Raw genomic sequence first — 115,763 nt, 5'->3', positions numbered from 1 at the left:
GAGCGCAGGGCATGCCCCGGGCACAGTTCTCCCTCGCTCCGCCCCTTCACTGTGGAGTGATTGTATATGATGGGGTATATGTCTTCTCCACCTCAAATATGTCTGGGTGGACTTCATTTCCAGCATTTGCTGTTGCAGTTGCAAACATCTTCACAACTGCACTTGCCATTTCATTAGTGTGCGTCTGTGAGATGGACAAAACATATCCCCCATCACACAGTCACTCCAAACTGTGCAACGGGCGGGAGGACTTTGCAACCTGAGACGATCCAAATTTGGCTTAAGAAGTGTTTCAGTGGATCATATGACTCCTCAAGAATATATTAATTTGTTGTTGCTTTTAAAGTAGGGGTGCCAACCTCTAGGTGGCATGTGGAGATCTCCTAGTGACCAAGATCCGTTCTGGTGGGGAAAATGGCCGCTTTGGAAGGTGAACTCCATATTATTTCCCACTGAAGTCCCTCCCCTCCCTTAACCCCATCCTCTTGTTCTCCACTCCCAAATTTCCAGGTATTTCCCAACCCAGAACTGGCAACCCTCCTTGAAGGATTCTTCTAGTTCAGGGGTCTGCAACCTGCGGCTCTTTTGTCCTTGTACTGCGGCTCTGCGTGGCTTGGGTCCTCTCAGCCTCCTTCGGAGAGTCACCCTAAGGGTTAATGGGAAAGAGTCCCTGTTCTTAGAGAGGCGAAGCCCGAGACAGCTATCCCAAGACACTCCTGGCTTTCCTGTCCCAGCTGCCTGGTTGGCTGATGACGGTGATGTAGCACTTCATGGATTTCATAACACACTATAATTGTTTATACAAAGCGTAAAGGTAAAAAAAAAACAATATATACAGTGTTATCTTCATTTTAAATGTCAAAAAGTATTTGCGGCTCCAAGGGTTTTCTTTTCCGTGGAAAAAGGGTCCAAATGGCTCTTTGGGTGTTAAAGGTTGCTGACCCCTGTTCTAGTTCCAGTTATGGTGCAGATGCTGTTGGGGGCTGAGTGTCCCGTTACTATTACTGCAGAGAGATAGCTCAGTCAGTCTGTCGTAGCAAAACAAAGCAGAAGTCCAGGACCTGCCGAAACACTATTATCTTTTATGAGCTTTCGAAGTCAGAGCTCCCTTCCTCGGCAGAGGTCAAATAAATGCTAAACAACACAGTTGCCTCTGGGTGTCCCTCTTATTTTTATCCTGTGTGGTGTAGTGGTTAAGAGCAGGTGGATTTTAATCTGGAGAACCGGGTTTGATTCCCCACTCCTCCACCTGAGTGGCAGAGGCTTATCTGGTGAGCCAGATGTGTTTCCGCACTCCTACATTCCTGCTGGGTGACCTTGGGCTTGTCACAGTTCTTCGGAGCTCTCTCAGGCCTTCCTACCTCACAAGGCGTCTGATGTGGTGAGACAAAGGGAAAGGAGCTTGAGAAAGGTTGGATGTCAATCCAAAATCTTCCAAAATCCCAAACCCCCATTGTTATGGCATCCACCTTTGGTCTCCCCAAAGATGTCCTATTGTCCTTCCATCTTTCTCGAGAAATGCATCACTTTAATCCCCTTCTTCATTTCTGAATACAAAGGATGTTTCACGTCGCAGAATACAAAGGATGTTTACAGGAAAGAGGGCTGTTGCTTATTCTGAGAAAAGATGAGACATCCACGTCCTTGAAAGAATCAAACGGGGCCTTTGCAGTTGTCGTTTCATCTCCCAAGATGACACCGCGCTGCGAGTGGACAGTGGAGAATGCCCTGTCGCGGAAAGGGATGGACGCGGCGCAACGGCGGGGCCCGCGGGACTCCTGGGGACTTGCCCGACCACGCCCTCCTGGCCTCGGCGCTTCTGGCTGGGCGGGCAGGAGGCGTCTCCCTCTTCCGGGGGCGAGAGGGCAGGTCGCTGGCCGGGATCTTTGCAAACGGTGCCCGGACCCAGCCGAGCCAGCATGGCGCCCTGGAGAGACTGCAAGGTGACGCCGGTCGGGGGGGCTGCAACCGGGCGCGGCGAGGGGCGCAGCTGGCCATGGGGCGCCGCGCAGGACGCGTTGCAAGCTCGGGATCGGGCGCGGGGCTTGCAGGGGGGCCTCTGGCTCCGCGGTCCAGCTGCGGGCTGTTGCTCGGGGAAGGAAAGCAAAGCTGGACGTTGCCGGAGAGCGGCTGGATCCCTCGGGTGGCCTGGGAGGGCATGCGCGCTGGGGCGCCTCTCTTCTCCATCGAGGCCTCCCCGAGCAGGTCTCTTGCTTGCAAGCCGGCTGTGTTTGCTGCGAACGGGGTTTTTTGGGGGGTGGGGCGCTCTCTGGATCTGCTGCCTTTCCCCTCCCAGCCGGCTTTCCTGGGGTCACGGGTGTTTCCCCCTTGCAAGCTTTCCCGCTAGCCTTGCAATTCTTCCGAAAGCGCAGCGTGTTCCCTCTCCAAGGAGCGCGCCCAGTGAGTTTATCGCCTCGTCGGATCCCGGCTGGTTTATGGCGAGTTAGGTTGGGTTTTCAAGGGAAGAGGTGTTCAGAGGTCGTTTGCCGTTGCCTGGGCTGAGACTGTCCTGAGAGTACTGTGGCTGGCCCGAGGTCTTCCAGCAGGCTTCACGTGGAGGAGTGGGGAATCGAACCCGGGTCTCCAGATTAGTTTGCCACTGCTCTGAACCTGGTTTCTTCAGCTGGGCGGGAGTGAAATCTGCCGGGACAAACAGGCCAGGCTTGCTTTCAGAAACGGTGTTATTTATTTTATTTATTTATTACTTCGATTTCTTTACCGCCCCTTCCCCGAGGGGCTCCGGGCGGTGTACAACATAAAATTCATACAATGCTGAATAGAGGAGCAAATTATACAAAACCACAATAACAAATTACATAAGCTCCATCCAGTTAATAATCAGTAAAACTTTCTAAAACATGATGTGTGTGTATGCAGGACAAGCACTCAAGAGGAGTAGGTTATTACATCCTGTCTTTCTCTACCATAAAGAATCCCAAATCAGCTTACAATCAATCACTCCCTTCGTATGCTTATGAGAGCCAGCATGAGATTCATGGACTTAACATTCGTTCTAGGGGTGACTTCAGGGTGAACTTTCCCCTGTGTGCAAATCTCCAGCTCACTGTACTAACTCATATTTTAAAAGGGATAAAGTTCAAAACCTACTGCAATAAAGCAACGCATGAGAGCCTACTGGGAGAGAGGACAGTTATTTGTGGCTAAAAGGTAATGGAATTTCTCTGAAGGACTTTGGAACCAGTTTTGGGATAGAAGCTCCTGAATCAACCCCCAGCAGTGTTAACTAGGCATTGCAGAGCGATTAAAATGCAGTCCTGTACAGAGGTTACTCTAGTCCAGTGGTTCCCAATCTGGGGTACGCCTACCCCCAGGGTTATGCACCAGAGCTTTTGGGGCTATGCGAAAAAAATTGCATCATGGGTTTGCTAATATATAATGAAGGAATCAAGGGTGAGCTGGGGAAGTTTAGCCATCCTTGAGAGCAACCGGGTCCATCGCTGTGAGCTGGTTGCTGTCCCCAGTTAACCACAAATGGGTTTGCTAATATGGGGGTACGATTTTAGGGAAATGGCTTGCCAGGGGGTACACAAGTGAAAAGGGGTTGCTAACCACCTCTCTAGTCCAAGCCCACTGGAATAACTGCACAGGATTGAAAAGCCTGTTTTAGACCACCGCTGTAATCTAAACCCATTGGAATAACTACCCAGGATTGAAAAGCCTCCTTTAATTCTTGGGTTGCATGGAGTAGTGGTTGGTTTTGCCATTGAAGCAAGGGCAGCTGGGAGATGACAGGAAAAGCCCCCCCCCCCCCCAAAAAAAAAAGTATAGGAGGGAGAGCCTCCCAGGCCAAGCTGTGCAGCTGGGCAGGGTGTGATTGGTACAAACCTTTGCTGGGTGTGGTAGGACCCAGTGAGTCTGAGCTTGCTTCTGGTTCATGGCACGGGCTTGTGGGCACCTTTCTCTTTGGGTCAGGTGGTCGTGGTGGGAGATGATCCCTCCCCAGGCATCAGCCCACCACCAGCATTGTCTTTGGTAGCCTTAATGGCCAGTCTGTCCCTGCATAGAAAGAACCTCTTTAAAGCTTAGTTTTGTAAAAAAAAAAATATCAGTCCAAGTGGCAGAAGACATTCAGTGCTGACCGTAAGTGGTTGCCTCCGACAATGGATTTGCGGTACCATTAAGGGTAGTAAAATCCAACACCTGGGTTTATGTAATACTTTTTTAATTAGGACCAGCCATGTTGTGAAATTTTTGGATTTACCCAGAAGTCGTCAGAGAGCCATGGTGGTGTAGTGGTTAAGAGCAGGTGCACTCTAATATGGAGAACCAGGTTTGATTCCCTGCTGCCTGAGCTGTGGAAGTTTATCCGGTGAACTAGATTCTGTGCACTCCAACACGCGCCAGCTGGGTGACCTTGGGCTAGTCACTGTTCTTTGGAGCTCTCTCAGCCCCACCTACCTCACAGGGTGTTTGTTGTGAGGGGGGAGGGAAAGGAGATTGTAAGCCCCTTTGAATCTCCTTACAGGAGAGAAACAAGGGATATAAATCCAAATTATTATTATTATTATTCTACATGTTAAAATAAAAGTAAGGCGGGAAACATATCTTTCAGGATCTGGGGTTGCTGCCTCTCTTTCTGCACACGATGCTCAGCATCCTTCAGTGGGTACAGGGTGTACTGGGTATCATATCACACCTTGGCATCCTTGGAAAAGGAAGTTTTATGGAAGCTATTGAGCTGAAAGCATAACAGACATTACTTATCAAATGTTATCTCTGATGGTGGTAGGATACCGTGGACTCTGCTTCTGAATAGACATGGATAGGGCTGTCTCTTTCTCTGAAGCTGACATTTTTCTTGGGAACTGTGCTTTGGTAAAATGGCTCTGTTTTAAGGGGACACGTGGCATCCCTTTGTAATCGTTGTATGCAACAAAAACATATGTCTGGCTGGAGTATCACTCAAAATATGCAGACGCCAGAGAGCTGGGATTGCCTGCAGCTTCCTGGCACGTCTTCACGTTATGGAGAAATCCTCATGGGCTTGCAGAAGTAACAGTAGAATTTGCATGGGCTCTCTGAGGGTACGTTTACACAAGGTTCAAAGGCAACGAAAGCAACGGTGCTATATTATGCATAACCCATTTTGTACACTGTTTGTATGTTTGTATGTTTTCGTTTCTACCACATTTCCGTTTTAAACCCAGATCCATGCATCCACCTCCCTGCGTCAACATTTCAGCTGACCTTCTGTTTCTCTACCTCTGAAATCTAGTAAGCGTTTTTTCTGTCCTATGTCTTCCACAGGCTTGGCAGGATGCGGGTCTTGTGTTTTCCACCACGAGTAACGAGGCTTGCAAAATGTTTGATGCTGCTCTTACTCAGGTAGGAATGATGTAGAGATTATTAGAGAAGTTAATAAGTATTTAAAAAGTTAATACAGGCTTTAAAAAGTTAATACAGCAGTTTGTATGCCGTTCCAGTGAATTGTCTTCTGTGACTGCCTCTTTCTCCTCATAAAGGGAGAGGGAACCTAAGAAAATATGTTCCTCTCATTCATGTGACATTCACATGCCTAACCATCCCATTTTGAACTACAGCATGATAAATACATGAACCTAAAATAGAATTGGGCCACTTTTATATTATTTATTGTAGTTCTTTTCTCTTGTACGGTGTTTCCGTGAGTTTCCAGCCCAGAGTCTGAAGTGATACTTTTGTAGTTTCCTTTATGTTGTAGCATCTGTTTTTCCTTGAAACTAAAATGTCTAAGGAGGATATTTAAGGAAATTCTTCTGTGAGCAGCCATAGAAAGTGAAGAAATTTCCTTACTTTAACCACAATAGAATAAGCATTAAGTAGCTGGTAATTCTTTAGATGAATCTGAAATGACCCTGTGAACACAATCCAAAGGTTGGCATACTTAATTAATCCATGCTACGTATATATGTGCTGTCAAGTTACAACTAACTTACGGCAGCCCCAGCAAGGGGCATTCAAAGCAGTTGTGGGATTCAACAACTGGTTGTTTACAAGCATCATTTAAACAACCGTTTCTGCCAAAGTGGTGCGAACCTGCTGAATGTTGCTAAATTAGTGACTTTCCCCCTTTAACGAAGGTTTCATATGCTTCCTGCTTGCCTGTTCATACTTCGGCAAGCAGGAAATGTTCTATTTTCCCCCTTCCCATCCACTATTATGGTGGATTCTCCTGGCGGCTGCCATTAGAGTAAATTCTCTAAGCAGCCGCCATTTTGTGCCAATAAGTGTGTGGGGGGATGGTCAAGTGGGGGGGGGGATTCTCGGATATGCAGTTCACAGAGAAACACAGCGTTTCCTGTCCGAACGATGCCGCATCCTTACGCCAGGATCCCAGTGATCTCGTACGACTCCTGCACCCATCGTGCAAACAACGACACAAGCAACTCAGGTTTATTAACCCTTTTGTGTTACATGCACAGAAGGGACTATTGTCTTCCTTGGTGGTCCCACAGCCTTGCTTAGCTTCTGAAATCTGACAGGATCGGGCAATATTTTACCATTCCACATTCTAATGCAGTCTAGTGATTGTACAAGCAGAATTTAAGTCTGTCAGTAATATAATATTTTAATAGAAGAAAAGTGTTCTACATACATACATACATACATACATACATACATACATACATACATACATACATACATACATACATACATAAGCCTTTATTGGCATAGTCAGAAAAAAGTTACATGAATTGGGAACAATTGCATGGATACATGATAGATAAAAGGCCCCACATGGAGCACAACAAATACTTTCTACTGGGAACTCTCAGCTATCTCCGCAGTGAAATTGGCGATCTTTTCACAAAGACCGGTGTCTGAGTTGTTTAACAATAGAGATAACCTTGTCAGATCAGGCAGCCCAGATTGGAAGAAAAAATGTAGGTTGGTATATTTAGATCTGATGTTATCAAATCTGGTGCAGTGCAAGAGTTGGTGAGTCAGGGAAGTGTTCTTATGAATGTTTCCTTTGGTTGCTGCACGTACTGAAAACTAAAAATGCATTTTCTGCCTAGATTCTTAATTAGGGCCATTCTCTCTGTTGTTACAGTATGCAAAATGGACAAACGACCAAACTCTAGGAGGCATTGAAGGATCTCTATCAAAATTGCAAGCAGCCGATCCAAATTTTAGTAAGTAACTCTTAGGATGTGGTGAAGTCAACTGACGTGGAAGTTTTGGTTTCTTGTGGTGTGAAATGTAAGATATGGTCGAGAAAATTTGGCACAAAAAGAGCAAGAGAAGAAAAATCAGTCGTGCGATTCTTGTATCAGGACCCACCAATATTCACAATGCATGACTGGAAACTTGCGGTGGTTCGGAACTTGTCTTTGGACTGGATGGGCAAGAAAAGATAGTGAGACATGTGCACGTATCCCCCAAATGTTTCAAAACTCAGATGTTTTATGAAACTTCAGTTATCTTTGCCAGAGTTCCTGTCTGAAAATAGTATAGAAGGGAAGACCTGAGGTAACTTCTGGGAATAGAACTTTGCGTTTCCTGTGTTCCAGGCAGATGCTTTCCTACTGATCAACTGCTCATCCCAAAGTCTTTCCTCTGTAGTCACCCTTATAGGTTCTGGTGAGTTGCAGGGAAGCAAGCAGCAGCTGTTATCGATGGTTCTCTTGCCTTGTTTCTTGGGTAGAATCCATGGAAAGGCTCAGCCTGTTATTTGTGCCTGTTTCAGCCCCAGAAGCAACCAAAGCATTTTACTGTGAGATACCTTTCTTGTCAATGCTTCTTGGGCTTCCTTGCCTGCCTTTAATTCCACTCCTTGCCTTACATGGCTAAGCCAGAATTTTGAGCTCTGGATTTGCACTCCTGTAACTAAAGGCTGTAAACCTGATATACTTGTTTACTACATCGCAGAAAGCTTTAAAAAGTTGACACTCCTTCTCAAGTCTGAAGTGAGTGAGCTCAGAATTTGCCACTTCCTTCTTCTCTCTGCTTCTGTCGATGAGCCCCCAAGCTTTTGAGATTCTGTCTGGACATTCTTATTTCACTGTTCCTCTCAAGGAGGAGGAGGAGGAGGAGGAGGAGGAGGAAAAGAGTTGGATTTATATCTCCCTTCTCTCCTGTAGGAGACTCAAAGGGGCTTACAAACTCCTTTCCTTTCCCCCCTCACAACAAACATCCTGTGAGGTTGGTGGGGCTGAAAGAGCTCCGTAGAGCTCTGACTAGCCCAAGGTCACCCAGCTGGCGTGTGTTGGAGTGCACAGGCTAATCTGAATTCCCCAGATAAGCCTCCACAGCTCAAGCGGCAGAGCGGGGAATTAAACCTGGTTCCTCCAGATTAAAGTACACCTGCTCTTAACCACTGCACCACTGCTGCAAGAAACTCAAGCTGGTGTACATGTCCCCCTCCCCTGTGTTCTCACAATGACCCTGTTTGGTAGCCTAGGCTAAGAGGGAATTGCCCAAAGTCACCCACTTAATGTGATGTGGAGTAGTAGTTAAGCGGTTAGGAGCAGTGGACTGTAATCTGGAAAATTGGGTTCAATTTCCCACTCCTCCACAATCGGCCTGCTGAGAGAACTTTAGCCCATCACAGGCTCCTTCCGCACATGCAGAATAATGCACTTTCAATCCACTTTCCACTCAACACTTAGCAGTACTGTTGCGACTGCCAGTAGTCGCAACACTTCCATGGGGAGCAACTCAATCCTGCTCCTCTGCAGGCAGCTGCATGCAGTTCAGTGACTGTAATTATTCAGCAGAGGGGGAGAAGGGTGAGCATGTGAGAAAGTGACCCCCACATTCCGCTGTTTTGTTGCCTCTCCTACCCAAAGCAAGCAGCTGATCTCTCACGGCAGCCATTTATTTAAAGTGGGGGTGGGGAATGTCTGGTCTGCGGGCAGTATAAGGCCCATGAAATCATTTGGTCTGGAAAAGCAGTTGCAAGTAGCCGCATCATCAATACCAGCTAACATCACACGCCACACCAAAGAGAAACAGTTCCAGCCATCCCATTAGGGGTGAGTTAATGAAATGTTTGGCCAAATATAGCAGGCTAATTTTTCAGTTGATCATGTTGAATGGCCCGTGAATGATGTTATAAATAACCCAATGGCCCTCGACAGAAAAAGGGTTCCTGTCCCCTGATTTAAAGGATCTTGCCCCATGGCGTTCATTTTGATTTGTCCCAGTTACCTATTCTCAGGGACAGACCAGCTCAACAAAGTCAAGGACTTCTGGCTTTGAGTTTTTGAGTGTAAAGAACAAGGTGGTGGTTTGGCTAGAGATTTTTTATGTCTTTTTTTCCCCCTGCAGTAATGGGGCATGTGATTACTAATGGTTTGACTCTGATTGGAACGGGGAGTTCAGTGCGCCTTGACAGAAAATTAGATAAAGAAATAAAGAAAATGTTGGCGCTGTCACAATCTCAGCCGTTAACTGAGCGGGAAAAATTGCACGTTTCTGCACTGGAGCTGTTTGCTAATGGGTAAGTCCTTATTGTGTAGGAAATATGACTGGAAGCTTTTGTTTGTCTGTCTGTCTGTCTGTTTACTTATTTTATGGAGCAGCAGTGGCATAGGAGGTTTAAGAGCTCGTGTAACTAATCTGGAGGAACCAGGTTTGATTCTCCGCTCTGCCGCCTGAGCTGTGGAGGCTTATCTGGGGAATTCAGATTAGCCTGTACACTCCCACACACGCCAGCTGGGTGACCTTGGGCTAGTCACAGCTTTTCGGAGCTCTCTCTGCCCCACCCACCTCACAGGGTGTTTTTTATGAGGGGGGAAGAGAAAGGAGTTTGTAAGCCCCTTTGAGTCTCCTACAGGAGAGAAAGGGGGGATATAAATCCAAACTCCTCCTTCTCTTCTTCTTCTTCTTCTTCTTCTTTATAGTCCAGTTTTCTCACTGAGATTCAAGTGGATTTCAAAATTCAGATATGCCATAAGAACAGTGTAAGACCTATAATAAAAATAGTTTTAAAAGATTGTTTACCTTCTGAGCTCTAGTACTCTAGAAATATTGTCTCAACAACCATTCCTCTTGTAAAGATTTGAACAGACATACCTATTTTCCACCCCTTCTTCCTATATAACTGTTTACTTTGTTTTTAAAACTGGAGACTTTCCATCCCTTGCCAAATAGTCATTTCCACTTTTGTGATAAAGTACATTTAAAAAAAATTCTTTGTGCAAAGGGAAACAAATGTTGTCAAGAGTCTAAGCTTCTTTAGTCTGCTTTTCATTGTTTAAAATTTCTTCTCTACATAATGTATGGATTAGTTCTCCCTATCCCTTACCAGACACAGATATCTTAGACATTCCAGTTTGCAATTTGTTGTTAGATTAGGACTCGAAGGATTACTGAGTTAGCAGTTATATTCAAATTTGCTTTAAGGAAGTGATACATAACCTTTTATTTAAAATAGGTAAGCAGTCATGAGGAATATATTATAATTAGTCAAAAACAGCTTTGAGGCTCCTATTGAATGTAGAGAAAAATGGAATTTTTCTATAGAATACAAGGATGTTAAACGTCATGGTCGGCTAATATTACGATATGTATATTTTTGAAAGTAGGGAGGAATTGGAAATAGATCAAAAATTCTCAGAGAGGGCAAATTGCAAAAAAAAGGAGAGAATAGTTTAAACAGTACAAATATAAAAATAGGAGAATTAAAGGACAACACAGAAAAATTATTGAAAAGATAGTGTTTGGAAAATGCTTTCACTACCCAAGGTGAAAATGAAAATTTCTGAGAAAATATGGTTGGGAATGAAAATACCTGAAAATTAATTTTAAAATATGGGGATTGAAGGAAAGATGGAGGGATCTGATTTGAAAACTTTCTTAACAGATTGGTTCAAAGGCGGTCTTGAATCAAACTCCCAAACTGAAGTCAAGATAGATGTGGCCTTCAAAGTAAATAGGAGAACTAAGAAATAAGACGAACAAACCTCCCTAGAGATATCTTAGTGAAATTCATAGAAATTAACAGCAAAAATAATATTCTTGATATATTTATATGTAACCCAGAGTTAAAAGTGGATAAGCAGGAACTGCCAAAGCTGTTTCAGCCTTGACATTAAGAAGAAAAGAACTTTAATTTCAGACCAGAAAGTTGGTAAAGGAAGAAATTGATTACAAAAATGTTTCCTTTTAAAATTTAAATTACTGATATATTACAATGGATCTACCATTATTATCAGTCAAAGTGCTGAAAATGCTCAAAATGGAGGCAGATGTGTTAAATGAAAACCAAGACGAGATTGAAGGGTTAGATAGAAATACTGATAATCAGAGAGTCCATGACAGTGAATTATAAAGTAGGACAATGATTGGTGTTTTCTTATCCTTTCTTATTTGTCTCTCTTTTCTTAAGAAGAAGAGAAAGGACCTCTGGTTAACTTTAACTGTGTAATTAAGGGGGGGGAGGGGCTGGAGCTGTATTAAAAGAATTGCATTGGTGTTTGTGCCTCTGCCACTACCATGCAAATTGACATGGAATTTACCCTGGTGACCAGCCACTGCAGCACTCAAACCTGGAGGCTGGGCTGTGTGGTGGATGGCCACTTCTGCAAATCCTCGCACAAACGTGGAGGGGGTTCCTAGAGGTGGAGCTCACGTTAGGTGGCTCCCAATGCACTTTGACCCAGGAACACTCCCTCCCAGGAGTGTACATTTGGGAGAATAGCCTACCCAAGGAAACTGTTTCTCCCTCTCCTCTGGTGCCCATTCCACCAATACTCCCTTTGGAGGTGGCGCTGTCCCCGGCTGCTGCTTTATTCCCCCACTTTGGATTGGGCTTTAAGAAAATGAATATGGAATATGCTGCCACAGGAGGTGGTGATGGCCACTAACCTGGATAGCTTTAAAAGGGGCTTGGACAGATTTATGGAGGAGAAGTCGATTTATGGCTACCAATCTGATCCTCTTTGATCTCAGATTGCAAATGCCTTAACAGTCCAGATGCTCGGGAGCAACAGCCGCAGAAGGCCATTGCTTTCACAAACTGCATGTGAGCTCCCAAAGGCACCTGGTAGGTCACTGAGAGTAGCAGAGAGCTGGACTAAATGGACTCTGGTCTGATCCAGCTGCCTTGTTCTTATGTTCTTATGAATGCACTAAAGCTATTCTCAGTAAATATAAACGGCCTTAATAGCCCTTTTAAAAGACACAGATTGAACAGGAAACTGTAGAAGCAAGAATATGATATAATGTGCAGACGGGAAACAGATTTAGATCTGAACCATGAAAACGAAGGTGATACTTCCAGGAGACCCCACAAGTTGCTATCAGCCATTCTAATATAAAGGATAATCTGTGGGATTTTTTACCCTGCAGGGAGCTTCCTAAAGCTTGTGATACGTGGGAACAAATTCTACACAACCACCCAACTGACCTGTTAGCTATTAAATTTGCACATGATACCTATTTTTACTTGGGGCGTCAAACACAGATGAGAGATTCCATTGCCAGAGTATATCCTCACTGGACTCATGACATTCCTCTTAGCAGGTAAGATTTCCTTCTGCAGCTATCTGCCCATGTTGTTCTGCTTATCGTATTTTCTTAAACATATGCAAGTGCTGGATCATTTCATTGTTCCTCCTTGAATTTGTTGTCCTTCAGAATGGCTTGTAAATCAGTATAAGTAGGACTCAAAGACCTTTTCACGGTCAGCCGAATTTCACAGAAGTTACTTCAGTGTTTTCTGGTGTTTATTTAATGAAAAAAAATTGTCTTATCTCCACGGGATGAAGATAACAAACAATGCAACAGCAAGCTGCAAGGACATAAATAATAGTTTAGTGAACAAGATTAAACAGATTAAAGCAAACAAATGACCTAATTGGAAATAGGCAGTTTTGAAGCACTCAGCAAGCTCACAACCAAAATTGATGGAATAATTTGCCCTCTACCACGTACCATTACCAGTGCCATCCTTGGAACACTTCTCTGGGAGTAAACTTCACTGAATGAACATTAGGATTCAGAATATCCTGACCTGGAGAGCGCAGGCTAGAAGAAGAAGAGTTTTTATGTCCCCCGTTTCTCTCCTTCCGCACATGCAAAATAATGCGTTTTCAAACCACTTTCGCAACTGTTTGCAAGTGGATTTTGCTATTCTGCACATCTTCAAAGAGCACTGAAAGCAGTTTGAAAGTGCATTATTCTGCATGTGCGGAATGAGCCAGAGACTCAAAGGGGCTTACAAACTCCTTTCCCTTCCTCTCCTCACAACAATCACCCCACGAGGTAAGTGAGGCTGAGAGAGCTCCGTAGAGCTGTGACTAGCCCAAGGTCACCCAGCTGGTGGAGTGTACAGGCTAATCTGAATTCCCCAGATAAGCCTCCACAGCTCAAGCGGCAGAGCGGGGAATCAAACCCAGTTCCTCCAGATTAGAGGACACCTGCTCTTAACCACTATGCCACTGCTGCTCCAATCTCACAAGATCTGGGCAACTACACAGGGTCAGCCATGGTTAATATTTGGGCAGACTACCATGGTTGCCATGCAGAGCCAGGCACTGGCAACTAGCTCTGAAGGTCTCTTGCCTTGAAAACACTTTGAGGTTGTCCTAAGTTGTAACTTGATGACCACCATCAGGATATTGAATAAACCAGTTTAGGAGTAGTGCTTACAAATCTATTCAGAGCTTACTGCCAGGAAAGCATTCTTAAGATCACAGGTGTCAAACTCACGGCCCTCCAGATGTTATGGACTACAGTTCCCATCATCCCCTGCCAGCATCATGCTGGCAGGGGATGATGGGAATTGTAGTCCATAACATCTGGAGGGCTGTGAGTTTGACACCTATGCTTAAGATGATACCGCTGGATAGTAAGTGGCTTGAGGTAAGATAGTTTCCTGCTCATGTTCTTATACAGTTATCCCTCCCACACTATGACTTTCCCCATCACAGTTTCGATATATTGTGGGTCAGCATAAGAAATTAACTGGGAATGTTAGTGGAAGCTTAGATATGCGAAGGCCCCCCAGATGACGCAGAAAATTATTAGAAACTCAGAAATGCTTAAAATATATGGAGAGTGTTGTATAATATCAACATATTTTTATCTTTTAGTGTCATAAATTTACACAATTTCTTTCGTACAGTTAAAATAAAAGGAAGAAAATTCAGACTACTTCTCTGGTACAAATGGAGGGCCAAAATTTTTTATACAGATTTCCAGACCGTGTGGGACACCGCACCCACAACCCTGGTTATGTGGAAAGGATAACTGTGCTGACTATTCACTTGCCTTCAATATAATCAGTGTTGATTTCCTGAATATACTGATTTACAGAGAGACTGTCTCACAAATCCTAAGATTTGTCATAATTAGTGTTATTTTGTAGAGACTAGAAGACTAATTATCCTCTGACTGAAAGTTTTTTTTCCACTCTTTGCTTAGTTACCTGAAAGGCATGTATTCCTTTGGGCTCATGGAAACCAATTTCTTTGACCGTGCGGAGAAGCTTGCCTATGAGGTAAAAAAAAAAAGTCAAAGGCTGGCTACTGGCATTTTCAATTTGTCTGTGGAAGCGCTGAGCAAGGAAGGTGATTGGGACCAACTTCCAGCCCTTGAAAAAAAATGTCCAGTTTTCCAGCCTCTTTAAAACCTTCACAGAAGTTCACTACTAGGAGTGGAGAATCTGGAATGCACTTTGCTCCGGCTTTCTCTGCTCACTGCACCTCTCTGTACCACTCTGTCAATTACTGTCTGTTCTCTTCCCTCAACTTCCATTCTGTTCTTCTTGCCATTAGTCTGTGGCAGCAGTGGCGTAGGAGGTTAAGAGCTCGTGTATCTAATCTGGAGGAACCGGGTTTGATTCCCCTCTCTGCCGCCTGAGCTGTGGAGGCTTATCTGGGGAATTCAGATTAGCCTGTGCACTCCCACACACGCCAGCTGGGTGACCTTTGGCTAGTCACAGCTTCTCGGAGCTCTCTCAGCCCCACCCACCTCACAGGGTGTTTGTTGTGAGGGGGGAAGGGCAAGGAGATTGTAAGCCCCTTTGAGTCTCCTGCAGGAGAGAAAGGGGGAATATAAATCCAAACTCTTCTTCTTCTTCTTCTTTTGTGGCAGAGCTATTTCCTGCTCTTCCTGGTATGCTAGCCATTATTCCTCCAGGGAATATTACTTGCTGTTTTACCCACCCAAGGGAAACAAGCCACATGGTATGTCACACTTTTATGAAAAACTGAGGAAGACGAAAGATGGAGGCAGCGCTTCAATTAATCTCCCGCAATGGGGACTCTTCTCCTCTTAGGCTTTAGCTATCAACCAGACAGATGCGTGGTCCGTCCACACCATCGCTCACGTGAATGAAATGAAACCAGACCTGAAGAGCGGACTGGCCTTCATGAAGCAAACTGAAAGCAACTGGAAGGTCAGCACCTCTTGCCTGGCTGTCAAAACTTGCATAGCTCTGCACTCTCACACACCGAATGTGTTTTTTTCAGTGTCCTGTTTTGCAAAAAAAAAAAAAAAAGGCATCAGATAAACTTCTGCTTAGGCGTGTCTCGGCCTTGTGATATAAATCTGGCAAATGCAAGGAGCGTGGGCCTTTTAGGTGGTGACTCCACCTCTCCGGAGTGTGGTATCCAAGAACTCAGACAAGTGTCACAACTATCATGCATCTCTGTCCCTCTGTATCATTCTTCAACTGCAAGCTTTTGAAGTCTCAGTTTTCCTCAAGCTGTGCACAGAAGAGAGATTCCTTCATCTCTCTCAGTTTTGCCGATGAAACGAGTGCACCACTATGTTAGCATTTCAAGGCGAAAAACAGGATGTGTTTTTGGAATTAAGTCATCTTGCTTGGGACGCTTTCAGAAAGACGGCCGAGCTTTCCAATTTCAGAGGGCTTTTTTTAGGATACCTGACTGATTTGCTTATCCTTAAGTGTGTTTTGATGACTTCTTGCCATCATCATGCTTTTGTGATCTGAAACAGTGTTTTTAACAATTTTGGGATTTTGGGCTGTGTTAGAATCCAGAGCTGAAAAAAAAATTCATTAAGGGGGCAGTCCTATTCGGATCTGGTCAGAATTAAGCCCAGTTTTATTCAGTAGGGCTTACTCCTCAGAAACTGTTCTGAGGATTTCAGGCGTAGAGGGGCAGCTGAGAATGTAATTTGATTGATTACTGTTTCATTAGTTTAAACTGTTTATTAGTTTTAACTGGTGGAAAAGTGGGGCATAAAAGGTTTTACTATGCGCCGTGAAATCCAAGCTTACCTAAACTATCAATAGAGTCGTCTGGGTGTGCAAGCTACTGTTTTCTCATCCCTCTCTTTCCGATCAGGGCTAATAATGCCTAACATGGCTAATAATGCCTAACATGGAAGTTATAAGAATTGATTTCATAAGAATTAAAGTAGGGTCCTCGAAATCAGATGCTACTTGGGGGGAACGGGACAATAGTGAATTAAATTGGGATTCTGCATAACTTTCCCACCATGGAGTATTTTGCTTCCAAATGACCCATGAACGCTTTCTAATTGTACAATGCTTTAATTTAATATAAACTTTGCTTTTTTTCTCAATTCTTACCAGGGTAGTGATATGCTTTCCTGCCATAACTACTGGCACTGGGCTTTGTATTTTATTGAACAGGTACGTGGATGTTTCTGCAACATTGCCAGTGTTTGTAACCAAAAATCCTTAAAATAAGGTTGACTTTTCTACTACCCTAATACACCACTAACTATAACTATCAATTATAACTATCGTTAGCCCCCCAAATTAGCTACTACAAACTAAAAGGCAGAGACATGACCCATCAGGGCCCTGCTTGGTGCCCTTTCTGGATCATAAGTCCCCCTCTCCCTCTAGTCCCAACTCCCTTGACAATCCTAGTGGGTTAGTTCTACATGCCCAGTGTCACTGGCCTTCACACCACCAGTGAAACCCGGCTCCCACCTCTAGTTCTACTTGATCTTCCTTAAAGGACATAGATGGAACCAAGGATGTAGGTAAGGGGGGGGGGGGTCCCGGGTTCAAACCCCCCATTACACATCTGAAGCTCCTAAGCTCCGCCCACCCCCCCCCCACCAGGTGGGCTCCCAGCCGGCAGTCCCTCCTCCCCTCAGGGGAGAAGAGACTAATGTACCTGGCCTCGGAGAGCTGCTTTTATAAGCACTGAGGCCGGGGGGGGGGGTCATGCTTCCACCCACCCCTAGGGGCATGTCCACGCCTCCCCAAGCCCTGCCCCCACCCTCAGTACTTATAAAAGCAGCTCTCCGGGGCTGGGAATGGCAGTCTCTTGTGGCCTCCCCAGAGGGGAGGACAGAAGGGACTGCCAGCTGGAAGCCCAGCTGGTGGGGGACGGAGCCTCTGTCTCCAGGTGGGGCAGAGCTGAGGAGGCGGGCCTTGGGGAGGAGTGGCCATGCCCCATGACCCCCACCCCCCGAACCCACCCCATAAAAAAATTATACCTACGTCACTGGATGGAACTATTCAGTAGCCCTCTTGCAGGTGATGGCATCTAGGAGCCCCTCTCACTGGCTCCTTCAGCAGAAGATGTTGTCTGAGGGCCTCCTTCAGCGGATGATGTTGTCTGAGGACCTCTCTCACCAACCCCCACAATGGATAAATTCGTCTAGGGTCATCTCTCACTAGCCACCCAACGAGTGATGTTGTCCACGGGCTTCCCTCACAAGACCTTTACCTCCAGTCAGAATTATGAGTTCTACATCTGCTGTCCCCAATGGCTCCACTTCACCCGCTTCACCCGCTGATGTCTTGTGTCCTTGTGGCATTGTTGCTCAATGGTCATGCCCAAGCTTGGCCCTCTCACTGCCGGTGGGCTACCAGTAACTCCAACGTGCCAGGAACTGTATGATTTTCCAAGGCCGCGACCACCTTGGCAGCTCATACCTGTCAGGGTTATTGTGAGGATAAAATGGAGGACAGAAGAATGATGTAAGCCTCTTTAGCTTCTCCCTTGGAGAGAAAGGCGAAGTGTACATGAAGTTAAAGTAATCAATTACAATTTTTACAGTTAACCTTAGATGGAGAGGATTGTCTGTCGACACCATACTTGGCAAGAAAGCAAGTTGTTTTTCCAGTCTATCCAAAAATGTGGCAACAGAATTTGAATTTATTATTCTTGTCACTCTTCACGTAGTCTGCTTGCAAGTGCATCCCAGTCCTTGATAATTGCAAAATTCCTGGTGTGGGTGGTAGGTGGCAGTGGCGATCGGCTGAATCCAGGAGCGTACTGCCCAGGGGGGACTTGTGGGGTCAAATGTCCTGGGGCTGTGGCCATTTAATCACATGGGGGGGGGGCAGAAAATCACCCTTGCACCTTTCCTCCTTTTCCCAGGGTCCATACGCTGACTTCAAGACCTGTGCAAAAAAAGTTGTTAGGTTGTGGTGGGGGAGAGCGGCCGCCCATACCAGGGGGAGGGGGGCAGGGGGCTCAGATTTTGCATCAAGCTACATTTTCCCTAGATATACCTCTGGCTGAATCAAAGTGCTCTTGTTCATGTTTCTCATTCCCACATCCGTAAAAACCAAAGCATTACATTCTCTTTGCTTTCCTAGGGTGACTACGAGGCTGCGCTGACTATCTATGACACTCATGTAAGTGCAAGCATTTTCTTGCTGTCAAACAACTCTGTTCTCTGCCATCCTATCTGACGGCCTTCTGACCTGATGCTAAAGCAGTGGGCCCAGGAAAGCTGTGACCTGTAGATGCAAATGTCTTAGTTTGCATAGCTTGCAATGCCATCCTGAGCAGAGAAGTACCCTTTGAACAATTCATTCTGCTTTTGCTAATCATGGGGTTTGTGAGGAAGCTGCTCCTCTGCATCACTTTTTGGACTCCCCTTACAGCCCTGATGTTGCTCTCAGCCACCTGAACCCCTTTAGGCATGTTGATGGGGTCACACAAGCGGAATGAGGCAGGGACATTGCCCTGAGAGGACTGGTTGGCAGTGGACTGGTTGGTTAAAGCGAACCTTGACCTGGGAAGTCAAGGATGTGCCTAACTCCGTGGTGGCGAACCTTTGGCACTCCAGATGTTATGGACTACAATTCCCATCAGCCCCTGCCAGCATGGTCAATTGCCAGCCACGTACTGGTAACGATGGGACTGATAGTCCATGTATATATCCGAAAGTGCTGCTCTAGATATAAGTCGCCATTTACCCATGGGGCTTCTGCACAGTTTAATGTTCTTTGGCCAGTAAACTCCAAGATGGGCTGTTTCGTATCATCCTTTGGAGGGGGCACAGACTAGCAGGAGGCCAGGCCCTGTGAAGAAAAGAAGCCCAGTTGCCTTGGATATGCTTAGGCCACTCCCATATTCTCAGCCTACCTCGCAATGTTGTTTTGGGAATAAAATGGAGGAGAGGAGAATGGCGTAAACTTCTTTGGAGAAAGGTGAGGTGTAACTGAAGTAAATAGTGAATAGGTAATGGTGGATTCTGCACTGGAAATATATAGCGGGTTGCAGTCGTTATAAAGGAACCCATTTTCATGTTCACATGCGTACCATATAGACAGCTATTGGAGCCCGTGGAAACAATCTCGGTTGCTTTTTGTATTAGCCAAGATAGAGACACTTCTCTTTAAAAAAAAAATCCTGAAATGTTCTTGTTTCTGAAATAAATCCAAATTCTTCTTCTTCTTCTTCTTCTTCTTCTTCTTCTTCTTCTTCTTCTTCTTCTTCTTCTTCTTCTTCTTCTTCTTCTTCTTCTTCTTCTTCTTCTTCTTCTTCTTCTTCTTCTTCTTCTTCTTCTTCTTCTTCTTCTTCTTCTTCTTCTTCTTCTTCTTCTTCTTCTTCTTCTTCTTCTTCTTCTTCTCTTCCTGCTTCTCCCCTCTTGCTTTTTCCTTGAATACAGCCAACTCAAGTTCTATGTATTGTCGAAGGCTTTCACGGCCGGATTCAACTGGTTGTGGTGGGTTTTCTGGGCTGTGTGGCCGTAGTCTGGTGGATCTTGTTCCTAACAGTTCACCTGCATCTGTGGCTAGCATCTTCATCTCACTGGACGCTGTGTGTAACAGACTTCCCACTGTGATACACCGAAAACCCACCACAACCAACTCAAGTTCTGTCTGTTTTGTGATTTACAGATCAGTCCCAGATGCCAGTCAAGTGGGACCATGCTGGATATTGTCGATAATTGCTCCATGCTGTATCGGCTGCAGCTAGAAGGTATGGAAACTTGTCGCGACCTTTCCCTAGATGGTGGGGTGCAATCTTGCAATCGCTTGTGAGTTCTTTTTCCCATCCAGCACTGCAACCTGCTAAGTTTCGTGAGGTTTTTTTATTTCAAGCGAAAATAACAAAATCTTAGTACAGTTCCCTTAGCAGAAAGTTCCTTTTAGAGGTTCATTGCCCTCTCACCAGGAGCCCTGGTAGAGATCCTTTCTGGACAAACCCCTGAGATGGAATCTAAAATCCTTTGTTTTCCCCCTCTCAGGAAAACTCTGTTCAGGCCACCAGGTAATTTAGGCCTTTTGAAGTTGCATCCCGGCACCTCTGCATAGTTTCCTGACCTCCCTCCAGGAGATCAAAAGGCAAAGATGCTTTTCACAGTCATATGTGATTTCCCTCTGCTCTAGCGATAGCATCATTCCATGACAGAAACTCTTTCCCCTTGCGTGTCTCACGATCATCATTCAGGAAACAAAGCAGTTGGCTGAGTGATAAGGACCTCCCGCATCAGCCTTCACACAAGCCGCCTGGTCTTTACAAGCAGCTCCTTCATTTGGCTAAAGGAGGTGCTCGAAAAGCTCCCCTCATATCCCCCTCACAGAGGGATCAGTTCTTTGCCTGCTGGTGTGTTGACACCTGCATTCTCTCATTCGTGGTAGGTGAATAGGCTAGCAGGAAAAATCTGAAGTCCTCCATGTAGGTCAAAAAGCAATGCCCATCAAACAGGACAAAGGGACTAAGGATTCTCCCAGCTTGTGCTTTTGGGTTAGAGGTCAAGGCATCAAGGCCAATGGGCTGATAGAAAAACCACCCGAGGACAGATTTTTGCATTTGGTCCTTCACACCCAAAGACAGATTTTGCATTTGGTCCTTCCCTGTCAGACGGCTCTTCAGGTGGAAACCTGCTCTATGGGAGATCTGACGAGCAGCCCAAGAACCGAGTGGTGTGTGTATTTCCATCCAGTTTCTATTTCTATTCCCCCACACTTTTGTCCACCATTATGGTGGATTCTGTAGGCAGCCACCATTGGAGTGGATTCTCTAGGCGGCCACCATTTTGTGCTGATATACTTGTGTGTGTGTGTGTGGGGGAATTCTTGAATGCCCATTTCGCAGGGAAACAAAGTATTTCCTGTGCAAAACATTCCGCATCCTGTTACCAGGTTCCCAGCGATCCTGGATGGCTCCTGCTGCTGCCACTTGAGCGGCGAGACAGGAAGCATGGCTTCATTCAACCCATTTCTGTTGCCTGAGCAGAAGGGACCAACTTTCTACATGTTCAAAACTATTCCATAACCAATAGATTAATGTAATGTATGAGTGCCACAGAGTCAGTTCCAGTGTGTTCAGCCAGACCTACTCCCAGGTAGTTGCCTAGAAATATAAGAAATATGCCTGTTGTATTGTCGAAAGCTTTCACAGCCAGAATCACTGGGGTGTTGTGGGGTTTCTGGCCTGTATGGCCATGTTCCAGTAGCATTTTCTCCTGACGTTTCACCTGCATCTGTGGCTGGCATCTTCAGGGGCACTCCAGTATGCCTGTTGTTTTTGTTGTTGCAGTAAAAAGTCCGGTCTGGTTGTTCTAAATATGTGGCACTTGACTCCTAGGTGTGAAGGTGGGTGACAGGTGGAAAGGAGTCAACCATCTGACAAAGAAACATGCCTCAGATCATCTCCTGATCTTCAATGATGCTCACATTTTGATGGCTTCGTTAGGAGCCAAGGACCAAAACACTACTCAGGAGCTCTTAACATCTCTCCAGGAACTGGTCCAGTAAGATGCAAACAGTCTTGTGAATTGGTTCTGGTGGGTTTTCTGGGCTGTGAATACAGATTTAGTCTGGTGAATACAGATTTATTGTTCTTTTTCCTTGGTGTTTCTTTGAAAGAGTCTAGTTCTAGTTTTCTGCCTCATTCTTGTTGCAACTGCATCCAGGGTTGTGGTTGGTCGTTGTAACTTCTGCCTCTCTTTTCTCTTCTCCAGGGCGCCTGGTGAAGACTATATACTAAACCTGGCTCCAAGGCTGGGCCTTCCTCTGTTGCAAGCATTCGTAGAGTTTGAGAATGGCAACTTTGACAAGGCAGTGGAGTTGCTGTACCCCATTCGCTACCGGCTGGTTGAGATAGGGGGAAGCAATGCTCAGGTGAGAGGGCAGGGCTTTTAAAATGGAGATTTGGCTGGCTTGGTTGGTGGCCCAGGAAAGCTGGAGGTCATGGTGAAGGCACAGCTTTCCTGGGACACCTTTTATCCATCTTCCAGTCTCTCCTTCCACTTCCATCTCTGGCAGGACCGTACAAATATCTTTTAACTTGGACCATCGAGTGAGGGGAGATTCCAGTTGGGCGGAAGGAGATCTGAAAAGGTTCTGCTACCTTTTTCGAGCCTCTTCCATCTTCTTCATTCAAGCAGGTTTATTTTCCCCTGTTTTTTCTTTTCTCCAGAATAGTGAGTGAGAATGGGAAGGGAACTGGTACAGTGGTTGTTTTTGCTGCGGCCTTTAACGGCAGCTGCTCCTCAGAAGGTCAAGCTCCAGTGAAGCTGGTAAAGGAAAACCAAATCCTTATGTAACCTCTAACTGTGGGTTCTGTGGGGCAGAACTTGGGATGAGTTTGCAACAACAATTTTTTAAAAACAAAATGGTTTACTTTCTTAACATATGACATCAACATTTAACATCACACTTCAAGGTCCTGTTCAGGTTACATTTTCAAGTCCTTATATTTACAGTCTACTGATACTGCCAAGTCCAATTCTCCTTTGCAAATGGGTTGGCTCCTGAAGACTCCAAGGGCTTGGTGAACAGGATTCAACATGATGAAGGTTTACAGGAGAACTCTCACCCATTACAACCACAAAAGAAACCCTGAAACAATAAACTCCAACATTTACAACATAGCAAAAACAAACAACTGCCTTCCCAGTAGTTCCCAACAACATTGCAGTTACCTTAACAAGGTGTTAAGGGCTTATAGAAATCAAGGTCCGAGTCTGGTAGCCTTGTCTCCTCCAAACTACATGAGGTCTGCTGCAGCCTCTTGCTGCTTTGAGTCTCCACCCCTTTCTGGGTCAACCCATTCTGGTCATGGGGGTTACACTTACACTGAAAGTCCTGAACCAGCTATGTGGAAAATGACCAGTCCTGTACTCTGCCACAGAAAAAGATGTTAGTATGGTCAGTTGAGGTGCAGCAGTCGAGAAAACCGTATGCTTCCACATTAGAATATAGTCCTGAACGAATATGAGAATTATCCTTCATTTTTACGTGCAGGGCTAGGTAGGCACTAGGATCCAAGTCGCGCATTCTACAACAAAGAAGTTCCGGCATGTTGAGTTTTGCGGCGGAGGAATATACGACTCTGCTAACAACTCTACTAACATCTTTTTCTGAGACAGACTATAGTCACAAATCAGCGTGACCCCTGGGCTTGTTGTAGTGCAGAGAATTAGGCTTCCTTGTCAGTCTCCAGTAAGCTTTTAGAATCAGCCCAGTGGAAAACTGATCTGGAGAACCTGGTTTGATGGCCCGTCCCTAAGCATGAGCCCCTCTGGGTGACGGACTAAGTACAGTAGGATTCAGAACTCTCGAAAGCCCCTCTGGTGTGGGGAGAGGAAGGGAAGGAGTTTGTAAGCTGCTTTAAGACTCCTTAGAGTTGAGAAAAGCAGGGTATATAAATCCAAACTGTCCTTCTCTAACAATTTTGCCTATGTATTGTCGAAGCCTTTCACGGCCGGAATCACTTGGGTGCTGTGTGGTTTCCGGGCTGTAATGCCGTGTTCTAGCAGCATTCTCTCCTGACGTTTAAGCCTGCCGCTGGCTGGCATCTTCAGAGAGATCTCTGAAAGTGCCTTCACAGGCTCTACATTATCGAAAATCTTTAAACCACAACCGAGCCCTACAACCTAAATACCTATAATACTGATTTCTTGTTCTTCTGCAGAGGTTTAAAGTGATAGCCAAATTAACTCTTGATGGGGTCGGGTGGACTCAGAAGCAAATCTTTCCCGCCTGGATGTTTATATAACTGATAATCAAGATTTTTTTCTGCCCCTTCATCTCTTCTTACGAAGCAATAACATTTGTGTCTTGAATTTCTCCCTCAGAGAGATGTTTTTGCCCAGCTGCTCATCCATGCCGCTTTAAACTGTAAATCCAAAGCTAACCAGAAACTTGCTCGGTGAGCGATCTCTTCTTTCTGAAAATGACTTCTGGATTTTGCTCAGCTTAAAAGGCAGGGGCTGATTCATGAACACAAATGGTGTGCGACCAGAGGTGGAACCCAACCAGTTCTCACCACTTCTCTAGAAGTGGTTACTAATTTTCGGTGCGAGAAGGGGACTACTAAAGCAACCTCCCTGCCCAATAGGGACTGGAGGTGTATGTGTGGGCGGCGCCACTGTTTGAATCCCACCACCATCGGAACCTGTTATTAAAATTTTTGGATCCCACCACTGTGTGCGACCAATATCTCTGGCCATCTTAAGCCCCTTACCCAACAGGTGTTGCCGCTGTGTGTTTGTTCATGACATTGGTGTCTAGTGATGCCCATATACATTTTCCCTTATTGAGACGGCAAGGTTCTGCTTAGACTAGTTGCCTGTCATAAGTCACTGAACTGATGTTTCTCCTCTAATCTTTCCAGACTTTGAATCTGAGAACCCTTTGGAGGTAGACGTGACATAGGCAATTTGGACCAATCCTATCTCCTTTGTGTGATGTTTGAACCTTGCCTGTTGTTATAGTTCTCAGTCTTTGGCTAGTGGCCGCCAAAGGTGTTTTTTTTAATTGCCTTGTGCAGCCACTCCCCCTCCAAAAGAATATTATATTTGGAGGCAAAGGAGAAAGTCGTTGCTCCTTGGAGAATGAAGGAACCGGAGGAATTATGTGGTTTCTAGGCAGGATGAATTATTGTATACAAGAGCTTCTTGTCAAATTGAACATAAAAGCCAATCTCAATTCCTGACGGGCTAGGAAATAAATGCTCGGGTGAGGGCACCTATGCAGGTCAGGGCATCTGTGTGCCACTTTAGGTATTCCAGTTGCCACTAGACATTCTGCAAAAGCACTAGGGTAGGGATCCTAACACGTTTGCTCTTCTTCTCCCTGTGGTCCTACGCTCTTCTCCCTATGCATCAGGTGTCTGCTGCACAGCAGGGGAAAATTAGGAAAAACAGAGGCCTTTGAGACTTCAGCAAGCCAATGCGGGCCAGGCAGTGAATGGCTCCTTGCGTGTCAACAGAGAAACACGAGGAAACACTGCAATCTGTTTAATTACAATAGGGCAATCACTTCTATGGACGTTTGACTGCTGCAACTGAAAGAAGCAACACAGTGTTCTCATTTCCCCCCTTTCTTTCCTTTAGATGCCTCCTGATAGAACGTGAAGAACTTAGGCCAAACGCACCGATGACCGAGCGACTCATGCGGAAAGCCACAGCTGTTCATGCCTTGGGATAAAACATGGACCGTGGTTGTTCCAAAAGTTTCTAATTGGCATTCTTAATAAGGATCTTTTTCCTGTTAGGGCTGTAAGCCATAATCACTGCCTAAATGCAATAAGGAGACACATCTTAAATAGATTAGGCCTTTGGGAACTGCAGTTACAGGGATTCCTTTCCACTCCTGCACTTTCTGGTGTACTTCTTATTCTTGCATTGCTTTAAACAGTTTGTTCAAAATCAAATGCTCTCTTTACTCGTCTGGAGAATGTAAAGAGGAATGTGAGCTAACTGACTGCCTGAAAGAAGACACCCTTGCTGGATTCCGATATTCTAAAACTCTAGTGGAGGTTGTTTGATACTAGGATTACTGGGGATGAGCAAGGCGTTGAATGTGGTGTGGACGTATGGAACGTAGTTATGATCCACTGGGATATACAAGCAGCCTTAACAATGAATGTATTTTGAACAGTTTTGCCTTGCGATTCCTAGAAACACTTTTTTTTTTGCCTTCAGGTTACAGCTGATTTACAGTGTGGTTTTCAAGTCAAGAGGCAGTTGGAAGCAGAGACGTAGCAAATGGTGCCCGTGGCAAAATGGTGTCCGGGCTCCGCCCCCCACAGGCCTCGCCCCCACTTACCTTAGTTCAGCCAGCTGCAAAGAGCAGCTGGACCTGCCAGGCTGCTCCAGGCTTCTGCCGAGCCTGGGGGGCAGGGCAAGGGGGGAAGGCGGAGGGGTGTGTGAGCCCCGCCCCTGCCCCCCCCCCAATTACCTTAGTTCAGCTGCCTGAAAAGAACAGCTGGCTGAAAAATCAGCTTGGCTGGGCCCGCTAGGCTGCTCCGGGCTTCTGCCGGGCCTGGGGAGGCCTGGGGGGGCCTGGAGGGTTGTGGGGGGGAGGGCTATTTTCTGCCCCCGTGACACCAATAGCGCACGCCCAGGGTGGAGCGCCCCCTACCCCATGGTAGCTATGCAACTGGTTGGGAATGGTTTAGCATTGCCTGCCTCTACATCAGGACCATGGTATTCCTTGGTGGTCTCCCATCCAAGTACTCACCAGGGCTAACCCTGCTTAGCTTCCAAGGTCTGATAGCCTGGGCTGTGTAGGTTAGGGCAACTGTGTGCTGTTTTAGATATTCCTGTTCATCTGTGGAACTCGTCATTTCCTTGTGGCCACTGTGTGTGAATAAATGCTTTCTAACTCCAGGATTAAATATCCACAGATCTATTTCTACCTGAGGGTACTTTCTCCAGGACAGGGTATGTGGAAGGGATTGGATCCATATTGATATATATATTTTTAAATTATGTGTTAACAACTGATGGTTCTTTTGAAGTAGGGGGAAGATGGCTTCCTTCGATTGCCTGCCTTTAAGGCGGGATGCTTGCCTCCTTGAATTGGAAGGGGCAAGCAGAACAGCTGAATACGGGACAGTTGAGAGATCCAGAGGAGTTGGGAACAGACCCTGATGGACAGGAGAAGAGGCGGAGACAGGCCAATACAACCCAAGGGTGAAGAGGAATTTTTCCACAGGAAATTGTTACATCTGGCACACTAACCACAGTGCAAGAAGAATGGATAAAGTGACCACGTGATTGTGTTTGGTTCGACAGGTCTATGTATATGTTAATGTTTTCTTAAAACTCAGGATGATTATACACATGTGCAAATCTTTATAATCCGTGTCTGTGTGTTCTTGTCTTCACCTTGTTGACGTGTCATAGCATTTGAAATCCAGTTCCAAAACAGAAAACAGTTGGTTCCGTTTCCTCCACGTTTCCTTCTTCTACTGCAAGACAGAATGAAGTTGCTGCTATGGTCATGAGCAACGGAAACTTGGTTTTAAAACGCACCAGTAGTTATTGCACACATGGATTCTTTTGGGAGGAACCATTTGAGCATGAACGCTCAAAATAAGCCCTGGGTGAGGGCTGGTGGAGTTGTGTAGCAACTAAGAGGATACTAAACCCTCATACCTTTCTGATGAGCTGTGCTTCAAAATAGATTACAGAAAAATTATGCCTTCTGCCTTGTTACATGGCAGATTCAATAAGCAAGAAACGGCTAAAAGATTGTGCCCGTGTAACGATGGCTCAGTTGAATCTCTGGCCCACCAATTATTACACTGTCTCAGATTCAAGGAAATCAGATCCAAGTGTGTGAATCTTACTCCTTTACATTCACCCCATTTCCCCGATTTAATTAGATTACACTACTTGTTGGACAATCCTGATCCTTCTCTCTGTATGATAGTGGCAGACTTTCTCCTGGAAATTACTAAACGCCAGTAGATTTCCTTCGACCTAACATTTATTTCCTGTATTGTATAATCTGTTTAATCCGTTTTTTATTATTGTTGTACTGTTGTCTATGCCAATAAAGGCTCACTAAGGTTTCGCTAAGGATTACAGAAAAATGAGGCAGCCCCCCTCCCAATTGGGCTAAACCACACATGCCTACTGGTAATAACCTGTGTGGTCAGGTGTCCGGAACTGCCACATCTCAGCCTCAGCGCCTCACTCCTGCATCCTTTGGTTAGGCTTCTGTTGCTGGCAGCTGCAAAGGTTATGAAGAGCTATGGAAACTGTCCTGAACAGCAGAATGTACATGGCCCTGAGGTTCTGCAGCCTGTTGGAGCTTCATGCCGCAATTACCTCTAGAATGGATTACTGTAACTTGCTTTATGTAGGGCTTCCCTTGGGCCTGATCCAGAAACTAGTTGGTCCTGAATGTGGCAGCGAGGGTCCTTATGTGATCCTCTTGACGGGCGCACATTAAGAAGAAGAGGAGTTTGGATTTATATCCCCCTTTCTCTCCTATAGGACACTCAAAGGGGCTGACAATCTCCTTTCCCTTCCCCCCTCACAACAAACACCACGGGAGGTAGGTGAAGCTGAGAGAGCTCAGAAGAACTGTGATTAGCCCAAGGTCACCCAGCTGGCATGTGTTGGAATGCACAGGCTAATCTGAATTCTCCAGATTAGCCGCCACAGCTCAGGCGTCAGAGCGGGGAATCAAACCTGGTTCCTCCAGATTAGAGTACACCTGCTCTTAACCACTACGCCACTGCTGCTCCTGTGCTCTGCCAGCTGCACTGGCCTCAGGTGGAGTACCGGATCAAGCGTAAGGTTTTGGTACTAATATACAAAGTCCTAAATGGTCCAGGGCTGGTGCCCTTACAGGACTGTCTCTCTCTTTCCATGTCCCCCAGCGGAAGCTTCGATCAGCTAATGAAAAACTGTTTGTGGTCTCTGGCCCAAAAGAAGGCCCTGCTTGCCCCAACCAGAGCCAGGGCAGTTTCGGCCCTGGCTCCGACCAGGTAAAATGCTCTGTTGAGTGTTGAGCGAGACCAGAGCCCTGTGGGATCTGATGCAGTTCTACAGGGCTTTAAAGTTGTTCCACCGCACATATGGTTGAAGCGGCAACACGCACCATCTTTGGCCTTCCCCTTCGCTTCAGTCAGGTTGTCTTCTCTGTTCTTCACTGATTTCTATTAGATGGGTTTAGATTTTTTTAGCAAAAGGTTGCTGCTATCTGAAAAACCATAAAACGTTTTTATATTTTTAGGACTGTTAGGAATCAAAAGTGAAATATATTATGTTGAATGTTATGTTAAGCTGCTCCGAGCCCACAAAAGGAGGGGCGACATATAAGCCAAATGAATAAATATATGTTGAAAAAAGCATAGGAGACAAGATGGAACCCTGCAGGACCCCAGAATTAGAACTCACCCCCAGACTACCAGGATCAGCTCCTCCAGAGAAAATGGCTGTTTTGGAGGGCAGAATCTATGGCAGTGGTGGCGAACCTTTGGCACTCCAGATGTTATGAACTACAGTTCCCATCAGCCCCTGCCAGCATGGCCAATTGGCCATGCTGGCAGGGGCTGATGGGAATTGTAGTCCATAACATCTGGAGTGCCAAAGGTTCGCCACCAGAGCTCTATGGCATTATATGCTGCTCAGGACCCTCCCCATTTCTCAAACCACACCCTCCCCAGGTTTTTTTAAAAAACACAACAAAAAACTCCTCAAAAATGATTTTAAAACTATTTTTTTCAAAACTGTTACACAAGCATTTATTCATCTTAACCTACAGTAATTTCCCCTACAAACTACACCCCCTATTTTGCAGCAATGTATACCTAGGAAGAGCCTGAAGGGAGAGAATGCAGAATAAAGATGAGAACCCCACCAAGTAATCACGACGTCCTGTAGAAAACAGAGCAAGTCTTACTACCTTTGCCTGCAGCATGTTTTCTCTGGCTGGCAGGGTGACTATTCTGACCACCTATGCTGCAGTTACTGGTAGGTAGAACTTCTCAGCAATAACTAGATGCAGATATAGTCCATTTGCCCAGGACAGCTTGAGCCGAGTATTCTAACTATTCAAACCAGTATTCAAACCGAGTATTCTAACTATTCAAACTACTGGGCAAGAGAAGTATTCGTGTGTTCGATTGCAATTTTGTAATGGAGTGGCCAAACATATTTGAGCTAGGCTGTCTCTGACCAAACCATTTTAACTATTTGCAATTAACCTGTAATTGTAGACTAATCTATAGAATACAGATTATCAGAAACCCGCAAAACATCTCGCATACTATTCACTGCCAGGATCAACAGCTGTATCTTTTGACACAGCCACGCTGAACGCGTCCCTGGTACAATGAAAATTAGCATCCGTTAAGTAAGACGGAGAACATATACGCCTATCCGTCATACATCATTTGATGGGTACAACACCCATCCATACATATCGTGTAACATTGAATTTTAAAATCTAAATTATTAACTGTCTTAAAAGTACGAAATTGCTAGTAGAAACTGGTTAATTTTCCCAAGAATCATCCATCAACTTTTCCTGATTGCAGTACGTATTGATATTATCCATTATTAAAATTGAGAATATATAGTTCCTAGGTTCCTCAACATTTCTTAATTCATTTTGGGAGGCAAAGATTGCTGCTTTACCCCTTAAATGTTGCAAAACTGCACGCATCACAACATTTTCATCATTTATGCTAAAATACACTTCTTTTCTTCACTGTAACTGATCACATATGCAGGGTAAATCTGATGCTTCTCAAAGATGACGTAGATGGACGGGTCCATCATCCTATCCACGCAGCTGTCGTAGCAGTTGGTCCCGTCAGAGGATTTTGAAGGCGGGCGATTGTAAGTTGAATGCCCAACCACGAAATCACCCACCAGAACACGAGCCACGAACAAACTCTTCACCTTGGCGTCCGGTGGACAGTAGTTGTGGGAATACTTTGCATCTCGAGCAAAGTAGCTTCCTAGGAAGAAGAGGGAAAGACAAGTCAAAACTGTTGACATATGAAAGAGTTCATTTGCAGCAAAGTACTTTATATACAGTCAAAAATGTGATTACTACGTAAAGTGGATAAAAGTTTGGGCATTCTCGCTTCTTGATTCTCCACAAAGCGTTCTCATACTGAAAGACAGGATTGCTCCCTGGGGAAATGGTCTGTGCAGGCCCCATAGTAGTGAATTGTAGCAAGCTAAAAGGGACATGAATGGAACTGTGCTCCATTTCATTAGGAGGAAAATCATAGCATGTGCAAAAGAGCATGAAGGAATGCATGTTCTAGTAGCAAAATGCATGACGACATTAAGGTGAGCAAAAGGACAATTTGAGCAGCGCACTGCTGAAAACTTTAAGGCAAACACTAAGGCTCATTCCGCACATGCAGAATAATGCACTTTCAAACTGCTTTCAGTGCTCTGAAGCTGTGCAGAATAGCAAAATCCACTTGCAAACAGTTGTGAAAGTGGTTTGAAAACGCATTATTTTGTGTGTGCGGAAGGGGCCTAAGGCTCATTCCGCACACGCAAAATAATGCACCTTCAAGCTGCTTTCACAACTGTTTTTGCCATTCTGCACAGCTTCAAAGAGCCCTGAAAGCAGCTTGAAAGTGCATTATTCTGCGTGTGTGGAATGAGCCTAAGATTTTTTTAAAAAAAATATCACAAGTAGGACCCTGGCTAGGAAGGTGGTAGGGCCTTTGGATGACAGGAATTAAAAGATTGCTTGAGGAGCAGCGGAAGATGGAGACAAATTTAATTCTTTGCTTCGGTTTTCACTGTGGAAAATGCGGGGCCACGTACTCGCACCAGAGCTGCTGTTTTGGGAAGGGCGTCTGAAGAATGGAATCAAATTGAGGCGATGAACGATGCTCTAGAGTACTGGGCCAGGCCTCAGTTATGACAAGAGTTTTTTTGCAGGAGCCGGTCTGATTCACAAATAAAGCATCTCTGGCTGCCAGGTGAGCACTTGGCTTAAAAGAGACCAAGAGAACAGCTGCAATGTGATAGCAACATCTCTCTTGCATGCCTGTACCACTGACTTTGCTTAGACTTCCACACTGAACTTGGCTTGTGCAATGGCTCCTGCATGCTTGTCTCCTGACCTGACCTCGAGTTGCATGCCTGATACCCAGAGACAGCATTCTCCCTTGGAAACGAGCAGAGGGATTTTGTCTCACAGACAGCCTATTCAAATCACCTTCACGTCATACGCACCTTTCCCATAGACTGTCCCGTTGGTGCCACATATTCTCCAGTCAAAGTTGTCATTGCAGATGGCTTCCAAATTGGAACTGGTGGTTCCATGAAACAGCAGCTTGTCCTCGATCTCCTTCCCTCCTCTCTTCTTCTTCATTTGCTCCTTTTGCCTAGTAGGAAAACACGAGCAAGACGTTCTGCATGAATCCTGAACAGAAAGCAGCTGGATTTTCACAACAGCGCTTCATTCTGTCATTGTTTCATCCTTACAACAATGCTGTGAGGTAGATTGGGCTAAGAGAAAGTGATGGGCCCAATCCGGATCCTAGTCCTTAACCACCATACCACTCTGGTTTTCAACTATCCTCCTTCCATCCCTCTGGTAGTCTCTCCCCCTGGAAAAGACAAGCCATATTGCAAAAGCAGCGTGGATGAACTGTATGGTGTCCACCACCAAGACTGGTCAAACTGCAGAAGTTTCAGGGGCATCCCATTTTTCCCTGTATCTCCCGCTCCCCACTACTTCCTCTTTGCCTTCTCTGGCAGCCCCTCGTAGACCTTTTCTCACACACCAGCCAACCTACCTATATCAGCTTTCCCTCCATCCCTTTCCTGGCAGCCTCCTCCAGAGAAAAACTGAACCCAATTGCATGGTGGCCCTTTCAAGAGCTTATTTTAGCCTCCAACCCCATCTCTGCTCTGCCACTCCCAATGGCTTTTCTTTACAAAAGCCACAGCTCAATATTATTATTGTGGCTGCTTCACAACATCCAAAATGTTGTCTGAGAGGTCAGTGATAATTTTTGTCTTAAAGCTACAGGCACTGTTTCTATTGTTTTGGGGCATTTTAATTCCCAGATTTTATTTACAATCACACACAAGTATGCAGCCAGTTGCCATCAATAGTTGGCTCTCGTGTGCAAATAAGTGCTTGTGAGTATGAGATACTTCTCAGCCTCCCAGTCTACTCAGAGACAGTGACTGTTTTTCAAAAAAGCTGAAGAAAACCACATTGCATGCAGCATTTTGAAAACACACACACACACACAAAACAAAGCCCTCCAGATTGTTCCAAAACGGTGGCCAGGTTTTATAAAATGGCCGCCATCTATACATAGATTGCATTAGAAATCTAATTTATATGAATTGTTTTTAGAATTGTATTTATACTGTTGCGTTTTTACCTTGTACGTCGCCCTGAGCCCAGCCTCGGCCAGGAACTGGGCAAGATACAAATCCAACAAAAGAAATAAGTAAATAAATGCTTGAGTCCCCTTATAATATTGGCTGGGTGATGACATGATAAAATGGGATACAAACCACTGGAAGACTTGCCAAAGGGACGGGTTCTGAATCCTCCGGATGCTGTGGATGACATAAGCGCTCATCGTCTTCTGAAAGAGGTTCTCAATTGTTGTGTATTCAGCACAGATTTTGTTGAGCTCCACTGCCTAAACAAAAAGGATGACAGTATTTAGTCCCGTGGCTGAATGTGACTGGAGAACACTGCGGCTGATACTGTGGGTATTTCACAGTGCAACAATACTAATGTTATCCGTTGCTCCAATCGAATTAATTCCCATCGAAGCCTCGCCTGGCCATGCTGGTATTGATGGGAATTAGAACCATGAACATCTGAGTGGCCATATTTCAGCCATCTCAAGAAAGAATCAATTAACCATGGGTCTCAGATGTTTATAGTCCGACACTCCCATCAGCCCTGCCATTTGGCCATGCTGGCAGGGGCTGATGGGAATTGTAGTCCATGAACATCTGGAGGGCCATAGTTTGAAGACCCCTGGGTTAAATTAACCCATGTTGCCTTTGCCACCATTTGCATGGCGGGTGCAGGGACCAGTTAGGATCACTGGGATCCCAGCAGCAGGAGGCAGTGCAGTTCGCATGGGAAAGGAAGTGTTTCATTGCGAACCGCGCAGATGAGAATCCCCCGGACCCATTTACTAGCACAACACAGCAGCCACCTATTAGAGAATCCACTCTTAATGGTGGCTGCCTGGGGAATCTATAATAATGATGGACGGAAGGGGGTGGGAATAGAACACTTCCTGTTTGCTGTAGTTCAAACAGGCAAGCAGGAAGCGACAAACCCAGGTTGAAGAAAAAAAGTTGCTAATTTCCTGACGGGGATCAGGCAAATATAACAGGTTAGGTACGTTTGCAGGGCGAGCTCTATGGAAACTTCTCCCTCGTAACACTTTTAAAAAGGGCCTGAACCAGTTATATTTGGCCTGGGCAGAATCACCCTGCGACTCCCTTGTTTTGTTACGAACATAAAGACTAAACATTCCTAAACCTGTGAAGAGGCTCTCTTTGGAAGGCACGCAGTGAAGATACAGCTGCCAGAATGACAAGCTTGGAATATGATTCAGTTTTGCCCTCTTCCCAGAGGCATATCTTCTAAAAATGGTGCTAGATTATAGGTAGGATAGGAGATGAGCAACTGAAGAGGCAGAATTGGGGTGGAGGAGTCGGTTGGAAACTGCAACCATTCTAACAGATATCCACCCATTCTGAACTAAGGGGCTAAGGACCACTCATAGTCCTTCCAGGTGGAGATGTGGGCAGATTAGGATTACAAGAACGCTAGATCTAATCAAGAACGTGGCAGACAGAACCAAATAATGAATTGCACCCAGCCAGCTCTTATGCTCCATCTCGTCCAGTTCTCCTCCTTTTGTCATAGCTCTTGTCCAAAAAGCCTTTTGCCCATGCAGATCTCATGAACCCCAGTATGGACATTTTTGGGTGATCAAAAGGGACCCCTCCTTCCTTTCCCCCTCCCAGAAAAGCAGATTGGATTCATTGCATCACCTGCAGTGTGTCAACTTTATAAACATTACTAATGCATTTACCTTGTACCCAATTTCAGGAAGCGCATATTTATCCCACTCCCTGGGATACTTTGATTCTGGGATAGATGCCGAAGACTGCTCTCTGTAGCTGTTCAATGCCCAAAAGAAAACCACAGGTGAGAATACATTTCTATTGTCTGAACCTTCACAGCAACTCCCTCTCTTTGCTTCAGTTTAGCTAACACAGCAGCCCAGGCTAGAATTTTTAGAAAGCTGTTTACCCGCCATTATTTATGGTTCTGATCAACCTCTCTCTCTGAGGCCCCTTCCACACACGCAAAATAATGCGTTTTCAAACCACTTTCACAACTGTTTGCAAGTGGATTTTGCTATTCCACACAGCTTCAAAGAGCACTGAAAGCAGTTTGAAAGTGGTTTGAAAACGCAAAATAATGCGTTTTCAAACCACTTTCACAACTGTTTGCAAGTGGATTTTGCTATTCCACACAGCTTCAAAGAGCACTGAAAGCAGTTTGAAAGTGCATTATTGTGCATGTGCGGAATAAGCCTGAGTCTTTATTTCTCCCTTATTGCTGGGCTTCTGCACATATGGAAACCAGTGCCTTTCTGCCTTTTACACCTCCTGCAACAGCCCAGCAGAAAATGAGAAAAATCACTGCTTATCTCCCTCCCTAAGTTTTCTGTAGTGGAAAGAACGCCCCCCTCCCCCCCAAATGCTGCGCTTCTGCAGGTGCCAGCAACTTCTGTGCAAAAAAGCCACCAGGAAGAAGGTCTGTACTGTGCTTCTGGGGTGGGTTTTGCTTCTGAAGGCTCTTCTCAATCTCTGCAACTCTGGTACCACCCCTACCCCCTGCAACAGCCCTGAATCCTCGTCCCTTCCTTAGAGGGGGCAGCTGCACAGCCACAAGTCAACAGGCAGAGAGGAAGACTCCATGTACCTACTAGAAGACTCCTCCCAGCTCACCCAAGAACTTAATAGTGTTTCCAGAGACCTCATCCCACAGCTTGAGAAGCTTGGCTCTGATGCTTTACTCCAGGGGTGCCCAACTCTGGCGCTTCAGATGTTCATGGACTACAATTCCCATCCCATGCCAGCAGGGACTAATGGGAATTGTAGTCTATGAACATCTGAAGAACCAGAGTTGGACACCTCTGCTTTACGCTGTGGTTCATACAAAAGTACAGGAGGGTATGACATTCAGGTGGGAAAAAAACCCAATAAAATTTACCTGGAGGCCACTAAAAAAAATGATCAATGTCACTTATACAATTCAGATGACAATACCATTTTTCAAAAATATTTTTATTTGTGCATTTTGTATTTTTGTATGATACAAATACAGCAAGTGCAAAGTCTGCAGTTATCTAGTGTAACAAACAAAAAATAATAGAAGGAAGAAAATATTAAGCTACTCTAAAAAGAGGGAAGTGAGGGGTGGGAACAATGAAAAGGTAGTAGAAAGGAAAATTTATTACACTATATTGTTAAAAAGAAAGGAAAAGGGGAGAGTGAAAAAAAAGTTAATTGTTGGTTGACTTCTCCCCAACTATCTATACAATTCCGTAATCTAAACTTGCATAACGATAAACAGAATAATGTAGACTCTCTTATTTTAATACATAATAAAATTAACAACTCTATAGCCAAAGAAACTATTATGAGTTAAGTCTAACTTATAAGTTATATCTATGTTTTAAATATCCATTCCCTTTTTCCCATTTTGTTTCGTAAACATTATATGCCTTTGGATCGTTGCTAATAATATATGGGTAGTGCAAAATTTTATCTTCTATGCTTAGTTCTGGAACTTTGTAGACCCATCCTTCAGTTGTTGGCACCTCTGGTGTTCCCCATTTGGAGGCCACAAGGAGACTTGCTGCAGACGATAGGTAGAAAAATAAACGTTGGTTTTCAGCTGAAAAAGACATTTCTGAGAGAACAGGGCTTAAGAGGTAAGTTTCCATGTTTAAATGAAAGTTTGTGTTTAAAATTCTTTGGATTTGTGTATGGATATTTAACCAAAATTTCTTCATTTTTTTGCAGGACCAACATATATGAATATAGGACCCTATTTTCTTGTTGCCTTTCCTGCATAAAAGTGAGTAACCCTTAGACATTTTTGCAAGTTTTTGGGGAGTATGATACCGACAATGAAACATCTTAAGGTTGTTCTCTCTTAAAGCTATATAGGGTGTAAAATAATATATAGCTCTTAAAGCTATATAGGGTGTAAAATAATAATTCCCTTCGGGGATAGGGCGGTATACTAAATTTAATAAATAATAATAATAATAGGTTGACCAATTATCTAGTTGTATAGTTCTGCCTATATTCTCAGCCCATTTGACCATTGTCACTTTGACCTGTTCTTGTTCTGTTTTGTACTGTAGTAATAGTTCATAGATCTTGCTAGTTTGGGTTTCCTTCCAATTATAATTTTATCAAACACATTTTCTGTTAAATTGAAATCCCAGCCGTCTTTATCTTTATCTAACTCTAAAGCTGGTTGTAGGTGAACCATTGGCACATTTTACTGTCAATAAGTATTGATTCTCGTGTTTTGAATTTGTGAATATTAACTTCCTTCACCAAAACATCTTTGCAGCATAACATCTTATACTCTGGGGTGCCAGTCCTAAATTGTAATGTTTCTAATCTTTAAACCCATCTGGGTACTTATCATATAGTATTTTTTGGTATCTGTGCCATATTTTAAATGTTTTCCTAATGTAATGATTTTTAATTACCGTAGTCCTTGGTTTTTCCCCCCCTTGTTCAGGCCATAACTGGTCATGCCATCCCGTGGGTGATCCATAACTTTCTAGTGTTTGTAAGTCTTAATTTGTTAGAGTTATCCACTCTCTGATCCAAGTCAAAGCACAAGACTCGAGGCATACCGTGTTTCCCCAAAAATAAGACAGTGTCTTATGTTAATTTTTGCTCCCAAAGATGCGCTATGTCTTATTTTCAGGGGATGTCTTATTTTTCTGTGTTCTGTTCGTCGGGCATGCTTCCAAACAAAAACTTTGCTATGTCTTATTTTCGGGGGATGACTTATATTTCGCACTTCAGCAAAACCTCTACTATGTCTTATTTTCAGGGGATGTCTTATATTCAGGGAAACAGGGTAGTTTTAAATCAGTTAATGAAAAGCCTCCTCTATGCTTTGTATCAATCATATTTATAAATTTCATTCGTGGCTTTCCGCCATTCCAAATAAATTTGACTAATTCTTTATTCCAATCAACAAACGGTTTTTCAGTTTTGATTAATGGTAAATTTTGAAAAAGACACATAAATTTAGGAAGCACACTCATTTTGGCAAGAGAGATTCTGCCCATTAGTGATAAAATTTAAATAATTCAATTTTTGTAAAGTTCTCTTTCATTTCATTCCATAATTTGGTATAATTATTCTGGAATAGTTGTTGGTTATTACTTGTCAGAATTAATCCTAGATATTTAACTTTTTTTTCCCCACTGTGAAATTTGTAATTTTTTTGGAGTTTATTGGTCTCATTGTGGGACAAATTTTTGGTCAACCTCTTTGTCTTTGTCTCGTTTCTTTTAAAACCATCTAGTACGCCAAATTCGTTAATCTTCTGGAGTAGTTTGGAGGTATTGTCAATTGGGCTTTGAACCAAAAAACCCATGTCATTGACAATTATAATTTTTGCCATTATAATTTACTCCTTTTATTAATGGGTCTTCTCTAATTTCATTCAACAACACTTCTGTAACCAAAATGAGTAAGAGGGGCGAAAGGGTGGGTCCCTTTAAAATTTCTCCAAGGGTTGTGACAGCATATTGTTAATTTTGATTTTTGCATTCTGTTTAGTGTAGACAGTTTGTATCACATTATTAAACTCTGCACAGATTCCAAATTTTCATTATACCTACTTAAGGAACAGCCAATTGACTTGGTCAGGGACGGAGTGAGGGGAAACTTTGCCTGGGGCACACACGCGACCTGCGCCCCTACGGCAGTGTTGCCCGCCCCACAAGCACCGCCCCACTATTTTAGTCAGCTTAGCGTAGTTTTCTCTTTTTCTCAATATGTTTTGGGGTGTTTCTTTCATTATTTTCAGGGGAGTACCGTCAATGAGTTTTTTTGTGCTGAATGAGTTTTTCGAATAAAGACGCCCATCGATTTTTGCAGGCAAATCGGGATAATGTCTCTCGGCACTTTTTTCTTTCTGGCATAGTGGGAGTTTACCTTGTACAGTCAGTCTATCTCATTCTTTGCAGCATCTTCTGCCTTTTCCCATACCTCTGATAGAATTGGCAAAATTATTTCCATAATGTTTTCTTTTAGTGCTTCTTTCACTCCATGGATTCTCAACGTGTTTTCTTTTTGTTTTAATTCCAGGATTGCTGGTTGGTCAGCTTGGTCTTCGTAGAACCTTTGTAGCCCCTCTATCTTATCTTCTGTGACTGTTAATCTTTCACTGTTATCTTTCAGCGTCTCAGTAAACTGCTTAATTGGAGTTTATTTAGAGTCCATCTTTTTTATCTATGATGTCTCTCATTTCACCATTTGTATATCCTGGTCTAGTTTATTACATTTTTCCTGTGTCAATTCCAATAGTTGATCTAGACGCTTATTAGTATCCATTACTCTTTCAGGTGTTTTGTTGTCCACCAAGCCATTGGATTTCACCAATGAAACAGAATTGGTTTTATTTCTGTTTGACATTGTAGAACTGTGATGATATCCAAGGAAACTCACACAACCATGTGAGGCTACTCGCTGGTTACTCTGTCTTCTTTTCAGACTGGTTATGTCATTGTCTTTAATAGTGTTTTAATGACAGTACTTGCAGTCTCTTTATGTCGTCGCCTCAGTCTCCTGTCAGCTGCTTTCTTTCTTTTTTCTATGTTAACAGTCCTCGTCTATTAGGTGATTTCTGGCAGTATTTCACTCAGTCAACTTGTTTTGCTGAATTTTTTTTTACCTGCTTAACCTCACCTGTTCCAGTTGAGTTATTTCCGGAAGTGCATCTAGGCAAGATTCTCTGGTCTTTAACCTTTAAACTACACTGGAAACGCTTAGGCGGATTCCGCATGGGCCAAAAACAGTGGTGTGAAAATGGTGTAAAATGGTTTAAAACAGTATAAAAGGATTTACACCATTTTCGCTCCCGTTTTTGGTCCACGCGGAATCCACCTAAGTCTTCTCAGCTGTCTTGTTGCTACCGTGGCCACAGCACTCCCTCTGAAGCTCTTAAAGGGGCCGTAAGGTTTTTCTCTGCCGCAGATATTTCACCTCTTTCTAGGATCTCACAATTATCAACTGTCAGTTATCTAGCATTAAGTTTCTTGAACACAACACTCACCGTTTGACGTCACCTTCTATTTCACAGGTGCACTGTCTTCGCTTCAGCGATCTCTCCCTTTAATTGGTAGTTCGCAAAGAGACAGAGAATCCAGTAAGCTAACTTTCTTATTCTGTTTGTTTTTCTTAGGGAAGTTGGGGTTATTGAATGAATTCGCAGCAATTTTCGTATTTTTATACAGTTTGGCTTTCGTTCCTGACTTCTCTTTCCTCTGGTTACGTTGGTTGGAGAGCTGATCCTCGGCACGTTAACCACTGCTTGTGCCAGACACCTCCACCTCTTCTTCTAGTTCTCCCCCCCCCTATGGGGTTGATTTTTGGGTCCGAGCACCTCAGATTACCATGATATTTAGAGGATTCTTCAGCACCGTAAATTGATTGCGTCTTCTTGGAACAATGGCCAAACCAGAAGTCCCCAGATGACAATACCATTAATAACTATGTTAACAATGTATTAAATTACCAGGTGATGCAAATACTCTTGGAAAAGCTTTAACAAAAAATAAATATATGACAATTGAAAAGATAAACGACCACTTTTGAAGACTTTTGCCATCTATTCAATTGTAGTATATTCTCTTTTTTCACCATTTTCATGCATATTCATATTGCCTGATGGGGTTTCATTGGATTTTTTCCCCACCCAACCCCTTCTGTGCTTCTGTCCTTTAGTCCGAAGGGTTTCCTCTTTTCTTTCTGAGTAGCTGCTCACCCTAACATTTGTGTGCTATTCCTGCCACCAAAAGCAGACCATGATATAAAATTGATACAAAAATGACCCATCTCTGGAACGATCAGTAAGTTGTAAGCTTGGATAAGCCAACATCGCATGTGGCCCCCACCTCAATACCCACTATTTTACATGAGGAATGGCCTGCAAAAGACTCTTGAAAGATAAAAGTTAATGTCATACCCTTTCTTTTTCTTCACATCTTCAGAGGAAACATATTTTGGGCGCCTCCGGACCTCTCTCTGGGTTAGGAAGTTCAGGTTTTTCTGGATCATGTCTTGAAAGAAAATGTGTGTTTTCCTCAGAAGGGTGCAAAGAAATTTATTTGATCTATTCTTAGAAATGGCCAGCTAAAAAATTATAAAACTGCCTCAGGAAACAACAGGTCAATCTCAGTCCTCACAACTACATCAACTAGCCTCACTTTTCATTCTACCCCCCTCTTTTCCACCAGTCACTGCAAGCCAACTAAAACAAAGGCCAACTAACTTCATGGGAAGGGATTTCTAGGCACTGAGGTGAGGGCCTGAAACGTTTCCCTATGCACCCTTGCAAACCTGCCCTGATGTACAAATTGTAAATTAAGTATTCCCAGTCCATCCTGATATGACAGGAGGTTGAGGAAATCTGGGCCTACAGGAATTTTGAACATATCACTGTCTTGTCGAATGCTTTCACGGCCAGATTCAACTGGTTGTGGTGGGTTTTCCCACCTGTGGCTGGCATCTTCAGAGGTGTATCACTGAGGTAGCAGACTTCCCTCTGTGATACACCTCTGAAGATGCCAGCCACAGATGCAGGCGAAACGTTAGGAACAAGATCCACCACACCACGGCCACACAGCCCGGAAAACCCACCATATCACTGTCTATTCGAGCGAGTAGGTACAGTACCTTTAAAGTTTATTTCGTAGTTTTGGGAGCCCGCTTGGAACTGGAAAGTGCCATCTGGCTGCGACAAGTATAAATTCTCCAGATCATCAGAACTTAATGTGGAGCCTTGGCGCTGTCCATCCTAGAAAGGTAAACATGGAATGATCCATATTATTGGAAGTAATATTTCCTTTAGTCATCTGCAGGTACTATAGATTGCCTTCACTGGTCCAGTATAGCAAGAGGGGGAAGATACTCTCCCTCTTTCCACACTGACATATCACACTACTTTAATAAAAACAATTATTTTCCTTGTAACAAAACAGTACAAAATGCACTAGCGCTGATTTTAAAGGCAGAGAGTCAGTGCCTGGTACATGCTGGTGACCTATAAAAGATCAGCTTTTCCCCCCTCTTCTAGTCCCCCCCCCCCTTTATGGGGTTGATTTTTGGGTCCGAGCACCTCAGATTACCACGATATTTAGAGGATTCTTCAGCACCATAAGTTGATTGCATCTTCTTGGAACAATGGCCAAACCAGAAGTCTCCAGATGACAATACCATTAATAACTATGTTAACAATGCATTAAATTACCAGGTGATGCAAATACTCTTGGAAAAGCTTTAACAAAAATTAAATGTATGACAGTTAAAAAGATAAACGACCACCCTAACCCTAACCCTCCCCACAACCTGATTTTGCCAAAGATTCATTTACTACCAATATACCAATGTTTGTCCTGAAGGCTTCACAGAAGAACTCTAGCTTTACAACCATGATTCTAGGAAACTATGTTTCACAGCGGCTGAGTGGCTTAAAGCCCAGTCTAAACTTCCCCATGTACTGTACTCGGTCTCCAATCCTGTCTTTAAGCCAAGTTCTTGATGTGGAGTGCTCGGACACCAGAAAAGCGGTGCACACTCTGTAGTATCCCTAGTGTGTTTAGTGTGCTGTCTGCCTAGAGAAGGCAACTTGGCGTACACAAAATGCCAGCCGCACACAACATCACGCTTTTGTTACTCTTCTGGGATCATCTTTCACTTGTCCCTAAAAAGGGGGGGAAGATGTTCACCCAAGCAAGAAATGCAAGGAAGGCTTCATCTCTTCAAGATCCAGCAAGATCCCAGGGAGGGACAAAGGCGACCCTTTAGCAACGGAAGGTTGGCAAACCAGGAAGGTGGTGAACAGCATCTCCCAGAAGAGGGTGTTTGACAGGCAGAAGTTGGCATCCCCTCCCAGAAGAAAACTCTGCAGGCTGCAAACCAAGGGCTGATAGCGCCCGAGTCCTTACACTGAACAATGCCAATAACTTATGCTTTGCCTTTATAAACAGGAAGAAGGGAGGCCATCCAAAATGGACCTATTCCTCCCTGTTGCTGCCCTCAACTACAGGCCGGGTTGAATAGCTCTGACTTGCACATCCTGTAGAATTGAGATAAATCCTGCAGGGGTCCTGGCCTTATTTGACAGAGCAATTCCCCAAGCCAGAGCCAGGGCCGAAAAGTTGTGGACAGCCAGATACTTTTTGGGCCAGGGTTACAAGTCACTTTCTCCTCACAGGGAGAGGAGAAGGCACAGAAGTGTCTGAACCACTTTCTGTGACTGAATTGTTCTCCTCGAAGACAACATCTGAAAAGGCTCACATGAGGGAAGGAGCCGCTCTTCAGAGTATTAGACGATTAACAAGCTGCATACTGACCTGTTGACCGTATTCAATCCACTTGCCCTGGTCATTCTTCCAATACCACAGCCACTTGGTTGTGAAGACAAATTTGGCAAGTTTGGTGACGGATGACGGTGTGGACTGACGTCGAACTGGATTGACGTAAGACATCATGGTCTTGAAATTGATGTTTAAACTCGGATGGCTATGAGAATAAGAGAGAGAGGTCGACAGTGAACGGGCTCCATCTGTGAAGAACAACCCTCACCTCTGATCTTCCATATATAATGTACACAATTTCTCAACAGTTCATCACAAAAAAACACGACTTCGGGAACAGGGCTTGTGTAGTGAGGATGGCCCAGTTGTGAGAGGGCCCCATGGAGTCATGCAGCACTGGATAACTTGATTTCGGTAAAGAATGGGCAAAATTCACTCCTTACTCCACACATTAGAGTGGCAGGTTCAGAGTAGCTTTTCTGGTGGAGAACTCTTACTGGGCAGAAGGAGCCTCAACATCTGAAGTAAAATGAAGCTTGATCATACAAGGATACAGCAAGCATCTGGCAGGATCAGACCAAATACAACATTGTGTTGTCGAAGACTTTCACGGCCGGATTCAACTGGTTGTGGTGGGTTTTCCGGGCTGTGGTCTGGTAGTTCTTGTTCCTAACGTTTTGCCTGCATCTGTGGCTGGCATCTTCAGAGGTGTATCACAGAGAAAAGTCTGTTTCACACTGTCTTTAGTGAGAAGGGAAAGTTTAGTGGGGTATATATTGTCCATGTCCCAGGGTGGGGAACCAATTGGTAAGTGTTTGGGTGGAACTTGCTATGCATAGGTGTGGTGGAGTGCATTGTATCACGGGTGGGGTTATCAGTCCATTTTTTAAGTACTGGTAGCCAAGCTTTGCTAATTTTCAGAGTCTCACCACAACCAAATACAACATTCTTTGCAAAAATCTCACTAGAAGGTACCAATCGCAAGAAGTCTTCCAGAGTTGGCCGGGGGTCCATGTCAGGACTGTGTTCTATCTTTCGCTCAGCCCTGATGTAGTCAAGCTACTGCTTTTCTCACCTTCTCCCTCTGCCCGCTCTCTTAGGAGACAATGGGACGAGACTAGTTTACAGGGTTATTGTATGAATGGTTCAGATAGTGTGCTATCTCCTACCACTCAAAAATATCATGAATATGAAGCCTAGTCTAAGGTTTATGGTAATCATCCCATGATAGCTTTACTCAGTGGTCACCCCAGAGACATATAAACAAATTTTAATCCAGTTTCCCAGAATGAAAGAGGCGAATGCAGCATTCATGTTTCTAAAACAGAAGAGCCATCTTTTGGGGAAGCCCACGGGATTGAGCAAGGCAGCCGGCGGAGAGAGATCAGCGTCGCCATCTTGCTTTTAGAAAGGGAATGAGGACCACACAGAAAACCCCGAGTCCCGCTTTTAGCAATGCCATAAACAGAGCTTTTCCCAGAGAAGGAGAGATTGTCTTTATACCTTGTAATGGAAGGATCACAATAGGCTTTTTCAACTTCCTCCATTTGGGCAAAGTCATTCCAGGCAGTTCCAGTGAACTCTTGCCATCGATAAGGCAGATGGTAATGGATCATCTCACAGTTATCTGCAAACAACAGGAAGTGCTGAGAGTGCATTCTTTACCCCCCGTTCTGGGTAACCACCTCAAACTGGTCCTGTGTTTTCTGATGACATCAGTAGGGTTTTTAAGGCCAGAGACATTTGGAGGTGGTTCGCCATTGCACGCCTCTGGGTCATGCCCCTCGTTTTCCTAAGAGGTCTCCCATTCAAACACATGACAGGGTTGAGGCTCAAGGCACAAGGTCATCCAGAAAGCTTCCATGGCAGAGTGGAGATTCGAACCTGGGTTTCCCAGATCCTACTCTGACATCATAACCCAGTGATGGTGAACCTTTTCGAGACCAAGTGCCCAAATTGCAACCCAAAACTCACTTATTTATCGCAAAGTGCCAACATGGCAATTTAACCTGAATACTGAGGTTTTAGTTTAGAAAAAATGGTTGGCTCTGAGGCGTATGTTACTTGGGAGTAAGCTTGGTGTTAGTCAGTGGCTTTGCTTTGAAGCAACCGTGCAACTCTTCCAACGGGTGAATCACGACCCTTGGAGGGTTTACTCAGAAGCAAGCCCCATTGCCAGCAACTGAGCTTACTCCCAGGTAAAGGATCGCGCTTTAGTTCTTCGCATGAAAATCAGTGGGGTTTAACAGCACTTAACAGGGTTACCTACACTGCTTCCCCAAAACTAGGTCTTAGGTTTAATGCTATTAATCGAACCCAGCGGCCCAGGCCAGCCTAGATGTGTGGGGGGTGGACTCTGTTTGCGCGTGCCCACAGAGAGGGCTCTGAGTGCCACCTCTGGCACCCGTGCCATAGGTTCGCCACCACTGTCATAACCTCTGTACCACATGGGTTCTCCGGTACATGACCCCGGTACTGACCCCCCCGAAGTGTGAGCAGAACAACTGCAGTCATGTTGGGCTGTAATCTGCTTCCACATCTACAGCTGAAACAGCCCTTACGGAAATGCAAATTGTATGGCCACTTAATTTAACTGGGGGAATGAAAATGGGGAACTTAAGCCCTCCCCCCCCTTAGTATCCCAGCTGCTTCCCATTCCCCACTGCTTGCAGTCTTCTGCCCCCCTCTTCTCTGCTGCTGCCAACACTGTTTCCTTGGTGGACGAAGGTCAGGGAAGGACAGGAAATGCAAACAGTGTGGCATAAGGATGCTAAGGAGACACTGCTCCTAAGCAGTCTAGATGGGAAGTCTGCCCCACCTTTCTCTGTTGGACTTACTTCTATGTTTGCAGAATTGCCAGATGTAGAACAGACAGATCTCATCACTTGACTTTTTATTCTGAGGAGGTTTAGCAGTAGGAGTGGCTTTTACACCTGTAGGAGAAAAGAAAAAAACCCAAATCCATCAATACCCAAGAAAAGTCAAATTGCGGGCTGTGGGCACAAATTGAGATCTGTGATAGAAGCTTGATGGTCCCCCGGTTCAGGACTTCAAACCAATGCCAGTTAGGGCTACATGGGGTTAATTCAACTTGACACGAGATGGGTTTAAGCAAAGCCCTTAATTTCACAGGTGGGTCATGACCCACCATGGAGTCACAAGTTCACCTGAAACAGACTGGTCCAGTAATGAGATAAACCAAAAAAAATACACCAGTGGAGTACAGTGTACAAACAAGGGGGGAAAAGGAAATCCCCATACTCCTGGCTGCTAGAAACAAACCACAAAGATATAGAAAGCGCAATTTAATCTGTAAAATGCAAAGTGAAAGAACGAGGCAATGGTCAAGACTGCTCAAATGTAACTTTATAACACAGTCACAATGTTACAATCACAATGCTACAAAAACATGATGAGACATAATCCTTATAAAAGCATTGACTGGATTCAATCCGTCCAGTAGAGCACCTGGGTACACCTCCGTGTGCTTCTGTTCTCCCCAAAGGAGATTTCTGCGACAGCTCTCTGTGTAATAAACAAGGAGCAGTATATTTATTTTTATTTATTTTATTTATTATTCTACTTTTATACCGCCCTTCCCCGGAGGGCTCAGGGCGGTTCACAACAGTAATAGGACAATAAATATGTTAAACATTAAAACAGTTTAAAAGCAGCATTCAATTTCTATATCAGTTAAAATAAAGATGGCATCCAGCTATTAAAACTCCTACAAAAGGGAACAGCGGATTTTAGCTGTTTCCAGGCACAAATGAGAGTCTAATATCCAAAACGCGCTCGGTGGTAAATAGCTATATTTTCAACAGCTGCCTTCCTCAGTGGAAGACTGAGCAGGCACTGCTATTTCACTTGCTTCAATCGCAGGATACAGACGCAGAAAAATTCTCTCAAAGCAATCCCAACTGCAATAAATTCCGCGAATTAAAACGTGCTGATACATGGCACATGCTGATACTTTAGTTTTTGGTTTAGTTTCATAATTTTAATACTATCAAAATGTGTGGCCTTTTGAAATGATCTTTCATGTTATTTTTGATTTTTATATTTTTATCTTGATAACGGTTTCAACATTATTTCTCATTATTTGCAAGTCTCCTCAGAAACGTCTGAATGGAGAATGCAACACGAAAGAAGACTAAACAAACAAAACAAATAAATGTGGAAATAGTCAACAGCGAAACACGGCTCCCAGACAAATTTTGTGAATATCTGAAAATACTGATACAGCCCAGTAAATACCAACAGTCACTTAATTCAAACTGTCAGCATTCGCTTCTGTGCATCTCAAGAACAGCATCTAATTTCACAAAAATCATCTGGGATCATCAGCTTAATAAAGACATGCTGTTATTCTCTATTCTGGAAAGTCACTGCCGTGCATAAATCAACACAGTTTAACAAAAAGAACACTGTTCGACAAAAAGAAAACTAAAAGTGAATCAATCCCACAGTACAAGTTAGGACAGTGATGGCGAACCTTTTTTGAGACCGAGTGCCCAAACTGCAACCCAAAACCCACTTATTTATCGCAAAGTGCCAATCGTAAATTGCCAACACAGCAATTTAACCTGAATACTGAGGTTTTAGTTTAGAAAAAACAGTTGGCTCCAAGGCGTGCATTTCTTGGGAGTAAGCTTGGTGGTAGTCATTGGCTTTGCTTTGAAGCAACTGTGCAATGCTTCGAATGGGTGAATCATGACCCTAGGAGGGTTTACTCAGAATCAAGTTCCATTGCCAGCAACTGAGCTTACTCCCAGGTAAAGGATTGCGCTTTAGTTCTTCCCATTAAAATCAGTGGGGTTTAACAGCACTTGACAGGGTTACCTACATGTCATGCCCAGTGGCCCAGGTTAGCCTAGATGTCTGTGTGTGGGGTGATTTCCCCCCCCCCCATGATGAACTCTGTGTATGCGTGCCCACAGAGAGGGGTCTGAGTGCCACCCCTGGCACCCGTGCCATAGGTTCGCCACCACTGAGTTAGGACCACAGTTCAGCCCATGGGCGTACTGCAGAGGGAGACATAGGGGATCAAATGTCCCCGGCCTGCAGCCATTTATTATTTATTTATTTATTTATTTTTTAAACTTTTATACCGCCCCATCCCCGGAGGGCTCTGGGCGGTGTACAGCAGAAATAAAACAATATAGGCAATTAAAACATTTAAAAGCAGCGATAACCATAACAACGTTCCTAATAAATATGTAATAAATTACAGTAAATAAATAGCGTTCAGTGATCTACTGTTGTAGTTCCCTTCCCTTCCCCAAAGGGGGGGGAAAGGCGTCCGACATTCTAATCTAAAAATTCCCTCCCCTCTCTAAAAAGAGGGGGATGGCGAGTCTGAGATGACAATTGGCCCAGATGTCGGGCCGAGCCGGGGGCGGGGGCACCATCAACGGCCGGTTCCTCCAAAGGCCCGGCGGAACAACTCCGTCTTACAGGCCCTGCGGAACTCACCCAGGTCCCGCAGGGCCCGGACAGCTGGAGGAAGAGTGTTCCACCAGGCCGGGGCCAGAGCCGTAAAGGCTCTGGCCCGTGTGGAGGCCAGCCGTATCATCGAGGGGCCAGGGACCACTAGTAAATTGGCCTCAATCGATCGGAGAGGCCGTGCAGGGACGTATGGGGTGATGCGGTCTCGAAGATACGATGGTCCCAGGCCGCGTGGGCCTTAAAGGTCAATACCAGCACCTTTGAAGATGATCCGGAATTCCACCGGGAGCCAGTGCAGCTGGCACAGTATAGGTTGAATATGCTGCCAGGTGGCACTACCTGCAAGCAGACGTGCCGCTGCATGCTGGACCAGTTTTAGTCTCCAGATCAAACGCAAGGGAAGGCCCGCGTAGAGCGAGTTACAATAGTCTAATCTGGAGATGACCGTTGCATGGATCAACCTGGCTAGGCACGATTGGGACAGCAAGGGCGACAGCCGCCGGGCCTGACGAAGGAGGAAAAAGCAGCCCGGGTTGTATATGGGCCACCTGGGTCTCCATTGACAGAGACGTAATCCAGGTGGACCCCCAGGCCGCGGACGGAGGGGGTCAATGCCAAAGTGGCCCCCTCCCACACCGGCGGCTGGAAAGACCCTCCCCACGGCCAAGCCAGAGGATCTCCGTCTTCGACGGATTCAGTTTTAACCTGCTCTGGCGCTAACCAACCAGCGGCGCACCGCCCAAACAGTGCTGTAGAGCCACAGAAGCGGCGGCTGCTCCCCCCTCCATCAACAGAACGAGCTGCGCGGTCATCTGCATACTGATGACAGACCAGCCCGAAACTCCGTACTCAGCTGAGCAAGGGGTCGCATATAGATATTAAATAGCAGCGGGGATAATAGCGCCCCCTGGGGTACACCACATTGAAGTGGGCACTTCCAGGAGGCTTGATCCCCGCACCTCACTTGCTGACTCCTGCCCCGAGAAACGAGACAATCCATTGAAGGACAGTGCCTCGCGACTCCAGAGGCAGCCAGGCGGTGGGTCAAAAGGTCGCGGTCGCATTCTCATTGACCACATCAAACGCTGCGTGAGATCTAACAACACCAGCAGCGCAGATCCGCCTCGGTCAAGCTGAATAATGGAGTGTATCTGTGACGCGACGGTGAACAGTCTCCATCCCATGCCCAGCACGGAAGCCGGACTGGAAGGGGTCAAAACGATGCGCCATCCAGAAAACCTTGAAGCTGCTCCAACACCACTCTCTCAATTACCTTCCCCAGAAACGAAAGATTCGAAACGGGGCGGTAATTGGCCAGATCACTCGGATCTAACGATGGTCTTTTTAAGAGTGGGCGGACCACTGCCTCCTTCAACCCATCCGGGAAGGTTCCTTGCTCAAGGGAACCGTTGATTATACTCAACAGATGGGGTCGTAGCTCCGCCCGGCAGGTTTTTACAAGCCAGGACGGGCACGGATCCAGAGGACAGGTAGTAGGTCTAACAGCAGCTAAGGCTCTGTCGACAGCGGCTTCAGAGAGCAGGGAAAACTGGGCCAAACAAGGGCCTGAAGACGGCAAGGGAGTCTCCAGTTCACTAATGTGGGCGGAAGGTCATGGCGGAGCGACGCAATCTTATCCGCAAAAAAGCTCATAAATGCCTCACAGCTAATACTCAATTGAGAATTTGAGGACCTCTCCGATAAGGAGGTCAATGACCGAATTATGCGGAACAATTGTGCTGGGCGAGAGCTAGCGGATGCGAGGGAGGAAGAGAAGAAAGCCCTCTTCACTTCCTTCGTCGCCACCTCATAGGCTTTCATAAGCGTCCTATAGGGTGTTCGCGCAGCTTCGTCACGAGTTTTTCTCCACACTCGCTCTAGACGTCTAAGTTCCCGCTTCATGCGACGCAACTCCTCTGTATACCACGGAGCGCGTCGCACGCGGGGACGTAGAGGGCGCCGGGGAGCAACAGCATCGATGGCATCGGAGAGCCGGGAATTCCAGTCCTCCACCTGCTCATCAAGCGTGCCGGCGGGTTCAGGGTCCCGCAGAGCATTCAGGAAACCAAGTGGATCCATAAGTCTCCGCGGGCGGGCATAAATTGGCCCGTCGCCTAGACGGGGTTGATGCGGCAAGTCCACCCGGACCTTCAGGGCATAGTGGTCGGACCATGGCACTCTTTCAGTAGAGGATACGACCAGATTTATCCCCGACCCGAAGACCAAATCCAGCGTGTGCCCAGCCTCATGGGTGGGGCCAGAATTTATTAGGGAGAGGCCTAGCGTCGCCATGGATGACACTAGGTCCGCAGCCGCTGTACATGAGGCGGTATCGACATGGGCGTTGAAGTCCCCCAAAACAATAAGCTTGGGGAACCGCAACGCCCAGTCCGATACCACCTCCAGCAGCTGTGGCAGGCCGTTTCCCAGTGCGCTAGGCGACCGGTACACTAGGAGAACGGCCAACCTCTCCAGGGCCAACCACTCCAGGCCGACACATTCTATGCCGGTGACCTCCGGGACGGGGACTGCCCTAAAGGGAATAGATTCACGGATGAACAGTGCTACACCGCCCCCCCCGGCCCTGTGTTCGCGATTGGTGAAGACATGCGAAACCCGGGGTGACCTACGCCTAAGGCGCACGGTCTCACCTTCACACCCCAGGTCTCGGTGATACATGCCAGGTCCACCTGTTGGGCTCCGAGAAAGTCCTCGAGCACTGGCGGTCTTATTATTGATGGACCTGGCATTGATTAGCACCAAAGACGGGCAGAGTGTCCCTGATCCCAGCCACCATCGCTTTCGATAGGTCGGAGGTCAGAAGGCAGGCGAGCATAATTATATCTCGTGTGTCTTCTATCATATGGCCGCCGCCTACCGCAATATCTACCCCGTCCCATCAATACAGGGATCCCCAGCCCCAAAGTTGGTGCCCCCATGACTCTGCCAACCTCCCCTCTGTCTAAAAAGCCTGGCTAACACCCTACAGAATAATATCTAACACAGTTAATTAAGCTAATCCTACCCTATCAACCTTAATCTAATCTAATCTAATCTAATCTAAGGACCTTGGTCTAAGAGACAGGTCAGGTTAAGCCAAAAATAAATACAAATTCGATTCTGATAAACTACCCACAATTTATACAAATTCAATTCTAATAGCTACCTACAATTCCTACCAACAATATAGTTCATACAATCTAATCAACAGTAGACAGAAAGTTGGAGGGGAGGAGATTACAGATCGGGGGTGTCAATTGACAATGAGGGGAGTTCTAGGGTGTTACTATAGCCGCCGAGGCTCTCAGTGGGTATGGTGGTAGTAATAGTAAACCCTACTATAATGGACGTTCTGCTCTGCAAATGGTAGGTCCGGGGCTCACACCACCCGAGCCAACCGTGCAGGCGCTGGTCCAATGGAAGGTTTGCAAGTTGGTGATCTAGGGTTATAGTCCAGGTGATGATCAGAAAGCCTCTGCCACCGGCTAACCCGGCTAGCCCTAAGATGACAAATATTAAGTAAAAAGATAATCTCCCAGGGCGTGTCCTGCCCAGCCCTCTCACTGCTGGCTCACATGTCCTGGGGAGGGCAATGGTGTCATCAAATGCCCGTGTAGCTGGCCTTTCCAGTAGGTTCCGCCAATTGTACCACTGAGAGCGTCCAATTTCCTGGCTCGCTGCCCAAGTTCTCTCTGGATGGGTATAAAACCGTGATGACAGCCTCTGCTGTAAAATAAGTGTCCTGGGCTGTCTAAGCGCTGGAAGTGTGGCACCCGCAATACCAAACGTGGCCATTTAGTCTCATGGGGGGCAGAAAATCACCCCCACACCCCTCTTCCTTCTCCCCGGATCCATACACTGACTTCAGGACAAGTGATAGAGGAGGGCAGAGGCTCCCTGGGAACAGAACAAAAAATTTATTTCCTCTGTCCGGCATGGACCATTGCTGTGTTCAAATTTGTGAGTTGGGGCATGTTCTATAATGTGATGGTGACTTTGAGATGACCTGGTGCAAAAAACCACTGTTTGGTCAGGGTGCGGGAGGGCAGCCGCCCATGGGGGCGGGTGCAGAAAACTCAGAATTTGCACGGGCTACATTTCCCCTAGATACGACTCTGGTTCAGCCCTTGATCTGGGGAGGCTGAACGCCAACCTTTGCCCTGGGGACTCAGGAGTTATCTTGGACTCTATGTAGGAAAGTTACCTGCCGCATTTTGCTGAAAATTCCGGCTCACAAAAACGAATGGAGGAGAATCTTGAACAGGAGATGGTTTGTATTCTTCCTGAAATACTGCACTTGGTTTCTTTTTTTCTCCACTTGTAGAAGTTGGGCGATTCGGGGGACACACTAAAAGGAGGAAGGACACATTTCACAACTAAAGATAAGAACGGGTACTTCTGCAAAGCAGACTGCAGGAGCAGGGCATGCTCAACTCCATCTGCTCACAAAGCATTAAGAGGTCCTTACCTTTATGAGTTCCTAATTCTTTGGCCAATTCAGCACATTTGTGAGTACAGATTGTCTGGATATTCCAAGCCATCTTATCATCCACCCCTTCGGCAAGTAGCAGCTTCAGCTCATTTGGCTGCAAAAGGTTGTGAGACCTCTTGCATCTGGGAAAACGACAACTTCCTTTGAGAAAGTAGCGGCAAACGTGAAGCTTGTTACAATCGTCTTGCTGAGGGCAGGTTCCGTCTCCTTTGTTGTACGCAAAGCAAACCTGGAACAGGACAGAAGGAGAAGGCGTGGCACAATTTCCCTCTAGATCGTGACATATAACACTAATTCTTCACATCTATTTTATGTTCCGGTGTTGAGATGCAAAATTGGCACTGCTCCCTCAGGCTGCGAGGGGAGGGCATCTATTGACTGAGGAGCATTCCTGATTCCAGGTCAAGGCCATATAAATGTGGATGGTGACTGCTTCTGGGTCCTGTCACTGTAACTGCTTTTTTCAGATTCAGAGACCTTTATTAGGCATATACAGCATGGGGACAAAAAGAAAAGGTAAATCCAACAGAGAACAGTGAAGATAGTGTGAGCAGAAGCCAAGGGAATCTAGTTCAAAGTGCACAGCAAAAATGTGGCTACCGTTTCTGTTATTTCAGCCTCAGGGTTTTTGAGTGGAAGAATCATCTTTGCATTGGTAGAGGAAGAAGAAGAGGAAGAGTTTGGATTTATATCCCCCCTTTCTCTCCTGCAGGAGACTCAAAGGGGCTTACAATCTCCTTGCCCTTCCCCCCTCACAACAAACACCCTGTGAGGAAGGTGGGGCTAAGAGAGCTCCAAAAAGCTGTGACTAGCCCAAGGTCACCCAGCTGGCGTGTGTGGGAGTGTACAGGCTAATCTGAATTCCCCAGATAAGCCTCCACAGCTCAGGCGGCAGAGCTGGGAATCAAACCCGGTTCCTCCAGATTAGATACACGAGCTCTTAACCTCCTACGCCACTGCTGCTGAGCACTGATGGAATGGGGAATGGAAGGGGAAATAGGAGCAGAAATAAGGGGTGCCTTGCAGAGAGCAAGGAAGGGGGGGTGAAAAGAAAGCTCTGAAGTGTAAAAGGTAAAAAAGAAGGATCTGACGTGTAAAAGCGTCACTGGAACTGAACCCCAAATTGCCACTCTGTTGCTGTGCTCAAAAGGTGCCTCTTGATCATCACTTCTCTTCTAGAGCACAAGAGGGCAAATCCCAGTTTGATCAAGCACCAGCTCACTGGAACAGCCAAAGGTAGGTCCCTCAGTCAAATGTGGCTTCTTTCAAAGGAAGGGGGAGTTTGGATTTATACCCCACCTTTCTCTCCTATTAGGAGACTCAAGGTGGTTTGCAAACTCCTTTCCCTTCCTCTCCCCACAACAGACACCTTGTGAGGTAGGTGGGGCTGAGAGAGTTAGGAGAAAACTTTGACTACCCAGCCAGAACGTAGGAGTGCAGCAACACATCTGTTTCACCAGACAAGCCTCCGCCACTCAGGTGGAGGAGTGGGGAATCAAACCTGGTTCTCCAAATTAGAATCCACCTGCTCTTAACCACTACACGACGCTGGCTCTTTAAGCCACACAAATCGGGTTGCCAGGCTCCAAGTGGGGCCTGGAGACCTCCCAAAATTACAACTGATCTCCAGACTATAGAGATTAGTCCCATTGGAGAAAATGGTTGCTCTGATGGGGGGACTCTACGGCATTATACCCCACCGAGGTCTCTTTTCTTACCTACCCACTTCCGGTTCCATCTCCAAATCTTCAGGCTCCACTTCCAAATCTCTAGGTCAGTGGTGGCGAACCTTTGGCACTCCAGATGTTATGGACTACAATTTGCATCAGCAGGGGCTGATGGGAATTGTAGTCCATAACATCCGGAGTGCCAAAGGTTCACCACCACGGTTCTAGGTATTTCCCAACCCAACCTTGGCAACTGGACATACAAGCTTAGCTTATTAGAAACATCTGGATAAAAGAATTCCCCAGGCTCTGAAACACTTCCCACTTTCTACCTTAGGTCCTACTATTATCCTCAAACCCCCCTTTAAAATGGCCAAAAAATTCTGACTTCCCCTTCCTGGCAGACCCAAACATAGCCAATTTAATTCAGCAAAATCGAGCAGTGAAAAATCTTCCGGTCGGTACTATTTCATGCCACAGGGTGGTGGCGGCGGCGATGCATGAATGAATTTCCTACATTTGAAAAACACAGAGAAGCAGCACGCCAGAAGGAGAGGATGCTGAACTTTGCTCCAATTTTCTTCCCTCATGAGCAGGGGTAGGGAACCTGCGGCTCTCCAGATGTTCAGGAACTACAATTCCCATCAGCCTCTGTCAGCATGGCCAATTGGGTCATGAGTCATGAGGGATCATTCAAACACCCACTTGCACACAAGCTACACGCTTCTCCTCTCCATACTGCAAACTGCCAAAACAGCTGAATTCGCATCACCTTTAGAACGGCCGCGTAATTCTGCGATCCTTATAAAGCTACCACAGCAGATCTGTTACCAAGCAGGAGAGAAGCTTATTCGTTCTGTCTCATTGACTGCAAGGCCCTGCCGTGCCCCGTTTTAAAACACCCCTCTTATGGCCCCTGTTGTAACAAAAGACATATCTAAACGATTCTACGGGGTCAATAAAACTCACATCAGGCAGGAGGAAAGGGTCATTCTGGAGCAGAAGGACACGCAGCTCATCTTCATTGAGGCCAGAGAGTTCGTGGTTCTTCAAGACTTTCCGGTTTGCCTCTGAGAGGATGTCGTGAGAATACTTGCAAGCCCTGAGAATAAAGGGGAAGGCGAGGAAATCACAAACTAGCAAAAAATGTCAGCAATAAGCCGTGACTGGATGTGCGGAGACCAAACCTCCTCCCTTCTACGCTTCAACGTTCTTCATCATTTCCTTGGAGGAATGTAATATTTAACCACGTATCAAACCTGTTCCCAAATCCAACCACTGTCTAAAGTGACCGGAAAACATCACCACCCAGAGTCCAACACAATGAATCAGAGCTAGGAAGGTAGAGCTAGGAAGGTAGAAGCAGGGTTAGTGTCATGCCCCCGGAGACACCCTCCCAAAATGGTTCATCTTCTAGTCAGTAGAAAGCTTACTCAGCAACAAGAGCTGGAGACAGCCAGTCTGGGGGCAACCAGCAACAGTTAACCTTTAGCATGACTGGTGAATTCAACTGTGACTCTGGTCTAATGAAGGTTGTTACTGGGAAAAGTACCCTGCTTGAATGTTATAAGAAGCTAAACATTGTGTTTGCTGCATTCCACTATATTCAGACTTAGTTTAGTGTTTATTCAGACTTAAGTCTAGTGTTATAGTCTTGCTGAAGTGTTCTGCATAGCCTTGTAGTATTATCTAATATAGTCTTGTGTAATCTTGCAACTACTAAGTAAAAGCCTTCCTGATTGGAAAGAACATCTTGCGTGGACAGTTTTCTTTTCCTAAGTGCTAGGACAGTGGTGGCGAACCTTTGGCACTCCAGATGTTATGGGCTACAACTCCCATCAGCCCCTGCCAACATGGTCAATTGGAGTGCCAACGGTTCGCCACCACGGCGCTAGGAGGCTGCAGTGAGTGCAGGAAGATTGTGCCTTGTGTGAATCACCTTCATTTCTCTCACGTGATTGAACAGCTGGCATTTGCTTGCTATACAAAGTGCTTTTACCTGGGCGATGAAAGTTGAAATACTGGCAAAACTTGCCCATTACGCCTGGCAATGTATGGACCGGCCTTTATTGATCAATGACCTCGCAGGGAAAGACTCACAAGGTTTCAGTGCTTAAGCAAACAGCTGCACAGCACCACAGTTGCAAACTTGCAATATTCAGGCCCTTCTTCCGCACCCGCACATTTTGATATACAGTTTGCTACGAAATAAAAGACCTCTGCCATTTCCTGTGATGTTGAGATTTTAATTTGAGATGCATATATACCTGCAATGCATCACGTGGTGTACTCTAGAACAGGTGTACTCTAATCTGGAGAACCGGGTTTGATTCCCCACTCTGCCACTTGAACTGTGGAGGCTTATCTGGTGAACCAGATTAGCTTGTGCACTCCAACACATGCCAGCTGGGTGATCTTGAGCTAATCACAGTTCTTCAGAGCTCTTCCACCTCAAGGTGTTTGTTGTGAGGGGGGGAAGGGAAAGAAGTTTGTAAGCTCCTTTGAGTCTCCTTACAGGAGAGAAAGGGTGGGGGGATAAATCCAAACTCCTCCTCTTCTTCTTCTTCAATTTTATTTATGTCAAGTTCATTATAGGGAATAGTTGTGGGAGTTGAATGGTGGGAATCAACAGTCGAATTGTGTTAGTAAACAGAAGATGTTGACATTTTACTCCTTGCAAACAAATTCTGCTGTGTTTATCCTTAGAAACTGAGGTTGGAGTCTGACAAAAAAAAGGTAGTTTGGAGTGGGGAAAACTCACACGCCTATTTTAGTGACCGCAGTATTGCTGAGCTTTATTTTAAAAAAAACCTTGTATTCAAACAACAGAAGAAAACTGTCTTTGCAGTTTACAGTCATTAATAACAGAGCTAAAACTGGTTTTTTTTTTTTGCAGGAACAATACCAGGCTATAAGAAGAAGAAGAAGAGTTTGGATTTATATCCCCCTTTCTCTCCTGCAGGAAACTCAAAGGGGCTTACAATCTCCTTGTCCTTCCCCCCTCACAACAAACACCCTGTGAGGTAGGTGGGGCTGAGAGAGCTCTGAGAAGCTGTGACTAGCCCAAGGTCACCCAGCTGGCGTGTGTGGGAGTGCACAGGCTAATCTGAATCCCCCAGATAAGCCTCCACAGCTCTGGCAGCAGAGCAGGGAATCAAAGCCGGTTCCTCCAGATTAGATACAGGAGCGATTAACCCCCTACGCCACTGCTAACAAGAAGAAAAACATATATTACTGTGTGGGAAGTAACATGGCTGCAGGTGGGGCTGCCAGATCTGCAAAGTCTCAAATCCTTAGGCTCTCCTGGGAGCTGCCAAGCCAAGGCTTGAAGATCAAGAGATATGACTTAGTGGCTCAAGCAGGGGCATATCTGCCAGAGTGACATGTCCCCGGGTGCACGCTATCTAATCACGTGGGGAGGGCACCAGGCCCAGGCCACACTCACCGGCTCTGGGAAGTAGACCTGGGCGCCTCGCCAGCTCCAGGCAATAGACCTGGGCGCCAGCTCCGAGTGGTAGACCTGGGTGCCGGGGGGGGGGGGTTCAGATTTTGCCCATAGCCTCCATTTTCACTAGATACGCCTCTGGGCTCAAGGCTCCTAGGGATTCACCAAACAGAGCCTGAATATGATTGGTGTCTCTGGATCCAGCTGGATGGGTATGGGAACAGTGGCCCTTTCCCCACTCACCTTTGCCCGAGGGTTGCTGCGGGCAATTCCCGGCACGCGCAATTCCTGGTGCGCGCCCTGGCTTCCCCACGACCCCGCGCTCTGCACAGGGTCGCCAAAAGGCACCATTTCAAAAGGCGCCAGGAATTCCACGCGTCGAAGGGGCGGGAGAGAGGCAGCGTCGGGGCGGCTGCGTTCTTGCCGCCCCTGAAGTGGGGAGGGCAGCTGGACCCCAAGCTACTTGAGGAGAGTAGCGTGGGGCTTAAGGTAAGTAGGGAAAGGGCCAGTGTTAGGTCTGACCTAACACTGGCAACTTGTCCTTCTGAAGGTCTTGGGTTCAATTGTGTCGAGCAAGAGCTTTGTTGCTCTTTCAGTTAATTTAAGATAAGACTGCTGAAGAACAAAGAGAGCCAGGTTTTAGGAAAGAGATATTTTTTCTTACTATGTAGAAGAATAAATGATTTCTACATACAGTGAACCCAGACTTCCCTTCTGACTATAACAAACCATTGTGCTGTTACATCAGTCTCTTACAGACAAAAATTAGGGGGAAAAATGACCACATTACATTCCAGTACACCCCAAAACTTACCCCTGCCAGATGTTTTAAAAGTCCCTCATTATTCATTTTGAAATCATAATATTTCTCAAGAGACAGCATTCTCATCCCACCATGCTCTTAAAACTGCTCTCTAACACAAAGCGGTCCTACACCCTTTCACCGAAACAGGCAGCAGCTAAGACACCTGTTTTATTTCACCAGGTGACAGCTTCAGCATTCTTGGTTCAGGGAGAGACCTCTCCTCCCCCTTCAGGATAGCAAAACTCACACTGTTTAAAATATAAAATTAGTACAAAATAATTATCCTCGTGCTATAATTATACTAAGATACATTTAATGCGAGTGTTCTTCTAGATTCTCAAGTAATTATTCCAATATTAATTAAAATGTAGAAGCATGATTACAAGTGTAATGATTCATAATATATAAAAGCTAAAAGTATAATTTTTTGAAGATACAATATCAATTTCTGAAATCCTTCTCTCTTGCATTCCTTCTAACAAGCTTTTAAGAAGAAGAGGAGTTTGGATTTATATCCCCCCTTTCTCTCCTGTAAGGAGACTCAAAGGGGCTTACAATCTCCTTGCCCTTCCGCCCTTACAACAAACACCCTGTGAGGTAGGTGGGGCTGAGAGAGCTCCGAGAAGCTGTGACTAGCCCAAGGTCACCCAGCTGGCGTGTGTGGGAGTGTACAGGCTAATCTGAATTCCCCAGATAAGCCTCCACAGCTCAGGCGGCAGAGCGGGGAATCAAACCCGGTTCCTCCAGATTAGATACACGAGCTCTTAACCTCCTATGCCACTGCTGCTCCTAACCTTTGACTCTGTACCAGGAATGCATCACATTCCTTTCTTTAGCCGTTTCCATCTGCAGCTGCTGCTTGGCATAGAAAAAGGAACCATCTTTATATTGATTAGAAGTTTCGAAATAATTCCTTATTCATTTAATATCAAATATAATCTTCATGCATAATCTCCCATTCCCACAATTGCTAGCCTCTCCAGTTAAGAGGATGCACAGGGGTTTTCTTGGCCCTGCAAAACTCACAGCCATTGTCCTATCAAACCTCTTAAAATGAAAAATGGTAGATGAACACAGTTTTCCGCGGTTGAGGGAGGATTGTCACTGTCTTTGCCTTTCCCGTGAACAGTAAAAACAAATTAAACTAACCTTAGCCAAACTAATCTCGCCTCTGTTTTATATCTCTTTATTGACGGAACCAGCAGTCTTCCCGTTTGGGGAGGGTTTTAAAAATGGGTTTTGCTGGGCGCCTTTGACTTTGACTTTAAATTTGTACTAACCGCTGTTTTTAAAAGGGACGCAGTAATTTATTTGTATTGTATTTGTATTGAAATTTGATTGTTTAGCTTTGATTGTCATTTGGTTGTATTATGATTTAATTTTGTTGAACACCGCCCAGAGCCCTTCGGGGATAGGGCGGTATACAAAACTAAACAATAAATAAATAAAAGCAGTCTGTACACAAATAAAGATTTTAAAAAAACAAGCAAAAATGTAAAGAAAGCTACAAGAAATTAATGCAAAAACCCGGTAACAGAGACTACCCATAATTCTTATAGGTCACAAAATGCCGTTTTTCTCCATGCAGAACTGGACTGCCTAAACACAAAACATTATTTTTCAGCGATGCCCATCAAGATGAAGAATTTGCTTAGTCACGAAACGCCATGGGTCAGTTTCCAGGGAGTGGGAATTCCTTGGAGGAACAGCTATACCAGGGGTCTGCAACCTGCGGCTCTCCAGATGTTCATGGACTACAAATCCCATCAGCCCCTGCCAGCATGGCCAATTTGCCATACTGGCAGGGACTGATGGGAATTGTAGTCCATGAACATCTGGAGAGCCGCAGGTTGCAGACCCCTGAGCTATACCAAGAGGACCAGGCCCCTAGCAGGTAGAAAACGAAAGGCAGGTTGGCCAGGACTCTCAGCTGGGAGTGACTGCAGAAGCACGGCAGTCTCCCAATCCAGAGCCAGCTGTTAGCATTCAGGCTGGCAGTTCACCAGAGTCACCTGGACCAGCAGAACTACGCAGGCAGCGCTCCAGGAACTACAGAATAAAAGGTGTAATAACAACTCGCTGGCCCGTCAACACCTGCTAGAACAGTGGTTCTCAACCTTCCTAATGCCGCGACCCTTTAATACAGCTCCTCATGTTGTGGTGACCCCCAACCCTAACATTTATCCATTTTACAGATGGAGGACACTGATGCAAAGAGTCTTAGGCGACCCCTGTGAAAAGGTTATTCGACCCCCAAAGGGGTCCCGACCAGAGGTGGGATCCAACCAGTTCTCACCACTTCTCTAGAAGTGGTTACTAATTCTTTCTGCCGAGAAGGGGTTACTAAAGCAACTTCCCTGCCCAATAGGGGCAGCGCCACTGTTTGAATCCCACCACCATCGGAACCTGTTATTAACATTTTTGGATCCCACCACTGGTCCCGACCCCCAGGTTGAGAACTACTGTGCTAGAACAGTAGAAGAGTGAGTCATAGCAAGACGAGGATTAGTGTCCTGAGGGGAACCTATAAGAGGCAGGCAGATGTGGCAGGCAGATGTGGACGCAACGTGCCGTGTGATCGCTGCCTCACTGACACCCACTTTGTTGCACTCCTGAAAATTCTGACCTCAAACTGGACCAACGCAGCCTTTAGCGGACTCTCAGGACTTTGCTTCATGGACTCTCAGCTTTGCCTCCCTGCCTCTCTGAACTTTCTTGGACTTCAAGCAGTCTGCTGCCTAGAACTGGCACACAGGGTGGAGACGCTGAGACCTGATACAAGCTACCTGCAGCCTGACTCAACATAGCAGCTGACTTTTATTGACTGATTGATTTCTCCTGGCTCGGGCAATTCACAGATCAAACAAACAATACAATAAAACTGTCTCGGCATGCTTAAAAACCAGTAAAAATGAAAAAGCCGAGTAGAAGTCTAGGAGTCAATTATAATTAAATTAGTCTAATTAAAAAAATTAATACATAATTTAATAAAAACCACAAACGGAACCAGCCGCTATGACTGGATGAGAAGGTAGGACAAGTAAAATGATGGTGACAGTCACAGAACTTCATACTTGCAGTGGAGCGGCAAATACCCATGGGGGATAGATGGAAAACAGCTGGGCCTCAGCAGAATGCCTTAAATTTCTCACCACTGGGGGCTACCAGCTGGTTCACTCAGTGCCCCTCCCCATGCTGCAATAAGGATCCCCCCTCCTAAATCCCTATCCCAAAGGCACACCCCCAATATATACTGTAACTCATCCTCCTTACCAGCCACACTCTACAGCATCTGATGAAGGTGGTTCTTTTCAACAAAAACTTCTGCTGAGATGAATACTTGTTTGCCTTTAAAGTGCCACAAGAATTCTGTTTACTTTTGCTGCAACACAATTACATGGCTACTATCTGGAGTTTTTTCCTCACTCCATGAATACCTTCAACTTCTCACCTGGGCATGTGCCACAACTCATAGCTACTTGGATCAGAAAAACAACAAAAGAGGCATGTGATACCTTTAATTGAGGCCAACCCAAATGACATCATGACTTTGCAAGCTTTCCCAATCTATAGAACCCTCCGTCACGCAAATGTTCCCAAAATTTCAAAATGGAGAGGGGAAAGCTAACTTTGCAGGTCCAGATCCTTAAGACCCTGTTGTACCAGCCTCGAGGTATGATGCTGGGAAGTTCAAGTTTGTTGGCTTTAAGGAATTGGCTTTAAGGAATGTAAGGAATTCCATAGAAGCAGAAATAAAAGGCTCTTTGGTGAAAAAGACCGTTTATTCAGACATCTTAGAAAGCTCAAGTACACGCAGTGGCAGGAATGACACTTCCCGCCAGAAGCACAGGTTATAACTCTATCCAACCCAGCCCCCTCCCGGCTTCCCATGGGAACGGAGACCTCATCTCCCGCGCAGAGATAAAGTCTCCGCAGTTGAAGCTGGCCCATCGCCCGGACTGTGGAATGCACTCAAGGTTACTTTACCATCAACATCATCGAAACCTTTACACTCTGCCTCCCTTAAAGAAGACCCCTTCCCCCCAGGTTTATGCGGAAAGGCGCGGTGGAAAGCAGAAATAAGGGTGGGGGCGTCAATATTTTCGGAATAAACCCATTGATTATACCCAGAGGAATATCCCACCCAAGAGACTAAATATTGCAAGCGCTTGCGATTAAAGCGAGAGTCCAGGATGGCGCCAATTTCGTAGTGCTTGTGGCCATCAATAATAGTCGGTGGGGGTCTCTCCGGCGGGTCGTACAGGCATCGGAAGCGGGAGCCTCCTTGAGCAAGCTGGAATGGAAGACAGGATGAATGTTACTGAGAGAGTTAGGCAAATCTAATCGGGCAGTGACATCATTCATCACTTTACTATTCTGAAAAGGTCCCACTAATCTTTTGCCAAGTTTGGAAAATTTATGCACGCCTCTGAGATTTTAGTAGTAGACAAATACACCCAAGCCACCCACACGCAGAGGGAAATCCGAAGGTGCTTATCCGCTTGCAGCTTTTGGGAGTCCTTAGCCTGTTGTGGGCGGTCTGGACCGATTTCCACCCTCGGCTAGGGATGAAATCCATTGTTGAAACTCTGGAGGGTCCAAAGCCAGTCGCTGGTAGTTGTGGCAATGGCGGGAAGGAGCCACCAGACACAATTTCAAAGGGGGTTTTCTTTGTACCGCTATGAACCGCGATTGTTATAGGCGTATTCCGCAAACGGAATGAGCTCTCGCACTCAATTGTCTTGGTGGTAGTTGGTGTAACAACGCAAATACTGCTCTAGGGTTCTGTTCGTTCTTCCGCCTCACCGCCACTTTGAACGCGGTAGGCGGCATCACCGGGCCGCCCCCAACAACCCTAAAAACGCCTACCAGAACTTTGAAATGAATTGGGGGTCAAGGGTCGGAGACCACCTTTAACGGGGGCGGAATGTAGACGGTAAACATGTTGAATGAACAGCCGCGCCAACTTAGGAGCCGGAGGGGATGGAAGCACATGGAATAAAATGGGCTTGTTTAGAAAATAAGTCCACCACCACCCACAAAACCGCGTTGCCATGACTTTCGGCAAATCTGTAATAAAATCCATGGAGATGACTTCCCACGGGCGAGAAGCCACCGCGAGAGGTTTCAACAGCCCCTGGGGCTTCCTCGAATGGTTTTGGCTTCTGCACAAACCGAAAGCAACCTTTAATATACCAATGTCCTTTACATTGCGTGCCACCAGAACTGACGCGGGCCAAATGTGGGTTTTCAGAAAGCCAAAATGCCCAGCCGAGCGGGCATCGCGGCAGGCTTCAAGAACCTGCTGGCGGAGGGGAGGCATCGTCCACCAACAGTCCCTCCGCCACACACTCCATTCTCCAAACGCGAATTGGGAGTCACTTTCTGGAGGTCAGTGCAGCCCCGCCTCCTCGAAGTTCCCGCAGGAAAGGAGAGACGAGACTAGGAATGGGCGGTGAAGCGAGGAGGGACGCAGATCGGGTGACAGCCAGCCCCAACTGGGAGGGGAGAGAACAGCGCGTGGAATGTCTCGTTAAAGTTTCCACCCTCGGTAGGCGCCGAGCCGCCAGCCAGCCAGTTTATTGGTCTTCCCGGGAAAAATGGACTGTAAAAGAGAAACGAGAAAAGAAATCGGCCCAACGGAGTTGTTTTGCGGACATCCTGAGGGGGGTGGAAAGAGCTGCCAGGTTTTCGTGATCCCACCAAACCTGAAAGGGGTGTTTAGCCCCCTCCAGCCAGTGCCGCCAAGTGGAGAGTGCTACTTTGATGGCCGCAGTCTCTTTATCCCCCACAGTCCAGTTGAGTTCAGCACCAGAGAATTTCTTTGATAAATAAGCACACGGAACCAGCCTACCATCTTTATTTTTCTGCAACAGGGCTGCCCCAAGTGCTTTGTCCGAGGCATCCACGGAACCACAAACGGGAGATCTGGGTCAGGGTGCTTTAGGATAGGTTCGGTGGTAAAAGCAGACTTTAAGAGTTGAAAGGCTGTTTGACACTCTTCAGACCAGGAAAGGGGGGCCCCGGGCTTGGCGGACAGTGGATCTTTACCTTTTAGTGCTTAAGAGGTCTGTGAGAGGGAGAGTCAGTTCAGCTTAATTGGGGTATAAAGTCAACATAGAAATTAGCAAAACCAAGAAAAGATTGGAGTTCGCGGTTGGTGGGGGCAGGCCATTGAGGACCGCGATCAATTTTAGCAGGATCCATTTTCAAGCCCTCGGGCTAGATCCGGTAACCCAAATAGTCAATGGAGGTCTGGTGAAAAACAGCATTTGGAGAGTTTGGCAAAGAGAGAGTTGTCGAAAGCAAGCCGTTTCAATACCTCCCGAACCAATGTTTCATGCTCTTCTATGGTTTGTGAATAAATTAAAACGCCATCTAAGTATACCACAACTCCCTTGTACAATAAATCATGGAGAACTTCGCTAATAAGGGCCATAAAAGCCCCGGGCCCCACTTAACCCGAATGGCATTATCAAGTATTCAAACTGTCCAAACTTTGTGTTAAACGAGTCAAGGTTCATAGCCTTCAGCAATTCTGACTCTGTAGTAAGCTTCTCTCAAGTCCAATTTAGTAAAAATGCGTCCTTGATCAAAGGCAAAGGATATTTATTGGACAGGGAGACCGCATTGAGACCTCGATAATCTGTGCAAAGTCGTAAAGACCCATCTTTCTTTTTTACAAACAAAACGGGAGCAGCGTGTGTGTGTTTGGTAGCCCGGCCGTGATGAACCTCACGTAGCGACGTTTTGTCCAAAAAAAAGGCACCAAGTTCCTTCTCCTCATTGGGACTCATACGGTAGATTCTACCTTTGGGCAGTTGCTCTGGTTGTATAAATCCATTTTGCAGTCAGTGTCTCTATGGGTGGCAACTGATCGCATTCTTGTTCCTGAAAAACTCTGGCTAGATCATGGTACCGGGCGGGATGCCAATAGAATCGGAGCAATCGCTGATGAAGCCAGGGAGGGGGGTGTGTCAGGAGAAGTTGGGTTTTCCCCCCAATTCATGTGTTCACCGCAGGGAGGGTCAGTGAATTCTAAGATCCGTTCTTTCCAAATGAACTTGGGTTCATGTAACAATAACCATGGCATGCCCAAAACTATGGAGTGTTTAGCCACTGGCGCCAAAATAAAACTAATTTTCTCCCAATGGTCGGGCGCAACGGAGGAGAACCGGTTGTGTTTTGAACTGGGCCGGTCCTTCGTTCCTCGAGGGGGCTGCCGTCCATTTGGGTGAATGGTATGGGCTTAGCCAGGGGAATTTGGTCCAGACCCAGCTCCTCTGCCACCTGGGGCCGTGATTAAGCAATGGGAGCAGCCAGAATCCACAAGGGCCGCAGGCTATACGCGAGTATGTTTAGCGGGTTGGCCAGAAACGCTTTGACAGTAATGGGAGCTGCCTTCACTCACCGCGTCAGGAGTCGGACCCATATCCATGGGGCTGAAGAAAGGCAAACAGCTGCTTCCCCCTCCTCTGGGTCGCCTTCGATGACCGCCTTAGATGAGTCTTGGGGGCGGCCCCGATTTATGCGTGGGCGGCTTGGCAGATGGGGTGCTGCGTGGCTGGAGCGTTGGTTTTGTTTCTTCGACAGTTGGCGGCTAGATGACCTGGTCCTCCGCAGTACAGACACAATCCCAGTCGGCGACGGCGCTCAGAGGTGGACTCCGGTGGGGGCGGCTGGGTTTCGTCTTTGGTGGGCGAGTGGCAGGCTGGCGCGGCTGCCTCCGCACGAGCCGGTGATTCCAAGCGGGACTCAACCTGGGATCCCAACTGGGGCCAATCAGCAATAGTGCGAGGAACCCGAATTAAAACCACCGTTTCACGCAGCTTGCCGGCAACAGCATCCGAGAAGTATTCGCATTTCATGCGTTCAGGCCACTCAGGAGGGAGTCGAGCAGCCACCGCACAAAATTCACGGGCAAATTCTGCAAACGGGTCGGTTGCCCTGCTGGATAGTTTTGATGGTGCGGATAGCCTCATTTTCGGGCGCTCGGATCTTTGAAGGCTCCAGCCTTTAAGGCTTGGAGGAATGCGGGCACCGCGGCGAGAGTCTTCATCTTGCAAATCCAAAAGGGTCACAAACCAGTCGGCTGCTGCCCCATCCAGGACTGAGCCGATGTCCCGCATTTTTTCGCGGCCAGACCGGGTATAAATCATCATAGTCCTCCATGTGGGCATCAAGTTGCAAAATGAAGTAGGGAAGTTTGGAAGCGGTTCCATCAAAACGGGCAGGTATCGGGGGCCTATAATAACCCCTTTCCATCGCTCTTTGGCCGGCAGGGGCGGCGGTTGCACTGGTTGAGCAGGTTGGGCGGGCAGCGGCTGCACAGGGGGCCGGAATCGGGGGTGGTATCAATGCCGGTGCCGCTGGCGCTTGGGTGGCAGGACCCAGCAATGTTGCTCCTCTGGCCGCAGTATTAGTAACAGCATAGACTCCAACTTGGGGCTTCCTGGTCTGTTGCCTCAGTTCCCTCTCCAATGCAGCCAGCTCCTCCTTGCGGGTCAATGCATCCTGGTGCGACATGCAGAGCTGCTTTTTCACGCTCCAATTTAGCCAGTTCGTCCCGCTTAATAGCTGCAGTAAGCTCACTTTATGCGGCGCAAAGCCTGAACGCTACATTGCCGCTGTAAATCCAGTCTGGAGTGTTCCAGGACCTTATCATGGACTGACAGATTCTGGCGCATATTGCCGTTGGAGCGATCTTTGGCACGGGTCCAACTCAAGTTGGACTTCTTTATGCTTGCTGTTCCCGGTCCCTCTGCAGGTTTTCGCCTTTGCTGCAACTGTGCCCGCCCTCCTCCCATAGCTGGCGCTTCACGGGTCCATGCTTGGCATCTCGCAGTCGCCTCTTCCTCATCCCAGTTCTCTCGATGGGAGAGGGAACAGATCCGGCTGGGAATGCAGGCTTTCTTCGGACTCTTCGCCGTCTGGAAGCGAGACATCGGAGACACCGTAGCCACCGGTGGCTCCCCGGGGCACCTCAGGTGCGGCCGCTGGCCCGGGATCAGGGGGTCCGATTGGAAGACGGTACGGATACCCCTCCCAATCCCAGGTTTAGTCCCAGTGTCCTTCGGACGGGCCCCAGTGCTGTGCCACGGTGGTTCTTTGGGAGCATCACCAAAATACGAGTCCAGGAATCGCTCAATGGACTCCTGGGTTGCCGTGATGAAAGGTGGTCAGGCCTCGCTCTCCTCCATGACAGGTTGCATCTGAGGTTTGTAATCCACACGAAAACGGGTAGAGATCCGATCCACAGGCGCTGATCCATAGACAGCGCCCCAAACGACTCATGTAAGTCCCTCATGGTCGCTGCCACGCCCCTCGCTCCAACGGAGTAAAGGGAAGACTCGTGCATGATACGAGGACGGGAAAGAGTCACCAGCGAGACCCGCTTCTCCCGCCGGTTCCTCCAGATCCAGAAGGGAAAGGTCGGAGCCCTCTTTGGGGGCTACCGCACCTTCCGCAGCAACATGCAACCTCTCCATGCCGAGACACCAGAGGTCCACTGCACTAGGAATATAGATGAATTAGGATTCCTGCCACAATGTAAGGAATTCCATAGAAGCAGAAATAAAAGGCTCTTTGGTGAAAAGACCGTTTATTCAGACATCTTAGAAAGCTCAAGTACACGCAGTGGCAGGAATGACACTTCCCGCCAGAAGCACAGGTTATAACTCTATCCAACCCAGCCCCCTCCCGGCTTCCCATGGGAACGGAGACCTCATCTCCCGCGCAGAGATAAAGTCTCCGCAGTTGAAGCTGGCCCATCGCCCGGACTGTGGAATGCACTCAAGGTTACTTTACCATCAACATCATCGAAACCTTTACAGTCAGATTACAACACTGGCATTCTAGGGATAAGAAATAGGTCCTACTGTGTAAAAAAATGGGTGTCTTCTCCTCCCTCATGTGTACCAGCATGTCCTTGGCAACTATCTTACCAGCCTGTTTGAGAGATAACCCATGAAAACTTTCTCCTTGCCACAGGACTGTATCTAAGGAGCGGGGGAGCTACAACAGACAAGGCCATCTTTCCAGAATTCCATCACATAAACAACATATTTCAAAGTTAGCTCAGATTTCAAAGCTAGAATCCAGCAGAGGGCTAGGAGTACATACACTTGGAAGCAATTCCGGAGGAGTTGAATAGAGACTTCTGCCTGAAACTTGTGAATTAAAGAAGCTTGATACTATTTCCCACAAACTTAGGAATGCCAGAAGACAACTGCGCTACTATCGATGACTGCTATTGTAAATAATCACAGTATTCTTCATTGCATTTGAGTTTCACCTGATCATATGCTACTTTATACTTCCTGCATTCCATGGCGATTTGTAACTTTTTTCGTTCAGCATTCTGTGGCCATTTGGAACTTTATTTTCTTCATAAACTTGTAGAGTGAACATATACTTCAAGTAATTCACACTTTGGACCCTAGCAAAGGCAAGGAAAGAAATGGTACAGAGAGAAACAAATTCTTTTAATATTTTTTCCAATCCCTGTACATGTCACACATAGCTTCGTCAGGGGGAATCTTTCAGATTCTATTTAATAACATCCCCCTGCATACAATGCCAAACATTACCAAAAAGAATCTAAAATATACCCCCTGACGAAGCTATATGTGAAACACAGGGGTTGCAAAAATATGAATTTGTTTCCCTTTCCACCGTTTGTTTCTTTGTTTTCATTTTCCCTTGGTGCAACCGTCTTCTCTTCTTCACTATGGGCTCTAGGCCACAAAAGTTGTGTTAGAAGACTCTCTTATTGAAATCTGGATAGTGGCCAAAAGGTAAGAACAAAAGCTTCCCCGAAAATACGCTGGGGGACTCATGAGTCCACAGCAGTCTTCACCTTTTATGTTTATTTGGCTACTGTTTGCCCCAGTTTTTGCTCCAACCGGGAGCCAAAGCAACTCATAACATCACTCTCCTCTCTTCCGTCTTATTCTCACAATCACCTTGTAAGGACCAAGTCTGTATGACTGTCACCTTAGACCAGGGGTCTTCAAACTATGCCCCTCCAGATGTTCATGAACTACAATTCCCATCAGCCCCTGCCAGCATGGCCAAGAGGTAGGGCTCATGGGGATTGTAGTCTATGAACATCTGGAGGGCCATAGTTTGAAGACCCCTGCCTTAGACATAGGCCCCTTCTGCACATGAAGAATAATGCACTTTCAATCCACTTTCAATGCTCTTTGCAGCTGGATTTTACTGTGCGGAATAGCCAAATCCACTTTCAAACAATTGTGAACGTGGATTGAAAGTGCATTATTCTGCAGGTGCGGAAGGGGCCTTAGTTCCGCCCGTGCAACTGGGCACATTGGGTGACAAGCACTCGCCAACTATTTCGGCCAGCTGCGAAGACTTCAATTTCATTCCATGAGACCCAAGTCTCTAGGTCTTCTCTCCCCCCCCCCCCAAATAAACAAAACATCAAACTTTCAGCACAAACACTGAATTTTCTGGAGGATAAGAAAAGCCTCGACTTGCCTGCGTGTTGGATACCAAATATTTACTCACAACCTCACCCAGCAAACATTCCCCGCAGCTAACAATTGCCTCTGAGCCAGCAATTCCCCTCTCCTCCTTTTGCACTCACCCTCTGCCTCTGACAGGCCGGTGGCACCTGCCCTTGATGTAGTTCCTGCAGATGTGAAGATGCTCGCACCCCTCACACTCATTCCTCAGGCACAGCTTCAAGGAAGACAAGGCCAGCACCTGGGGGGAAAAGCCCCGCAGGGTGACCAAGAAGCGCTCCTTCCCCGCCTCTTTTAGGATCTGCTCCAGCTGCTGGTCCGGCAGCTCCAGATGCTGGGGCAGCTCCTTAGAGCTGATCGCCCCTCCTCGGGCACAGAGGATCTTAGTGATGAAGCTGCACACGGCGAGGTCGGACATCTCCCCTCTCCAGCCCGTCCACCTTTGATAGCGAAAGAGCTCTGAATGTGCTATTTACAGAAGGGGATCAGGCTCCACCTCCTTTCCTCCGGCTTGCAAGGAGAAACGAAACTGAAGGCGAGAAGCGCCATCAAGCCCCGAGGAAAGCAATGCAAACAGCCTGGTAACTAGGAGGCCATCCCTCAGGCTGGCTTTACGTCGACTGAATAGCTGCAGCCAAGCCCTTTTCTGCGGACGGGGGATCAGCTGGAATTGCTAAAGTTTCTGCATTTCTTGCCCTCTTGCCTCTGCTGGTGCTTTAAACCGTTCTGAAAGCATTACAGACCCAGCGAATGTCGGCAGAGGTGGGATCTAACCAGTTCTCACCACTTCTCTAGAAGTGGTTACTAATTTTTTTTTCTGAGTGCCGAGAAGAGGTTACTAAAGCAACCTCCCTGCCCAATAGGGACTGGAGGTGCGTGTGTGCGGCGGCACCACTGTTTGAATCCCACCATCATCGGAACCTGTTATTAAATTTTTTTTGGATCCCACCACTGGGTGTCGGGCTTTGTTTACAGGGTGGTGGTTTGCCATTTGCCTTCCACAGTCATCGACACCATTTAAAAAGGACGTGATCCCCCAGTCAAAGGACACGACTATGAATTTTGGATCAATGATGCACGGGGCTTATGTACTAGCCACGCAGCACAGCTCTACAGCCCTTCCTTCCTAGAGGAGACTTACTCATGCCTTCATCCACCTACGGGTACGGGCACAAAGACAGAAGGCCATGTTGGGCCCTAAACTAATGCCCTCCTGCTAGGGGCAGTCTGGGGCCCAAGCAGAGGCGGAGCGAGGGGAAACTCTACCCGGGGCACTCCGGAATGCCCCCACCACACCCCCTCCGCAGCCTGGCCACGCCTCCACTCCACCTGGAGCATTGCGCCCCGCCCTGTTGGTGCTACACCTCTGGGACCAAGGCAACAGTGTGGCCCCCACATCTAGTGACAGTCTTAGGCCCCTTCGGCTCATGCAGAATAAAGCACTTTCAATCCACTTTCACAATTGTTTTTGTGAGAATGGAGAATGTGGCTCATTCTGCACATGCAGAATAATGCACTTTCAAACTGCTTTCAATGCTCTTTGAAGCTGTGCAGAATGGCAAAATCCACTTGCAAACAGTTGTGAAAGTGGCTTGAAAACGCATTATTTTGCCTGTGCGGAAGGGGCCTAGGTCTTCTGCCCCCCCCCCACCTAAACAAAACATTAAACTTTCAGCATAAACACTGAATTTTCAGGAGGATAAGAAAAGCCTCTACTTGCCTGCGTGTTGGATACCAAATATTGACTCACAACCTCACCCAGCAAACATTCCCCGTAGCTAACAATTGCCTCTGAGCCAGCAATTCCCCTCTCCTCCTTCTGCACTCACCCTCTGCCTCTGACAGGCCAGTGGCACCTGCCCTTGATGTAGTTCCTGCAGAGGTGAAGATGCTCACACCCCTCACACTCATTCCTCAGGCACAGCTTCAAGGAAGACACGGCCAGCACCTGGGGGGAAAAGCCCCACAGGGTGACCAAGAAGCGCTCCTTCCCCGCCTCTTTTAGGATCTGCTCCAGCTGCTGGAGCGCCATCAAGCCCCGGGGAAAGCAATGCAAACAGCCTGGTAACTAGAAGGACATCCCTCAGGCTGGCTTTACGTTGACTGAATAGCTGCAGCCAAGCCCTTTTCTGTGGACTGGGGATCAGCTGGAATTGCAATGGCCCCTTCCGCACACGCAAAATAATGCGTTTTCAAACCACTTTCACAACTGTTTGCAAGTGGATTTTGCCATTCCGCACAGCTTCAAAGAGTACTAAAAGCAGTTTGAAAGTGCATTATTCTGCGTGTGCGGAATGAGCCTATGGCCTTTTGCGGCAGCGCCTTTTGCGCGGCACTCCCCGGGCAAGAGACAGGGAAGCGCCCCAGAAGGCACTGCGGCTGCCGCAGTGCCTTCTGGGGCGCTTCCCTGTCTCCTGCCCGGGAGCGCCAGCGCATTAGCGGCAGTGTGCTCCTGCGGGCCGCGTGTGCAGCGGCCGCAGGAGCACATTCCCAACCGACATTGTCGTGCCCGGCGGACGCTGGGACACATCACGCAAAAGCGTGGAGTGTCCCGGCGCGCGGGATGTGGATGGTTCACCCTACTTCCATTCCGCACATGCAGAATAATGCACTTTCAAACAGCTTTCAGTGCTCTTTGAAGCTGTGCGGAATGGCAAAATTCACTTGCAAACAGTTGTGAAAGTGGTTTGAAAACGGCATTATCTTTAGCGTGTCGCGAGGAAGGCAAGCCTAGGTCTAAGCAAATTCCTTCCTCGAATTTTTATATTAAAGCACTAAAGTTGGATTTATAGAACCAAAGATTCAAAAGTTTTCTCTAGGCCAACTGACCACGCAGGCAAGAAAAGATTACATCACTAAGGAATTTATAACAATGCGGATCAGCTTTTGGAGACGTGGGAAAGAGAGCATATCTAACAGTCTCCCAAACAGATAAGATGGCCTGCATGAATAACCATAGGAATGAAGAGATCAAAGGAATCTGATTAGATAATTGAAAGTGTGTTTTTCTATATTTTAATGAACACTGAAGTGATAATGAGGTATCTATATAACATGTATTCAACTAGAATCACACAATGTATTTGTTAAAATCATGTCTAACTTTTCTTAAAGTGAATAAGTTGTATGTGAAATCCTTACACCTTAAAAGATGTATTTATGGGAAAACCCACCCTTAGGAATGTATGTGAAATCTTTTTAGCCTGGAGAGGGTCTCTCTCTCTGAGAAGAAATATTCAGGAATGTTGGGAACTGGTTATCTTAATTGAAAGCCAGAATTCAGTTTATTACTGCCCCTTGCATATGGGCAGAGACAAGGGAAATTTCAGCTTGTGTGTAAATAAGGATCAGACAAGCCAATTTGATTTTTATGATAAAGAAGAAAGAATATGTGGGAGAAATATGATTATGTGGGTTATGTATGCAGGTATGATTATAGACTATGATGTATGTAATCTTTGTATCTATAAAAGATGAGGTCTTTTGTCTGATTACGTGTGACTCTTATAGAGAGCGCATCCTGTTTTCTTTCTCTCTCAAGCAGCAGTGGCGTAGTGGTTAAGAGCAGGTGTACTCTAACCTGGAGGAACCGGGTTTGATTCCCTGCTCTGCCGCTTGAGCTGTGGAGGCTTATCTGGGGAATTCAGATTAGCCTGTGCACTCCAACACATGCCAGCTGGGTGACCTTGGGCTAGTCACAGCTTTTCGGAGCTCTCTCAGCTCCACCCACCTCACAGGGTGTTTGTTGTGAGGGGGAAAGGGCAAGGAGTTTGTAAGCCCCTTTGAGTCTCCTACAGGAGAGAAAGGCGGATATAAATCCAAATTCTTCTTTTTCTTCTTCTAAAGCCTGATTCTTTGGGAATTTTCCTTGCCAGTCTTTATAAACGTAACTGCGCAGGGTCAGACACGGGGTCTGGCCTGACATCTGTAAATGGAATTTGCTATTCCGCACAGTAAAATCCAGCTGCAAAGTGCATTGAAAGTGGATTGACAGTGCATTATTCTGCATGTGCAGAAGGGGCCTTAGCTATGGGGCAGCCTGGGCAATTGCTAGATAAGGGTATGGCTTGCTACCATGTTCAGCTTGAAAGGCAATAGGTATAGATACAACGTACTTGGGGGGTTTAACAAACAGGGTATAGAGGGTATGTCACACTCTTCCTTATTTAGGTGTTGCTGAAGCAAGAAATATGAATGCAAACAATTCTGAAGTGTTCAATGCATTGTCAAAGGCTTTCACGGCCGGATTCAATGGGTTGTGGTGGGTTTTCCGGGCTGTGTGGCCGTGGTCTGGTAGATCTTGTTCCTAACGTTTCACCTGCAAAGTGGCTGGCATCTTCAGAGGTGTATCACAGAGGGAAGTCTGTTACACAGTGCATTTCTTTGTTACAATTTTTGTGTTTTGTATGCATGCTTGTCTTACCCATAGGTAGAGGAACTTCATTATAATATTCCCAAACTGACTTTCTTTTATGGCCTGCATTTTCTCCTTTAGAAAGCATATGCATAATATATTTTCCTACATAGGGAGACAATAATATGCTAAACCTTAGGCTATACATACAAAGATCCCAAGACTTGAGGAATATTCTGCTCAAAACGTTTCACTTCCTCACACTTAGCTCCTTGTGCAGATCTGTCCACTCCAACCAATCTTCTATTCATTAAACTTCTTAAAATTTAACACTTAAGACGTAAGGGTCAATTGTGTGTATATAAATTTGCAAAGGAGCAATGGATTCAGGTCTTTTCCTCAACTGTGAGTTTATTTTATAACATCTTTGCTGTGCAGAAGACGGTGATACAAATCCAGTTTTGAGAACTGCAGTATCAAGCATACATGATAATATCTTCCACACAGAAAAACTGCCCAAAATAATCTCACAGAAACCTCTGGAAGAACATGACATTGTGAACGGGTTAATGAAATTCATTTATCAATTAATTTAAACTTTGAATGTGTATTAAAAATGTTATTGTGAAGAATGTCATAACGTTTATATCAACTGAGGTGCCATAGGCAAGAACTACTCAAGAAATGAAATTGTTTATGGTTCCTTTAGTAACTTATAACTCTTGTGTTTGGAGAACTGTGTGGTACAGTGGTAAGAACATCGAACTAGCATCTGGAAGACTCAGGTTCAAATACTTGCTCTGACGTGAAAGACTGCTCTCCATCTATTGCTCTGACGTGGAAGACTGCTCTCTACCTAAGTCATACTCTCTCCACCAAAGCTATTTTACAAGGTTGTTGTGAGGATGAAACAGGAGAGGAGAATGATGTATAACAGAGATTACCTTCTTTCACTTGTGTACTCCTTGCCAACCTTAAATTGTACCCCCATATTATCAAACCCATTACATATATTTTTGTGTACTCCCAAATGCTCTGGTGCACAGGCCTGGGGGTACGGGTACCCCAGGTTGGGAACTACTGATAGATAAGAAGCACTGGTTACCCTTTGGTGAGAAAAGCGGAGGATAAATGTAGTAAATAAATGAAGGAATAAAACAGCTGTTGTCAAACAGTATAGTAACGTCACAGCATTCTGCTGCAGTAAAGGTGAAGTTTCTCAGAGAAATACTGTTACAGAACTATGTGTAGTCAATTAAACCAAATATCTTCAGAGCTTCCAGTCGCTTCCAGCTCAGCCGGACAGAGCCTGTTTGAATGACAGGCCAAAATCATCACTGAGTTGACCAAATTAGCCAGATGTTCCAATGCTGTGTGGGTCAACCAGAACCACCATTAAGTTGACCAAATTAGCAGAAACAATGGGGAGTCAATCAATCAAATTAGCCAGACATTCCAGTCGCAGCAATAATGGGGCAATTTCTCCTTGAAGGCGGACTCCCCCGAATTAAGGTCAGTTGTCTTCAGCAATCTTAGACATTTAAACAGCCTGTTTCCCCCTGCATTTGTTTTCGTGGGGTCTAACAAACTCACAAAAACACAAGAAGTGAGTTTAGTGTAACCAGGAAACGACAGCAACAAAAATAATTCTCAGTTCGCTGGAAATGAATGCAGCGCAACTACGTAGAAACCAAAGCCACAGGCTGAGTGTACAAGTAAACAATAGTTTGAAAACACAACCTTGCATGATCTTACAGACACATGACAAAAGCTCTTATAACAACTTATGAGGTAAGCTAGTACCACAAAGGGTATATACAGTCAATCCATCTTTCTCAGTCAATATCATACGGTCAACGTTGGTGAAACAGAAAGTACAACGAGGTGAGCTAGACTCTTAAAGGGTGGAAATGATCAAACTAGCTCCTTCAGTCACTTTCTATACGATTATTAGTCAGAACACGATTATCAGTCAGAACGAGACAACCAGTATAATCAGTCCCGTTTTGCAAGGGAACAGCTTTTGGACATGTAGTTCTTCAGCTTTTGGACCTGTAGTTGTTATTCTGCAGGGAAGAAGCAGTGGCGTAGTGGTTAAGAGCAGGTGCATTCTAACCTGGAGGAACCGGGTTTGATTCCCCACTTTGCCGCCTGAGCCGTGGAGGCTTATCTGGGGAATTCAGATTAGCCTGTGCACTCCCACATGCGCCAGCTGGGTGACCTTGGGCTAGTCATAGTTCTTCGGAGCTCTCTCAGCCCCACCTACCTCACAGGGTGTTTGTTGTGAGGGGGGAAGGGCAAGGAGATTGTAAATCCCTTTGAGTCTCCTACAGGAGAGAAAGGGGGGATATAAATCCAAACTCTTCTTCTTCCCTCAGTCTTTAGGAAATCATAAAAGTCAAAAAGTGCATATTTGTCTTTCTTGAGGCTAGCTGTGCTGCAGCAATAATCCAGAAAGTTTAAGAAGAGGCTTGGTTCCCTGCGAAATGGGATTGTTTATACCGATTGTGTTCAGTGTGTGTAGCAGAACAGAAGAGACAGATTCTCAGTTGCTTTTTTATCTATGAGTTTACTAACTATAAAGGGAGGGCTACGTGGAGATACAATAAGACATCCTTTCTTTCCTGTTACACATCTATATTACTGTACATTTGGTTACACCTTGGTACCTATCTGCTGCCTCGTGCTCATGGTTGTGCTGAAACAAAGAAACAAAGTTAACTTTATAACTTCAGATGTACATGCTCACTAACATGTAAGTAATGGCTATCTGACCGACCAATAGCTAATCAATAGATCAGTGACTTCAGCAACTTGTTTACATACGAACAGTTAACCTTTTATAGCTGAGTTGTGACAGACTTGCAAAATTCCAAAGGTTGTCTCATTCTGACAACTTATGATCATATAGAAAGTGACTGAAGGGGCTAGTTTGACTATCTGCATCCTTTGGGAGTCTAGCTCACCTCGCTGTACTTTCTCTATTGTCTGTCTCACCGATATTGACTGTATGATATTGACAGAGAAAGCTGGATTGATTGTATCCACCCTTTGTAGTACTAGCTTACCCCGTAAGTTGTTACAGGAGCTTTTATCCTGTGCTTGTAAGATTGTGTTTCAACCTGTTAGTGCTAAAATAAAACTCTCCAATTTAAAAGGAAATAGTGAGTGGGCAGCCGGCAGGGAGTTGAAGACCACAAAACAAGCAGTTCCCTTTTATTATAAGAGAATAAATGAAGTGACACAGGTTATGGAAAAATTGCTACCTAGTTTGTATTCTTTGGGGATAAAAATCGAGGGGGGATACTTTTAAAAAAAAGAATACTATTATTGGCCACATATATTTCCTCGTTAAGAGCACTAATCAGTTGTTAGTGTTCAAAGCAGACTGGCCACAGAAATACCAGAGGCCGCCATTTTGTGGTTCATTGCCCAAGTCAAGGCAAAAGCCGTCCCTTTTATGGCCGATCCACGGATACAGACAGAATGTTCAAGCAAGAAGCAGATCTTATTGAAAGCTACATTAAAATCCAGGACATCATGGAGCAGCGAGGACTTTTCTGGCGACAAACTCCAGTTCGTTCAAAAGAAAAACAGGCAGAAATTCTCTGGCCCAGCCACCAACCCAAATGTGGTTCAGAGTCCGTCTCCTTGAGCACCAAACAAATCTAGGACCATGGTTCAGGATTGTTCTTCGGTCAGCAATACTATTCTAGGCGGCAGGACTGCTCTGAGCAGATAATGTATCAGTACCTCCCATTTAAGCATTAAACCCCCGAGGCCCGGGGAATCTGACACCTCCTTGGAAAGATCTCTTCCCTTCCAACCCCCTTCTGTGCTAGTCATCCTTTTTTTCACGAGGAAGTCACTGGAAAGTCGCACAGGCGGACCAGGGTCCTTGAGAAGAGATCCAAAAGAAGAGATTCAAAAGAATGGGCTGGGGGGGCGGGGAGAGAGATGGGGCAGGATGCAGGGATGGGTGGGGAGACCAAGTAGTCAGACAGAAGAGCATCAGAAGAACATTTCCGCTGCGGCTGCTGTTCTTTGCCAACTCTTTAAAAAGTCCCCGAAAGTGCAAAACAGGTATAGTGCCCAAATGAGTACAGAAAGTCCAGCGGGGCATTTCTTTCCAGAACAAACAAGGGGCGCCCACGAAGCTGCAAAACGGACCAGTGGAAAAGGAACCTCTTTTGGCTCCCAACCTGAAGAGGAGCAGCCCCCTGACTCTTGAAAGAGAAGCGCTTTGCACCTCCGCGGATCCCGAGCCGAGAGCGCGCGCTTGAGTCCCCCTCCCGTTGCTGGGAACGCTCCCCTAACGGTTTGAGCCTTGACGGCAGGGCGAGATCCCTTTCCCGGCCCAAACCCGCCCAGCCCCCCGCCTGGGGCTCCTGCCCGACGGTCCCGCTGCTCCCCTTACCTGACCCGGCACCGGCCCAGGAGGTTGAGCTTGCAAAGGTGCAGGCGATCGCAGCCGGCGCACTCCCTCTGCGGGCACAGGCGCACCGCCGTGGCGACCACCACCACCCCGGGGGGGTCCCCGGCCAGCAGGAACCTCTCGGGGGCGCCCTCCTGCACGATCTGGCGCAGCTGCTGCTCCGGGAGGCCGGCCACGTGGCGGGGCAGCTGGGCCAGCTCCAGGCGGCCCCCTTGGGCGCACAGCACCTTGGCCAGGAAAGCGCACACCGCCGGGTCCGCCATCGCCGCGCTCAGCCGCCGGCCGCCCAGAAACGAAACCGAAGGCAAGCAGGGAACCAGGCGCCGCCCCAAGCATTTGCGGAGCTCGCGGGCTGGTCCTCCTCCGGGAGGGAGGGCGCGCCGCGGGGGGCTTGGCTCAGGGCGATCCAAGCGTCTTGGCACCAGCGGAGTGGGCGCCCTTGGTCTGTCTCCCCTTCCCCGAGGAGGATCCCTTGGCCGGGTGGATCAGGGAGTCATGGCCCCCGTGCAAAGAGATCTACTTGATCTACCGTGCAAAGAGATTCCCTTGGCCGGGTGGATCAGGGAGTCATGGCCCCCTTTGCAAAGAGATCTACTTAGTTAGCAGACTGTCAGGGATGGCATCTAGTGATTGAGATATATTCCTAATTCCAGGGCAAGGCCATATAACTGCAGACTGGGATTGTATCTAGGTCAGGGGTCTGCAACCTGCGGCTCTCCAAATGTTCATGGACTACAATTCCCATCCCCCCCTGCCAGCATGGCCAAAAGAGAGGAAAGATGGTGACAGTGCAGCTGGCGAGTGGAGAGTTGGCCAATTGGCCATGCTGGCAGGGGCTGATGGGAATTGTAGTCCATGTGTTACGGATGGGAAAATAAACAAAATATTTTCCTGAAGTCAGGCTGCCTGACTACACTGGCTCCATGCCCGGACGCAGAGACTTGTGTGGTTCAGAAGCCTCCATAAGGTTCACAGAGAACGCATATGTATGTTTGTGCCAATGCTATATGATTTCCCTTGTGTTTGTGTCATTCTAGGATGTAGTAAACGTTCCTCTTAGTTAAGTTTATGCCTGTAGTTTAGGATTTTAGTTTAATAAGGTTCTTCAGTTAGGTTAAGGTTCTATTCGTTTTAAGCGAGCCCTGCCAGTAGGTAGATGTACAGTCCTGCCTATAAGTATAAGTATGTGTGTTTATCCTTTAAGGTTTTCCTAATGTTTAAGTTAGAAATGTTATTTTTGAAATTTGTGTCTGAGAATAGAAGCAATAGCCAGCTAAGGTCTGATATTAAGTGACAAGGAAGTTGACTCTGGAATGCTGCTTAGACCAACGCCCAGCCGACCCTTTGATAAGAACAACGACCCTCTTTGGACTTGCTAATCGAATCTGTTGCCAGTACCCAAGGGTCACCCAGCCTTGGAAGTTGTCACCCTGTTTTGCTATTGGACTGTTTGAAGTTTTACTTTCAGGATCCAGAAGCTCATTGGACTGTTCACATCCTTACTTTCAGGATCCAAGAATTCATTGGATCATTTAAACTTGTCTTTGTCTAACACTCCCAAGGAACCACCTCAGGCAAGAAGGTGTAAGCTTTTCTTCTGGGATTTGATCTCATCAGCATGTGCAAAGAGATTGTTTTTTCCCTTTGGTGTTCTAGGATATTTTCTCTGTATTAGATGGAAGGAGACCGCCCCCTTCCTGGGTTTTGCACTATGGGGGTGGGACTGCCCCACACCCCTTTTCTGGGTTACTGGGAAATGGATAAAAGGGGCTGATGCACAGCCATGTGAGGGTCCTTTTGCTGAGCTGTGCCAAGAAATCACTTGCAATAAAATCCTTCCTGCTTTGAAGAAACGCTGGCTTCCTGCGCCTCATTAAGTTGCTGAGCTGAAATCACTTATTGTTACTGGCAATACGTGGTAACACATGGACATCTGGAGAGCCGCAGGTTGCAGACCCCTGATCTAGGTGATTGAGATGCAGTCCTGTCAATGTAACTGCTTTTAAATATATGTACTCTGCCTGCTAGATGTTACCAGTCTGTTGTTAGAAGAAGAAGAAGAAGTTTGGATTTATATCCCCCCCTTTCTCTCCTGTAAGGAGACTCAAAGGGGCTTCCTTCTCGAAGGAAGGTATCAAAATCCCATATAATCTGCCCCCTGAGAACACCGGGTGTGTGCCATTAATCTTTAAAGAGAATGATTTCTTTTGTTCAGAAGGTCCGTGCTTTCAGTCCTGAAAATCCTAATGTCCTGGTCTTTACTATGTTGGATTTCTCTTTTCGCATGCTGATATTTGATACCTGAAAGAAAATGATATTATGCAGCTTGTGGTATTGCTTGCCTGTTAACCTTTATGAAGATAACTTGTAGAACGTTTGTCAGACTGAAGGAGAATTTCTGGTCGTTTCCCCACTTACCTGCTGCTGCGTGCTACTCTCCCCAAGTAGTGCGGGGTCCCCCGGCACTCCCCGCTACAGGGGCGGCGACAACGTAGCCGCCCCGACGCTGAAGCTGTCGCGCCCCCTCAGTGCGCGTCATTCCTGGCGCTCCTCGAAACCGCGCCTTTTGATGACCCGCGCAGAGCGCAGGGTCGTGGGGAAGCCCAGGAGCATGCCAGAAATGACACGCGCTGGGCGCAGCAACCTTTGGTCGAGGTAAGTGGGGAAACGATCTCTGTCTCTCTAAATGCTGATGGGCTGCTCGGAATCCCCTCTACGCTGCAATAATTCACACTGCCTCCTGAAGTCAAGTGCTTCAAACCTCCAAGTATTACAGCTAAAGAAAACAGCTGCAATTCCAAAGTACTGTCAAGGAAAATCTTGCTGTAGAAGGATAGCTGGGCCAGGGTTCCTCTCTTAATTATGAAATAATTAATAAACCAACAAATGCTAAATCAAGATATAGGCATTCAAGTACTGGAAGAGGGAAGCGCACAGCCTCTCTTTAACTTGATGGTACCATTTGAAAAACAAACCTACCAACACACAAAGGCAAACCATTGCTGGGAGTGTGTGTATGTGTGTGTGTGGGGGGGAGGAGGGTTGAAGATTAGACTTGCTAATATTTGCTACTGATAATCAAACAGGAGCCCTGTGGCACCTCAAAGTCCAATTCCTTGCAAGATGAGTATCTGTGAGTCAGATCTCGCTCGGTGAGATGCATGAAACTGCAAACAATAGGAAGGATGGGGAGAGAGACAAAACAAAAGTTTTAAACAAAAGTTTTAAACAATCCAAAGTGGAATCAAACTGTTCAGAATGGGTAAGGACCTCTCCAGCTGTTGATGTGTGTGTCTTAAGTGTTCTCAACCCCCTTCCAACTTCTGGTGACACCATGAATCGATGTCCTTCAAAACATCCTGTTAACAGCCTTGCTTAGGTCTCTCAAACTGAGAGCCACGGCTTGCATAGGTGTCAAACTTGCAGCCCTCCAGATGTTATGGACTACAGTTCCCATCATCCCCTGCCAGCATCATGCTGGCAGGGGATGATGGGAACTGTAGTCCATAACATCTGGAGGGCTGCGAGTTTGGCACCTGTGCTTTATAGAGTCAATCCACCTCATGTAGTCCTCTTTTCCTTCTGCCTTCAACTTCTCCCAACATTATTGTCTTTTCCAGAGACTCTCATCTTCTCACAATGTGACCAAAGTACAATAGCCTTATGTGCCTTTCCAGTAAGGTACCGAAACCAGAGTTCTTTATCCAGATACTCTCAAACTGCTGAGGTTTTTAAATTTTAAAAGAAAGAAAAAGAAATGATAAAATCAGCGCTCTCTCAGCTCTAGACAGTTCCAGGTGTAAAACCAATACAATACAATACAAGGCCATTCCGCCTAAGGTAGAAGAATCCTTATGAATGAACCTCTTTTAGAATGAATTGGCCTTCTTTAGAAATAGTGTCAGGGGTCTTATAGAATTGACTCATCTAAATCACCTGACCCTTAATTAACCAATTGGGTGTCCGAATAGAGTCGATGAGAGGGATGATTCCCTACCTGAGCATACTTGGCAATTAAGACTGTCTGGTTTAGAATGTGGCCTTGAAACAGCCAATTCCGTTATCTAAAGAATAACACTACCTAAACGAAACACAAACACCGTTTACAACTTTAATGAGGGTCAAGTAGTCACACTGTAAACGATCTAGCAAGACCAAGTGGTTGCCACAGAAAAGGCCCAATATACAAGATAAATGATCTCTCAGTAAATTTAAAGGAATATATACACTTTCTTCACACCTCAGTTTTGAAATAAACTTTTAGGGAGAGTTGAGGCTTTATTTGATCTAGAAACTATTAATTTGTCTTTTCTGCCAGTCCCCAGAATCTGTAAAACTCTCCTCAAACGTCCAATTTCAAATGAACCAACTTCCTTCCTGTCAACTTCCTTCACTGTCCAACTTTCACACCCATATATAGTAATGGGGAATTAGGATCAAAATAAACACCGCTCTTATCTAGGAAAGTGGAGGGTGAAACATGATAGGCAGATCCAGCTAGAAAGCACAGAGGTTTGCCAGGATAATTCTAGGTGCCTGATTGTCTAAAGTAGAAAAGAAAATAAGAAGTTTTCTGGAAAGGCAAAACAAATTTCCTAAATAAGTTACTAATTTCTTTTTAAAAAAATAAAGGATCTCAGAGTTAAGGGGGTAGGAGTTTTGCCATTCATGCTCTTTTAAGCATTTTCCCACAGGCACCTGACTGTTCGGCAGTGGACATTCTGTAATAGCAAAGGGCCAGCTAACTAGAGAAGAAATTGTATTTTCTCGATGCAATGCTGAGAAAATGTGATATTCTCACAACAAATTGAAGGAACTAACCAATGGGTAACAAGTAGGTCGCTTGTGGAATGGCCTGTATGAGGAGGCCAGGAAGGTTCCGTGTTTATGTCATTCTGCAGAATGTGCAAAACAGAAATATTTGTAAAAGGATCAGAATTGCAGTACAATTGAACATTCCAGGACGGCTTTTGTTCAGGAAATAGGACTGTAACCTTTGGCAATATTTATCACCTTGGTTTTCCTACACCGTCTTCTACCTTTATACACGTTTTGCATTCTTTATGGTTTGTCACACATTAGAGAGTTTTCTGCTTGCATTATTTTCAGCATGGAGTAGTGGTTACGAGCAGGTGGATTCTAATCTGGAAAACTGTGTTTGATTCCGTACTCCACCTGAGTGGCAGAGGATTATCTGGTGAACCAGATGTGTTTCCGCACTCCTACATTCCTGCTGGGTGCTCTTGGGCTAGTGACAGTTCTTCGGAACTCTCTCAGCCCCACCTACCTCACAAGGTGTCTGTTGTGGGGAGAGGAAGGGAAAGGAGCTTGTAAGCCACCTTAAGTTTTCATATAGGAGAGAAAGGTGGGGTAAAAATCCAAATTCCTCCTCCTCCTCCTCCTCCTCCTCCTCCTCCTCCTCCTCCTCCTCCTCCTCCTCCTCCTGTCGTCGTCTTCTTCTTCTTCTTCTTCCTCTTCCTCCTCCTCCTCCTCCTCCTCCTCCTCCTCCTACTACTACTACTACTACTACTACTACTACTACTACTACTACTACTACTACTTTTCTATTTCTGCAATCGTAGTCATGTTATACCCTGATCTAGATAACCCAGAGTTATCTAAACTTTTATCTTGGAAGATAAACAAGGTCATCCCTGGTTTGTACTTGGATGGGAGACCACGAAGGAGTAACAGAGTCTCTATGCAGAGGCAGGAAATGGCAAAGCACCTCTGAACGCCTCTTGCCTTGAAAACCGTACAGGGTCTCCATAAATTGGCTGCGACTCGATGGCAAAACATTAGAAGTCCCATGCGTTCTGATTGAATTGTTTTTATGTTTTGGAATCTGCCTTGAATCCTGGTGAGAAAGTCGAACTATAACCGAAGTCAATAAATAAATGAGAAACAAATGACAAAGTACTTGGTATGCAAGATCAACCAAGATTAAATGGCTTTTATTCCAAAACGTCAGTTAATTCATGCTATGTCCATTAGATGGCACCAACAGATCATACCAGTGAGGTGGATAGCATGCGTTAGCCTATGGTTGCAAAACAAAGCGGAAATCTAGTGGTGCTTTAAAGACTTACTGCGTTTATTCCAGGATTAGGTTTTGCGACACAGTGCTCACTTCTCCACATACAGTAAGAGAAATAAAATATTAATATTAATCTCTACATATTTAAATATAATTTATTTTTCCTATCGTACCTGAAGACATGTCCATCGTTTCACACAAGTTCGTACTGGAATAAATGTTAGTCTTTAAGGTGCCACTGGATAGTCTGCTTTGCTTTACTGACACACCACTCATGGTCTATTCCAGTGGTGGCGAACCTATGGCACGGGTGCCAGAGGTGGCATTCAGAGCCCTCTCTGTGGTCACGTGCAAACAGTCGTCCCCATCTCCACCACATATTCTAGAGCTGGCCTGAGCCACTGGGCTCGATTATTAGCATTAAACCAAAGACCTATTTTTTGGGGAAGCAGTGTAGGTAACCCTGTTAAGCGCTGTTAAGCCCCACTGATTTTCATGTGAAGAACTAAAGCACGATCCTTTACCTGGGAGTAAGCTCGGTTGCTGGCAATGGGGCTTGCTTCTGAGTAAACCCTCCTAGGGTCATGATTCACCCGTTCGAAGAGTTGCACGGTTGCTTCAAAGCAAAGCCAACGACTACCACCAAACTTACTCCTGAATAACACACACCTTGGAGCCAACCGTTTTTTCTAAACTAAAACCTCAGTATTCAGGTTAAATTGCCGTGTTGGCACTTTGCGATAAAGAAGTGGGTTTTGGGTTGCAATTTGGGCACTCGGTCTCGAAAAGGTTCGCCATCGCTGGTCTATTCGATCTGTAAATTGTAGTCGTCTCCTATGTATCTAGAAGTGACCAAGTGAATCGACGTTATTCCATACAGATGGTGTAGCCCAGCCAAAAAAAAGATGCTGAATACTGAGAAAGTAGCGTTTTAATCATGAAATGTCTCTTTCCTACAGTCCTGTCAATGTATTTGGAACTTTACCAAATTTATTATGCCAGAAACAGATCCCCGCCCCTGAAGATGTTCTTGTGTCCTTAAGATGCAAACTGGACAATGAGAAAACAATCGGGGCCGTGGGGGGGGGGGGGAGACATTGGGAAGGTTATCAGTGGGCCCCTAAAGGTCCATTCAAAGTCAGTTCTGAAGAATGATTGAGAAGCTTGCCAGTGTCGCTTTGCAGCCACTCCAGAAGCTACCCAGGCAATTTGGGTTACCAGCTCTGAGCTGGGAAATTCCTGGACATTTGGGGTCAGTGCCTGGACAGGATAGATCAGTGGTAGGGAACCTGCGGCTCGAGAGCCGCATGCGGCTCTTCTGCCTTTGCACTGTGGCTCCACGACCCAAGCCGCCGGCCCCATCCTTGCCTACCCTGCAGGCAGCAGGGCGGGCGAACCAACTGCCCATGGTCAGCTGGGCCGCGCTGCGGGCTTCCCCTCTCATCCGCCCCGTTGGAGCGGGGCGGGCACTTTCCCGGTGGCCGGCAAGGCTGAGCTGCCGGCTTCATCCTTGCCCGCCCTGCAGGCAACAGGGCAGGCGCATCCATGCGCTTCTCAGAATGAGTGGAGTAAAAGGTTAAAAAACCCATATATATATATAGTGTTATCTTTATTTTAAATGTCAAAAATTATTTGTGGCTCCAAGTGTTTTCTTTTCCCGTGGAAAACGGGTCCAAATGGCTCTTTGAGTGTTAAAGGTTCCCTACCCCTGGGATAGATCTTGAGGATGGGAGGGAGCTGAGTAGGGCTGTGATGCCATAGAATCCACTCTGCAAAGCTGCTGGATCCCTGTTCCCTGAAGATCAGTTGTAGTTCTGGGAGATCTTCAAACCTCACACGGATGCTGGCAACCCTGTCTAAGGCAGGTAAGTCCTCTGCTGTTGCATCAGCCTGTTCCTAGAATCAGAGGTGATCACAGTGTTTTGTCGTGAGAACCACTGAGGTTTCATGTGACACTCTGAAGCAAACACACTTCCCTTAGGACCTGCTATTGCAAGTTCTGTCTCCAGTACAACTAATCTATCACGTGCATATGGTACCCCCGCTCCCCACCCTGACCTTCCAGAACTCTAACCGGCTTCCTGGGCCCCCCAGCAAAGAAGACGACAGCTCAAAAGAGCCAGATGAACTGTGTCTTGACCATTGTGAAATAACCAGCCACCCAACGGCTATTGCAAACACAGACGGACACATTCACCTGGAAGTTCATAAAAAGCAAATCCCACTGCTTTTTCCCATTGTAATCAACGGGATGAGTTGATTTTTTGGATTATATTGTTTTTCTTGATGCCCCGAAGCAAAACTTTCAACCGTGGAATGTTTCCGTTCAGCTCTAGTTCATGCTGGAAAACAAAAAGGAAGCATAAATATGGGACTCAGGAGAGAGATGTTGACTCTCACTCTAAAACATTTATCTTCTCTCCCCTCCGTTTATTCTTCCCAGCCTCCTTTTTTCCCTATTGCTCCGGTCAACAGCTTTTGCTCCCCATTTTTGGCTTTTTAGAGCAACCTGGGAAAAGGGGCTGGAACGGCATGTCTCCTTGGATTGTGAGCAGCCGAGGGAGATTTTGTTGGGGTTCAGGTTGTGTAAAATACCAGGGACAATTCCTATTGCATCGTTACTGTGCTCTGGAGGTACCTAGAGAAACATTATGACCCCTTCCGCACATGCAGAGTAATGCACTTTCAATCCACTTTCACAATTGTTTGAAAGTGGATTTTGCTATTCCGCACAGTAAAATCCAGCTGCAAAGTGCATTGAAAGTAGATTGAAAGTGCATTATTTGGCGTGTGCGGAAGGGGCGTGGAGAAAAACTCTGTACAGATTTTTTAAAGCAGCCTTGAGAGGCATGGTACTTCCTCTTGGAAATGTTTACTTTAGAGGAATTGTGGGGGTTCAAACTCAGATTGGGGTCCTGGCAAACCCTTGCCCACGGGCCAGTGTCCTCCCCAAGCTGCTGATCAATGTACCAGCATCACAACCTGCTTTCTTCAGCAGTGTGGCAAATAATAACCGAGGGAGACAGTTTGCACTGAAAAAGGTGCATGAAGAGAAGTCTCAACTCCAGCACCAGTGGTGGGATCCAAAAATTTTAGTAACAGGTTCCCATGGTGGTGGGATTCAAACTGTGGCGTAGTGCCAATGTGGTTGGGCGGGGCACAATGGGGGCGTGACCGGGCATTCTGGGGGTGGGGCATTCCTGGGCGGGGCTGTGGCAAGGACACAGCCGCTGCGCTGGTCCTTGGGCGGGAAACGAATGCACGCAGGCGCAGGCTGCCACGCACCTCCTGCTAAACTGCTTCAAGTTCTGTGCGCTACTGCTGAGAGGAGGGGCATAACTAAGGCGAAAATCACGTGGCAAAATCACCAATTAGTAACCCCCTCTCGGCACACACAAATAATTAGCAACCTACTCTCGGGAACCTGTGAGGACCTGCTGGATCCCACCTCTGCCCAGCACCATACCTTAATCTTGTGCTATTAACTTTTTAAAAGTCTGCCCAGATAATGGATTTCCCTGCACATCAATTAAATTGCCCCAAATACATTCAGAACAATGGACCCCTTCCCCCGCAAGTTGAACAGGGTCATAGCCTTCTTATCTCACTACTGATGCTAATTTTCTTCCTCTAAGCATTTCTTCTCTGCTCTGTGCATCGCAGCTCTACCTCCGGAGTAATTTCTTTGCAATACCTCTCCCACCTTCTGACTAGGTAGATATAAGGACTCAGAGATCTCCATTCTGCCTCCTATCTGACGAAGGAAACTTTGACTCTTAAAGACTTATGCCCTGAAAATCTTAGGAATTTTTTTTTATCTCGGAGGTGCTACTGGATTTGAATCCAGCTGTTCCAAATAAACAAAACATTCCTGCAGGGTTTTAAAAAATTATCTTGATTATCACAAGACTTGAAACCACTGTTACAGATTTTTTCATGTCAAGAGCAAGATTAACTTTATGTACCGTGGAGCTCTATGAGAGAGAAAGTTAGCTATGAAAGCTAAGAATAAAGCTTCCATATTCAGAGGAAGTATAGCTTTAGGGACAAAGAGCAAGCCCCCCTTTCCTGCTATTGCCAATCTCCATTGCTTGAAACTGATTTTCTTGTGCCACTGGCAGGGGCTGATGGGAATTGTAGTCCATGACATCTGGAATGGCAAAGGTTCGCCACCACTGGCCAAGGCTAACCTAGAAACGCGTCTTCATGATCTATTCATTACAGATACTCCACGTGAACTGGATCCCAAGGAGTGATTGAGACATCATGGAAGACTCATCCCTTGTGTCAAAAGTTTGCTGATACCATCATGGGCTTGTGCAGCTGGTTGCCCGTGTTATCAGCAACTCTAATAAGAGATGCATGGATAAGCTACCCTGTGGAAAATGTTGACGCTTGGCTGTGGCATTCCTTTGTTCCAAGAAGGAAACCACCAATGGGTGCAGATGGCACTAGCGCTGCCTGGATCACTTCTGGTAGGTAGCCGATGGGTTTTTTTATGGATAGGCAACAGTTTCCAGAGGTTGTTCCAAAATCCCAGTTTCCCAGCGTGTGCTGGTATTCTTCCGGGAAATGGCTGATAGAAAGAAGTATGGAAAATATCTAGGCTGGAAATTTACCTCAGCTATATATACATATGTAATGATTCCTCTCTCCCTCAGAGAATACTGGGATTTGTAGGTGACAAAGAGATTCTAGACCACAGGTGTCAAACTTGTGGCCCTCCAGATGTTCATGAACTACAATTCCCATCAGTCCTTGCCAGTATAGCTGATGCTCATGTTGGGAGGGACGGATGGGAATTGTAGTTCATGAACATCTGGAGGGCCACGAGCTTGACACCCCTGTTCTAGACTTATCTCACAGTGGACACACTAAGCTGCTTTATATTGAGACAAATGGTCTGCTCGAACTGGTAATGGCTTTCCAGGTTCTCTGGTCGAGGTCTTCCACATCGTCTGTTGCCCTTTCAACTCAAAATGGTGTGGTTTGGACCTGAGGATAGGGAATAACAGTCTTAACGGAAAGATCTGCCCTGTGTTTCTGTGGTTTGCCAAACTTTGCTAACCATTATTTGCTTACTCCTACTAGATATAGAAGTGAATCAAATGTGCTTCCCAAAATATTCTTCTGTCAGTTGTGCCTGGGGGAGAGCAGGCCCCAACTGCACTCTGGGAGCTGATAGGAAGAAAGGCTCATGGGAAGTGGGCATCTGTCATGCCCCCACAGAGGCTTTTGTTATTTCCCCATTAAACTTCAGTTTCCCCATAGTTAGCATGGTTTTAGTTCATTGTTAAGCCTTCTAAGGGAGGGGATTTTAGTTAGCCCCTGTCCCTTTAAGACATTTCCCAATAGGCAGTTTCCTTTCTTTACCCAGCAATCCCCTGTTTTAGTTCTAGCTAGTCAGTCAGAGTGAGGTGCTAAGGGTAGCTGGAGACTGGAGTATTCGTGACGTACCTATTAGTATATGGTGGTCCATAGAGTACAAGTTAAGTTCAACAGTAATTAGAACTAGACAAAGACTGAAAGAACTGAAAGGAAGCAAGACACAGTGGACTTTCTTGAAAGCAGCCAAGAGAAGACACAATCTGCAGCTTCAAACCTGCTCAAGACAAGCAAATACTCTGATTTAGATAGACCCAAGGGAGGAGTTAGGGTCTTGATTCTCTCCAGTAACAAACCTATTGTAGAACTGTTGAACCTGGCTTGTGTCTCCCCCACTCTGTCCTAGCCAAGTACAGGGCACCAAAAATAGATTCACTTGGGGGGCAGAACAGCATCCGTGCACCCAAGCATAAGGCTGGGCTCTGGCCTTGGCACAAACACTTGCCAGAACAGATCTGAGTCAGGGTCAACCCTGATTAGTACTTGAATGAGAGTCCACCAAGGAAGTCCAGAGCTGCTCTGTGCAGACAGGCAGTGGCAAACCACCTCTGAACATTTCTTGACTCGAAAACCCCATGAGGTCCCCATTCATTGGCTACAACTTGATAGTAGTTTCCATGACCACCAAATCTATCAGATCTCTCTCAAAAGAATAACTTCTTTGCTTGTTCTGGTAGTTGTCTCTTTCACACAAGATACTAAGGTAGTTGTCTCTTTCACACAAGTATTTTAATAAGTGTGTTGCTCCTGTTCTGTTTATGTCTCTAGATTTGTGTTGTATGACTGGAAGAGGAAAAAAAGAGACATAGTGGTTACGAGGAGGTGTACTCTAATCTGGAGGAACCGGGTTTGATTCCCCGCACTGCCTCCTGAGCTGTGGAGGCTTATCTGGGGAATTCAGATTAGCCTGTGCGCTCCAAAGCATGCCAGCTGGGTGACCTTGGGCTAGTCACAGTTCTTCTGAGCTCTCTCAGCCCCACCTACCTTACAGGGTGTTTGTTGTGTGGGGGAAAGGGAAAGGAGTTTGTAAGCCCCTTTGAGTCTCCTACAGGAGAGAAAGGGGGGCTATGAATCCAACTCTTCTTCTTCTTTTCAATATGAAGCCACAGGAATCATTCCCTTTTGAAATCTGACCAGGGTTCTTAATGAAACAGAGCCAGGAAAGGTCCATAAAAATTGTAGTGCTAAATGTGATTCCCTGTCCTCCCTTTATCCTTCCTGAACTTTTTTTGACTGATAGCCAAGATCTTTACAGGGTGGAGACAGGAGAAGGAAAGACAACTCCAGATAAGCATCGTGGTTTGTAGGTTTGGCTTTTAGTAACAGCTGCTTGCTTTCAGTTTTGTAACATTCACATTTCAATGTTTATTGGTATGATACATGCTTTGATTGTAATCCTGTACCCATTTATGCATATTGCCTCCCACTCAAATCAATGAGTATAAGCACCTGTAACTAGCTACGACTGGTTGTGTATGGAGTTTTTTTTTTCAACAATGGGAGAGGACGCAGGGAGAAGATGCGGTTTGTGAGATGCAAAAGTGGAGTCACAGAATTTATTTTCTGTGTCATAACATGTTAGCTCTTTGACTATCGCAGAAGATATTCCAGATAGAGGATAAAATATAAGTACTTGAGAATGGTAGAGGGAGGACAGGATTACCTTTTCAACAGGAAAAAAAAGCTTTTACTAAATAACCCTGCCCAATGGCACAGGGCAGTGAGTTGCAGTATTGCAGTCAACGCTCCGCTCACAACCCAAGTTCGATCCCACCCGAAGTTGCCTAGTAAACGTCATGATGTGACGTCACCCCATGGGTCAATAATGACTCGGTGTTTGCGGAGGGGAGTACGGTACCTTTACCTTTAAACATTTTGTAAGGAGCAAAAGCAAGCAACGTCAATGGATTTTCAGCTGCTTCTTCCTGAAACTTAATTCATGCCTGGTCAGAGTGCGAGGAGATGCAGAGCAGCATCTCTCAGGGCAATTTCTTTGCTACAGCCTGTTCCTGCATTCTTAAGACTCGGGGCCAAGGAGTCCCAAACAGATGGCAGGGACTTCAAGCTGACTTCAGCCCAGACCTCTGTTTTTAGGGCAAAATATCAAGAATCTCCCCCTACCTGTAAAAGGCAGCTGGCAAACTTGAGCAGCCTCGATTTGCCTCAGGGCTGTGCAGGGGAGGAAAAGAAAAACCTCCACGCAGTTTCGTTATTCAAAACCTAGCTTCCTTCTTGGCCGACAGCCTCTCAAATAGGGGAAAGTTATGTTTTTAAAAGGCGTTTTCAAAACTCTGATTGCAAAAACAATTCAAAAACAGAGTTTTCAAAACTCTGATTGCAAAATGAGAGGTTTGTGAGCACATATGAATCTGCTTTATACTGAATCAGACAGATCGCAGGCCCATGGGGATATGAAAGTGTGCCTCTGCCTCAGCAGCAAATGGCAAAGGGTTGTGGATGACCAGGAATTAGGAGTGCGCAAGAGAAAAGTGGTATTTGGGGGGGGGGGTTCATGTTTATTAGACCTGGAGATTTTTGAAATCCCCCAAAATTGCTGAATTGCTGCTCCCAAAGAGTGGGGGGGAACCACTGTTTGGTAGGCAGAGGAAGGTGGGGAAGAGCAAGGAAACCCAAATGACAAATGCATGCTGTCTGTCTTCGCTTTCCCTGCAAAGCGAGAGGAAAAGTCATACTCTCAGAGCTCTCAGAAACGTGGAGATTCTCTTATCTAAGGTGTGGTGAATTCAGGAGATTGGGAAGACATGTATATTACAGAGAATCCAACCCAAAGGGAATGTGTGCTTGGTGTGAAGCAGACCACAGGGGCCTAAAAGGCAAATGATTCTATGAGCTGCCTCCAGGCACTGCCAATCTGTGTTGCTGCAGCCCCTGTGACTAGCAAGTGCTGTTCTAGGCAAAGCTACTGGGCCCATTTGGCTGAGCTCCTTTTAAAAAAGAACAAAGGGCTCAGATTGGAGTAACTCTGCAAGGATTTCAGTAGAAATGCTGCTTCTCAAGCCAAGACATCAGTAACAAATAGACATTATGAAAATTCTACATAGCTCTGGAAAATTCATTAGCAAACCAGCCTCACAAAGGGCTGTGAAATTTCTATTGCTCTATTTCAGGGGTCTGCAAACTTGGCTCTCCAGATGTTCATGGACTACAATTTCCATCAGCCCCTGCCAACATGGCCACTGCGCAGCACTGATGGGAATTGTAGTCTATGAACATCTGAAGAACCAAGTTTGCAGCCCTGCTGTAGTTAGTGGGATGTATGCAAATTGGTTAGGATTGAAATGTTGCTTTTGCTGAAAATGCCAGAGAGTTCTGATGCACTCTTAATGTTGAATAAAAAAACTGCAACTTTTAATTTGTTTGTTTATTTATTTGGATTTATATGCCACCCTCCCCACAAGGGCTCAGAGCGGCTTACAGTAATAAATAACATAAAATTTGATTAAATAAACAATTAAAACAGCTGTAATAATTACAATCTAATCTAGATAAAACACATTTAAAATTGAAGTCAACTTAAAAACTTAAAATCAAAGTTAAAATAAGACCAGCAACAGATGCCATTAAAGACAAATAGTGGGTCAAGCTTTAGGGCTGGCAACAAGTGCAATTGAGGATAAGAACAATTTCAGTTTCAGGCTTCAACCAAAAGCCTGGCGGAGAAACTCTGCCTTACAGGCCCTGCTTAAGCAATCTTTGGAGCATTTTAAGAAAGTCATAGAGACAGGCTGTCGGAGCGGCAGCTTCCCTGAAGCCAAGCCTCAGAGCCTGCGGGGAAAGGAAAGAATGAGTGAGTGAGGGGGGTGAGGCACTGTGCGAGTAAGCACTGCGGCGCTTACTCATGAGTAAGCGGGCCTCTGCGGGGGGCGCCCGGAGGGGTTTTTTGTCTCCAGGTGCCATTGGACCCTGTACGCCACTGGGGCTCCGGGCTGCATACAACAATAACAATAACATCCAATATATTACAATAAATAGAATCAATAAAGATGGGCAATAAAGTCAGCAAATAGCAGGCATCACAACATCATACATTACAAATCATAATATACCATCAATAAATGGAAAAACATCAATAGGCATAATAGGATACAATATAATAATATCAACAAGATCAGAATAATCATAACATACCAAACAAAATATCAGTAAATATCAATAAATATTGCACAATTATTTAACAAAAAACAACAATAATCCTAGCCCAATAACAGGTGGCAGAGCGTTCCACCAGGTAAGAGCCAGGGCCAAAAAGCCCTGGTTGAAATTCCTTTCCTGGCTTGGTGTGTTTGCCTCTCCGTTTCTATGTCTTCCGCGGCAATTTTTGTAAACAACTATTTGTTTTCCCAAAAGCTGTTTTCTCCTCCTGCAGCTCTGACAGCCAGCCCTGGGCTACTCTAATTCTTCCCTCTCTCATCGTGATTGCTCGTTGAGAAATTAGTATTCTTTCATCTGTCAAGAGGGAGGCAGCAAAAGTCGCGGTTAGAGAGCGAGAGCCAGAAAGTGCATGGCTTCAGCCCTACCTCTGACTCACCGCGTAGCCTTGGGCAGCTTATCTTGCTTGTTTTCCCATATATAAAATGGGAGGGAGGCAGAGGTTGTTAAAATTTTAATTACTGCCTTGAATGGGCTACGCCCCTTTTCTCCTCCCATTGAACTCGAAGGCTGGAAGGTACCTGAAAAGGTTATTCAGGCCAAAGGGTTTCCTCAGATCAAATTTGGTCTTTTTGTATCTTCTAAAGTTGATAAGAGTTATTTAACTTGCAAAAAATCTACCAAGGTAGAACAGTTGATATCATCAATACGGCTAATTCACAACATGGCCAGATTTGTGAATACTTACGTCTGGAGACTAGAGCCATGAACAGACAAGGCAGATTTCTATAAACCTGAGAAAAGCGCCAGATTTGCAAAAATAAAAAAAATAAAAAAAATGAAATGTATAACAAAAAATAGGGTGAGGGGTTAAAACTCAACAAAATAGGAGACACAGTACCTGTAGCCTGAAGGAAAAAGTGCTCTCTGTGATTGTTGCTGGGCATCCACAACAGAACTGCCAACTGAACAGTGGCGTAGCGCCTAGGGGACTAAGCGGGGCAGGTGTCTTGTCCCGGGCACACACTCGTGCAGGCACATGGCGGGGGCATGGCAGGGGTGCAGGGCACACATATGCCCCAGGCGCAGTTCCCCCTCACTATGGCTCTGCAACTGAAACCTCGATTTCTGTCAATAAAAGGCGTGTGAAAGGGGGAAAGGCCTTTTCCAGGCCTGGAAGCAGATAAAAAGTTGATCGATAAGTGAGAATTGTAAAAGTATGGGGGTTGCCGGGGGGGGGGGGGGGAAGGTTTCCTCCAGAAGTCCTTGTGGGTTCTCCATTGCACAACTGTGCCTGGTGGCTGGCACAATGCAATTGGAACATAGTTTTTCCAGAAAGAGGCTGCCAAGGGGAGGGGAAGAAGAAAAGCTGAAGGCAAGAACCTTTCTCCCTGTGCATCATGGCCCCAATCCAAATCAGGCCCTTACATGCCTGGAGAAAGACTTCCCAGCACAGAAGTCCAGGTACACATCTAACTGAGTGTCCTCATGGCAGCCACATATCTTCCACGTGGACTCTACAACTGGGAATTGGCTCAACTGAAGTTTTCAGAGATCAGGGAAAGCTGTCTACATTAAACTGCCTATCAAACGACTGGTTTGCCTGCTATGGATCTTTTGTGCAATGCAGAATATTCTGGGCATGTTCTAGAGCTGCTCGAACTGCTCAGTCCTATTGGGCTTTATCATTATCCTGCAACGGCTGACAGTGTCATCTAGAACACTCTGATGCTGTCTTGCAGGCACAAGTCAGGAGCAGTTACTTAGCTGTACATGCCATCTGAAACTCTGGAAGGCTCTATTGGGTTTTGTGGAGGCCCCTTTCAATGCACTTGAGAGCAGAAATGTAGCTTTATAAAATGGCTCCCAGGGCTAATCCTGGGTGCCAAGCCCTTCAGCCGCATCCCGTGGAGCTCGGGAGTTGGACCAGCCTGCCCCGATCTCCAGTTGTTTGATGCTGACCTCAGCTTGCCCAGGCCTCAGCTCACCTGGGTCCGCCTCCAGAACTTGGAGGTGTAGCCAACAGCATAAAGCTAGAGCTGGTCAGCCCCTGGTGCTCAATCTGATCCTGGCCTCAGAAAGCCTGCAGTTTAAACTGGCTCTGGGCCAGCTGAGACCAGCATCCAAAAGGCCTGCTCAGCCCCTGATCTTCATGTGGGGGCTGGGGGCAGGGCAAACCAGCTGGCCCCACTCCTGAACCGCATGTGGAGATTGTGCCAGCCCAGCTCCACAGGGAGTTCAGGCTGGGGCACAGTTGTGGGGGTGAGGGGGTTGCAATGCACCCCCAAGGAAGTGGCACCAAGGGATCTAGCCCCCATGTCCCCCTTGCTATACCTATGCATGAGAGAAGCTGAGGAGTACGGTAAAGGATTTGATTCCAGCTTTATGGGAAAATTGAGCCCTGGGAGTAGAGCTGCCAACCCCCAGGTGAAGCTTGGAGATCTCCCAGTGTTATATCTTCAGAGAATACAGATTCATTCCCCTGGATACAATGGCTTCTTTAGAGAGTGGATGCTGTGATGTCATATCCTGCTGAAGTCCCTCCCCTGGCTCTCTCTCTCTCCCCCCACCGCAAAACCTCTGGGAATTTCCCAACCCAGAGCTGGCAATTCTAATTGGGAGCTACATTTCAAGTGGTTTATTTCCACTTCCTAAATATATTTGGCTGTACATAAAACTTACATTAATTCCTGCAATGACAGTAAGAGATGAGCAAAAAAGCAGAGAGAAAAAAATGTGGGAGGAAAGGAAGAGAACCCAGTCTTGGACCAGTGAATGAGGAAGAATGGTGACACCGCAATTAGTAAAGTATGGTATCAAAGGATCTCCAGATGTGCATTATACTGAGATGTTTGTTTTGGCTTTTCAAAGAGCAGCAGTAAATCTAATCTAACTACTGCTGATAACATTGTCAATGAAATAATTTTTAATTATTCATTGCTGCTTGGGTGAACATTTTTGTTTTTACTTTTTATTTTAATCTGTGCTGCTTTTAAAGTGGTTACTGAGAGTATAATGCTAGTAAATTTAATTGCTTTTGTATTGTTTTCTTGTTATGTAAACTGCCTCGGGAGTCTTCTGGCTGGGTGGAGTAGAAATAGCTGCAATAGACAAGGAAGGAAAAAAAACCCTCTATGAAATGTTTTACAATTATTTTTACATAAACACATTAAAATTTATTATTAGATCAAAATCTTTTATAAAGTACAACACTTTAGATTTTGCTGGTACCGGTATATTTTTAAAAGGTGTATTACCTAGGAAAGGTGAACAAACTATAACATTATTTTCCTTTCTTTTAATTTCAAAGAAGTCCAGATTTTCAGTTAGCAACCTACTTTTTCCAGCCTCATTTGTAGTTCCACTCTCAGAGCAAGTGTGGTGAAACCGCCAAAGTGTCGGACTATGACTTGGAAGACCTGAGTTCGAATTCTCACTCTGCCATAAAAGCTTGGTCGGTGACCCTACCAGTCTAACTTATCTCACAGGGTTGTTGTGAGGATAAAACTGAGGGGAAGAGAATGAAGTAAGCCTCTTGGGGTACCCATTGGGGAGAAAGGTAGGGTATAAGTGAATATTTTGAAACACTAGGAGCTGCCAATACCATTGTGCTTAAATGCACTTTAAACAAATACATGCAGTGGTGGGATCCAAAATTTTTAGTAACAGGTTCCCATGGTGGTGGGATTCAAACTGTGGCGTAGTGCCAATGGGGCTGGGTGGGGCACGACGGGGGCAGGGCATTCCTGGGCGGGGCTGTGGCAAGGACACAGCCGGGCCAAGCGCCGGTCCTTCCTTTAAAGTGCGAAATCCGCGAATCGTGGACGCAGGGTGCAGGCTGCCACGCATCTGCCAGTGCGCACCTCCCCTGCTAGACTCAAAGCTTCAAGTTTCTGCGGCCGCTTCTACCAAGCTGAGAGGAGGGGCGTAACTAAAGCAAAAATCACGTGGCAAAATCACCAATTAGTAACCCCCTCTCGGCACACACAAATAATTAGTAACCTACTCTCGGGAACCTGTGAGAACCTGCTGGATCCCACCTCTGAATACATGTATTATAAAACATGCTTGTCTGTGTGGCAAAAAGTCAACAGCTAACTGTTTAAGTTAGGAAATGTGCACCCCAGGGTTGGGGGAGTGGGAATCAACATTCTGATCTTCCAAGAAAGTTTGAAAATTCCCAGTTCACACAACTTTGAGCACCTGACTGACTGTGCATCAACGGATTCCATTTTATTTTTGTGGTGGTTCTTCATCCAGAACCAGTGAAGACATCACTTGTTTAATTGCAATTAACAGAGTGTCCAAAGACTAATTGGCTCAGCCAAAGAACGCTGGAAAGGGGGAAAAAACTTTTGAAGACAACGCAGGTAAATAAAGCTGACAAAGGAGAACAAACTGAAAGAATTTGAGAGAAACTGACTTGAACCTGCAGCCACAGTAAAACATGCGCAACACTCAAATATTTGTTTATATTCTATCACTTCTCTCCTGGAGACTGCCATATGAACAGGAACTCCGTGTTTTTGCTTAGAGAAGCTATAAAACTGCGCTCTGAACAAAACCTAACCTCTTATCACTTTTGTCTGTGGAATCTCTACCTGCTACGCAACCGTTTTTAAAACCCAGAAACTGCCTAGATAAAAATGTCTTGCCCCTTCAGCTGAGGCCTAATAGGATCTTATTTGCCTCCATTACTAGTTTACACACATAAGTCACTGTCAAAGGGACAGGTAAGTTTTCTTGCTGCGCGTATAAACACACAGACACACATATGGGTCAACACATTTGTATCATGTGTGTTCAGTTTTTTTGGTGATACCATCTAGCAACCCTATGTGTAGGGCCAAACAGGGCAGACCTTATGCAAGAGGACACAGGGATATAAATCAAGCATTTAAAGACAGCGTTTAAATGACAGTGCTCGGAAACCAAGGGGCGAACATTTCTATCAGATCTCCTGCCTGCTATCGTCGGATGCTCATGAGAAAAGCAAGATGTCAGCGTTAACACATGAATAATATTCTCCCAAGTTATTCTGCAGCAAATTGTAGTGAATATGCCAACAAAAAAAAATCCAGAAGAGCAATTCTTCCAAAATCTGCTGAATTGGAATTCCCCGGCAAACGTGACAGGGTTGGACTGGAACCTCTGGGCGTGGCGCCCTCCCACCCGTGGGCTTGCTTGTGTAAGTTCTGCTTTGTCCTTCTGCCTCTTCATCACTGCTAGCATCTGATAGCTGGGAGTGGGTCACACCCATACTGATCGGCTCCAAAGACACAGGGCTCCAAAGCAAGGCTTTGCATTTGGTGACATACTGGACACACCTAGAAAGGTGTCTCCTTGTCTCACCTGACCTTTTGGTCTCCCTTCGGAAAATGTATATAAAACTTATCTCTGTATTTACTGGTACAGAACCCTGCCTACTTCAGGCATTTGACCAGGTGGGTTTAGCTGCTAGCTCATGAAATCACACCCTGCAATATTAGTTCATCTTTTAAGATACTTGTTTTAGCTGCTGAAGATTAACCGAGAGAGCCCTCTGAAATTGTATGTTTTCATTGTGGTTAGTTAGAATTTCTTACTCTATTGTGAACCCTGGGGACAATCGCAGTTAAGTGGGAATTAATCCTGTACCCCATCTTTAGTGACTGCCGCCCTAAGAGCAGTTTCCTGGGAATAAGCTCCGTTTAATAAGAGTTGAATAGGGTTCTGAATAAACCTGCTTTGGATTGTTGTCTAAGACTATCTAATCTGGGGTCTGCAGCCTGCGGCTCTCCAGATGTTCATGAACTACAATTCCCATCAGCCCCTGTCAGCATGGCCAATTGGCCAACATCTGGAGAGCCGCAGGTTGCAGACCCCTTCATGATCCTTGAAATGCCCTCCCGACTTAGGTTATGATAGAAAATGTTTGCACTTCGTATGCTCAAAACAATTTTTGGTTGTTTGGCCATTTTCTGCTTGTTCCTTGTTTTAAAAAAGCTCCATGGATCTAACGCTTGGAAGCTTCAAAGCCTTGTGCGATTCTTCAGAGGTCGAGTCTTTGTAGCTACAAAGAGATCCCCCCCCCCCCCAAATCCTTGTGAAAACAAACAGGCAAGATGACAGAGTGATGGCACCGAGGAGGAAATCCAGGGACTGCAGACAGGCATGGGAAACGTCTTAAAGAGATCGCACAGCAAGTGAACATTTTTGAAAACTTTTCAGAAAAAGAATCGCTAAAATCCAGAATGCATTTAAATGTTTTCAGGCTGGAAATAAAATGTGTTGGACCTGCTCCCTCCTCTCCCTTGCATGCCACCCTTCACTCTCTCCCCTCCCTCCCTCCTCTTCCCTTGCATGCCACCCCTCCCCCTACCTCCCTTTCCTCTCCCTCCGCTAGGATGGGTGGGTCATGTCCAGATGCCAGGGGCCCTCCCCCTCTTGCCTTAAAAACCCCTTGAAAGGTCACCCTAAGTCAGTTGTGAACTGACAACATTTAATTATACTGAAACTCTGAGGAAATCTGAGGCAATCTGAGAACTCTTCGGAGGTAACGTTTTCTTTCCTGCCTGAAAACGTTTTATTTTGGCTGTGCAGAATGGACCAATAGGTTGCTGTCGGCCCAATCCTGCCGAAGAAAAATCAGATTTCATGGACAGATTTTGTTACAAGAGCAGGAACTACTTTTAAAACCTATGTGTGATTTCATACTAAAATATTACTGTTAATCGATGTGAGAAAGATGAACTATAAGTAACATAATCAATATACTCTGGATAGAAGTGGGCACTGGGAGCAGCAGCAGCGTAGTGGTTAAGAGTAGGTGCACTCTAATCTGGAGAACCGGGTTTGATTCCCTGCTTTGCCACTTGAGCTGTGGAGGCTTATTTGGTGAGCCAGATTAGCGTGAGCACTCCAACACATGCCAGCTGGGTGACCTTGGGCTAGTCACAGCTCTATGGAGCTCTCTCAGCCCCACCTACCTCACCGGGTGTTTGTTGTGGGAGGGGGGAAGGGAAAGGTGTTTGTAAGCCCCTTTGAATCTCCTATAGAAGAGAAGGAGGGGGGTATAAATCCAAACTCTTCTTCTCTTCTTCACTGCAACTCAGCTGTCTGTTTTTATACACAACCATACATCAGAGATAGAGAGATGGTAGAGCATATTCCTCATTTGCAGAAGGTCTAGGGCCGTGGTGGCGAACCTTTGGCACTCCAGATGTTACGGACTACAATTCCCATCAGCCCCTGCCAGCATGGCCAATTGGCCATGCTGGCAGGGGCTGATGGGAATTGTAGTTCGATAAGATCTGAGTGAAGCAAAGGTTCGCCACCACTGGTCTAGGGCTTCTGTTCCCAGCAATTCTCATTTAAAAGATTGTGGGGGGGAGGGGGGGAAGAACACAAGAAAAAGCTTTATTTGAGATAAATGTAAGAAGATTCTAAGAACCCTGCTGGATCAGAGAAGTGGTCCATCTATTCCAGCCCATCCTTCCCCTGATGTTGCCTCTTGACAACGGTCTTCAGAGATTCTCTGCCTCATTGAGTAGAAGAAGAGAAGAGTTTTGGATTCATACCTCCCTTTCTCTCCCATAAGGAGACTCAAAGGAGTTAACAAACTCCTTTCACTTCCTCTCTCTACAACAGACACCTTGTAGACACCTTGCAGGAGGGTAGGTAATGAGAAAAGTTTCAAAGTCACCCAAAGGTCACTTCTAGCAGAAGTGAGGAAACAAAACCTGAGACTAGGAAAGATAAGACACTGCCACTCATGTGGAGGTGTGGGGAATCAAACCCGGTTCTCCAGATCAGAGCCTACCGCTCTTAACTACCACACCTTTTCCCATCCTGTACCTGTTGATGTTTTCATTGAGCTTTTTACTACTACCCCAAGATCTGCCCAGCCTTCATTTACTATGTGGTTGCCCACTCACCCGATTTAGAGAGATCCTTCCAGAGCCCTTCACAATCCACCTTGGTTTTCACTGTCCCGAATAATGTGGTAACATCTGCAAACTTGGCCACTATATTGCTAACAGCCCCCTCCCCCCATTCCAGATCATTAAGATGATGGTTTGTGGATGAGGTGACATGAATTTCACTCAGCCGCCACATGGGATGCTGACAACAAAGATTATCCCAAAGCGTGAGAATTCGCGATGATAGGAGTGACAACAGATGATCCCGAAGGGAAGACTTTGTTAATATTTCTCTGTGTCTAATCCACCTTTGAAGAAAATCATATACGGGGTTACGCCATCCTCGTGAAAAAACAAAAGCAGTGCCACCATGCCGCCAGGATTATGCTCTCCTACAAAAAGCTGGTAATTTTTGAAGTCTGCAAGGAAATGTTTGGCTTGTTACGCAGCCCCTAGAAACAACTTTACTCTCTCTGGCTTTGTTTCTGCCTTTGATTACTTTCATAGAGTCCTTGATGTACTTCTTGCAAGATTCTTTAGGGAAACTGGTTTCCTGAAGATGGTGATTCAGGGTGATGTCACCGCCAGTGACAACTTTGGCCTCTTTCCTTCCTGCTTCAGGGCCTTTGACAGATGCATTTCCACCAATCAAAGCCGCATCGATTTCCCCTTCTTTCCTACTTACCGTCTTCCCCTCCGCTTCCTGGCAAAGGCTGCAGGTGACTTCTTTGATCTTGTAGGTGTTCTCCAACATCTCACCCTGGCTGATGCAATTGTGGTAAATGATCATGGTGATGGTGGCGGGCGAGGGTGAGCTCAGGTAGTGCTCCGTCTCAGGGAGCGGAGCGGCTTAAATAGCACTGGTTCTTATGGGATCCCACTGTTCATATCCCTCCATTGTGAGAACTGTCAATTTATTCCAACTCTCTGCTACCTATTGTTTTACCATAATAATTCTATCTTTCATAAGTTTTTGCTAATTTACATGGCACAGATATTAGGCTTGCAGCTCTAATTCCCTTCACCCCTCTGGATAGTTTTTTTTTAAAGTGTATATAACATTTGCCAACTTGCAGTCCTCAGACATGGGGCTGATTTTAGCAACAAATCACGTGTACTGATTAGTACCTCAGGAGTTTCATATATATGAGTTTCTTAAGAACCTTCAGATACTTTCTTGTTTTTAATGTTCCCAACAGACTTTGCACTTTGTTTCTTACCACCATGAATTTGACACAAAATCTTCCGACACCCTTCCCCAAAACAGCATCTTCTGCATGGATCCAGTAATTTTCTCTGGGTCTGCCTTATGTGGGAGAGATAGAAACAATCCTGGGTGATGTAGCAAATGCCACATAGATCCCTGCGGTTGGGTCTGCAACCTGCGGCTCTCCTGATGTTCATGGACGACAATTCTCATCAGCTGATGTGAAGTCCATGAACATCTGGAAAACCCGCGGAATTCTGGAACCTATCTCACTTCCCCAGTGATGAATTCCATCTGCACAGACTCCGCGAAACGTGGGGCCACATGTCCGAGTGCATGCTAGCTGATCACGTGGGGGGTGGAGAATCACCCTCTATGCCCCTCCCCTCAGCCCCACCCTGCCACTCCTTCAGCCGATGGAGCCTCCACCGGCTGAAGGAGCAGCCTGGCTGGGTGGGGCTGAGGGGCATCCAGCGGCGGACCAGCTAGGTAAGGGGGGTGGGAGGGGGCATGGGGCCCCAGATCAGGTCTTGCCCCAGGCACCATTCCCCCCCCTGCACACACACATCTGCATCTGTATGCTGTGATTATTTCCTTAGCATTTCACTTCCATACAATGATCAACTCTGCCCATCTGTGCCTCTTTTTCTGCTTCAGGTTCTGTTTCTAAAATGCAAAAGCCAAATAACTAACTATTGCAGGTTTTGTGCATTCTTTTTTTAAAAAATAGCATACTAATATAGTATTTAGAAATACACTATATCGGCTCGATCAAACATGTCTTATCCACTAAAAAGATCTGTTTTGCTGAGCTGGTATTCTTTTATTCACCCAGAGCAATTTAGTATTTTTCTTAATTGTCAAAGCTTGAAAGTGGGACTCCTGATAATATCTCTCTATGGCCTTATCCAGGATGAATCATGAGCAAGGATTCTCTCCCATTTTTCTCATTAGTTGTACCGCAAAGAATGAGGCACCCTGAACTCTGACTTGAGGTCACAGGAACGAGGAGCAGCATACAATGGGGCTTTATAATATGATAGTTACAATACGTTTGAGTGGATTGGTTCCGTGATCCCGAGTTCTTCTTGTGTTTCTGAGGAGCCATGACTGGGTTTACTTGGGCAGTGAAACTACCTGCAATGATGAAGAAGTGTGGCGTGGAAAGAGTGCACAGAGAATTTCTTTTCCCATTCTCTCTGAAAAAGTACCATGTCAGGAGGCTGTTCCAGCAAAACAGATTGACAGTAACATTTGTTGCTATAGACCAGGGTTGTCCAATTCTGGCGCTTCAGATGTTTATGGACTACCATTCCCATCAGCCCCCTGCTGGCATGGCCAATTGGCTGGTGGAAATTGTAGCCCATGAACATCTAAAGCACCAGAGTTGGACACCTCTGCTACAGACAAAGGAAATATTTGTCCCATACAATACACAATGAGCGTGTGGAATTCATTATCAAATGAATTTGTCATTTTCATTTAAAAGGTTTAACTAATAAATGATGCGGTAAAGGCCAATAACCTCCAAAGTTTACTAAAAGAAGGGGAGGGATGAGTTAAAGCTATAGAAAATAAGTTATCCTCGCTGGCTGCCAACCACAAAAACGTAGGCCCCTTCCGCACACGCAAAATAATGCGTTTTCAAACCACTTTCACAACTGTTTGCAAGTCGATTTTGCTATTCCGCACAGCTTCAAAGAACACTGAGAGCAGTTTGAAAGTGCATTATTCTGCATGTGCGGAATGAGCCCTAGAGAACTTCCATGCTCTGAGGGTTTTCCAAAGGCTAGGCACAAACTATGGGCTTTCCAAAGGCTAAGCACAAAATATTTCATTTACCTGGTTTGTAAGCATTCTTTCTTGCTATGACTCAAAGCAGATTACACAATGTAAATCAATTCAATCCATTGGATAATACGTCTAACAAGCAATTAATACAACTAGAATTGCAGGAATTTGAAACAAAGCTGTTTTCTTAATGAAGCATAAGTATCTAGCATGACATGTTAAACAATGTGTAAAGGCCGGCTCTCTAACTGCTACAGATGTCGATGCTTCATGGAAAAGCAGCACAAGGACTATAATCTTGAAAAAACTGATGTGCGTTTTTTGTAATTTTCCAAATTGTTAGTCTGCATGCTTGTTTGGAGCCTCATTTGTTATTATTTGTTAAAGTGCACTGAGACCCAGTTTAAATGTGCATGGGTTTGGGTCAAAACCAGGTTCAAAACAAACATAACCTGTTTGGGTGCTGTGTGGTTTCTGGGCTGTATGGCCGTGTTCTAGCAGCATTCTCTCCTGACGTTTCGCCTGCATCTGTGGCTGGCATCTTCGGATCCTCTGAAGATGCAATGGCCACAGGCCAGGAAAATATAACTAAATTACAATATACAGCCCGAAAACTCCCCAACAAGTGATTCCGGCCGTGAAAGCCTTTGACATAACCTGTTTGTTTATTTACCTATTAAACGTTACATTCTGTTTTATGTCTGCATGCATGTGCATTTGATTGGTGCCGTTATGTGCTTCTGACTTATGGCGATCTCATGGCACAATGCCTCCACAACATCCTATATTAACAGCCTTACAGGTTTTTAGAATTAGTCTTTAAAAAGTCATATTTTCAATCTACAATTTCAATTTTCAAGATTCTCTTTATGCTGTCATTTGAATTCAGGCACTTTTTTTAGAGGGAGGGGAGGAGGTTTACTCGTAATAGTTACAGAGTAATAAAAAACAGACTGTTTAATACATGTTGGGCATGATTTTTAAAATCCCACAAGTTTCAGCAGCAATGCATAATTTTTCCACTGCAGCCAACGGGTCTCTGGGACGGAGGCCTGCTTTGCTTGTTTGCGTTTCTCAACAAGAACCTTGTGGGTTTTGCTCCTTTTCATGATAATCGCTGGGAGACTCAAAGGCATTCATGTCATTGAAGGGGAAAGAGATTTCCAGCAGATCCTTGTAAAGCTGAGACATGTCCTTACAATTTTTGAGGGCAATTCAAAAAAGCAGTGACTGCTCTTTGGTTTCGAAGGCAAAACAAAACAGGCCCTACCAATGCAAAGAGAAAGAGCAAAGCCGGTAGCTAAGTTAAGGTGTGCATGGTGAAGAGAAAGAGATAACAGTGGGGAGATTAAGGAGTGAATTGATAAATAAGCTCTTGAGGAAAATTGTAATTTGGGTGTTGATGAGTATGCTGCTAGAACACGGCCATACAACCCGGAAACCACACAGCACCCCACTTTTTATATAGTTGGAAATGTTTGTTTTCATTTAGTTTTGCTGTTTTTGTTTTGCGTGAACCATTTTTATTTGTAAACTGTAAAGAGCCCTGCAAACAGTAAACTGCTATAAATTGCCCTATGACAGTGATGGCGAACCTTTTCGAGACCGAGTGCCCAAATTGCAACCCAAAACCCACTTATTTATCGCAAAGTGCCAAAACGGCAATTTAACCTGAATACTGAGGTTTTCAGTTTAGAAAAATGGTTGATGGCCTCCTGAAAAGCAAATTACTCCCAGGAGTAAGCTTCAGGTAGTGGTCGGTGGGCTTTTGGCTTTAAAGCAACCATGCGTGAACTCTTCCTAACGGGTGGAATCATCACTTCTAATTCTAGGAGTGGTTTACCTTAGAAGCAAGCCCAACTGTTTCAGCAAACTGGGGCTTCTACTCCCCAGGTAAAGGATCACATCTCTTTAGTTCCAGCGCCGCGCATTAAAATCAGTGGGCTTAGCTGGCGGCTTAACAGGGTTACTCTAGCGCACTGCTTCCCCAAGAGCAGGGTCTTAGGGTTTTAATGCTAATAATCGAGTCCAGTGGCCCAGGCCAGCCTAGATGGGGGGGGGGGGGTTCACCACCACTGCCCTATGGAACAGTTCTTTGAGATCAAGTGGCAGCTCCCCCCTGGGTCCAAAACCAGAGCTCTGTCCAGCACACTAGAGATGGGGAAAAGGGATGGTGGACTGAACCATCACTGGTCTATTTCCAGCAGACACCTGTTGGTTACGAGAATTCTTGTGAAAAGGGCTGGCTGTAAATGTGCCTTGAATGTTCTTACAGAACGCACACTCTGGATCATTTGACAGGGCACAATTAAGACATATTAAGACATCCACAGTGCATACTCTTTCATTATAAATTTAAAACATAAGAGTGAACCGTGGGGATGCTAGTAAACAAACACCACAAAAGGTGGCCATAATAGTCAGATCCGCCTTGCGTGTACACTGCTGGCACTGTAAGGTCAGCGTGCCATATTCTTCAGAGGCGAGCCCTTTGGAAGAGCAAGCACCCTGGAACCCAGCTAGAGGCATGTCTCCCCTTTAAATGCAATCTCATACCGATTTGTGAGTTGAAAAGTGCTATTCCGTCTGGATCTATGCCACGTCCAGGTTCTCTTCTCATAATCACTGAAAAAAATTAAAATGTTGTCCCCCTGCTACCCCAAGATTTATTCCAGTGTCTGCACAGGAAGTTGAACTGATACCACACGGGTCTGACTTCCAGACAGAATCATGTTATGCTGAATTTGTTTTTGGACTGGATTTCATACGGCCGTTGATGAGTCACACAGGACATGTGTTTCCAATTCGCACGTTGCGCCTCCCTTGCGTACAGGCAAGGTAGTAACTTCTCTCCAAAAAGCCAGCCAAACACTCTTGCTCACTTTTGGTCCCGCTGAAGCAGACTTGAGCCATTGGACCAAGCAAATATAAGCCTCTCAATAGCGTTGGAATCCTAAACTTATTTTGTTACAGAATGCAGAAATCACCAGGAACATGCCCAGGATGGGACTGCATGTTGCCAGACCACTTTTTTTTTTAATGGGGGAAAGTTATTGCCAAGGGGGGAAACGACACTGTTCTTAGGATGTTTAATGCCTCTGGGTGTCCTTTGAAGCATCCCCTGCAAAATTGCAACAAGATTATTTTCAAAGAAGCAGCACTCACTTGAGGGCTAGGAGGAGTGGTCTTTGGGATTGGAAAAGTCTTGGGATGGAGCCCTTTCTGCTCTTGAAAGGCAAAGGGAAAGCCAGCGATTTGGGGCTTGTGTGACTTTTCCAAAAGTCTCCAGCTTCCCTTAAGGCAATCTCCGTGTTCCCGGCTGCTAGGGCTTGTTTATTTATTTTATTTATTGTGTAGTTTCTGTACACGCCTTCAAATTTGTCCCCGAGGGGATCTGGGCGATGTATGCCACAGAATCTACCACCAAATTAAACCCAAAACAAAGGGGAGCAAAATTCCTCAACTACATAAAAAACGGAACTACAATTTGCACAGGCGATATTTCCCGTACTTCAGTTTTAATATATAACGAGGCGGTTGATGCGATTAAAAGCGCGTCCATCATCGAAACCTATATTTAAAACTCCTGCCTACAAAGAGGGGGGGGGGGGAATGGCAGATCCCCTTAATATAAAGGGATCCTGATATAAAGGAGCAAGAATAAAGGATCTCTGTTTGTTTTACAAAGGAGAACCAATGCTCTGGCTCCCCCCCCCCCCCCACTTTTGCATCCTCCCTCCTCGGCCTTTGTCTGGGCTTCCCCTCCCTCCAACTTCCCGGTCCTCAGCTCCTGTAACCCAAGCTCTCATTTCCTGGTAGAGGCTCTTAAAGAGGCCGCGCCACGGACACGCCAGCCCCATTTCAGACGCGCTTTGGCCACGCGCCCGGAGCCAGGCTGCGGCTCGGAGTGCGCCGCTGCGCAGCCCGATCCTATGCAAGCGCCGAGCCGGCAAGAAGTCCCAGGGAGAGGGGTCGAGCGGCCATCTGAGGCTCAGGAGCGGGACCGACACTGGTTGGAAGGGGCGCGTTGGACACGAGTTGGGGGCTTGCAGTTGCGCGCAGAACTGCAAGCCCCCCCCCCCCCCACGCATGTCCAGCGCGCCCCTTCCAGCCAGTGCCGGTGCGTGCAAAACTGCAAGAGCTCCCAACGCGTGTCCGAAGTGCCATTCAAGGCAGCATCAATTTGCGGCGCAGAACTGCCGGAGCCCCCACCCGGGTCCAACCGCCCTTCCAGCTAGAAAAAAAGTAGGTTTCTCCAACCTTCCTGAAAATGCCCTGACTTTTTTAATACAGGGACCACCCAACTCTAACATTTATCCATTTTACAGATGGAGAACACTGATGCAGAGAGTCTTAGGGCGGCCCGCAGAAAGGGTCGTCCGACCCCCCCCAAAGGGGTCCGGACCCCCAGGTTGAGAACCACTAGCGTCAGTGCGTGCAAAACTGCAAGCTCCCGCACGCGTGTCCGAAGTGCCACTCCAAGCAGCGTCACTCGCTCCGTCCGGAGTCTTGAAGTGCAGGCCGACCCGTTTCGGTCCCCTTTCTCACCCCGTGCGCAGAAGGCAGGGGTCGCGCGGCCATGCCCCCTTGGGACGCAGCGGGCCTTACTTCGGAGTAAAGCATGCCCGGAGCGGGGCGGCTGCTCGCTTGCAATGCTGCACGCCTTTCCTCGGAAGGCCCTGCCTGAGCACAGCCAACCAGGCGGCTTCCCCGCGGCGCCGGGCTGTGTTGCCCCTCCCGGGTCTTCCCGGGCGAGGGGCAGGTTTCTCCCCCGGGCTCCTTTAAAGGGGCCGGAGCCGAGTGCCGGGGAATCTGGCGGTCGCCCAGGCAGGGAAGGCCGCCCTCCCTGCCCGCCCGCCTGCCTGCCTGCCTGCCTCCCTCCCTCTCCGTGCGCCGATCGATGCGCCGCCGCCGCCGCCTTTCGCTTTCTCTCTTCCAGGAAGGGGCCCAGCGCGCTCCCGCCTGCCTTTCCCGAGGCCGGAGCGGGGAAGGGCGGAAGGCTCGAGGCCGGGGGCAACTGACAGCTCCTTCCTCCTCCTCCTCCTCCCTCCGTCGCGCCTCCAGCTCCAGCCATGCGCGTGATGCGCCCCCTGGTGCGGAGCGTGGCGCGCCCGGCACCAGCCCTCTTGGCTCCGCGGTGGTCCCAGGCGCTGGAAAGTGCGGGTTAGTGAGGGAAGAGGCAGCGGGGCGAAACCCGGAGGGAGGGAGGGAGGGAAGGAGGAAGGAAGCGCCGAGGGAGGAGGCGGCAAGTGGCAGCCCAGGACTTCCTGGCCTCGGCGGCTCGGGCGTGGCTGCCTCCTGCGTGGAGACATGGGCTCGGAGGGGCCCGGAGCAGATTTGCACTCAAAGCAGTAACCCCTGGGAGGCAGGCCATTGCCCGCTGCGCCTTGGCGCTTCTCGGAGAGATCAGGGGGGCGCCAGGGGAGTGGGGGGGAGTGGGGAGAAGGAAGCTTTAGGAGGACTCCCCCTCCGGGTGCAAGTGAAGGGGTCGCCCCAGCTCCGGAGCCCACGCCGCTCCCTTGCTCCAAGTGCACAAAAGTCTCCGCGAAAGCGCCCGGCCTTTACCTCCCGCAGCAGAATTGCTTCCTGCGAGTAGGAGAGGCGCTCGGGGCGCAAGACGCCGTTGCGTCGGACGGGCTGGGGTGCCTGCCGGCCCCGATCCGCGCGGGGTGCCTTGCTCGCGAGTAAGCCGGGAGGCGGGCGGCTGGTGGGCGAGGCGCTGCTCTCCGGCTGCCTTTCGACGCCTCCCCAAGGGCAGGGGGGCTGAGCGGCTTTGACCGCCCCGTCGGTTAGGCGGCGCGCGCGAGAGACCTGGACCGGACAGGTAAGGTGGCGGGGGCTACCTGCGCTCATCTGCTCAGGTGAGCCGGACGGTTTCTGGCCTGGACGGAGCCGCTGGAGGTTTGCTGGACGGCTGGCTGGTGGGGGAGGCGACGGCGGGCAGGTGGAGCTTGGCTTTGTGCTGCCACTGCTGGGAAGTTGCAGCTCTTCTTCCTGCTCCACCGAACTTCCTTCAGTGTTTCCTGCCGCTCTGGAAGGAGCGAGTGGAGTTTGTCCGACGTGATGCTGTGCTCCTGCCTGCGGGGGCCCCTTCCCTAGGATCTCTCATCCTGCCCAACTGCTGTTTGAAATGACCAGCCGGCGCTTTTCCCAAAGTTGCTCTTCGTCCAACCTGGAGGTCATAAACTTGTGCATTTCTTCGGTGGTTCTGGGTTGTGACTCCGGGCATGACGGAGGTTTCGATCCCATGCGCTCGCACTGAAGTTCTACCAGCCTTGCTTTCTGTGAGCATTTTTGTGGCAGCCTCTTCTTCAAGGTGTGAGTACTTGTTTAGCTTGCCAAGGCATACTTATGAGAAAAAGTGTTCAGGGTTGCATGACTCCACTGTCTGGTTTCTGAAGCCAGAAACGTCGTGAGACGTAGTTCTGGTTTAAATCCATTGAATACTTGAAACTGGGGCATGGGTACAGTTGTGGGTTTCAAAGTTTGTGTTTCCATAAAATCCATTCTCTTTTAGGCTCAACCAACTCCCCTATACCCGCAGCTAATAGCTGTAACATAGGCCGAGAATTATTCTCCCTGTCTTGGTGGGTTGCCTTTGAGGATTACACAGATCTCTTTAAATCCCTGAAATGTTGTCTCGAAATGCCAAGCAGTGTTACTGGATGCCTTATCTCTGATAACGTAGGTAGCATTTTGTGGGGGAAGAGTTGCGAATGCCCAGGCTTTTCTGTGTTCACGTGGAAGTAATTACTACTGACTTTCCTAGGACTTCTTCCTAAGTACGCCTGGAATCATGGTTTCAGGCAGGCATGAATGCTCAAAAGAGGAAAAGCGGTGTGTGGTCGGCTTCTCCATTTGTAGGGACTCACAAAAACCCTGGTAATCCTTCTTACTTTGCTCTTCAGACTCATCTGGTCAAAAAGACGGCAGAATTTTCCATTTTAGTTTGCCGATGGGTGCTTTACTCTGCATTTTAGGTCAGAACGCCATTGCTTTGCATTTTGAGCTTTCAGCTTTGACAGGCTCATTACTTTTGTCACGCTGAGGTGCTAATATTTTCTTGGTGGCCTTTCCATAGTGAAGAGGGGGCATGCTCATGTTGAGTGATCAGCAGTAACTGGATATTTGAAAGCACTTGGAGTATGTACTTTATGTATATGGTATCAATGTGGTAGCTGCGGACTCTTTGCAGGGCTGAGTAGAATCTGAAATCCAGTTTTACACCTCGTTCCCCTGCTATAAGGGAAGCTTTGAGTTTCCATTTGTCATGTGGTAGTACAGCATGCATCTGTCTAGAAATGGCACTGTACGCTCCATAATATATCTTTGTGTAATTTAGTAGAACACGAGGCTGTAGAGAGAGATCTATTAACCTTTTGAATTAATGCTGGCCCATAGCCTAGTTAAGTCAGAGTACTTTAGAATTAAACTGGCTGGTTGTGTGGATCTTGAGGGATCTGATTTGACTGAAGTTAACCTTTAGTAGATTTATTTTTACTCAACATTTTATTTCCTGTTTTGTGTGTCTATGTTTTTATCAGCTTTTACTATTACTGTCTTTATTTTATTGTTCTTTAATGCCAATAAAGGTTGGCTTGCTTTCTTCTGTTTGGTTTGTGAATGTGTTTAAAAACAAGATCTTTTTGTTTACTAGTTTGGAAGTTTTCAGTTTCCATTCCAGTAAGGAAGCAGTTCCTTATTTCATAATACGATCAGGAGATTTTATAGATGCTGGAGGCTTAACTGCGCTCCTGTTTTTCAATCTTTGCTGACAGGACGACTGATACTGGGATCTTTACAGGTTGGGGTCTGGAGCATCTGCATTGGTCTCCTCCAAAGTTTGTTCCCTGGGAGTCTTATTTATGTCTGTCTTTAGAGCTGTAGGTGCACTTTGCTCGGAGCCCCGAAGACTGTTGCGTAAATGTTTCTGGGTCATTTCCAAGAAGTATGGGCAAGTCTTTGTCTTTCCACTGTGGGATTACCTCCCACTTTCTTCTTTGTTGGGAATGGGATTATGGCTTCTGGCCAGTGTTAGGGAATCTCAGTGTATCTTCACTCCCTCTCCTGAGATGTTGTCACTGGCCATATATTGGCAGCTGGGGGAGGGGTCGGAACCAGTGATGCACGGGGGGGGGGGGGGGGGCAGTTCCCTTTTGAGGGGCATGGAGCAGTTGGGGCAACAAACACACTGGTTTAATTCTGGCTCATTTTTGCTCTCTTTCATATAGTGGATTAGACTGTCACGACATGCAGTGTGTGAGAATAGCCGATTTACGCTTTCTTCTGCTGTTTCCCTTACATCCTCTCGTGTGGAACTTTCTAAAGTGTTACAGAGATTTTTACGTTCCCTCCTGGAAAATGTGTTCATTGGCTGTTTATTTTATCGAACACAGTACATGTGGTAATTTGGAGTTCATTCCAGTTTTATGCCTATTCTGCTTCTCGGAGACCCAAAGTGACTTACAAAATTAATACATTTTGAAATATGAACCTGCCCATCTTTGATATGAAGATCTTGATTGGATGCTTCTGAAGTGGGGGGGGGGGCTTCTCTGGGTTGGTGCCCCAACGGTGGATTATTCTCCCTGCCCAGTGTTTGTTTATTTCTATTTGCATTTTTTTTAGCCTTCCCTGTATTTGAAGGTCTCAGGGTAGGCTACACCACAGGTCTGTCTGTGCTAAGCTTTTCTACACAACAGGCAAAGTCTGTCTAATTTACCTGGATTTGGTTTTATGATTTCAGGTGCTCTTCAAAGAGCTTCAAGCAGGATAAAATGACATGGAGGTTTAAATTGGCCCAGCTCCTATCAGAATTCCCTTTATGTTTTAATTACTCCCACTCCGGCCCAGTTTATTTACAACATTCGTATTCTGCCTTTCTATACAGATATAGATTTTACAGGATTTTACAGTATAAATCACCAATTGACTAAAAATTTAAAAAATTTAAAAAGGCAAACGGCAACAAGAAAATGTTATCAGATCAAAAGGTCTAATTTCACAGTCGACTGAAATTAAATCCGTTAAAGATGGAGGTTTTGTAGCTGGAAGCTTGAGAAATTCTGATTAGATTGCCAGTTACCAGTTCTTGGAGGAGTGCTTCCAATTGACACTCAGTGCGGAGCTCAGTTCAGGGATTGACTGGCGGGTTCGAAGAAGTAGCCAAATTGTAAGTGGCATTTTCCCCATCCTACAGAAATCCATCAGCTGGCCCCTTTCCTGACTTGCCCTGACTTTGCCACTGTGATCCATGCAGTGGTCACCTCTAAATTAGACTACTGTAACCCACAATATGCAGAGCTTCCCTTGAGACTGCTCCAGAAACTCCAGAATGTGGGACTTTATTTCCTTATAACACCTCCCCTCCCCAAGAGCATTAGCCTTATCAGGAGCTAACTTACTGGGGGTCCCTGGCCCAAAAGTTATCTTGACTGTCCACCAGTTATCTTGGCTGTCCAGCTTTTTGGCTCTGCCTCCGGCCTGGTGGAATACATTGTCAAGTGAGACTTAAGCTCTTTGGGATTTGTGACAGTTCTGCAGGGCCAGTGAAGCGGAGATGTTCCACCAGCCTTCTGGCTAAGGACAGTGATGGCTTCCACCCAACTAGCCTTCCCTTCTCCCTACTGTTAGATGGATTTGTAATTGGTTGATTGACTGAACCCAAAGGGTTCCCCTCC

The 115,763-nt window shown here is 46.2% G+C and overlaps 2 protein-coding genes and 1 pseudogene across 4 annotated transcripts; 1 reads left to right on the top strand and 2 right to left on the bottom strand.

Moving 5' to 3' along the window:
- Window positions 1-1,834: 1,834 nt before the first annotated feature.
- On the top strand, window positions 1,835-27,234 carry TTC38 (tetratricopeptide repeat domain 38). The gene is made up of 14 exons (XM_048516036.1): window positions 1,835-1,943; window positions 5,269-5,346; window positions 7,055-7,136; window positions 9,274-9,445; window positions 12,298-12,471; window positions 14,374-14,449; window positions 15,230-15,349; window positions 16,514-16,573; window positions 18,506-18,544; window positions 20,039-20,120; window positions 21,732-21,897; window positions 22,108-22,267; window positions 24,226-24,299; window positions 25,486-27,234. The coding sequence occupies exons 1-14, from the start codon at window positions 1,920-1,922 to the stop codon at window positions 25,577-25,579; spliced, it is 1,401 nt and encodes a 466-aa protein (XP_048371993.1). The 5' UTR covers window positions 1,835-1,919; the 3' UTR covers window positions 25,580-27,234.
- A 2,351-nt stretch (window positions 27,235-29,585) lies between these two features.
- On the bottom strand, window positions 29,586-79,962 carry LOC125443816 (zinc finger CCCH-type antiviral protein 1-like). Of its 3 annotated transcripts, XM_048516151.1 has the most exons (14): window positions 79,635-79,962; window positions 56,097-56,229; window positions 53,437-53,689; window positions 53,173-53,316; window positions 46,358-46,453; window positions 45,024-45,147; window positions 43,557-43,725; window positions 41,878-41,998; window positions 41,168-41,261; window positions 40,256-40,312; window positions 34,959-35,046; window positions 33,406-33,536; window positions 32,104-32,255; window positions 29,586-30,857 (listed from the first exon to the last, which is right to left on the bottom strand). In XM_048516151.1, the coding sequence occupies exons 1-14, from the start codon at window positions 79,913-79,915 to the stop codon at window positions 30,577-30,579; spliced, it is 2,124 nt and encodes a 707-aa protein (XP_048372108.1). In that variant the 5' UTR covers window positions 79,916-79,962; the 3' UTR covers window positions 29,586-30,576. The 3 variants fall into 3 exon arrangements, with proteins under 3 accessions (XP_048372108.1, XP_048372110.1, XP_048372109.1); XM_048516153.1 differs by lacking the exon at window positions 40,256-40,312; XM_048516152.1 differs by lacking the exons at window positions 40,256-40,312; window positions 79,635-79,962 and adding an exon at window positions 70,986-71,290.
- Window positions 79,963-103,330: 23,368 nt separating this feature from the next.
- Window positions 103,331-103,875, bottom strand: LOC125443785 (annotated as a pseudogene).
- Between the last annotated feature and the right edge of the window lie 11,888 nt (window positions 103,876-115,763).

Source organism: Sphaerodactylus townsendi, linkage group LG14, assembly GCF_021028975.2.
Source record: "Sphaerodactylus townsendi isolate TG3544 linkage group LG14, MPM_Stown_v2.3, whole genome shotgun sequence".
In the NCBI taxonomy this organism is placed as follows: domain Eukaryota; kingdom Metazoa; phylum Chordata; class Lepidosauria; order Squamata; family Sphaerodactylidae; genus Sphaerodactylus; species Sphaerodactylus townsendi.
The sequence above is the reverse complement of the archived record's forward strand: the minus strand, read 5'-3'. Positions and strand labels throughout refer to the sequence as shown.

Coding starts and splice junctions, on each gene's coding strand:
- LOC125443816 (XM_048516151.1), bottom strand. CDS start 79,915: ATGGCGGACCCGGCGGTGTGCGCTTTCCTGGCCAAGGTGCTGTGCGCC. Junction 41,999..43,556: donor GGATTGAATACGGTCAACAG/GTCAGTATGCAG, acceptor TTACCTTTCTAG/GATGGACAGCGCCAAGGCTC. Junction 35,047..40,255: donor ATAGAAGGTGACGTCAAACG/GTGAGTGTTGTG, acceptor GGCATTGAACAG/CTACAGAGAGCAGTCTTCGG.
- TTC38 (XM_048516036.1), top strand. CDS start 1,920: ATGGCGCCCTGGAGAGACTGCAAG. Junction 5,347..7,054: donor TTGATGCTGCTCTTACTCAG/GTAGGAATGATG, acceptor CTGTTGTTACAG/TATGCAAAATGGACAAACGA. Junction 12,472..14,373: donor CATGACATTCCTCTTAGCAG/GTAAGATTTCCT, acceptor CTCTTTGCTTAG/TTACCTGAAAGGCATGTATT.